Source organism: Hippopotamus amphibius, chromosome 3 (assembly GCF_030028045.1).
Source record: "Hippopotamus amphibius kiboko isolate mHipAmp2 chromosome 3, mHipAmp2.hap2, whole genome shotgun sequence".
Lineage (NCBI taxonomy): Eukaryota > Metazoa > Chordata > Mammalia > Artiodactyla > Hippopotamidae > Hippopotamus > Hippopotamus amphibius.
In genome coordinates, this window is record NC_080188.1 from 185,309,722 (window position 1) to 185,453,900 (window position 144,179).

Genomic DNA, 144,179 nt, shown 5'->3' on the forward strand with positions numbered 1-144,179 from the left:
CGTGGTTTTTCTGTTGACTCCTGGCCCTGTGATTTTTCTTTAGCAATGGCTCTCAAATTTAAGTGTGGATAAGAATCATCTCTGTGTTCTTATTTATTATATAGTTTCCAGGCCCCTGGCAGAGATTCTGAATCAGAAGGGCCCAGGAATCTGCTCTTTAAACAAGTTCTGCCTAATGATTCTGATACAGGGGGCTGAACTATGCAATGAGTAAAATCACATGACTTAGTTTGATCCACCTTCTAAATCTCACCAGTCCAGTCTCCTCAGTCAATGGGAAGTATGCCTTCCCTGGAGACAGGCAATTAACAGGGAGAGATTTACTCTGATTCCAGCTCTGGGTTGGGTTTTTCTTTGGAGTCAAAGTCCAACCATGGGAATTCCCTACCTTGACCGTGAACTTCCCACTTGGTAAGTGGGGTCCCTTAAAATGAAAGGGTACTTTGCAAAGAAAAAAAGGCATAAAGAGACACCATCCTATCCTGATTTCAAGCTCTTCTTGTCAGAAGAGAAATCTCGTATTGGTTCATGAATACAAATCGAAGTTTCATTGCTGAGAGAAGGAAGACCAAGGACCATGTGACCGTTGTGGAAAATTCCAAGATGTATTGTCTAACTAATATCAATAGTCCCTTTTAATTTTTATGATATAACTTTAAAAATGTTTCTGTTTCCTTGCCTGAAGGCAGCCTTCAGGCAGGAAAGTCATGCAGACCTCATTTCTGAATGAGTTGGAGGGCTATTTCCCTTTCGAGGATTCTGGGGGGCAGGCTGCTCTACATTCCCTTGTGTCCTCCTGAGCAAGAGGTCCACTGGGCCCGTCAGATCCATTTCTGGAGTTATAGCCCTGTGCCCCACACAGAGGAAACTCTTCTAGTGCATAACCAAAATTTGTGTTGGGTTGTTTTTGTTTTTGTTTTTAATTAAACACCACACAGTGGTTACTAATTAGGGGAATTCAGATCTGCTGGAGCTTGATCAGAATTTTGATGCCAACCCTTTATTTTAGAGTTGAGGAAGCAGAGGCCCAGAGAGGCAAAGGGAGTTTTTTAAGGACAGAGCTATCAGAAATAGAGTTAGGGTTAGCAAAATGTATCCCTCCTCTCATGGAGTTCAAATTTTAATTTTAGTCACCTTCTCTCGCTCCCTGAAATATCCTCACCCTATTGCTGAATGTTTCACTTTTAATCTTTCCCCTGAGAATGTGGGTGTGAAAGCCAAGCTGGTCAATCCAGTCCTTGACGTGATGAAAAAGGAGAAGGCTATCCTCAGGGCAGCCATTTGCAGCTGTGTCTGTCTGTCCTTCTTCTTCTTGGCCATGAGCATTGGATTTAGAAGAGCAGCTCCCTGCCCCTCCGCTGCATGCCAGCCTGCATGGCAGCTGAGTGGATCCAGAGGCTTCTGAGCTGATGTTAGCAAGGGGCTAGGCTCAGGTGATCTCTGAGACCTTCTCCCACTCAGATTGCCGGGCCGACTGTACAATTCCACAGCTTAATGCTGTTCTGCAGTGATCCTGTAAGCCTGCCCACATCTGCCTGGCTCATTCCAGCTTTCCGACATCCACAGAATTGACAATCCTGCTACTCCCTAGCCTTCGATCCTTCATACCTGGAAAGCCCTTAGTACAGGGCCTGGCACAGGGTAAATACTCATTAAATGTGAGCTATGTCTATAAGCCTCATGTGCAGAGAATCACATCGACTGAACTCTCAACCAAATAGAAATTAAAGGTAAGTGGCCCTGGGCTTCCTAGGTGGCACAGTGGTTAAGAATCCACCTGCCAATGCAGGGGACACAGGTTTGATCCCTGCTCCAGGAAGATCCCACGTGGTGCAGAGCAACTAAGCCCGTGAGCCACAACTATTGAGCTCATGTGCTGCAACTACTGAAGCCCACGCGCCTAGAGCCCATGCTCCACAACAAGAGAAGCCACGGCAATGAGGAGCCCGCGTACCACAACGAAGAGTAGCCCGCACTCACCACAACCAACGAAAGCCCGCACACAGCAAAAAAAAAAAAGACCCAACACAGCCAATAAAATTAATTAATTAATTAATTAAAAAAAAAAAAGGTAAGTGGTCCTGTTGCTAAAGGATTTCCACCCCTAGGAAACTCTCCCAGGACATTTGAGTGATGACTTGCAGAGCTTTTGCTACTTAACAAAGAGGCCAGAGTACAAGAAGTATAAAGACCATGTGTTAGTGAGCACAGGCTGTTAACATCCCAATGGAAAATGTTATCTGATGTCTCAAAATCCAGCTTGCACGAAACTTCACAGGAACAGGGCTGTTGCATGAAGTGAGGGGACCCTGGATGCACACAGCATTGACTGTGTATATGATAGGGTCCCTGTAGCAATATTAGTCTGGGCTCCACCCCCTCACATGAACCCAAAAAAGGCTTTGCTCCCCGGCACACAGCTGTGAAGCAGGTGTTCCCCAAGGTTACTTTGGTAACCCTCTTAAATATCCCCTCATCCCTGCTCCAACTCTATTTCCTGGGAATGTGCCAAGGCAGCTGCAATTTCCAACCTGAGAGGTATCAGGAAGTCTCCCGAGGGCTGTAAGCTTCTTACAACCCACCAACCCACTGCACCATTTCCCCACCCTGAACACAAGTGCTATACATGCCTTTCTGATTTATTAAACAACAGAGCAAGAAATCATAAAATTGCCTTCTGAAGTAACGCTTCCCTTTTCCATCTTTGGGTTTTGCAGGCCTGGTGCTGACAACTCCTGGAGAAAAGAAGGGATCAGGAAGCAAAACCACGGAGTTCTACAGCGAGTTATGGTTCATAGTGTTAATGGCATTGCTGGGCCTGATCTTGTTGGCCATTTTTCTGTCCCTGATACTACAGAGAAAAATCCACAAGGAACCATATATCAGAGAGAGACCCCCCTTAGTGCCTCTTCCGAAGAGGATGTCTCCATTGAATGTCTACCCACCGGGGGAAACCCATGTGGTATGTCTCTAAAGGCGGCTTCATTTCCCTGTCACTGGACTAGAATATTTGTTTGTATTTAGAAGGAAATATTTTCAGAGCTGTAGTAACAAGGGACTAGATGACAGTTATGTTTGGCTAAATGTGGGGACCAAGGGAGACTAAACATAGGACAGCATTCTCAACTCTGGCTACATGTTAGAATCACCTGATGCTATAGACTGAATATTTGTGTCCCCCCCAGAATTCGTATGTTGAAACCCTAATCCCAAGTGTGATGGTATCTGAGGATAGCACCTTTGAGAGGTAGTTAGGTCATGAGGGTGGAGTCCTCATGAGTGGGATTAGTGCCTTTATAGAAGAGACCCCAGGGAGCTCCCTTGTCCCTTCCACCATGTGAAGACCAGGAAGTGGGCCCCCACGAGACACTCAATCTGCTGGCATCTTGATCTTGGACTTCCCAGCCTCCAGAACTTAAGAAAGAAATTTCTGTTGCCTCTAGGCCACCCAGTCCATGGTATTCTGTTAAGACATCTGGGAAACTTTTGAAAATACCAATGTCTGGCCTTATCCCAGAAATTCTGATTTCATTGGCCTTGGATGGGGCCTGGGGATTGGTATTCTTTTTTTAACTCCAAAAAATGATTCTAAGGTGCACCAGGGGTGAGTATTTCTGCTCTGCAGTTGTAAGTGAGGGGATGGTGGAGGAGAATTGTGTATTGAGATCACCTGGAGAATTTATAGGTTATATTACTGTGTAACTTGGAGGATTAGAAATAAAATGGGAGATAGGGAGGGGCTTAAGTGCTAGCAGTGCTGGGTCTGTCCTTGACCCTGACACCCTGTGCCAGGGCAGATGGATGGTTCCTCATGGCATCAGACCACCCACTGCTAAGATAGAGATCGGGCAAAGATCTGGGGGGTGAACGTCACATGGAGGGTGACACAGGGGCATCGCTGCACAGAGCACTCATTGAAGAGGTAAAAGGTGACCGATCCCATGGTACATTCTGGCATGGGGCTGTGTCTACCTGGGCTAGGAAAGGCTGTAATTTCCAAATCTCCCTGGGCACCAGTCTCTGTGCCAAACTGTGTGCCAAAGTGCATCTGCCTGAAGGGACACCTTTTCCTCAGTTTGCACAAGGCTCTCTATGAGCTAGTGGCCACCGTGTGTAGCTGAAATTCTGATCACCAGTTCCAAGGTGTGAGGGAGGCTTTCCACACCAATAAGGAATTCTCTGACACCAGCTGGATGGCCTACAGTTCAGCTCAATTCTGACACTATCTACCCAAAGAGAGCCTTAGATTCCACAGGGGAAGGGCTCAGTCCTCCAAGACTCTTCCCCACTCTGTGCCCCCTCCGCTCAATCTCAGATGTCAATCACAAGTCCAGATTGTAACCTGTGCTTCTGACCTACTGGTAACAGATTGGAGGTTCCAATGACCAACTCCTTGGGTTTTTTAATTATTTAACGAATTTAACAAACGGTAACAAATTTTAAATTTGTTAACATTTTCAAGATCACAAAGCATAAATTTAGTCCAGCTAAGTTTAAGTGCAGATTTTGCTTGTGTAGTCAGCCCTATATATGTACAGGTTCCACGCCCACAGACACACAGGGCTGACCATGTGACTTGAGCATCCTCAGATATTGGTACCCTTGGCGGTGGGCAGGGGGTGGGGGTGCGGGTCCTGGAGCCAATTCCCCTTGGATACCAAGGGACAATTGTAATGTAGCTGTAACTGGCTTGCAGATCCTTTCATTCTCTGCAATACTAAACAAATGATGCAGTGTCACCTCAGCACTTGCTTTCTACTCAACGAGCAGTTTAAATTTTAGAACTCTTTATATTACGAAAATGCATCTCCAGATAGTATTAATGTGTGGGTATGATTATGCTGTCCTTGGAGAAAAATAAACAATTTGGTTTTTGTTTTATTTTAATTTTATTGAAGTATAGTTGATTTACAATGTTGTGTTAATTTCTGCTTAGAGCAAAGTGATCGTTATACATATATATTCATTTTTCATATTTTTTGATTGTGGTTTATCGATGGATATTGAGTATAGTTCCCCTGCTGTATAGTTGGAACTTGTTGTTTATCCATCCTGTAACAAAATAGTTTGTATCTGCTAATCCCAAACTCCTAATCCTTACCTCCCCATTGCCCTGCCCCTTGGCAACCACAGATCTGTTCTCTATGTCCTTGAGTCTGTTTCTGTTTCATAGATAAGTTCATTTGTTTCCTATTTTAGATTCCATCATAAGTGATATCATATGGTCTTTTTCTTTCTCGTTCTGACTTACTTCACTCAGTATAATAATCGCTAGGTCCATCCATGTTGCTGCAGATGGCATTATTTCATTCTTTTTTATGGTTGGTAGTATTCCATTGTGTAAATATACCACTTCTTTTTTCATGCATCTATTGATGGACATGTAGTTTGTTTCCATGGTTTGGCTATTGTAAATAGTGCTGTTATGAATATTGGGGTGTGTGTATCCTTTTGAACCATGTTTTTCTCCAGTTATATGCCCAGGGGTGGGATTGCTTGATCATATGGCAACTTTATTTTTGGTTTTTTGAGGATCCTCCATACTGTTTTCCATAGTGGCTGCACCAATTTGCATTCCCACCAAGGTGTAGGAGGGTTCCCTTTCCTCCACACCCTCTCCAGTATTTGTTATTTGTAGACTTTTTAATGATATTCATTCTGACCCATGTACGGTGATAACTCGTAGTTTTGATTTGCATTTCTCTAATAATTAGTGATGCTGAGCATCTTTTCCTGTGTCTATTGCCCATCTGTATGTCTTCTTTGGAGAATTGTCTATTTAGGTCTTCTGCCCATTTTTTGATTGGTTGTTTTTTTTGTTATTGAGTTGTATGTGCTGTTTGTATATATTTTGGAAATTAAGCCCTTATCTTTTGCATCATTTGCAGATATTTTCTCCCAGTCTATAGGTTGTCTTTTCCTTTGGTTTATGGTTTCCTTTGCTGTTCAAAAGCTTGTAAGTTTGATTAGGTCCCACTTGGTGATTTTTGCTTTTGTTTCTATTGCCTTGGAAGACTGACCTAAGAAAACATTGGTACGATTTATGTCAGAGAATCTTTGGCCAATGTTCTCTTCTAGGAGTTTGATAGTGTCATGTCTTATATTTAAATCTTTAAGCCATATAGAGTTTATTTTTGTGTTTGGTGTGAGGGTGTATTCAAACTTCATTGATTTGCATACAGCTTTCCAGCTTTCCCAACACCACTTGCTGAAGAGACTTTCTTTTCCCCATTGTATTGATATATTCTTGCCTCCTTTGTCAAAGATTAATTGACCATAGATGTGTGGGTTTATTTCTAGGCTCTCTATTCGGTTTCATTGAGCTATATGTCTTTTTCTGCCAAACCATGCTGTTTTGATTACTGTAGCTTTGTAGTCTTTTTCAACAAACTACACCTTGGGTTCAATTAATTTGCTAGAACAACTCACAAAACCTATAGAAACAATTTACTTACTAGATCACCAGCTTTTTATAAAAGGATATAAATCAGGAACAGCTGATGCAGGAGATGGCAAGGTATGGGGAAAAGATGTGGAGCTTCCATGCCCTTTCGGAGTGCACCACTCTCCGCACATCTCCATGTGATCACCAACCTGGAAGCTCTGTGAACCCCATTTTGGGTGGTTTTTATGGAAGTTTCATTACATAGGCATGATTGTTTAAATTATTAGCCCCTGGTGATTGATTCAACCCCCATTCCTTGCCTCCTCCTGGAGATCAGGGAGTGAGACTGAAAATTCCAACCCTCTAATCAAGGGGTTGGTTTCCCTGGCAAACATCCCCCAACCTTAGGTGTAAGCAAAAGTCACCACAATAACATAGCAAAAGACACCTTTGTCAACCTTATCATTTAGGAAATTCTAAGGATTTTAGGAGCCTTCTGCCAGAATCCAGATGAAGACTAAATATATATTTCTCATTATAAGTCAGTTCTCACAGCACCACCCAAATTAAATACAGAAGCCTGGCCAAAGTGCTTAGGTTTCAACACTTCAAAAAGTAGAAATGAGGGAACAGTAACATTTTCTGCCTTTCAGACCTCTTCACTTTACGAGGACACAGCAATGATCAGAGGTTAAGGCCCTGATGAAGCTGTATCACGACCAAACAGTAGAAGTCTTGGGGGTATGAGAGGGTGGACGTCCCTCAGAGACCCGTGGATTGTGGCTAGTGCAGGAGGCAGCCGGAGGACAGTGACCTACTGATGGGAAGCAAGGAAGATGCCGCCCTTCATCCCCTGGCCCTTGGCTCCCTCGCCAACCACATCTCCTCCACAATCCAGGCTCCACCCTCCGAGCCTCCTTCTTCTCTGAGCACATCAGGCTCCTCCTGTGGGGCAGCTGCTGAAGACAGGACTGTTGAGTGGTCAGTTCAGGCCCCGGGGCCATGTGCTTCTGTTTAAGGGAGAGTCCTGAGGAGACTCTCATTGAGGGGCTGGCACTGCAGAGCTTTCCCTTGTTGGAGAGTGATGTCCTCTCTCCCAGGAGGCCGTGCTCTTAGGCAGAGGGTGCACAACTGCTGGAGGGAAGTGCATGGAAGGGCCAGGCAGGCTGGAGAGGTCTGTTAGCTGATCTGGGTGGTCAGATAAATCACCCCTGGGGCCCATCAGGTGTGTGGACATGGTAGACAGGGTCACATCTACTCTGTGACACAACATGAGTTACAGGAAATGTACCCACAGACTAGTAGCATCCAGAACTGGGTTCAGTGATCAGTCCTGTCCCTCAACCCATCCCTACAGGTGGGCCCCTCTGCCTTCTAGTCCTTCCTGAGGAGGAATCCGGTTTTGCCCATTTGGTTAAGTTAGTGATTGAGAAAACAAGGTCATTCCTGTGGGCAGGTTACTCTGGAGGATTCCATTGCTTGGGGTTTTCTTGAGTCTTGTTAAGCTTTGTTTTGTCAAAGTGAGGCCCCTGAATATCGGTACCAGCCTCACATGGGAGGCATACCTGAGTCTCTGAGGAAGAAACCCAAGAGTCTGCCAATTCCAGCAGCCTTGGGAAGTCTGATGCTCCGTAAAGTTTGAGAACAGCCCCGAATGAATGAAAAGATGCCACAGTTGCTGTGAGTAGTGTGTAGAGTCCGATGACCAATAAAACCCAGGTCGGGTGGTAACTGTGTGATTCCTCTTCTATGAGGTATTTAGAACAGCCAGACTCAGGGAAGCAAAGCCTAGAATGGTGGTTGCCAGGGGCTGTGAGAGGGGGAAATTGGAAGTTGATAATAAACAGGTGGAAAGTTTGAGTTTTGCAGGATGCAGAAGTTCTAAAACTCTGCTGTACCATATGCGCCTACAGAGAACAGTGCTGTATTGGTGAGAGGGTCTCTTACTATAATAAAATAAAATTAAACAAACAGGTGGGACTGCTGATGAGTCCTTGCAGTCGCGAAAGGACCCAGGCCCAGCTGCCTGTGGGCCCAGACATAGACTTCAGCTGGGAGGAGCCAAAAAGGGAATTCAAAGTCCCTCCCCCTCTCCTCCCCTGACCATCTGGGCAAAGCGGTGCGGCACCCACGTGCTCGACCTCTGCTGAGGGGCCAGGATGGAGTGAGGAGGGGAAGGGGTGGGGGCCGGCTGGCGTCCAGGGGTTCTGGGCCCACAGAAGGGGCTGGTCATTAGCAGGGAGGATGCTACTTGCAGGCCCCAGGGGTTCCCATAAGTGAAATCAGGGTTGTACCAGGGTTCCAGGCAGTGTTCCCCCAAACCCATCAAATCACAATTTAATTCTACCCAGTGGATAAAAGTTACTTGCAAGTCTGATTTTCGAAAACCTCTTTAAACTAAAGTGTTCTCACAGTGCTGGAGAGGTAGATGATTGTTAGCAAAGGTTAGTCAAACTAAAGAGAAGACATTTTGCAATGGAAGAGCTGACGTCGGTGTCTGGGCTCTGGAACCTGCAGATAAGAATCTGAACAGGAGTGAGCTGCATTCACCTGCTCAACTTCCTAGGCTGACTTTCTTTTCACTTGAGTAGGTCAATGCTACCTACCCCTGCCACACACACACACACCCCTCATCTGACAAGCCCTAGTTCAGGGCTGCTGTAACCCTGTCCCAGGCACTCCTGTCCTCTGAACAGGTAAAATACTCTTTGACATCACAGACAAATTGGCAAAAGGATTTTAAGTTCCACCCTGAACACAGAAAAATGGGGCAGAGGTACCAGAGAATGAGAGAGCCTTTTGTATTGTTTAATTGTAAATGTATTAACATTTTCAGATCACACAGCATAAACTGAGTCCATTTAAGTTTAAGTGCAGGTCTTATTTGTACAGTCACCCCTTTGAGTCTACAGGTTTCATACCCACAGAGGGCTGACTGTGTGACTGGAGCATCTTTGGATTCTGGTACCCACTGGGGTGTCCTGCAGCCACCCCCCCTTGAATGCCGAATGACAATTGTAATTACTGGCTTGAAGATCCTTTCATTTTCTGCAATATGAAACAAATGATGCAGTGTCACCAGGGCACTAAGTACTTAGTTTCTACTCACCGAGTGGTTTAAATTGCAGAACTCTTTGTATATATGAAAATGCATCTCCAGGCAGTATTAATGGTGGGTATGATTATGCTGTTCTTGGAGAAACACAAAGAATTTTTTTTTTAATTCTAGTGAAATAGAGTTGATTTATAGTGTTGTGTTCATTTCTGCTGTCCAGCAAAGTGATTCAATTATATATATATGTATTCTTTTTTATATTCATTTCCATTATGGCTTATATGAGGATATTGAATACAGTTCCCTGTGCTATAGAGTACGGCCCTGTTGTTTATTCATTCTATATAAAATAGTTTGTATCTGCTAATCCCAAACTCCCGATTTGTCCCTCCCCATTGGCAACCACAAGTCTGTTCTCTACATCTGTGAGTCTGTTTCTGTTTTGTATATAGGTTCATTTGTTTTGTATTTTAGATTTCATCATAAGTGATATATGGTATTTGTCTTTCACTTTTTGATTTACTTTGCTTAGTATGTTAATCTCAGAGTCCATCCATGTTGCTGCAAATGGCATTATTCCATTCTTTATTATGGCTGAGTAATATTTCATAGTGTAAATACACCACATCTTCCTTATCCACACATCTATCTGGGGATATTTAGGTTATTTCCATGTCTTGACTATTGAACATAGTCCTGCTATAAACATTGGGGTGCATGTATCTTTTTGAATTAGAGTTTTGTTCTGGAGTGGGATTGCTGGATCATATGGCAGCTCTATTTTTAGTTTTTTGAGGAACCTCCATACTGTTTTCCATAGTGGCTGCACCAATTGATATTCCCACCAACAGTGGAGAAAAGTTCCCTTTTCTCCACACCATCGCCAACATTTGTTATTTATAGACTTTTTAATGATGGCCATTCTGACTGGTGTGAGGTGGTACCTCATTGTAGCTTTGATTTGCATTTCTCTAATAATAATTAGAATATGAGCATCTTTTCATGTGCCTCTTGGCCATCTGTATGTCTTCCTCGGAGAAATGTCTATTAGGTGTTAGGCCCATTTTTCAATTGGGTTGGTTTTTATTTATTTATTTAGCTACACTATGTGACTTGCAGGATGTTCGTTCCCTGAGCAGGGATTGAAACTGGGCCATGGCAGTGAAAGCACCAATCCTAACCACTGGACCACCAGGGAAATGCCAGGGCTGTCTGTTTTTTTGCACTGAGTTGTATGAGCTGTTTGTATATTTTAGAAATTAAGCCCTTATTAGTAACATCATTTGCAAATATTTTCTCCCAGAGTGTAGGATGTCTTTTTGTTTGGTTTATGGTTTCATTTGCTTTACAAAAGCTGATAAGTTTGATTAGGTCCCATTTGTTTATTTTTGCTTTTATTCCTATTGCCTTGGGAGACTGACCTAAAAAAAGCATCAGTATAATTTATGGGTTTATGTAAGAAAATGCTTTGCCTATGTTCTCTTCTAGGAGTTTTTTTGGTGTCATGTCTTACATAAGTTCTTAAGCCATTTTGAGTTTATTTTTGTGTATGGTGTGAGGGTGTGTTCTAACTTCTTTGATTTGCATGTGGCTGTCCAGCTTTCCCACCACCACTTTTCCCCATTGTATATTCTTGCCTCCTTCATTGAAGAATTGACTGTAAGTGTGTGAGTTTATTTCTGAGGTCTCTGTTCTGTTGCATTGATCCATATGTCTTTTTGTGTCCATATCACACTATTTTGATTACTGTAGCTTTGTAGTAGTGTCTGAAGTCTGGGAGGGTGATGCCTCCTGCTCATCTCTTTTTCCTTAAGATTGCTTTGGCAAGTCTTGGTGTTTTATGATTCCATATAGATTTTAGGATTATTTGATCTAGTTTTGTGAAAATGTCATGGGTAGTTTGATAGGGATTGAATTAAATCTGTAGATTGCTTTGGATAGTATGGCCATTTTAACAATATTAATTCTTCCAATCCAAGAGCATGGCATATCTTTCCAATTCTTTGAATCATCTTGAATTTACTTTATTAATGTTTTGTAGTTCTTATCATTTAAGTCTTTCATCTCCTTGGTGAGGTTTATTCCTAAGGGTTTTTTGTTTTTGTTTTGTTTGTATTAATGCAACTTTAAAGGGGATTGTTTGTTTACATTCCCTTTCTGATATTTCATTGTTAGTGTAAAGAAATGCAACAAATTTTTGTATGTTAATTTCATATCCTGCTACCATACTGAATTCATTTATCAGTTCTAGTAGTTTTCGTGTGGCGTCTTTACCCTAAAGATATTCTACATATAGTCTCTTGTCATCTGCTTATAATGACAATTTTACCTCTTCCATAACAATTTGAACACCTTTTACTTCTTTTTCTTGTCTAATTGCAATTCTATATTGAATAGGTGAGAGTGGGCATCCGTGTCTCATTCCAGATTTTAGCAGGAAGGCTTTCAGCTTTTCACCATTGAATATTATATTGGCTGTGGGTTTGTCATAAATAGCTTTTATTATATTGAGATGCATTCCCTCTATACTCACTTTCTTAATGGTTTTTATCATTAATGGATGCTGAATTTTATCAAATGCTTTTTTCTGCATCTATTGAGATGATCATGTGGTTTTGTCTTTTCTTCTGCTGATGAGGTGTATCACATTGATTTGCATATGTTGAACCATCCTTGTGACCCTGGGATGAACCCAACTTGGTTGTGGTGTATGATCTTTTTTATATATTGTTGGATATGATCTTTTTTATATATTGTTGGATATGATCTTTTTTATATATTGTTGGATTTGGTTTGCTAGTATTTTATTGAGAATTTTTACATCTATATTCATCAAAGATATTGGCCTGAAATTTTCTCTTTTTTTAATGTCTTTGTCTGGTTTTGGTATCAGGGTGATGGTGTCTTCATAGAATGTCTTTTGAAGTGTTCCTTCCTCTTCCATCTTTTGAAAGAGTTTGAGAAGGATCGGTAGAAGTTCTTCTTTGTGTGTTTGGTAGAATTCACCTGTGAAGACATCTGGTCCTGGAGTTTTGTTTGTATGAAGTATTTTTTTTTTTTTTTAATTACAGATTCTGTTTCACTTCTACTGATCAGTCTGTTCAAGTTACCTCTTTCTTCTTGATTCAGTTTTGGTATACTCCATGTTTCTAGAAACTTGTACATTTCTTCTAGGTTGTCCAATCTGTTGACATATAATTGTTCATGGTATTCTCTTATATTTTTTTTATTTCCATGGTATCAGTTGTGATTTCTGCTCTTTCCTTTTGTATTTTGTTTATTTGTGTCTCTCTTTTCTTCTTGATGACCCTGGCCAGAGGCTTGTCAATTTTGTTTACCCTCTCAAACAACCAGCTTTTGGTTTTATTGGGGTTTTTTTTCTATTGTTTTTTAATCTCTATTTAGTTCCTCTCTGATCTTTATTATCTCCTTCCTTCTGCTGACTTTAGGTTTTGTTTTTTCCTTTTCTAAATCTTTTAGGTGGCGGGTTAGGTGGTTTATTAGAGATTTTTCTTGTTTCTTAAAGAAGGCCTTTATCACTATGAACTTCCATCTAAGAACTGCTTTTGCTGCATCCCATAGATTTTGTATAGTTGTGTTTTCATTGTCATTTGCCTCAAGGTATTTTTTAATTTCTTCTTTTTTGGGGGGCGGAGCAGGGTTTCAGGGAAATTTTTTGTCTTATTTATTTATTTTTTAATTTTTATTTTATGTTGGAGTATAGTTGATATACAATGTTGTGTTTCAGGTATACAGTAAAGTGATTTAGTTATACATATATTTATGCTGTTTCAGATTCTTTTCCTATATATGTTATTACAGAATATTGAGTAGAGTTCCTTGTGCTATACAGTAGGTCTTTGTTAATTTCCTATTTATCTATAGTAGTGTATATATATTAATCCCAATCCCAACCTCCTAATTTATCCCCCATCCCCCTCCCACCTTTCCCTATTGGTAACCATAAGTTTCTTTTCTATGTCTGTGAGTCTGTTTCTGTTTTGTAAATAAATTCACTTGTATCAGTTTTTAGATTCCACCTGTAAGGATATCATATACTTGTCATTCTCTGTCTTACTTCACTTAGTATGATAATCTCTAGGTCCATCCATGTTGCTGCAAATGGCATTATTTCATTCTTTTTATTGCTGATTATTATACCATTGTATACACGTACCACATCTTCTTTATCTATTCATCTGTCGATGGACATTTAGGTTGCTTCTGTGTCTTGGCTATTGTAAATAGTGCTGCAATAAGCATTGGGGTGCAGGTATTTTTTCAAAGTATGATTCTCTCCAGATATATGCCCAGGAGTGAGATTTCTGGATCATATGGTAGCTTTATTTTTAGTTTTTTAAGGAACCTCTATATTGTTCCCCACAGTGACTGCACCAATTTACATTCCCTCCAACAGTGTAGGAGGGTTCCCTTTTCTCCAGACCCTCTTCAGCATTTATTGTTTGTAGACTTTTTAATGATGGCCATTCTGACTGGTGTGAAGTGGTACCTCTTTGTAGTTTTGATTTGCATTTCTCTCATAATTAGCAGTATTGAACATCTTTTCATGTGCTTTTTGGCCATCTGTATGTTGTCTTTGGAGAAATGTTGATTTAGCTCTTCTGCCCATCTTTTTTTATTATGTTGATTTTTTTTTGATGTTGAGCTGCATGTGCTGTTTGTATATTTTGGAGATTAATCCCTTGTTAGTCACATCATTTGCAAATATTTTTTCCCATTCTGTGGGTTGTCTTTTTGTTTTGTCAGTGGTTTCCTTCATGGTGTGAAAGCTTTTTTTTTTTTTTTTTTTTTATTGGAGTATAGTTGACTTACAATGTTGTGTTAGTTTCACATGTATAGCACCGTGAATTGGATTTTATGTATATATACATATATACCTCCATTCTTTTTCAGATTCTTTTCCCATATAGGTTATTACAGAATATTAGGTAGAGTTGCCTATGCTCTACAGTAGGTTCTTATTGCTTATCAATTTTATATATAGTAGTGGGTATATGTTAATCCCAGTCTCCTAATTTATCACTTCTCCCCACATTTCCCCTTTGGTAAACTTAAGTTTGAATTTGAGATCTGTGAGTCCGTTTCTGTTTTGTAAATCAGTTCATTTGTATCTTTTAAATTGGATTCCACATGTAAGTGATATCATATGATATTTGTCTTTCTCTGACTTAATTCATTTGGTATGATAATCTCTCGGTCCATACATGTTGCTGCAACTGGCATTATTTCATTCTTTTTAAATTTTTTTATTTTATATTGGAGTATAGTTAATTTATGATGATGTGTTAGTTTCAGCTGTACAGCAAAGTCATTTAGTAATACATATACATATATCTATTCTTTTTCAGATTCTTTTCCAATATAGGTTGTTACACAGTATTGAGTAGAGTTCCCTGTGCTATACATTAGGTCCCAGTTGGTCATCTGTTTTATATATAGCAGTGTGTATATGTTAATCCCAACCACCTAATTTATCCCTCCCAACACTTTTCCCCTTTTGGTAACCATAGTTTTCTAAGTCTGTGAGTCTGTTTCTGTTTTGTAAGTAAGTTCATTTGTATCATTTTTGGGTTCCACATATAAGTGATATCATATCATATTTATCTTTGACTTACTTCACTTAATATGATAATCTCTAGGTCCATCCATCTTGCTGCAAATGGCATTATTTCATTCTTTTTATGACTGAGTAATATTCCATTATATCTACGTACCACATATTCTATATCTACTCATCTGTCAATGGGCATTTACATTGTTTCCATGTCTTGGCTATTATAAATAGTACTGCTGCGAACACTGGGGTTTGCATATCTTTTTGAATTACCATTTTCCTCTTTTCTAGATGTATGTCCAGGAGTGGGATTGCTGGATTATGTAATAATTGTATTTTTAGTTTTCTGAGGAACCTCCATAATGTTTTTCACAATGACTGTACCAGCTTAGATTCCAACCACCAGTAGAGGAGGGTTTCCTTTGCTCCACACCCTTGCTAGCATTTGTTATTTGTAGACTTTTTAATGATGACCATTCTTACAAGTGTGCTATGGTACCTGCTTGTACTTTTGGTTTGCATTTCTCTAATAATTAGCAGTGTTGAACATCTTTTCATGTGCCTATTGGCCATCTGTATGTCTTCTTTGGAGAAATGTCTATTTAGATCTTCTGCCCATTTTTTCATTGGGGTCTTTGATTTTTTTTTTTTTTTTTTTTTTTATAGAGAGCTGCATGAGCTGTTTGTAAATTTTGGAGATTAATCCCTTGTCGGAGGCTTTCTTTGCAAATATTTTCTCCCACTCTGCGGGTTGTCTTTTCATTTTGTTTATGGTTTCTTTTGCCATGCAAAAGCTTTTAAGTTTAATTAGGTCCCATTTGTTTATTTTTGCTTTTATTTTTATTACTCTAAGAGGTAGATCCAAAAAGATGCTGCAATTTAAGTCAAAGAGTGTTCTGCGTATATTTTCCTCCAAAAGTTTTATGGTATCCAGTCTTACATTTATGTCATTAATGCACTTTAAGTTTACTTTTGTGCATGGTTTAGCGAATATTGAAATTTTATTCTTTTACATGTAGCTGTCCAGTTTTCCCAGCACAACTTATTGAAGACTGTCTTTTCTTCATTGTATATTGTTGCCTCCTTTGTCATAGATTAATTGATCACAGCTGCCTGGGTTTATTTCTGGGCTGTCAGATTCCCTTGATCTATATTACTGTTTTTGTGCCAGTACCATACTGTTTTGATTAATGTAGCTTTATAGTAAAGTCTGAGGTCAGGGAGCCTGATTCCTTCAGCTCCAGTTTTCTTCTTCAAGATCCCTTTGGCTATTCAGGGTCTTTTGTGTTTCAATACACATTTTAAGATTTTTTTTTCTAGGTCTGCAAAAATACCAGTGGTAACTTTATACGAATGGCTTTGAATCTGTAGACTGCCTTGGATAGTATAGTCATTTTGACCATATTGATTCTTCTAATCCAAGAACATGGTATATCTTCCCATCTGTTTGAGTCATCATTGATTTCTTTCCTCAGTGTCTTATAGTGTTTGGAGTACAGATCTTTTGCCTGCTTAGGTAGGTGTATTCCTAAGTATTCTATTCTTTTTGTTGCAATGGTGAATGGAATTGTTTCCCTAATTTCTCTTTCTGATCTTTCGTTTTTAGCATATAGGAATGCATGAGATTTCTGTGTATTAATTTTGTATCCTGCAACTTTACCAAATTCATTGATGAGCTCTAGTAATCATGTGGAAGAAACTTCAGGATTTTCTATGTATAGTATCACGTCATCAGCAAACAGTGACAGTTTTATGTCTTCTTTTACAGTTTGGATTCTTTTTATTTCTTTTTCATTTTTGATTGCTATGGCTAGGACTTTCAAAATTATGTTGAATAAAATTGGTGAGAATGGACATCTTTGTCTTGTTCCTGATCTTAGAAGAAATACTTTTATCTTTTCGCTATTGAGTATGATATTAGATGTGGGATTGTCATATCTGGCCTTTATTATGTTGAGTTATGTTCCCTCTATGCCCACTTTCTGGAGAGTTTTGTCATAAATGGGTGTTGAATTTTGTCAAAAGCTTTTTCTGCATCTATTGAGATGATCATATGGTTTTATTCTTCAATTTGTTAATGTGATGTATCACACTGATTGATTTGCAGTAATGAAAAGTCCTTGCATTTCTGGGATAAGTCCCACTTGATCCTGGTGTATGATCCATTTAATGTATTGTTGGATTGGGTTTGCTAGTATTTCGTTGAGATTTTTGTGTCCATGTTCATCAGTCATATAGGCCTGTAATTTTATTTTTTGTGTGGTATCTGTCTGGTTTTGATATCAGGGTAATGGTCACCTCATAAAATGAGTTTAGGAGTATTCCTACCTCTGCAATTTTTTGGAATAGTTTCAGAAAAACAGGGGTTAACTCTTCTCTAAATGTTTGATAAAATTAGCCTGTGAAGCCATCTGGTCCTGGACTTTTGTTTGTTGGAAGTTTTAAAATCACAGTTTCAATTTCATTATTTGTGATTGGTCTGTTCATGTTTTCTTTTTTTTTAAATTTATTTATTATTTATTTATTGGCTGCATTGGGTCTTCATTGCTGCACATGGGCTTTCTCTAGTTGCTGCAAGTAGGGGCTACTCTTCATTGTGGTGCACAGGCTGCTCATTGTAGTGGCTTCTTTTGTTGTGGAGCACAGGCCTTAGGCACATGGGCTTCAACAGTTGTGGCTCACAGGCTCTAGAGCACAGGCTCAATAGTTGTGGCGCACAGGCTTAGTTGCTCCGTGGCATGTGGAATCTTCCCAAGGCAGGGCTCAAACCCATCTCCTCTGCACTGGCAGGTGGATTCTTTACCACTGTGCCACCTAGGAAGCCCTCTGTTCATGTTTTCTATTTCTTCCTGGCTCAGTCTTGGAAGGTCTTACCTTTCTAAGAATTTGTCCATTTCCTCTAGGTTATCCATTTTATTGGCATGTAGTTGCTTGTAGTAGTCTCTTATGATCCTTTGTATTTCTGTGGTATCAGTTGTAACTTCTTTTTCATTTCTTATTTAGATTTGAGCCCCATCCCTTTTTTTCTTGATTGAGTCTGCCTAAGTTTTACCAATTTCGTTTATCCTTTCAAAGAACCAGCTTTTAATTTCATTGATCTTTTCTATTATTTTCTTCTTCTCTATTTTTTTTTTTCTGCTCTGATCTTTAATTTCTTTCCTTCTACTAACTTTGGGATTTGTTTGTTTTTCTTTCTCTAGTTGCTTTAGGTGTAAGTTTAGGTTGTTTATTTGGGATTTTTCCTGTTTCTTGAGGTAGGATTGTATTGCTATAATATTCTTTAATAGAACTGCTTTTACTGCATCCCGTAGGTTTCAGATTATCACATTTTCATTTATCCCTAGGTATTTTTTTATTTCCTTCTTGATTTCTTCAGTGATCCATTGGTGGTTTAGTAGCACATTGTTTAGCATCCATTTGTTTCTTTTTTACAGTTTTTTTCTTGTAGTTGATTTCTAGCCTAATAGTGTTGTGGTCAGAAAAGATACTTGCTATCATTTCAGTTTTCTTAAATTTACCACAGATTGCTTTGTGGCCTAGCTTGTGATCTATCCTGGAGAACGTTCTGTGTGCACTTGAAAAGAATGTATATTCTGCTGCTTTTGGATGGAATGCTCTATAAATTTCAATTAAGTCTAATGTAACATTTGAGACCTGTGTTTGCCTATTCATTGTCTATCTGGGTAATCTGTCCATTGATGTAAGTAGGATGTTAAAGTCCCCCAGTATCACTGTGATAGTTTCAGTTTCTCCTTTTATGGCTATTAGCATTTGCCTTATATATTGGGGTGCTCCTATACTGATTGTATACATATTTAAAACTTTTATATCTTCTTCTTGGATTGATCCTGTGATCATTATGTAGTGTTCTTTTTTTTTTTTTTTTTTTTTGTCCCTTGTAACAGTCTTTAAAGTCTATTTTGTCTGATATGAGTATTGCTACCCCAGCTTTCTTTTGATTTCCATTTGAATACCTTTTTCCATCCCCTCATTTCCACTTAGCATGTGTCCCTAAATCTGAAGTAGGTCTCTTGTAGACAGCATATATGTGGGTTTTGTTTTTGTATCACTTCAGCCAGTCTTTGTCTTTTGGTTGGAGCATTTAACCCATTTATATTTATGGTAATTCCCTACATGTATGTTTTTATTGCCATTTTGTTGATTATTTTGGATTTGCTTTCATAGGTCTTTTTTCTTCCCTTCCTCTTTTGTTCTGTTCTCTTGTGATTTGATGACTATCTTTAGTGTTGTGTTTGGATTCCTTTTTCTTTTTTGTGGGTATATCTACTGTAGATTTTTGGTTTGCAATTGCCATGAGATTTTGATATAGTAGTCTACATATGTACAAGATTGTTTTAAGTTGCTGGTCTCTTAATTTCAAATGCATTTCCCATATCCTGCATTTGTACTCTCCTCACGATTGCTGGTTTTGACTCATATTTGTGTGTGAGTGATTTCCTACCTTTACTATATCTTTGCTCTTACCAGTGAGCTTTCCATTTCATGATTTTCTTGTTTCTAGTTGTGGCCTTTTCTTTTCCACCTAGAAAGGTTCCTTTAGCATTTGTTTTAAAGCTGATTTGGTGGTACTGAATTATTTTAGCTTTTACTTGTCTGTAAAGCTTTTGATTTCTCCATTGAATCGGAACAAGAGCCTTGCTGGGTATAGTATTCTTGATTGTAGGTTTTTTCTTTTCACAACCTTAAATACACCATGCCCTGCCTTCTAGCCTACAGAGTTTCTGCTGAGAAACCATGTTGTTTGGCCTGAGGACTTTCAGCTCTGGAGCCTGCAGGCTGTTGGGTGGAGTCAGTTCTTGGTGGCTTGCAGGACAGTTCATACAAATAAGTATTCCCCAGTACCTTGACACCAATGTCCTTGTCCCTGCAGTGAACCACAATTGTGCCCCCCACCCCCACCCCAGAAGACCCTGCCAGACCAGCAGGTAGATCTGACCCAGGCTTCTGTGAAGCCACTGCTTTTCCCCTAGGTCCCAGTGTGCTCAAGACATTGTGTGTGCCCTCCAATAGTGGAGTTTATGGTTCTCCCAGTCCTGTGGCATTCCAGTGATCAAGTCTAGCTGGGCTTCAAAGCCAAGTGCTCTGGTGGCTGCTTCTCCTGATGCCAAGTCCCAGCATGACATGGGGCTCAGAACTCCTACTCCTGTGGGAGACCTTCTGTGATATAATTATTTGCCAGTTTGTGTGTTGCCCACCTGGCAGGTATGGGATTTGATTGTATTGTGAATGCACCCCTCCTACCATCCCATTGTGGCTTCTTCTTTGCAAGTAGAATATCTTTTTTATTAGGTTCTAGTCTTTTGTTGATATTTAGCAGTTAGTTGTGATTTTGGTGTTTTCGTGAGAGGAGGTGAACTCAGGTCCTTCTACCCCTCCATAGTGACCTCTGCCCTGGCATCTGTTCCATTCTTTTTTTGTGGTTAATATTCCATTGTATAAATATACCACATCTCGCTTATCCATGCATCTGTCAATGGATGTTTAGGTTGTTTCCATGTCTTGGTTATTGTGAATAGTGCTGCTATGAATATAGGGGTGCAGGTATCTTTTTGACTTATAATTTTTCTGGATATATGCCCAGGAATGAGATTGCTGGATCATATGGCAACTCTGTTTTTAGTTTTTTGAGGCACCTCCATACTGTTTTCCACAATGGCTGCACCAATTGACATACCCACCAGCAGTGCAGGAAGGTTCCCTTTTCTCCACAGCCCCCTCCAGCATTGTTATTTGTAGACTTTTTAATGATGGCCATTCTGATCAGTATGAGGTGGTACCTCATTGTAGTTCTGATTTTCATTTCTAAAATAATTAGCAATGATTAGCATCTTTTCATGTGCCTATTGGCCATCTGTATGTCTTCTTTGGAGAAATTTATATTTAGGTCTTCTGCCCATTTTTTGATTGGGTTGTTTGGTGGTTTTTGTTGTTGTTGTTGAGTTATATGAGCTGTTTGTATATTTTGGAAATTAAGCCCTTGTTGGTCACATCATTTGCAAATATTTTCTCCCAGTCTGTAAGCTGTCTTTTCATTTGGCTTATGGTTTCCTTTTCTGTACAAAAGCTGATATATTTGATTAGGTTCCACTTGTTTATTTTTGCTTTTATTTTTATTGCCTTGGGAGACTGACCTAAGAAAATATTGGTGTGATTTATGTCAGAAACTGTTTTGCTTACATTCTTTTCTAAGAGGTTCATGGTGTCACATCTTACATTTGTCTTTAAGCCATTTTGAGTTTATTTTTGTGTATGGTGTGAAAGTATGTTCTAACTTCTTTGATTTTCATATGGCCATCCAACTTTTCCAGCACCACTTACAGAAGAGACTTTCTTTTCCCCAATGTATGTTCTTTCCTCCTTTGTCGATGATTAATTTTCCACAGGTGTATGAATTTATTTCAGGGTTCTCTATTCTAGTCCATTTGTCCATGTGTCTTTTTTGTGCCAGTACCACACTGTTTTGATTACTGTAGCTTTGTAGTATTGTCTGAAGTCTTGGAGGGTTATGTCTCCTGCTTTGTTCTTTTTCCTGAGGATTGCTTTTGCAATTGGTCTTTTTAGCTTCCATATAAGTTTTAGGATTATTTGTTATAGTTCTGTGAAAAATGTCATGGATAATTTGATAGGGATAGCATTAAATCTGTAGATTGCTTTGGGTAGTATGGCCACTTTAACAATATTAATTCTTCCAATCCAAAAGCATGGGATAGCTTTCAATTTCTTTGAATCATCTTCAGTTTTCTTTATTGATGTTTTGTAGTTCTCAGTATATAAGTATTTCACCTTCTTGGTGAGTTTTATTCCTAAGTGATTTATTTTATTTTATTTTTGATGCACTTTTAAAAGGAATTTTTGTTTACATTCCTTTTCCGATATTTCATTGTTACTGTAAAAAAATTGCAACCCATTTCTGTATATTAATCTTGTATCCTGCTATCTTGCTCAATTTATAATTTGTAGTAGTTTTTGTGTGAATTCTTTAGGGTTTTCTCTATGTAGTATCATGTCATCTTCATATAATGGCAGTTTTACCTCTTCCCTACCCATTTGAACACCTTTTATTTCTTCTTTTTTGTCTAATTGCTGTGGCTAGGACTTCCAACACTATGTTGAATACAAGTGTTGAGAGTGGGCATACTTGTCTTGTTCTAGGTTTTAGCATGAATGCTTTCAGCTTTTCACCATTGAGTATTATATTGGCTATGGGTTTGTCATAAATAGCTTTTATTATGTTGAGATATGTTCCCTCTCTACCCACTTTTGTAAAGGTTTTTATCATGAATGAATGTTGAATTTTATCAAATGCTTTTTCTGCATCTACTGAAATGATTATGTGGTGTTTGTCTTTTTTTTTTTTTTTTTTTTTTTGACATGGTGGATTACATTGATTGATTTACATATGTTGAACCATCATTGTGATCCTGGAATGAATCCAAATTGGTTGTGGTGTATGATCTTTTTTACATATTGTTTGATTCAGTTTGCTGATATTTTGTTGATAATTTTTGCATCTGTATTCATCAAAGACATCAGCCTGTAATTTTCTTTTTTGGTAGTACGTTTGTCTAGTTTTGGTATCAGGGTGATGGTGGCTTCATGGAATGTCTTTGGGATTGTTCTCTCCTCTTCAATCTTTTGGAAGAGTTTGAGGAGTGGTATAAGTTCTTTGTATGTTTGGTAGAATGCTACTGTGAAGCTGTCTGGTCCTGGAGTTTTGTTTATAGGCAGTATTTTTATTACAAATTCTATTTCACTTCTAGTGACTAGTCTTTTCAAGTTATCTATTTCTTCATTTGTTTTTGGTGGACTGTATGTTTCTAGAAACTTTTCCATTTCTTCTAGGTTGTCAAAATTTTTGGCATATAATTGTTCATAGTATTCTCTTATTATTTTTTTTAATCTCTGCAGTATCAGTTGTGCTTTCTTCTCTTCCTTTCTTATTTTATTTGGGTCTTCTCTCTTCTCTTCTTGGTGAGCCTGGCCAGAGGTTTGTGAATTATGTTTACCCTTTCAAAGAACCAGCTTTTGGATTTTCTCGTTTTTTTCTATTTTTTTTAAACCTCTATTTCTCTCTGATCTTTATTTCCTTTTTTCTGTTGACTTTAGGTTTCATTTGTTCTTTTTTATTTCTATTTCTTTTAGGTGGTGGGTTAGGTTGTTTGAGATTTTTCTTGTTTCTTGAAGAAGGCCTGTATTGCTATGAACTTCTAAGAACTCTTTTTGCTGCATCCCATAGATTTTGCATGGTTGTGTTTTCATTGTCATTTGCCTCAAGGTATTTTTAAATTTTTTTCTTTGTTTTCATCATTGGCCCATTGGGTTTTTAGTAGGATTTTGTTTAGTGTTTATGTAACCTTTTGTTTTGTTTTGTTTCTTTTTCTGTGGTTGTTTCCTAGTTTCATGCCATTGTGGTCAGGAAAGATGCTTGAAATAATCTCTATACTTGTAAATTTGTTGAGGCTTGTTTTGTGCCCTAGTATGTGCTCAGTCCTAGAGAATGTTCCATGTGCACTTGAAAAGAATGTGTATTCTGCTTTTTTTTTTTTTGGATGTACTGTCCTGAAAATATCAATTGCCTTGTTTTATTGTATCATTTCCAATCTCTGTTGCCTTAATGATTTTCTGTCTCAAAGATCTGTCCATTGATGTGAATCAGGTGTTAAAGTCTCCTACTATCATTGTATTCCCATCATTTTCTCTCTTTATGTCTGTTACTATTTGTTTTATGTATCTGGGTGCTCCTATATTGGGTGTATATATGTTGGAGAGTGTAATATCCTTCTCTTGTACTGATCCTTTTACCATTATATAGTGTCCTTCTTTATCTTTCCTTTTGGACTTTGTTTTAAAGTCTGTTTTGTCTCAAATGAATATTACGACCCTCACTTTCTTGTCATTTCTGTTTGCATGAAATATCTTTTCCCATCCCCTCACTTTCCACCTATGTGTATCCTTTGCCCTAAACTGGTCTCTGATAGGCAGTAATATGGTAGGCTTCTGTTTTTTTTATCCAATCTGCCACTCTGTGTCTTTTGATTGGCGCATTTAGTCCATTGACATTTAAGGTAATTATTGATATTTTATTGCCATTTTAAACCTTGTTTTCCCATTGAATTTGTATTTCTTCTTTGTTCCTTTCTTTTTCTTTCATTTTTCCTTTTGTGATTTGATAGTTTTCTTTTGTATTATGCTTGTGTTCTATTCTTCAATTTTTGTGACTCTACCGTATGTTTTCTGGTTACCTTGTTTTTCAAGTATGTTAGCCTCTTCCTGTATCTACTTGCTTTAGACTGGCAGTCATATAATCTCAAACATATTCTGGAAAAAAAAAAAAAAACATTTTCTTACTCTCTTCCCCCACATTTTATGATTTTGATGTCTTCTTTTGCATCTTCATTTTCATCCTTCTGCTGTTCATTTTGGTTATCATTGCTTTCACATAACTTTTTTCTTTTCTTTTTTTAATATGTGTACTGGCTTATTTAGGTGATTTACTTTCAAACTGTGATTTTCTCTTTCCTATAAATTCTTGCTTCTTTTCTGTTTAGAGAAGACCTTTCAATATTTCCTTTAGGATAGGTTTATTATTGCTGTATTTTTTTTTTAGTTTTTGCTTGCCTGAGAAATTTTTTCTCTCTCCTATTCTAAATGATAATCTTGCTGGGTAGAAAGTCCTAGGTTGCATATTTTTTCCCTTGCCACTGTTTTTCTCTTGCTACCTTAAGGTATTTAGCGGGCCTCCTCTTTGCCCTGTGGTTGTCACTGCCCTGTCAGGGGTAGGTTCTGCTCCTGAGTTGTTGGAGTAGAAGCCCCCAGATCCATTTCTGAGCTTCAGTTTGAGGTAGACGGAATTGGAGTGCTCCTGCTGGGAGAGGAACCACTTGAGTATTCCTTTGCTGGAGTTGTCTACTGGGGAGTGCACTCTGTGGTGTCACCTGTGCAGGCCCATAAAGTACACTGTTGTTAGTACTGCCCTTGGTGCTGCCTCCACTGTGGGAATGCAGGGAATTGGCCCTGATGTCCCTTAGGCACTGTTTTCACAAAGCCATCAGCACACATCCTTAGGTGTTGATCCACTGAAGTCGGGTGCCAGGACCACAGTAGTCACACACCTGGACCCACCATGGGAGCTAAGAAAGCATCCCAGACCCCAGCCCTGGCTCTGCAAAGCCCATAGCTGCTGAGGCTGGACTTGTCTCAGCCATGGGAGCACCCATTGTCCTGCTCCCAGAGCTTGTAGAAGCAGGGTAGAGAAAGAGGCTATTATGGCAGGCCTCGCCCTACCCTTCACATGCTCTTTAGCAATGGAATTTTGCTTCTGGGTGGGCCCAGGCTTCTTCTGCATACATCCCTGGTTGTAGCCCATACCACACTCCAGCCTCTTCAGGCTGTCTCCATGGAGCCAGCCCTAGTCCTCTCCCTGGCTCTGTCCTCTGAAGCCTGAGCTTCAGCACTCAGCCCCTGCACATACCAGCAGGCACATATCTTGGGCTGGGGACTGAAGCAAGGCAGCATCTATCCTCTGTGCAGGCCTCTCTGTTCTTCCTGCCACCAACCAGCTGCCACACTCTCTTTTGAGGCTCTGAAGCTCCCTTTCTGTCCCAGTTGATCTCCCAAGTGAAGGCACTTCCCAGGATGTAGGAACCTTTCCTCTTTCATAGCTCCCTCCCAGGGGTGCAGGTCCCATTCCAATTTCTTTTTCTTTTTTCCCCCCTTTGTCCTACCCCATTATGTGGTTATTTCTTGCACTTCTGGATGTCTGAGATCTACTGCCATCATTCAGTAAGGTATTACATGAGAATTGTTCCACATGTTGATATAGTAAATGCATTTTTGATGTATTTGTAGGAGGAGGTGGGCTCCACGTCCTTCTATTCTGCCACCTTGATTCCTCACTCCAAAGAATTTGTTCTAAAATGTTCCAAACACTGACTGATACCCCACTTTTGTTTTCAGTTTGACTCTGTGGCTGATGTATCTGATGTGTCAAGCAATGTTACCCTAAAAAGTTACACCATGCACTTTGAGGTACCTCTGTGTGCTGCATAAATGCATGATCTTTGCATGGTGTGCTGACTGCATGGTGAAAAGCAGAACACTTTACGTATTGGTTAAATCAGCTAAATCAGAACACTTAGATGTTTAGAGCAGCTACATTTCCGAATGGCACATTCTAGATCCTAATCACAGAGTGCCTTTGTCTTTCTGATGTTTTTGTGTGTCCTCTTTATTTTGGAGGCTAGAATCCTATAACAAGGGGAACAATGTGGAATGAGAAAAGAGGGAAGGAGGAGTCAGTTTCCCTACATAAATCCAGAAATTTTAAAGTGAAATACAAGTGTGCTCATTAGTGGCTGACCATGAGAGAACATTGCTAACTTTCCTCTGGGGAAGGGATGTTCTCAAGAATGAAGCTCTATACTGACACCCATGAAGAGATTACCTTGCTAACCCCAACCCCTCAGTCTGCTGCTTTGCAATGCAGCAGCCCTGGTCCACAGGAACAATAGCCAGAGCACCAGTATGTGAGCTCTTGGGGCACTAAGAATGCTGGCCAGCTAATGTGACCATCAGCTTATCATCTCACTTTTACCAAGACTCCAGGGGTCACAGGATTTCAGATGAGTTAAGTTCCATAGGAGGATATGGAACATATCCATAGGGGACAGGATGCTCTTCACTGATGATGTGTGACACATGATTTTCTATCCTACTTCAAGCCTATTTTCTTTAGCCCTTCGTCACCAACGGTACTTTTTTCTTCAGGGCTTAGCTGATACCAAAATCCCCCGGTCTGGGACACCTGTGAGTATTAGGAGCAACCGGAGCCTATCTGTACTGCGCAACCCAAGTCAGAACCAAGTCAGCCAGACCTATTCCCAAGGCTCTCTTCACCGCAGTGTCAGTCAACTCATGGACATTCAAGACAAGAAGGTCTTGACTGACGACTCGCTGTGGGAAACCATCATGGGCCATGATAGTGGACTGGTGAGTCAGTTTCCTCACCAGAGCCTTTGCTGAACATCCCAGAAGTATACTGATAAAGAGATGGTGTGGAGCTTCCTGTACCTCATTGAATGATGACCCCGCAGCACTCAGCGCATCCCTCTGACCACGTACCCAATTATTTTGTAACGACCTGTTTACTTACTTGATGAGCAGGATAGAAACTTTGTCTTGTTCTTCTGGCACATAATAGATGCTCAAAAAGTAAATTAATGCATAAGGGAAGAGACAAACAGGCCGTACTTCATTAACTTGGGCAGAAAGTGGCTGGAAACATTGGAACTGGTCATAAAGAGGCATCAAGTACAAGCACCTGTTTTACTAAAGGAAAAAAGAAAAGGAAGTGTGCTTTCCTTCTGGTTTATGGTTAGAGGAGAAAAACAGTCTTTCAATAGGATCAATAGTTTCTTTCCAAAAAACTCAGACAATCATGATAAATAAGGGCATACTATTTATGAACATCAGTTTTTATAATTTCAGTCCAGGGGGATACAAAAAAGTGAACCTCATTATTATCTAATATTTATCTTGAGCTCCTAGTGGCTGAAATGAATAAAGTCCTAGAGTTCTTAGCAGTCATCACATTTCACTGTGCCAACTACATACATGTCTGTGAGAGTACCATTACTTTGGAATAGTTGGAAAATAAATAAACGTCCAACTAAGAACTCAGCCCCTCTGCTTGCTCCTCTGAGGCAGACATCATCACCTCCATATCTTTTAACCATTTGCTTCCACATTTGTACTCTCACTCATCTCTCTCTCTCCCCAGTTCTCACTTTTCTTTCACTGAAAAGTTGACGACTTCCATGAAGCCTTTCTTAACGAATGGCAAGGAACAAAAGTTTCCTGGCTTCAGGTTCCAATCACACACACAATATTCACAGTCCTCCTGGTGTGTTTAGAATAATGGTATATAGTAAGCATTTTAAAATCATGGACCTGTTTGAAGTTGTTATGACTACTGAATTCCATGATTCCATTTCGGATCTCAAGTTTCTAAATGTCAGGAATAATTATATTAAGTTGAAACATAAAGAACTGTTAATTGATCATATGTGATGTGCAAAATGGTAGTTTCATATATAGTTCAATGTTATACATTGAGGGCTTAGATGCATGTGTGCCCTTACCCAAGGACACACAGCTAGTAAGTAATTTTTTCACAAATTTGGGATCTTAAAAACATTATCTGATTACGGGGACCCGATTCTTCACTATTATACAATATTGATGTTTTTGCTTACTTTTGACCATACCAGTAATAGGCAGTATGCAAAGCGATGCAGTGAAAGCTTTTTAAGATGCCCATACTTGGCAAATTATCTGTTCATTATAACATTATAATCAATATTACTAGCCCAATTCAATAAACACAAAATACAGTAAGAGAGTAGGACACAATGGAGCACAACAGCTTGCATTCTGGCTCTTCTGCTTAAATTTTGAACTAAATCACATAAAACCTCCCCGCTTTATAGATGAGAAAACAGAGGCTTGAAAGGTTAAGATATAGTATAATATAATGCTCAAATGATATACATTTTGCATAACACTACTGCCAGCAAACGTCCTAACCAATGATAACTGGTATCTTTTTCAGTATGTGGATGAAGAGGACCTGATGAATGCCATCAAGGGTTTCAGCTCTGTGACTAAGGAGCACACCACATTCACTGACACCCACCTGTAAAGGATGGAAACCTGTACGACAGAAAGCTGGATGTGGGCTCTACACCCCATCCCCACTGGGTTATCACACATCATAAATGCTAAAAAGCCATTGCTTGTTATCCTATAATCCTTTAAAGAAATGAGGACTGCCCTTGAAATTGCTCCTCCCTAATAGAGGTCTAGGAAATGTTACTTTTCTGGCTGTCTAAAATGGGTTTCTGAAATTTTATGTCCATATGAAAATACTTATTTTCCTTTCCTTACTTTGTGGAAGCTAAATAAGCATGCAACTATCACTTGGTTCTGTTTGGCAGTGACACCATTGTTTAAATGAATAATCAGTGACAATTTCAGGCTGGCCCACAGTTGCTACAGGTAAGTGAAGTTACTAATTTAAAAACTAAGGATTCTTCTGAGAGGATGTCATTGCCGCTTCTTTGAGCAGCACAGCACTGCTTCTGCTTTCAACCCCATTTTCATGAAAGTTGACACAATCCTGTGAGGAAGAATTCTAATAACAGCTACAAAATCAAATCCCAATTTCAGATCAAGCTGAAACACTTAGAGGAAAGCAAGCTCTGCATTGAGGCTACACACTTGGCTGTAGGTTCTGTTTGATTACAATGTTTAGGGATAAATATTTATCAAACCACATAAACTTATAGATGTCCATTACATTTATAAATCTTCTAAAACTCTAAGGAATAAACAGCTAATTTATATATTTCAAAGAGAAAAATGAACTGTTTTGATAAATATTTTATGTAGTTTTCAAACTCCAATCAGTACTTTATATAAAATTCTGTCAATTCACTGAATTCCCAGGAATACTGACATCTTCAACTTGACACATTTCACATGGAAACTACTGTTTTATTTGCATTTTTAAACTAGCCTACATGAAATTAAAAAAGGAAAAATTTTGTTTTCCATCTTTGAAATTTTAAAATTAACATTTATATATAAATACAGGATTATACATATGCATATCTATCATATACCTGTACTATATCCCTTCATTTCACAGAACTACTAGAATCACTAAGACCAGATGATATTTAACAGTACCAATTTCCATGGGTCAAAAGTTGTTATTTACTCTATTTGGTAAGTCCTACATCAGGAGACATCTTTTTTCCCAAGTCAACATAAAATGAAAAGTATTTAAGTTTGTTCTTCACGGGAAACAATGTAAGAAACCTTCTTCATTCTTAAAGGTCTTAATGACTCCAGGAAGTTATTTTGAATCTGTCTCAAATACAACTGTGGGACATACTTTGTAAATTACATTCAGAGATAGGTGGATTTCCCCAAAGCTGAGCTTGGAAAACTTGCAAAACAAGGAATAACCTTACTTATTCTGTCTGAAGTGATGAACTACCCTAACTGTCCAACAGTCAAAGATCATGGACTTTGGGGGTACCAAGACTTTATCCAAATCTGCGGAAGAGCAGCTCCTCAGAATGACGAACTCCTGGACAAACCATGCCAACCTTAAGTGTCAAAAGCACAGACCAGTATTAAGCAGAAGTTCTGCCCCCTTGTTAGAACTACTACAAGCAAACGAATCTGAAATAATTGTGCACAGTTGGCAGTGGATGTTCAAATTACATTTTTCCTTGCCAAAAGTTTTATACTTTCTGAAGTGGAAATGGGATTGGCTAATTTAGTTTACAGATTTTAATTCCATTTGTTGATTCAGTCAATTAGCTGTTTAAAGCTAGCATAAATGAGCCTTGAGCAAGGCTGAATTTCTGACACATGTGAGCTACAATACTTAAGGTATATACAGAAAAGTGTTCCCTCCCAGCCCCACGATGCACCCTTATCCTTGGTCTACTCCTCTGCAAACACGATTGGCTAGTTGTGGGTGGATTTTGGAGAAGGAGCACATCCTCATTGCTGAAAAATTAACTAGACACCATTATCACATTCTAAAGCTTCAAAAGAACAGAAAAAGAAAACTGCAAGGGGTTTTATCTTAAAATTTTCTCTACTTAATCATCTATTTAGACATTTAGTTATTGCATGAATTCATTTAGCTGAATCATTTATGTTTTGATCTCATGGCTCAGAGTGGACGGAAGCCTTCAAAGGCTTCCACCACACCACCACTCCCGCAACACTCTGAACTTGTATTTACTTCAGAGAAGCCCAAGATGTTGTCCTGCTACTTTAAGTGGTATTGTGTGCCAAGCCTCTGTTCAATAGTAAGACTCACCCCTGGAGATCCTGATTCAGCTGGTCTGGGGTGGTGCTGAGGCATCAGTACTTTTAAAAACTTCCAGATGTTCCTAATGTTGAAAACCAGTTTTGTGAAGAAACTGGAATACATGCTGTGCACAGGGACTCCAGTGCTCGCCCACTTCTTCACAGAGAATACAACAGGCAGCTCTCTCTAAAGCTCCTGACTAATGTCCCCTCACTTGAAGAGGCCACATACTCAGCTTAAATTTTAAGAACTGCTTTATTATGCCTGATATTAACTGTTTGATAAGCGTACACAGCTATGCTTTTATAAGCTCTGTTAAGAGTTGTATTTATTGATGATCTATTGTCATTTCTACTAAATGGAAAATCTAAATATAAAGCTGTTATGCTACCTTTTGCTGGTCTAAAAATCATGTTGGCATCAATATAATTCAACCTGAACAACCCGTAAATAAAAATTAGGCCAGGTGGAATAATTCAGTGAGAAGGAATTATGTCATACATGAATAGTAGTTTATTTCCAATGCACAAATATCACGTGAATTAATCTAAAGATGGTTTGCTTAATAAATACTTAAATGTGAACCAAGTCTGATTTAATATATTTATAAAAAAATACTCAACAGCTCTGAGTTGCATTTACAGTTTACACATAAATAATGATAAAGGTGAGCCCATTTAAGAATATAGGATGTTCCGAATAACCTCTCAACCATCAGTGAATTAGATGAACTTTAGAATCAGCTGCAACACTTTTTTCAAAATATGAGTCCCAACCACCATAGATTCAAATTAGCAGGTAACCTCAGGTGACTCTGATATATAAGCCTGGATGAGAAAGCCAGGAAAAGACCATAGGCTATTCAAACAGATGTGGGTTCATGAGGTGGCTGAGTAGCTACAGGAACCTTGTGGTGGTTATTTATCCTCAGCGGGTCTCGGTGATTTCATTTTGAATGAGCATAACAATACCTATCCTGTTGATACAAAAATACTTGAGTGTTGATTTGAAGTAATTTCAAAATTACTGTAAAAATTATTCATTGTGAGAATTATAATTTTGTTGTTTTTCATCAATCACACAAAGTATACGCATATGTTCATTTCATTTTTTTTCCTCAATGTATTTGTGTTTTTTTGCAGTTTTTTCTTGTAGTTGATTTCTAATCTCATAATGTTGTGGTCAAAAAAGATACTTGATATGATTTCAATTTTATTAAATTTACCAAGGCTTGCTTTGTGGCCCAGCATGTGATCTATCTGGAGAATGCTCCATGTGCACTTGAAAGGAATGTGTATTCTGCTGCTTCTGGATGGAATATTCTATAAATATCAATTAAGTCCATCTGGTCTAATGCGTTCAAGGCCTGTGTTTCCTGCTGATTTTCTGTCTGGATGATCTGTCCATTTAGGTAAGTGGGATGTTCAAGTCCCCCAGTATTATTGTTATTGGATTTCTCCTTTTATGTCTGTTAACATTTGCCCTGTATATTGAAGGGCTCCTGTGTTGTGTGCATATATATTTACAATTGTTATATCTTCTTCTTGGAAGCATCCCTTGATCATTAAGTAGTGTCCTTTGTCTCTTGTAACAGTGTTTAACATCTATTTTGTCTGAGTATTGCTATTCCTGCTTTCTTCTAATTTCCATTTGCATGGAATACCTTTTTCCAACCTCTTGCTTTCAGTCTGTGTCTCTAGATCTGAAGTGGGTCTCTTGTAAACAGCATATATACAGGTCTTGTGTTTGTATTCATTTAGCCAGTCTATGTCTTTTGGTTGGAACATTTAATCCATTTACATTCAAGGTAATTTTCAATATGTGTATTCTTATTGTCACTTTATTGTTTTGGATTTATTTTTATAGGTCTTTTTCCTTCCTTTCCTCTTTTGTCCTCTTCTCTTGTGATTTAATGACTATCTTTAGTGTAGTGTTTAGATTCCCTTTCCTTTTCCATATGTATATTATGAGGTTTTGATATAGCAGTCTATACATATGTACATGATTACTTTAAGTTGCTGATCTCTATTTCAAATGCATTTCCAATATCCTGCACTTGTATTCACCTCCTCTCACCGTTACTGGCTTTGATGTCATGTCTGTGTGTGAGTGATTTCCTACCTTTACTGTTTCTCTTTACCAGTGAGCTTTCCCATTTTGTAATTTTCTTGTTTCTAGTTGTGGCCTTTTCTTTTCCACTTACAGAAGTTCCTTTAGCATTAGTTGTAAAGCTGGTTTGGTGGTGCTGAATTCTTTTACTTCTTGCTTGTCTGTAAAGCTTTTTATTTCTGTGTCAAATATGAACAAGAGCCTTGCTGGGTAGGGTATTCTTAGTTGTAGGTTTTTCCCTTTCATCACTTTAAATATATTGTGCCTTCTGGCTTGCAGTTTCCACTGAAAAATCAGTTGATAGTCTTACGGGGATTTCCTTGTATGTTATCTGTTGCTATTCCCTTGTTGCTTTTAATAATTTTTTTGTCTTTAATTTTTATCAGTTTGATTACTGTGTGTCTCAGGGTGTTCCTCTTTGGGTTTATCCTGTATGGCACTTTCTGTGCTGGATGACTGTTTCCTTTCCCATGTTAGGGAAGTTTTCAACTATTATCTCTTCAAATATTTCCTCGGGCCCTTTCTCTCCCTATTCTCTTTCTGGGACCCCTATAATGCAAATACTTGTGCATTTTTACTATTGTCCCAAAGGTCACTTAGACTGTCCTCTTTTCATTCTTTTTTCTTTATTCTGTTCCACGGCAGTGATTTCCACCATTCTGCCTTCCAGCTCACTTACCCATTCTTACGTCTCATTTATTCTGCTATCAATTCCTTCTAGTGTATTTTTCATTTCAGTTATTGTATTGGTCATCTGTTTGTTCTTTAGATTTTCTAGCTCTTTGTTAAATATTTCTTGTGTCTTCTTGGTCTGTGCCTCCATTCTTTTCTGGAGTTCTTGGATCATCTTTGTGATCATTACTCTGAACTCTTTCTCAGGTAGATTGGCTAGCTCCACTTCAGTCAGTTGTTCTTCAGGGTTTATCTTTTTACTTCATCTGGTACATATTCCTTTGTTGTCTCATTTTGTTTAAATTTCTATTGTATTTTTATGTAGTAGTAGCTTAGTTACATTTCTCTGTCTTGGAGAAGTGGCCCTCTGTAGGGGATGTCCTAAGTGTCCCAGCAGTATATGACCCTCTCGTCCTGAGAGCCAGGGACCACTTGGTCCCAGGGTAGGTTCCGATCTGTGCTGTTCTTCAGGCTGCAGGATTATAGTTTCCTTGCTTCTGGTGTCTGCTCCCTGGTGGGTGAGAATGGTGTAGAGATTTGTGCAGGCTTCCTGGTGGGAGGGGCTGCTGTCTCCCCACTGGTGGGTGGAGCTGAGACTTGGCCCTCTAGTGGGCTGAGCGATGTCAAGTGGTGTGTCTAGAAGTTGCTATGAGTGAAGAAGTCTTTAGGCACCCTGTCTGCTGACAGGTGGGATTGTTTCCCACCCTGGTGGTTATTTGGCCTGAGGTGTCCCAGCACTGGAGCTTATAGGCTATTGGATGGGGCAGGGTCTTGGTGCCTAGGACTCAAAATGTCTGACTCCACCCAGAGTTCAAACAGGTCTCCACTATACCTGCCACCAGCTTCTATGACACCATAGCCACGGCTGCCCTCCCTTCCCCAGGAGACCCTCCAAGACTAGCAGGTAGGTCTGACCCAGGTTCCTATGGAGTCACAGCTTTTGCCCTGGGACCTGGTGAGTGTGGGACCTTGTGTGCACCCTCCAAGAGTGGAGTCTCTGTCTCCTCCAGCCCTGTGGCGCTCCTGTGCTCAAGCCCCACAGGCCTTCAAAGCCAAATGCTCTGGAGGTGCCTCCTCCCAATGACTTGACCCCTAGGCTGGGGAGCCTGGAGTGGGGCGTGTGCAGATGGCTGTGGAGGTTTTTTCCCTTTTCGGTCTCAAAAACTCTATTAAGGTAATTATCCCTGCTATGCCTAAGTTTTTTCATTATAATCAGCTCAAGGTTGCAAGTTAAGTGCCAGAGTAGACTCCATTCCTGCTATAACATCAAGGGTCAAGCTCTTAAGTGAAAGAAAAAAAGACTGACTTGTAGTATAATGCAAATGTAGTACAGAATAATGGTATAATGAGTTGCCTTTTTACGAGATTTTACTATATGTCTTTAAAAAAAGAGACTCCAATGGCCGTTTTTTACTGTTGGAAAAGATTAGGTAAATAAAGTTTTCTTACTTGCCCACCCAACTTTTACATGAGTATGATAATAAAGAAGGGTATAAAAGATAATTACAATCCTTAGTAATACTGAAATTACACTTTGCCTAACATTTTTTGCTCATTGATAATACAAGTTTTCATACATATAAATTCCTCCCTCTCCCCTTATTATAGGAAAAAGTGAAGAGATGAACAAACTCACGTAGGTGAACTTTAAACAGGATAACTGTTGCTTAAATAACTGATAACACATAGTTTTAATCATTTTTATTTGACTTCATTGACAAATAAATACAAGAGAATGGCTGTGAAACCACTGGCAATATAGTAAACTTTAAAGAATTTATTTTGACTTGATCCACTTATATTTCTCAGAAGGGGAATATATACATTATTCACCAATAAATGCTTAATGCTTTAAATTTACAATTACCTCATTTGCAGAAACTTGGAAATCATTCCAATCAAATGGAGAAAAAATACAAAAATTATTTTGTTCTTATAATTCAAAATATATTTAAAATAAATTTCTACAGCAGCCAAAACCTTTAACCAAAAATTCAGAACTGCAGTCTCTTAAGCTTAACAAAATGGCCACATTCCAACTTAATTATCTTCATTAAAACAGGAAAAAAAATACAGTGACTCCTAAAAGGAGGCAGAGTAACAACTGGGTCAGTTTTCCTTTCTGGTCACTCAAAGCTGTCTTTATTTTTATTTCATCTGTTCAAACACAGACAATTGCTCCAACTTTAAAGAAAGTTTAAATTGACTTTCAACATTTAATACTGGTGATGCTTGCTAAGATTTCATGAGAATCAGAAAATGATCATAATTAAAATTATCCTAAAGGACTACACAGAGTAATCTGGTATTCAATAGTGTTTTTGAATTACATATTTTTTCACAAACATAGCACCTCATTAAATACCTGGTAAACCACTTTGCAATCACAATAAGGATTGGGAGATTAAGTTCCAAAGAGAATTATGTGATTCACTTAAGATAACATTGCAAGACAAATCTCAGGCATAATCAACATCAGGAATGCAGTCTGTTGGTTCCTACACTCCTAAGGAGATGCTCATCTATAACGGCACCATCTTACACTAAGACATGGTACTATGCTTCCAAAATCCATAGAGTAGATAAACATCGAAATGGACTCCTGTTTTACAAATGATCTATTAAATGTGCCTGTAAAGCTAAAAAAATTTTCCAAAAGATCAGAAAGAGATATGGTTATCTCCTTACCCCACATAATTCTGTCAAAAAGATACTAAATGAAGTCCAATCTTAATTTGTAAAATTTTTGGTGTAAAAGCTAATGTAATGAAATCCAGTAAAGTTTAACTCCCATCTAAATTAATGAAACAACTACTCACTTTGCTGAGTTTTCACAAGCTGTACTCCTGACCTGAAGAATCACTCTTTTTGTGCCGAGGAGAAGGAGTAGTCTTCGTAGGAGATGGGGACGCAGTACCAGGTGAGTCAGTTCCTCCATCAGAGGTACTTGGTGATGATGCCAGGTGGGGGACTTTCTTTCTTCCAAGGAATCCTCCTCCTTCAAATCCTCCTTTCTTCCGTAACTCCACTTTATTTTCATTTTCATCTTCTGATGACCTTTTCTTGGATTCTAGAAAACCTTCAGCTATTTTATGCACCTCCACTCCACTATCTGATTCTCTCAAACTTTTAACTTCTGTTCCAGGAGACTTTCTCTCAGATAGATTACATTCCCCTGTTGCACGCTTTACTTCAGCTTGTATTGGACCCAAGTTACCATTTTCAGGGACAGCTCTTTCTATGTTTCTGTTCAAGTTCACAGTCTGGAAGTCCCTGTAACTGTGAAAGCTCTCAGTCCTCCTTGCTCTTGCTAACAAAGGACTTTCTCTGTAAGGCCTCATGGAACCGTAAGTAGCTGCTTCATGGATGGTTTCATGGTGCTGGAGCTGAAGACTGAAATACAGTTTTTAAAAATTACAGCTCACATTTCTTTCTGGGATTTTTCAGGGGCACATCTCATTAATTAAACTACCAGTTAAAACATTATAAATTTCGTAAGGAGTACTATATCCTTATATATATAATAAAAATATATTTTAAGCACTCTATATATACTCTGTGTGTGTGTACAAAATTAACAGTGCAAATAATACACCACAAATATCTGCAATGAAGCTAGATTTTTGAATAGATGAAAAAAGCTGGGGGAAAACACCTTTAAAACCAATGTGGAACCAATACAGTTTTAGTATTTGGCCCTTAGTTCAGATTTTGGAATTTTTAAAAAATATGTTTAACTATACTATGTCGTATTAAAAGTACATAATGCCTAAGTATAAGATTAGACAAGATACTGTAATCATTTTAATATGTCCCTGGGCATTAGGAACAACAGTTCCTAACCATCTCAGAAGACGTGATTTTTCTAATTTCCTTTGAATTCTTAATCACATGATAGGAATCCAAACTGGCAGAAATTCACAAAGTAAGTTAAAGGGCAAAAAATGTTTTTCTATGAAAAGAAACATGCATATAGATGAGAAATATAATAAAAAAATTTAAGAATTGAATAGCAACATAAAGTATGAATTTGAAATGTACTTTGAAAAATTTTGGCTTTAAATAACTATGTGATTACAATACCTCAGCGAGTTTTCCCAAAAGCAATCAATTCAATTCTTTAACCTACCTAGAATTTGATTCGCGAAGACGGCTATGCTGAACCACAGAAGTTGCTGGACTGATATTAGGAGTAGCACAGCGAGATGTGCTCAGATCACACTGATCCAGTAATTTGAGTAGCTCTTCTTCAGTCGGACCACCTACATCTTACGAAAACATACATCACTGTAATCACATGTCAAAAGCCTACCCTGTGACAAACACCTTTCCATACGAAACCTACCCTTATCCTCACTTTTGTTAACCATGTCCATGGCAGTGGTCAGATCCCACATCTGAATGCTGCCGTTTGTGTGGCCTGTGAACAAGTAGCGCCTTGGCCTTGAGCCCATCCTACTGGAGCCCTCACATTCTCTCACTGTAAATGAGGATATTGTAGTACAGTCAACAGCTTGGATCTCACAGATTCTGCAAAAGATATTGTACAGTTGTCAACAATGAGGAACAAATCACAATTCATAATTCAGATTTTTAAACTAATTGCCTCTTTGCAAAGTTATAGTGGACTATTTCACATACATAAAACAGATTTAAAGGAGTCAAAGAAAGTCAACAGGAATAAAATTCAAGCCTTGTATTCTTCAATACATTAATATCTTCTTTTTCAAAGCATTTTTATAGCTATTTTCATCGACTTTTTCCATAAAAGAATCCGACAAAGAACAATTATTCACATTTGACAAATGAGGAGATCAAGAAATAATGTCAGCAGATGATGTCCCAAAGTCATAGAAGGGTTAACAGAATTGTACTTGCTTGAAGCATTTATCCCAGCCTACTTCACAACAAAGTTGGGGAGACTTATTTAAAAAAGAAAAAATTTAAGAACAATTAGTGCCAGGCAATTCAAGGTCAAAAAAATAAAGGAGGAAGAAGAAACACAAGTCATACGAATGTGAGAAGCATAGGAACAGAATATGAAGCTTAGCTGAGCTTCCCAGGAGGCAGGGAAAAGGAGGGTACAGGGTAAGGGGGGCATTAATTCCTGCAATGCCCACCTATAGTGCAGAGGCTATCCCAGTCTCATTCCCAACCAAAAGGGGAAACCTTTTAATATTTCACCACTGAGTATGAGGTTCGCTACAATTATTTTGCAGATACTATTTATCAGATTAAAGAATTTGTCCTTTATTAAGTGCTAGGACTCTTTTTTAAAAATCATAAATGGTTGTTGAACTGTCAAATGTTTTTTCTGTGTTTATCAAGATGATCAATTTTCTATTTTTGTTAATATAACGAATTATTTATTTTTCAATAATATCTGTGAAATGACAAAATATTTTTTAAAATCTAGATTCCTGTTTCTGCTTAAAATAACTACAGTCAGCCCTGCATGATGTGGAACCCATAGATACAGAGGGCTGACTCTACTACACCAGTTTAATAAGGGACTTGAGTATCAGGGGATTTTGGTATCCACCTGCATGGGGAGAGGTCTTGGATACAGATGGCCCACTGTAAATAAAGAAAACAGTTGGACAGCCACATGCAAATCAATGAAGTTGAATCACACCTTCACATCATACACAAAAATAAACTCAAAATGGCTTGAAGACTTAAAAATAAGACAAGATACCATCAAATTACTAGAAGAGAACACAGGCAAAGCATTCTCTAGCATAAATCGTACCAATGTCTTCTGAGGTCAGTCTCCCAAGGCAACAAATAAAAGCAAAAATAAATAGAATCTAATCAAACAGGTTTTGTACAGCAAAGGGAAACCATAATCAAAACAAAAAAACAACCTACAGACTTGGAGAAAATATTTGCAAATGATGTGACCAACAAGGGCTTAATTTCCAAAATATACAAACAGCTCATACAATTCAATAACAAAAAAATAACCCAATCAAAAAATGGGCAGAATACTGAAAAGGGAACCCTCCTACGCCATTGGCGGGAATGTAAATTGGTACAGCCACTACAGAGAACAGTATGGAGGTTCCTTAAACTATGTAAAAATAGAGTTGCCATATGCTCCAGAAATCCCACTCCAGAAATTCCACTCCAGGCATATATCCAGACAAAACTCTATAATTTGAAGATACATGCACCCCTATGTTCACAGCATCACTATTTACAATAGCCAAGATATGGAAGCAACCTAAATGTCCACTGACAGATAAATGTCCATTGACAGATGAATGGGAAAAAAAGATACATATATACAATGGAATACTACTCAGCCATAAAAAAAATGAAATTATGCCATTTGTAGCAACACTGATGGACCTAGAGATTACCATATTAAGTAAATCAAAGACGTATCATATGATATCACTTTTATGTGGAATCTAAAATAGGACACAAATGAACTTATTTATGAACTAGGAACAGACTTGTGGTTGCCAAGGGGGAGGAAGGATGAATTGGGAGTGTGGAGTTAGCAGATGCAAACTATTATACATATAGAATGGATAAACAAGGCCCTACTGTATAGCATAGGGAACTATATTCAATATCCTGTGACAAACCACAGTGGAAAAGAATATGAAAAAGACTGTGTGTGTGTGTATATATGAAACTGAATCACTCTGCTGTACAGCAGAAATAAATACAACATTGTAAATCAACCATACTTCAATAAAACAAATTAAAAAAAAATAAGCCTAAGTGCATGAAAACAAACATGATTTGGCTGTTTTAATTTTTCCTATGGGATAGATTCCTTAGAATTAATTCTTCCTTTAAAAGTTTTTACAATTTTTTTTCCCTGCCCACTTATAAAACTCTTTCATTTCACTTCTATTAAGAACCTGAACTGTCTTTAAATAAAAAGCTTTGCTTCACATTAGCTTCACAAAGGTCTGACTTCCTATTTAATTTTACAAAGTAATTTGTAAAATTAGTTTTTTTTTTGGAGAAGAGGGGAATAAAGCCTAAGGGCCTGGATTTTAGTGAGAGAAAAAATTTCCAACCTGGTTCCTTGGCTTATTATCTTTACAACTGTAGCTTCTCCTCTGGAATCATAAACTTAAGAAGTATAAGACTTGTTTTATCATGCAGAAATTGTAGTTGACTACAACACTCTGCTAACGTTTGAAGTAACAATAATACTTAGGAACAGAACAACACTAGCGAGGACATGAGCACTGAAGAAGAATATGAAAGAATACACTGTTAGAGGATGCTGTTGTAACAGCAGCTTTAAAGCACATTTGGCAGCTTCTTCACCTAATATGCACACCAACACTAACTCAGTGACGCACTTCTCAAGATAAATTTGGTCTCTAACTTCATTGTAGTTCCTAATATATTTTCTTTAAAAAAAACCTTAAAAACCTAATAAATGATTTAGAACAAAAAAATCATTTTCTGTAATCAATTCATTTAACAACTGCTGATGACTATATACAGTGAACTTTGATAGAAAATTTATCACCTCAAAGACTACTCATTAAAATATTAAGAAATTGGTGACTACATGCTGAAGCAAGGATAATGGATAAATTATTTACAATATCACTAGCATTATTAACATTAATATGAAAATTTGTAACCTACTTAATAACTACTATTAGAAATTTTACTTTTTTCACTTTCTTGACATGCAAAAAATTTTGTTTTTAAAGAGGAAAAATGTTACAGCTCAATATGTTTGAGGCTATAAATAATTTTAAAAGAAGTAAAATTTTAGTTAAATGAAAAAGAAAGAGGAAACTAACTCTTATTGAGCATCAATTATAGTCAGGGACTATGCAAGGTACTTTGCATGTTTTTCACTCAATGAAATCTTGTCAAGGTAGTTGAACTTTATAAAGAAACTGAGGCTTATGGAAACAAAGTAACAAGTTGAATTTACAAAGCTAATAAGAGGAAGTGCCAGAATTAGAATTTAACTTGTTTACCACTGAATTCACTGTATATTTGTTCTACCATCATATCACTAGTCTCTCCTAACTGTCCACAGCATTTTAGTGAAAATCGTAAGTAGACTCTAGAGAATAAGCTAAGTATACTGGCTAAATTTTAAGTTAAAACGACCACCAGATAAAGAATAGACTTCTCTCTCAAAGATCTGTTTCTGGTAGCACTCTTTTATCAGCATCAAATGACTTAACATGTTTTGCAAGACAAATATGACTTCTGGATATAACATCTTTACAGTAAAGTGTTACCTTTTCCCAGTAGATGAAAGTCTTACAAACAGTTTGTTAGTGATGGGTACAACTTTCTGGATGAAGACCTGCTGATCATCTCGCTCTCCAAAAGGCCCTTGGGTCAGAAAAAAGAAAATATCAAACGTTAATTAAAATTTAATTGGTTTCATATGGACACCAAGTGGGGAAAGCTGGGGAGGGGGGAGGGGATGAACTGGGAGATTGGGGTTGCCATATATGCATACTACTACTAAGAAAAAAATTATCAAATTGTACACTTTAAATATATGCAGTTTACTGTATGTCCATTGTATCTCAATAAAAGTTCTTAAAGAAAAAAAAATTTAATTGGTTTCATTTAACAAAAGGAAAAAGGAACATTAATTCTGAAAGAAAAAAAAAATTTTTTCATGCCTGTCAGTGTAGTATTGCATTCCATGTCAAAATCAGACACAAAACGCAACACTAAAAGTACTTCATCTTGCATCAAAAATTTTTTTAAAAATACGTAACATTTCAAAACTTATATTTTATGCACTAAGGCTGTGAAAACTGAAGGCAATAATTTGCTTGACACTCTACAGTAAGAGTACTAGAAGGAGACCTGTTAAAACATAAGCTCTACATTTACTATCTTTCCGAATGTGCTCAGTTTCTTGTCACTTCAAGAAAGGGATGTATAAATGAAGTTACATGTATTGATTTTAGTTTTTTTGAAAATTTAACATTCAAAATCTTAAAAAATAAAGTACAACTTTATTAAATAGAATTTAATTAATCAGAGCCTGTTGTACCCTGCAAGGATTTCAATCTAAGACGTAAATTCAATTATTTTTACTTTATTGTACTTGGCAAGGCAGGTAAATGGCTCATACGTTTTAGAAAGAATCTTAACAATATAAAGTGTTTTTATGCAAAACTTACACAAAATTTTAATAACTCTTTTCCCATCATATTCATTAGCTAAATATCAACTCATTATTCACAAAAAGTATGTGATGTAAACACTTTTAAAGACAGTATATCCCAAGTTATTTTATGTGACTCATACCTAATTAATAAACAGAAAAACATTCTTATTAGTCAGCAAACACTTATGCTTATTACTGTGTGCTACAGGGCATGCTTTACAAATCACTCACTTAATCATCGTAACAACCACATAAAGGATGCACTATTATCATCTCCATTTTACAAATGAGAAAAGTAAGGCACCAAGAGATTAGTTAAGCAAAGATCTCTTAGGTTCTACTTGATGGAACTGGATCCGAACCCAAGCTGTCTGGCTTTTCACTAAGCTATGCAGTTGCCCAATTCCTGGACAACTCTCTGAAGTCTAATTCTATTGAAATGAAAACAGTCCTCACTCAATAACCCATAAACAAAGTCAAAATATTGATGACAGTTAAAATAACTAGGAATGAGGACTATAGGAATATATCTTCCCTCCCCGTCAAACTTTATTACCAATGTGAGATTCTCACATAACTTCATACCTTAAGTAATTATCCACACCTCCCCTCTTATAGTTTCTCCAACACCTTTGCCCAAATTAGCACCTTTCCTTCAGAGTGCATTAAAAAAAAAAATCCTCACATCTCTGCTATCTTCAATGGGGGAGAAAGGGAGAGGACTCAAAAATATGATTTCTGAATGCCCTCGCCTTCTAACTAGTTCCATTACGTCTTTCTTTCACAGCTTCCAATATCCATTACTCCATTACCCACTGTAATCTAGACTCGACCCCTACCACCCCCACTGAAACTGGACTTCCTATACTGTTCCACTAGTCTATATGTCTACCTCTTAGGATATTTTTTTTAAACAAAAGTATAAAGAGAAAAGAAAAAACATCTCCCTGTCCCTTTTAAACATTTTACATGACTCTCAAGTAATTTACAGGGCTGCTTCTATCTTTTATTCACATTACACATGTGCTCCCTGATCTGACACCTGCCAATCTACCAGTCTCATGTCCTACTTTTCTCAGCCACATAACAATTAACGACATTCTTGACATTTGCCAAACCTGCCAGGTTCTCTTGGCCTCTAGCCTTTTAACATGCTGTTTTCCCTTCCAGGAATGTCCTTGTCTGAGAACCTTCCACACCTTCATGTCTCAGTTCAAACTCCTGCCACAACCCCACCACCCCTGGTCCCCACCACTTCTCTCAGTTCAAATATTAAGACCTCTGTGAAGTGCTCTGTCTGGACAGCAGTTTCTGTTAAAGTTAAGTGGGGATAATATCTACCTCATAAAATTGTCAAAAAGATTAAATGCAACTGTATGTTACAACACCTAGCACAGAGCCTAGCACTCTCTCCTCTGGGGGCTTTCTGTCCTTTGCACTTGAGCAGTGTGCACAATGCAATTGTTTGCTTTTTATTCCCACTGCTCACCATAGTGTAAGTTGATGTTCACTGCAATTTTTTAGATTTCTAATGACTGGAGCAAAAGTACTCAAATATCTGTTGATGCTGCACCTTTAACTTACACAATGCTGTATGTAACTTATACAATATTATATGTCAATTACACCGCAATAAAGCTTGAAAAAAAATTTGTTGTCGAAATAAAACTGTACACTTTCAGTGCCTATCATCACACTGGGAACTGGGATCACAGGGCAGTTGTTAAAAGTGACAACACTGAGAGGTTCTCTTTCTAAAAATACTAAGACTGTGGTAGTACAATTCTCATAAGGAGCTTAAATTTTTTAAAGATAACTATTTTGAAATCTTTACTGTGGGAACAAATATTCCCAATGGACATACATTTAACAGTTTAATACATAACAATTGTAATGTACTCATTTTTCATCAGTGCTATAATTTCTGCTCATAAAAGATGATCTAAAAGGTACATTAGGTAACCAACAGGTCCTAGAGAACTTTTAAAAATATGGTGGGTATAATGCACACACAGTACAGATTTTTTCAAGTGGATCCTTGGGGAAAATGATCTATCTCCATGAAAACTCTGTGTTTGTGTGTACGCATGGTGTTTATGGTGTACGGAGAAACTGATTTGCTGCAACTAACTTTATATACCTTATGCTGAAATCAGTAGAGACATCCTCCACTGTTTCCTAATAGATGCCCATCAAAACCACTCAGTATGTAACAACACCAGCCCTTTTCCAGATTAAAAGGTATTTTCAGGTTAATTATTAGCAACGAAGGAAAAAAGGAATTTCAAGTTTCAAATGTGTACCACCACCATGGCTTTTAACTATAAACAAAAGTGGTTAGCATCTGGAGATAATGTCACTTAAATCAGGAAATGCTAGTAAGATGAAAAATTTGCTCTCAACTTTTTAAACAATGGAAAATGATACTATAATACAGATTTTCCTCGACTTATGATGGGGTTATGTCCTGATAAAGCCCTCCTAAATGGAAAATATCCTAAGTCATATATGTATTTAATGCACCTAACATACCAAACATCATAGCTTAGCCTAGCCTACTTCAAATGTGCTCAGAACACTCACATTAGCCTAGAGTTGGGCAAAATCAGCCTATTTTATAATAAAATATTGTATCTCTCATGTAATTTATTGAATACTGAAGGTGAAAAAGAGAATGGCTATGTGGGTACAGACTGACTCTAAGCATATCACTTGTTTACCCTCGTGGTCGTGCGGCTGACCGGAAGTGCAGCCTGCTGTCACTGCCCCGCATCACAAGAGAATACAGTGTAGCATATCCCTAGCCCAAGAAAAGTCCAAAAGTCAAAGTCCTATTTCTATTAAATGCATATCACTTTTGTACCATCATAAAGTCAAAAAAATTGTATAATTTTGTGACTTTATAGAACTTAACCAGAAAAACACACTAAACTTGTTTTAAATGAGTTTCAAAGTGAAAATGAAAAACTTTATGTAAAGCTCCTCTTTAGGTTTCTACTACAGATGATACCCTTCTTCAGCATTGCCTACACAGTACTTGAAAATGCCCCAGAATGATCTAGCCCACCTATGTCATTTCCTGAGGAATAGCTTCCATGGCTTTCTGTCTCCTCCAGAGACAGTATCTTGAACGATGCTAGAGGAGTAGAACCCGGCTGAGTAGAGATCATTCCTCTGAATCGTGTTACCGTCCATGTCCGGACATGATTATTATCTGCACAGACTAGGAGAGAAAGAGAACACACAGAAGTTGTTAAATATAGATTATGAGAGCACCAACAAAATCACTTTTATAAACACATTTTAACTTTTTTCACAATGATCTACAGTAAATAGATCATAGCACATTCTGAGTGGCAAATAACCGATCTTAAAATTGTATTTAATTTGTATCTGGCCAACAAAAATGAGATATTTGAATATGGTTTACCTTGCTGCAAGGTAAACTGATATAAGGTATATAACTAAATCTATGGATCCTTATAAAAGTAGCCTGTAGGGTACAAATTTAGAAAAGGTTAAAAAAAAAAGTGTATGTAAGAGAAAATGCTGAATATTTTTCTGTTCTGTGGCTAAACTACATTGTAAACAAGTTGGCTAGTTTATTTTCTCCAACCATATAAACTGTTTCTGCTTATGTTACTCAAATATTAAACAACCAACATCAGGAGCTAGTGAAAATTTACTGGCACAAATGACATTTGTCAAGAAGCTTACAGGAACCAGTTATTTATTGGTCATTCATAGTTACATCAAGGAAAATTAAGATTTCAATACTAAAGCTGAGAATTATTTTTATATGAGTCTGCATTTAAGAAACATATTCCAATTAGCTTAATTTATTTCTCATGGTAACAATATTAAGTGCGTATATACTGAGATATCTCCTAACAAGTAGTCTATTTCTGTTGTTTTTATCTGAATAGATACTTCACTAACAAATATAAACCAAAAAATCATATCATTAATGTAAGAAGTGTACTTTTGTACAGTTGTGGCATGCCTTAATAAAAATTTTACTGATTTGCCATTTACTGTGAACTCATCAGTATATACTAGGAAAGTATCTAAAATTTCTTACATGCATACAACATGCCCTACTGGATAAAATGTCACAGTTGCATATTTTAAACAAAACTTTAGAAATTTAATTTTGGCAAACAGCAATAAGAAAAAAAGTGTACATATGTTACTTATACAACAAAATTCTCAATTCTCAGGATGCTAGTTTTCTGGTGAAAAAGAAGACGTTTAGTTCTAGGCTATTTAATCAGCTTCATGGGAAATAATTTCCTGATTTCATTATTAAGTTTACTAGGATTCAGAAAAAAAAAATACTCTTAGCTGACTCAAAAATGCAATTATGTAATTTGGTAGTATTAATCATTAACATTTTTATTTAAGACATTAAAACTAACACTATGGGGAAAACAATGTCATTACATATATGTTCATATTCACCAGGTGGCAGAATAACACAACTGAGCATATACAAAATATTCCAGATTTTTGGCTGAACTGGATATTTTTCTTAACAAACTTGTTTAAATTTCAAACCCACATGAAATACTTGTGTTAAAATGCAAATTTAAGTAGTTCTTTGACATCACATCTAACAATAACATCATTACCATCACAAGAATATCAACTGCCATTTAAACATCAAAACAATCTTGCAAAGAAACAGTCTATTTTCTCACAGGATCAAATTATCTCATTTTGTACAACATTTATTCACAAGAACTATGCTCAGTGCTGAGAACAGGGTGGAGCACAAGAGTTTCTGCTGCTGTAGACTGTAGAAACTTATATTCTAGAAGCAGGAAAGAGATGATAAACAAGAAACAGTGAGAAGTCTGTGAAGAAAACAAATCGAGACACTGATTGCAAAAAGTGACTGCTGGAGAAGAGGGTTGGCTACTCTAGACAGGGTGGCCAAGGAGGCCTCACTGAGGAGGTGTTTGAAATGGGACCTGAATGACTAGGAGAGGCAGCCAAATATCTAGCAAACAACATTTCAAATGAAAAGAACAAGTGCAAATGTTCTAAGGCATTTTTAAGAAATAGAAAAGCCAACGAGTTAGGGTATCGTGAGCAGTAAGAAAAGTGACGTGAGGCAGGGAGAAGAGATCTGAAAGGTAAGCAAGATCCAGAACAGGAAAAGCCATATGAATGTTTATTCTATGAGGGTGAGTCAAAAATTATTCACACTCCAGTTATATTAAAATTTCTGTTGACCTCGCTTTCCATTCATGGCTACTGTCTCCCTAGTCACTGCTGTGCAGGTGTGATGTTACATCAGTTCATTTGTAACTGCGGTGTGAGCAAAAATGGATGCCCCACTTGAGATTTGCATGAAAGAAGAGCAGCGTGCAGTGCTTCGTTTTTGCTGGTCTGAGGCTGTACCTGGTGCTGCTGTTTATCGAAGACTGTGTGCAGTATGGAGACAGTGTTTTGTTGCGAAGAAGTATGTATGAGTGGATAGAGAAGTTCAAGGAAGGTCACACAAGTGTTAGCCATCAAAAAGGAGCCAGATGCCCTCCATGACAACATTGAGTGTACACACGAAATGATTCTGTCGAATAGATGAGTGACAGTGGATTATGTGGCAAATCATTTGCAAACAAGCCATTGCTCTATGAAATAATCCACGACAGACTTAGGATTCGAAAAGTTTGTGCTGAAGCCTAAACTTCAGATTAAACGCAGAGGACTGCTACCCAAGGGTGTTGTGATCTTGCATGACAATGCACGTCCACACACTTCTGCCCACACTGTCGACACTCTGCAAAAACTTTGTTTTGAGGTGCTAAAGCAACCACTCAAAGAGTCCTGATCTTGCTCCATCGGACTTTCACCTGTTTGGTCCCCTGAAAGCAGCCCTATGAGGACGAAGATTCACTTCTGCTGAAGTAAAGACAGCAGTGCAGTTGTGGCTTGCAGCTCAGCCTAAAACATTTTTTAATAAGGGAATATGAAAACTTGTTGCCAGATGGACAACGTGTATTGAAAAGCAAGAAGATTATGTTGGAAAATGATGTATTTGTCTTTTCTAGAAGTTAGTTAAATTCTACAGCCAGAGTGCAGATAATTTTTGACTCACCCTCGTACATACAATAGGAAGCCCATGGGAATCAGATCTGGTTTGCATTTCCAAAGATATTTCTGGCTGCAGTATGGAATATGTACTGTAGAGAGAAAGACAGAAACAGGGACAGAACAGAGAAGCTCAATAATCTAGGGGAGAAATGCTGATCTGCGCTAAGGGGTTGACAGCAATGGACACAAAGTGAAGTAATCAGACTTGTGATGTATGTTGAAGCAAAGAAACAGGACTTACTGATGTACTACATGTATGTGGGGTGGGGGGTGGGCAGTGACAGAAAGGGAGGAATCAAGTGTGAGTCCTAGGTTTTCAGCTTGAATAAATGAGTAGTGATACTATGTACTAAGATGGCTTTTGAGAGAGAAATCAAAAGTACTGTTTTATCTAGGTTGACTTAGAGATGCCTATTAAACATACAACAAAATACAAAGGACAAGCACTGGATGTACAAGTTTAGAACTCTGTGAATGGTCACAGGTGAGGGAAAGTCTGGGAGGCACTGGCAGGTAGATGATAATATTCAAATCACCAGGAAAAGCACTGACAAAGAAGAATGGAGACCCTAGGAAGAGACGTGCGGCCGTCCAACACTCAGTGACTGGGCAAGAGAGGCCCGGCCACACAGAGAGAGTCCTCAGTGAGGCAGACACTGGATGAGTACTGCTCCATGAAAGATTAAAGAAGAGATTGTTTCAGGAAGGCCTGATTACATCCAAAACAGTGATACAAGGTATTTCAGCTCCGTTTTGTCTTTGATTAGTAAAAGATGCATCACCTTTTTCTATTAGGTAGTTTTCATATAAAGGAAGTTGATACATGAAAATGATGTTTATAAAAATTTAAGTTAGGCAGGAAATGATCTACAAAAGATTTAATGCAAGATTGTTTTAAAAAAGCAAACTCTGATAAACCTGACTCACAATTCAATTTTCATAAAGTCTTTCAGAAATCATCTATCATATACAATGAATCTCATGATGGAATTTTATTTTTACTTTGTGATCATTTTATTTTGTCATGTTAATTTTGTGAAAATCTATAATTTTTTAAGTATCAAATATAGTACCTAAGTTTTAAAAAATCTATGACTATGAAGAACAACAAACCCACAAATGTTACTTTCTTCACATCTCTTTACTGTTAAAAATTAATAAAATATGTAATGTTAGATTACTAACATTCTACTAACTTCAGCATAAACCTTAAGACAATACAACCAAATTTATATTAAATTCACACTTAAAAAACTTCTCTAATAAAAAATTCTTCTCAACAGGATTATGATAAATATTCTGAAGTAAAATATGCCATAAGAACAAAATATTAAAATAGCAAATAAAAGATATGATGCCTTCTAAATTTATGTATACTACAACCAGACAATATCAAAGAAACCTCAGAAGACAAATTATAGTATTTTTTCAGCTATTAAACCTTTCTACCACTTTTTCTGGTATGTTTTTCTTACATAAAGCATTGCTTTTAATTTGTAGGAGTCTAGAAAATAACACCCAAGGCAAAGTTTTACAGGGGTAGACCATGGGGTACAGCTCCTTATCAGTACTAATAAAATCACTTTACCTGATACAAGATGCTTCTCTGACAGCATGATTTTTGTGACGGGACTTCGGTGAACTGTGAAGGTCTGAAAAAGCTGAGGGCCTGACCCAACAGTCTCTGGGTGCTGTACAATTACTCGTACTGCTCCAGAGCTTGTACCATAGGCAATCTCAATCCAGTTACCACTGACACCTAACCAAGATCAAAAATTGAAAGGTGATATAACAGAAGACGATAAAAGAAAGCTGCCCTTGCAAAGTGTTCCCTGTGTCAGAAGAGGCAGAGCTGGACTCAGTACTTGCCTCAGCCCCAAATCCAGCTCAGCACAGAAATCTTAATACTTCTCTAACCACCATAAATTCAGTATTTTCTTTATAAATCTTTTTTTAACACTCACTCCAATATAGAATTGTTCACTCTCTCCCTTGTACTATGTATTAGGTTCTATCAGAGCAACTGTAACACTCCAATTCTATATTTCCATGTCTACCTGCCTCTACACTTTATTGATAAGAGACTGAATCATAATCATTTTTAATCTATATCACCTTAGAGAGTGCCTGAGACATAGAAGGTACTCATTAAATGTTTAAAGAATAAATCTGACATGCTACGAACACCACTGACACAACACAGTATTCCTAAAGCAATACTCCAAATTACTTCTAGCCTCGGATGACCATCTGTTTTACTTCTGCTACAATATTGAATCTTCTCTTTGAATAATCATGTAATCCATGTACTATTCCACAGTTTCACAGCTGTCAACTATGGAACAAATATACCCACTGCATTGCTTGAATTACACTTACCTATGTTGTCTCTTCTAATTATGTACAACTAGTTCATGATGCTGGGTTCATCTGTGGCTTTTTTTTTTTTAAACAAGTGTCCAGATTCCAACATATATTTAAAGACATAATGGAGTTTAGTGACCTATATTATTTAAAAGCTTCACAGAGAACCTCTTAGCTTTAATAGCTGTTCTTTCTGATTCACCTGAAAATACCTGAATCAAGACAAAGGGCATGCTATGGAAAACATCTCTCAAAGTTTAAAAGGTGACTCCATTCTCATGTCTTAGAAGAAGACACTGCCACCATAAAAGGAGTTTTATTCTCCCTTTTTAACTAGACTGGGAGGAAAAAAAAAACATATCTCATTCTAGAGCAGGAGTCAGCAAATTTTTTGTAAAAGACTAAAAAAACTGTGCATGCCACACTGTCTCTGTCACAACCACTCAACTCTGTCACAGCTGCACAAAAGCAATCAAAGACAGTATGTAAAACTACTAATAAAAAGAACATGGTTTGTTGACCTCTGTTCTGGAGCAATCTAGTTAAAACCCTTCTATAATTTCTATCAAAATCTTCTGTGTACACTAGAATATTTCTTTCATACTGAAGATAATGATTTATTTCAATGAATTCAATAAAATGATTTTATACAAGTAACACATTCAAACCCATTAATATTACTGGCCACATGTAACTATTTCCTAGAATTCCTTTCATTACAGATAAATTTTAATTTCCCATTTGTTTCACTCTAAAATATAAAAATTTTAAATAATTTACACAGCTAGTTTGTTAATTTCACTGCAATAGCATTTAAAAAAGCATTGTTATGGATACTAATGTTTTCAAAAATTAAATTTAAAATTTCCCAGAGAAATACGCTCATTTTCCAATAGAGATTAAGTCTAAAATCTTTTGTTGTTAAAAACATAAAGCTCTTAATTTCAAATTAAATCAGCTGTCACAGGAGGGTAAATGTGCAGATAAGTTTTAAAAATAATTTTAGTTATTCTTATGATAATAAGGCCTAACAATACAATTAAGAGAAAAAGTTATAATTTCCCAGCTCAGATTATGTTTATTGGTCATGTTTGACTTCAATATAAAACCGAATATAAACTTTAGACTAAAAGAGATGAAATCCTTAGCACTGCAGTTCACCAAAACAAAAGAGCAGATTAGTGTTAGCATAAACCAATGAATAAACATACATTCTCAAAAGAACTTCAATATTTTCTAACAGCTTTGCTATGTACTAACTTGTTTTGGGTGTGAGGTAAACACTCAGAGCAGTAATAGCATCATTTGAAGGATCATGATAAAGTTCAGTTACAAGAAGATCATTATCCTTCATTCGCAAAGGGAACTTCTGCATATCTAGAAAATAGGAAAAAAAAATAGCATTAAATAGTGAATCTATTTAGAACGAGAAAAGGTAGTATTTTCTTGTTCTCATGTTAAAAATCATACTAAATAGGCCCACACTAAGCGTCTGACTACTTACCTATGTAATATATTGATCCATTGTTACAACCCAGTAGAAGGAACGACCCAGCAGTGTCATAACTAGTTATAGGAACAACGTCTTGAACCTGATGTAGTAAGAATATTGTCAGATGTCAGACAGTAATTATAACCTTTATTTTTTGCTCAATTTCCTCAAATTTTTGCTTCTTTTAATAAAAAGGATACAATATCCTATTTAAGCAGGGCTTAGAAAATGGACTTTCTTTACACACACACACATCCATGGGGAACTCTGTGGAACCACCAATACAGTTTCTTTTAAAGCTTTTTTTAAAAAAAATTTATTTCCAACAGCAGCACTTTCCTTTCAGAATTTAGTTATCTCCCTTTTCTGCACATGACTGTGAGGTCACAGCACACATCAGGACTGGAAAACCAAGTCTAATCAGACCCCTTTGTTCCTTCTCTCTCTCATAGAAGAGAAGAAAGACCTCCCCAGAATTAGAACTAGAAAACAGATCAACCGACTTCCAGATAGTACTTGCTCCCCTGATAATTCATTATCATTTCTTTGAAAAAGTAGTCTTCTCTACTTTCATTCTCTCCACTGAAGACTTCACCTCTGTCTCCTAGGAAATGGCCAAATTTTCAAATGCTTTTGTTTCTTCAAGTATCAATACTAGAATAAAAAGATCAGTTTTCCAAGAAAATCAGTCTTGATACAAATTAATTAATGCCTATGTTTGTGCTAAGAGAAAAGCAAAGGGCATGATTTTTACTACAAAACAAAATGAAAAACAATCAAAAAGTGTTCGACTACCGGCAATAAGATCAAACTATGTATAAACGCAGCCAGGCCAGACATGCATGTGAAACTTCAAAGATGACATTTAAATGATATAATTTTTATGTGCCAGATATTATCCAGGTGAACAAATACTGGAATGGTTTAAAGGATGTGAGATATCACTTGTGCTCTGTAGAAGCTTAGAAACTTGCTGGCAAGAAAGAAAAACAAAAGACAATTGCAATGTGATAGGCAATAAAATAGGGTGTGTAATACAATCATAGAGGAGGGAGAAAGGATTCCCATCTCAACGCCAGTCTAGGAAGAAGGACAAAGTTTAAGGAAAAGTTCAGAAAGGAAGTAAAGCTTGAAAACTAAAAAAAAAAGGTCAACTAGGAGTTAGGCAGAGAAGGGGAAAGCACACATCAGACAGAATAGCAAGTAAAGCAGAAAATCTAGGTCCATTCTAAATAAAAAAAAAAAAAATTATAAAGAGCTAAAACTTGGAAATAATGATTACTATAAGCTGTTCATGTCCATGACTCTAATTTCTTTGTGTACCTTCTGATGTCAAGCATGGTTATAAATTACACTAGAAATATCTCTTCAAAGACTCAGTGACCACCCCTCAACCCCAGGTCAGATTTCTGTCTCATCAGAGCCAACAAGTTCTGTAGCAGATAAACACTGAGAACTTTTCAGTATGTCAGTAAAGATGTCTGAAGAATGGAGGGGAGGCTGCTTTACACTACACTGATCAATTTTCTCATATCAAGTGCATCTTTCTTAGCTGCAGCACTCCAGAAAGAGCTTCAATTCTACCCCAAATCTTCACAGTCAGAGGATGGAGATAGGTAAGGCCATGAGATTCCTCTCCCTCTGGACCCATCTTTCAGTGAAAGAGTGGTAGCAGCCTGGAGCTTGCCCAGGCACATCCAAGACAGACATCAGACCTTCCGCTCTCTGGGAGGATGGGCTCCAGGGTTAGAGCCTTCCTACCTCTTCCTGCAACCTCTGGGTGTGTCCTGCTTTTCTCCTCATGCCTACCCCTCAATACAAGGAGAAGAGAGAAAGCAGAGGATAAGTAAAGTTAGGTTATAGAGGCGCTGATACTAAGTTCTTGTCTCCAGTAGAAGCAAGGAGTCAGCCATCCTGCGGCCTCCTCTTCTTTACCCCAACAATTTCATGTCAAGAACATGGGAAACCATACTGATCAGCATATTTGGTTCCATCATGGTGGTCACAAAATTAAGGTGGAAGTAGATTTTTCTCTCCTAAGGTAGCATATAGTGATTATCATTAATTTCTACATAAAAATTTAAATGATTTATATTTTGAAAGTAATCAGTCTATCTTCCCAAGCAATACAAGGCCCTTAGAATCTTTTAACCACAGTCTCTACCTAGATAATCATCATTTTTTTAAAAGTATACTTTAACCCTCCTCCATTACTTCTTAAATACTTATTTAGATTCACCAACATATCTACAAATCCCTTCACTAGTAATGTTTAATGTATTCCACTCCTTCCTCTTCTAAGTACAAATAACCTTCTTATCAAAGGGCATTTCTTTAGCAGTCCTTTCATTAAGGGTTATAAGTGACAAACTCAGTATTATCCGAAAACATCTCTCTCATTCATGTTTGAACGATACCCTAGGTTGAAAGTTATTTTCCCAACCAACCTGAGAAAAGCCTGTTGTCTTCTGGCTTCTACCTTTGGTGATGAAGACTCTGATTTAAGTCTAACTACAATTAACCTGTCATTACTCTGTGGATACCTTTATGAAATGTTTACCTTCTATTATATCTATACATTAAATGTATATAGGTATGAATTTGATTTTGTTTAGCCTTGATGTATTTCTTCAACTAGCAGAGTCATGTCTCTCTTCAGTTCTCCAAACTTGTCGGCAATTATCTTCTCTAAATTGCTCCTACTCCACTGCTCCTTTCTGAAAATGATTTTCTCATTTTTTCTTTTCATATTTTCTCTGTTTCTAAGCAAATATGACATACTCAGGGTAGTGGTCAGTACATAATTGACACCCAAAAGTTAGTCTTCTCTCCAATGACTGAACTCATTCAGTTACGTTAGTGTAAATTCCAAGTTAGAAATAAACATACTTGAAATAGTGTTCAGGACATAACAGCCATCCAATTGTCAGTCCTCTGTCCAATGACCTTGGGGCCAAAGATTCCAATGCCCACCTTATTCCTAACTAGCTGGGGTTCATAAACCTATTAGAAAAACAAAAAAGCAAACCCCACCACACCCTACTTGTAACATCAGTGCTACAAGTGCATCACACTGCGAAAGAAGAGAAGCTAAATCAAATAAGCCTCCCTAACCCTTGTCCAGCACAGCCCATCAGACTACAGAAATTCACTTCCACCCCTTGTTCACACAGCCAGTATTTCCTCCTCAAGCTCGTCCTCCACTGTCCATTTAGAGGCCAGGTGTGACTCAGATGGTGACTGTGGGTGAAGATCTCTCGTCTTTCAGAATGAACACAGACAGTTCTCTGATCCTTTAGGAATCAGAATACACAGTGACTTTGCAGGACTAACTTCCAAAACTGTCTCTCTGTTTTGACACAAGAACGAAACATGTATAACCTATGTTTCCAATATACATCTAAATTTAAACTGGAACAACTTGGGAAATAATGCCTGAAGTTGCTATTCTGCCATGTAACTCAGCCTAGGCTACATATTTGAAACATTAATTCCTTATTACTAATCTTCTTAAATCTAAGGAGGAGTTAAACAAAAACAAGAAAATACAAACATTTCTTCTCAAAAATAATTTTTTTTGTTATCCAAATGAGATACAATGCTCTTATAAAATTTTCATTAACATTTTATTGAAGGTGTCCTAATAAGAAACTGCTACATCAAAATATCACAACAACTTTTAGGCTTAAAGACTTGCTCTCTCGCTCTCAGACTCATTCATCTTACTCAAATACTTCAAATCAATCTTGATTATACAACCAGAGTCAAGAACTACATCAGTTGTCCTGTGTGCTCTCTGTGTTACCCGTGGGCAGAACTGTTGCTAACGGCCAGATCAGAACCTGCCCGTCCAATGCCACAGCAGTCACAGGAGTCAGCCTCTGGTCAAAATTGTCTGTTGAGGTTTGCAGATCAGACGCTGAGATTTCATTACACACTAGCGCTATCCTGCACTACCAAAAAAAATAAATTATCTATGTGGGTCAGAAGTTATAAGGCTTGTTTGCTGCATGAATGCTCAACTTACCCCAGGTCCTCCTGAAATGTAATAACAAACCTACTTTGTCAGCTATGGTTTTCAATTCATGCATATACCAAACAAGAAGCCACAGGTTTTATATATATATATATATATATATATATATATATATATATGGGACTTAAGCTTAAGGAGAAGTACCCGCTTTGAGGACACTAGTATAGTTTTCAGGATCTCAAGAATATGAAAACTTTTATATGCAGCTGTGTCATTAGTAAAAAACAAAAAGGTAATAAAGAAGCAGGTTCCCTGAGGCACCTAAATGCACCTTTGGGGTTTTATGGCACAGACAGCACTAAAGGCTCAGACTTGACATAATTAGCTAAGTAGACTACCTGGGAGCAGACCTTCCATAAATCACTGAAATTCACACTCCTCTTTATAGAAATATCACCACTGAAGAATCCCTCTGATCACCTTTCCTCCACCTCAACTTCAGATCAACCTAGATCAGTCCTTTCCCACATTCCTTGGCCCATCACTTTTACGGTAATAACCTTTATCATGCCTTTTGCTGTGCCTATATGGAAGGTCTACGTTCAGCTATTTTTCTTTTTTAAACAAACATAACTCCCATGTCTTCATCTAGAATGAAACAATTTTCCCTGATTGCTATCTCTTTCACTGGAAGTCATTCATTCTCTTATCATTTCCCCAGCATCTCAGGCCCAGCCATAAGATCTCAAGAATGTCCCTCCACAAGCTCAACCCAATCATGACATCCAATTAACCTACCTCTGCCCAGACTGCAGCTTCCAGATCAACCCATCACCTTTGATGAGAAGCTGGGCACCTGGATCAGCTGTCTTTTCATCCCATTCTCTACTACCATCCTGGCACCTAAATGTCCACCCTGATGACCCTCACAGTTTTCTGACCTCTATTTAAACTACTTTCATCCTTAAGCCATGTTGAACTGGTTACATCACTGAGAACTGATCCAACTCCAAAATCTTAATTTCAGTCTTTGACCACAACTTCCTATCCTCCCAACAATTTCCACTCCTTATCAGTCATAAGCCTGCTTTCAGTTCCCTCAGTCCCTTGAATCCCTGCATGTTCCTCTGCTGACCCTGGCACGCCTTCACTTCTCCATCTTACAGTTTAAATACTTTGCCATTCCATGTTTTCCCATCCCTTTGTGTGTCATACCCATTTTATTACACCTCCAGCCCTGAATTGGCCAACATTATGTTTTCTTTTTCTCTTGCTCCTGTTCCCAGTACTGAGGATTAAGGAAGAAACTCACGTAAGTGTGTCAGCCAGGTCCATTATAAAGATGTATAATCTCTGCAATCCCTGAAACACACTTTCAGTGTCTTTCTCCTCCACAGTACTCCTTCCTCACTCTTCTGCCACAAAGAAGGAAGTCTCTCTACTCGGTTGGTTCAACCCCTCCAGCTGTGTTCTAGACCTCATATACTCCTGACTTCTGTGGAAATAGCAACCATATCCATTCTTTCAATCTTCAAATCTGTCAGCTCCCCTCTCTGACTAACAAACATGCTCAAGCTTCTCCCATCCTAGAGAAAAAATAAAAAGCACTGAATATCTTTTCCTCCACCTAGCCTTGATTCTTAAACTACCACTTCATTTCTCTGCTCTCCTTCATCAAACTTCTTGGAAGAGGGTCTGAATTTGCTGTCTCTAATCTCTGATCTTTCTCTAATCTCTGATCTTTTAATTCCTTACTTGCTGCAATCTGCCCCCTCCCCCATCAAAACCTAATTAACTTAACAATGCAAATGATATCCTACCTCCAAAACCAATGTCATTTCTCAATCTGCACCATATGTGTCCCTTTGGCTCTTGGTTTGCTATCTTGTTCCTTTAAAAGCTAATGCTGGGACTTCCCTGGTGGTCCAGTGGTTAAGAATCCATCTTGCAATGCAGGGGATGTGGGTTCAATCCCTGGTCAGGGAACTAAGATCCCACATGCCACAGGGCAACTAAGCCCACGTGCCACAACTACTAAGCTTGGGTGCCTCAACGAGAAAGTCTGCGTGCCGCAAACTACAGAGCCCACGCACCCTGGAGCCTGCATGCCACAACTAAAGTAGAGAAAACCCACATGCCACAACTACAGAGAAGCCCACATGCCACAACGGAAGATCCCTCATGCCTCAACAAAGACCCCGCACGCCACAACAAAGACTAGATGCAGCCAAAAATAAATTAAATAAATAAATTAAAAAAAAAAAAAAAAGCCAATGTTCCCCAAGATTTTAATTTTGGCTTTTCCTTCTCTATAGATATCCTCTCAATGGAATATCTTATCAACTGTTATTTTTCAATTACCACAGAAGTATTGCAGTTACCAAATACTTTTTTCTAACCTTTACTTCTTTCCTAAATTCCCAAGGGGTACTTCAACTCCTGTATTCGGGTACCCACAGGAATTCCAAAGTAAACATATTTAATCATTCTAATTATTCCTCGCACTATCTACAAGCATATATGCTTCTCTTCCTCCATCCCCTATCAATTTAAAATATTACCAGCCACACAACTGTCAAAACTAGAAAGCCGTCTCTCTCTCTCCTTTAACTTTCTACAGCTAATCAGATACCAATCCTTATCGTTTTAGGAAGGCCTATGAAATGTTTTTCAAATAGTCTCATCTTTGCCGTCTACTCACTTTAACTGAGTCTCTGCCTCTTTTGCTGGATTACTTCCCCGATCTCCAGCCCACTTTTCACATTAGCCAGCACTGTTATCTTCCTAAAATATGGATCTGGTCAAGTCACTCTCTGCTTAAAGTCCTTTATTTTTTCCCTTCTCCTTCAGGTATTAACCTTTTTTTTTTTTTAGTCTTATCTCCTTCCTGTTCCTCTCAAGTACTTGAGACCATTTAACTTGCTATCTTTTCTCTGAACAGGCTAAGTATCTTCACACAGAACTGCGCTCCCACTCAGGAGATGAAGTTTGCCTGGACTACTATTCCCAAGGCATGAAACTTAAAACACTTCAAGGAAACAAAGAAACGTCAAACCACAGTTTAAAAACTCACTCATTTTCCAAAGTGACCTGAAATTCTTGAAAATATAGTCAAACTTATATTGAGAAGCAAATTTACCACTAAATGTATTCAATATTCTATATAATCAAAACCGAAATAATATGAATTCCACAAGAATAAAGCAGATGCATAATCAGCATGAGTTTCAGAAATAATCTCATTTCTGTAATATGCATGAGTTAAAACTAACCTGCCAGTGCTGGGTGACAGCATTCCACACTCCCACTTTCCCTGTATGACTCGTGGCCACCAACTGGTTACCGATAAAGAAGAGAGCATCTACAGGTACACCAAGGCTGAACACTCCTTAAATGATAATAAAAAATAGAGGTTAATCAGTCACCATCTTTCAAATTAATCAAAATCCAGATTAAAAATATCTTAAAGGTGTCTCATTTCTAGACATTACGTTCCAGACACTTTGGGTACCAGAAATAAGAAACTTGTAAGCTCTTAAGCAGCAGATAAAACTCTGCCCCAAGTAATCTCGCTGACTGAACAGCTTGTTATCTGAAGCTCTGACTCCCAAACCTAGCTGATCATCAAAACAACCGGGCAGACTGAAAGTGAACAAAATAAAACAGAAAGGATCCTGGGATTCATGCCAGACCCACTAACTGAGGAAACCCATTGCATTTCTATAAAAACCAGAGGAGATGTAGCTGCAGCCTGCTCATGACAGACCTGGCAATCTCAGCTACCCAGAATGTCTCTAGACATCCGGAAATAAGCAAAAAAGAGAAAAGATCAAAACAAAACGAAAAAGCATGAAGTCATGCTGTATTCAAAACAAACATTCGGGCCTTTATCAGAGCTTATTCTGAACCTCTGGTTTCCTAACACTGCAGATCTCGATTTAATTCACCAATGAGGCTGTGGGATTAAAAAATATGAGAAGATAGACAAACAACAGAGATTTACTGTACAGCATAGGGAACTATATTCAATATCTTGTAATAACCTATAATGGAAAAGAATAAAAAACAAGACCATGTGTGTGTGTGTGTGTGTGTGTGTATGTGTGTGTGTATCTCTTTCTCCAAATCACTTTGCTGTACGCCTGGAACTAACACAATATTGTAAATGAACTATGCTTCAATAAAAAAAAACAAATAAACAAACATAAGAAGATTGGATATTACTAGGAACTTATGATGTAAAAGAAAAAAATACAAACAACCAATTATAATGCAATAATAACAGAAGGATGCAGAGAGTACAGTAATAACCATAGGAGTAAAAGAGAGCAGGAAAAGGAGCTTGAGAACACTTCTTAGAAAAGAAGCCATGTGAGTTTGGTTTTTTAAAAAGGTGAAAAAGAGTTCATCAAATTGGGGGGGATCAGGCATGGGTAACCCCAGGGAATCTGAGAAAAAAAGGAGAGAGGGGATACAGCTGAGGGACCCTGTAAGGATACCCTACATTAATAGCAAAAGAGCCAAGAATGTCTCGGCTCACCTTGGAACAGCGTGTATGGCCCTACGTAGCTCTCTCTCTTTAGCTCAGTACTACACCAGCAGGCAGGAGGTTCCGGGTTGGAATCCTGGCTCTGAAAGTACCTTTCTTCGCCACCTTTCGGTTCTTAGTTACCTGCTCTGTATAAAACAGGGTCCAAGCTAAATGTCTCAAGGGTCTCTTTCAAGCTAAATGTCTCAAGAGTCACTTTCACCTCAAAAATGTTATAATCCAATTTTGACACTTGAATAGTATTCTCTTAATTATTTCAAAAGCACCTTATGAGAAATATCTTTCTACTTAATTATGCTAGAAAATAAGTCTCACTATAAAATATTGTTTTATGTGGATCTTTAGCTGTTTCAAGGATCAGGTTTTATTTTTTAAAAAGTACCTAATGTGTGATGAACCATTTTCTCAGCATCTAGCTGAGAAAAACAAAGACTACCAAGGCTTTGAAGAACTAATGGGAAGAAACAAACCAATTAAATGCAACTGTAACATGTTAAAAGCATAAGCCAGAAAAGATAGCTGATTTCTTCTGAATCTTACACCAATGAGGGAGATTTCTTTCCGTTTAGAAGTGTACTACATACAAGACAAAACCAGTGGCAACAAACACCTTGAAAATTTTTAACCAATCTTGAAAATGCCAGGCATGTAGCAAAAAGAAAAATTATACACAGTCGACAAAAATGAAAAACAAACCTGCAAAGTATTGCTAGGAATGTCTTCCCATATATACGTTTTAACTTTTATGTACTTATAAATACATACTTTTACATGTGAACAGATCACCTCAGTCCAACCTGTCAACCAAAAAAGCCAGAGCAAAATAAAACACAACACACACACAAAAACTAAGCTCTTTTATCAGAACTGGTTGAGAAATAAACGTGCCACTTTAAAGCAGAGAGTAATCATTTCACACTCAACTTCAGGGACTCTCATGTATTAGTACACTTTAATTTTGATGCTAGACAATTTTTCAGAACATGATAAGTATATTCAGTACTATGGGCTATGTGAGAGGCAGAAATAAAAACAGGAAAACCAACAAACACTGATGACTCGAGAGAAGAATGAGATTCTGGGAAATCAAGGAAGACATTCTGAATGACCTCAAGAAATATAAAGTGTCAGCCCTGCTTAGACTCAACGATCCTGACCACTATCTGCAAGGAAGGCACCAGCATAGGTAATGACAAGTTTCTGTCTTAAGGGACCCTGCTGGTAAACATGGCTTATAGCACCAATCCAGCAGCACTGTCTTATGTAAGTTATAATGAAGGAGCTCGGCCTCGGGGGAGCTCTATCATGAATACACCAGCCCTAACAACCTTCTTTGGATGGTGGTGTCAAGTTCTGAAGAATGTCTGTAACAACAAATGATCTCCTTTACATGAACAAATCACTATGTACCATCTCATAATGTAGCTAATGACCATGAACACATCAGCCCTTGGAAAAAAAAAAGCAAGGCATAAAGTCTTCATTTATTGGTATAAGTGGCAATTTGAAAAAACATTAAAAAATCACAACTGATTTCTATATAGTTACTGGTACATTATAATTTCGAAAATTTTAAAGCTGAAGTTTTTTCCCTAAAGTTTTAGAGGGGAACTTTCACTGCCAGTCATGATGGACTAAATAGCATCAGACTATTCCTCACTGTAAACAATAATAAAAATTGGCCAAAATACACAAGGCAACTGTTTTTAGGCATTGGACAACAAGCAGCAGCAGACCTGAAACAGACTAATACACAGGATAAGCCCCATGATCACAATGGCTTTCTGTATAAGCTTTCCTGCGAAACCCAAGGGAAAATCAAAGTGATGGTTTCTCTCAACTGAGAAAGCTGAGATCAGAAACTAGAGTTGTTGAGGCAACTAGAATTTATGAACAAGGTATAAGAAAGAAAGCAAATGCACCAGGGTGGGAGTAGAGATGACAGAGAATTTGCATAGAGGTATTCCTATGCCTTGGCTGAGGCCAGGCTGCACCTGGGCTGGGGAGAATCCCCAAAGAATACAAGAGAGAGGCTGCTGTAGGCCTGGGAGCTGAGCGGAGATAGCAGAGGTCATTTGTGGGTGGATTCAACAGTTTCAGCTCAGGAAGAGTGAGGAGCCCTTACTTTTCAGGCATTCAGTTAAGGCTCTGAAAAGGCAACACCACACCCTGAGTAGGAGCCATGCCCTAAAATAAAAAATAAGGATAGGCTACCTACCCTTAACAAAGGAAAAAAAAAAACAAACCTAGCAAGTTAAAGACCCTCTGGTAATTTAATTGCCTGCTGGAACAAAACTCACATCTTTTAAAAGAAGGTGGTATTGTTAATTCATACTCCCTACATAATGTACCATGCACGTGCCCAACATATAATCACAACTTCCTAGATATGTGAAGAAGCAGGGCAATGTAACTCAAAATAAATGAGATGATGCAGACAGTGGAATTAGCAGACAAAAAATAATGAAACAGCTATAATGAATATGTTGAATTTAAAAAAAAATAGGGCATAGGTGAATAGACAAGAAATCTCAGCAGAGAAACAAACTGAAATAGAACTAAAAAAGACAATCTTAGAGCTGAAAAGTCCAACATCTCAAAAAAAAAAAACTTACCAGATGGGCTTAACTGCACACTGAATGAATACTGCAGCAAAAGGGTAAAAGACAGTAAAGATACTGATTTAAACTGAAGAATGGGGAGAAAAGAAATTGAAAAAAAAAAAATAGTGCTTCAGTGGCCTCTAGGCCAATATGAAGTGGCCTAACATGAAACTGAATCTCAAAGAGGAAGAGAGGGACTTCCCTGGTGGCCCAGTGGTTAAGACTCTGCACTCCCAATGCAGAGAGCCAGGGTTCAATACCTGCTCAGGGAACTATATCCTGAATGCTGCAACTAAAAGATCTGCATGCGGCAAAGAGGATCCTGCATACTGCAAGGGAGTGGGAGAGAAGGAGAGAAGAGTCCTCCCTCAATGGTGTCAACCAAAAATGTCTGAGACATTTCCACAGGTCCCCTAGAGGACAACGTTACCCTCATTGCAAACCACTAGTCTATGCACAAATCTATTATAAATCGATAATATGATGACAATCTCATAAAAAGAGGGCAATGATTTTAAAAGACTTCTCAAAAAAACAGTACACATGGTCAATAAAAACATGTTCAATATCATTAGTAATTAGGGAAATGCAATCAAAACCAACATTAAAATCACTGCACATCCACTAGATTGGCTCAAATTAAAACTGACAGTAAGTAAGTGTTGATAAGGGTGTGGAGCAATCAGAACTCTCATACGTTGCTGGCTGAAATGTAAAATGGCAATAACCACTTTGGAAGACAAGTTGTGCATTTTCTCATAACATTAAGCATACACTTTTTGTAGGTCCCAGAAATTCCACTCCTAGATATTTAATTTAAAAAATGCTGGACTTCCCTGGTAGCGCAGTGATTAAGAATCAGCCTGCCAATGTAGGGGACACAGGTTCGATCCCTGTTCTGGGAAGATCCCACATGTCATGGAGCAACTAAGCCCATGTGCCACAACTACGCAGCCTGTGCTCTAGAGCCCAAGTGCCACAACTACTGAGCCCACGTGCTGCAACTACTGAAACCCACATGCCTAGAGCCCATGCTCTGCAACAAGAGAAGCCACCGCAATGAGAAGCCCATGCACCACAACAAAGAGTAGCGCCTGCCACAACTAGAGAAAGCCAGCGCGAAGCAACGAAGACCTAACGCAGCACCACCACCACCCCCAAAAAAATGTCCACAGAAAGATTTCTACTTAAATGTTCACAGTAGCTTTATTCCTAGTATCTCCAAATTGGAAACAAACCAAATGTCTATCAACAGATGAACAGTTAAACAAATTCTGGCTTATTAATTCAATGGAATACTACTCAGCAATAAAGAGGGATGAACCACTGACATACTCAACAACATGGATGACTCTCAAAAGCATTGTGTTGAGTGAAAGAAGCCAGAGAGAAAAGAACACACACTATCTACGTAATTCCACTTACGAAATTCTAGACAAAAGAAATCTAATCTATTCTAACAAAAAGCCTAGAATGCTCTGTAAACAATGGGGTTTGTGCTGAACATCTGCTTTCCTTTTGGAATCTGGAATCTTGGTACAGGCTAGGCAGAAGGTACTTAAATGACTAGCCTCTAGTAATAACCTTGGGTACCAAGTCTCTAGAAAGCTTCATCCCCGGTAAACATCTCACAAGTTGATCACAATTCACTGCTGGAGGATTAAGTACGTCCTATGAGATGCCACTGGAAGGGAACTCTTGAAAGATTGTACCTGGTTTTCAATGAATTTCACCCCATGTGTCTTTTTGCTTGTCTATTTTGCTTTGCATGCTTTCGCTGTAATAAGCCATAGCTCTAACTACCTCTATGTGCTGAGTCCTCTGAGTCCTCCTAGCAAATTACTGAACCTGGGAATGAATGGTCTCGAGGATCAGACACAGATATAGAGGAATGAAATCCAAGGTCTGAGCCCTGTGGCATGCCAATACTTTGAAATTAGGCAAATACGGAAGAACTATCAAAAGGAACTGAGAAGAAACAAAGAGCTAGGATAAAAATCAAGACAATAAGTTGTCCTAGAAACCAAAGGAAGAAAGTCTTCAAAAGGAAAAGAGTAATCAACTATATCAAATGTTATCAAATGACAGCTCTAATCAGATAAAGACTATGAACTGATCCTAGGATTTAGCAGAGTACAAATCATGGGTAACGCTAACAGGAGTAATTTTAAAGAGTGGTTGGGGGCATGATTACAGCAGCTTCAAAAGAGAAGAGGAGGATATAGAAACAAGATCAGATAACTACTCTCTTGCTTTAAGAGGAACAGAAAAATGAAGCAAAAACTGGAAGAGAACATAGGGTAGTTTTTGTTGTTGATTTTAAGGCAGAATTAAAGCACGGCTCTATGGTGATGGAAATGATCCAACAGAGTAGAATAGCTACTAGAGCAACATCTCCAGTAGGTAAAAGGAAACAGGACATAGTATATAGTTAGATATAAGGAGTTGGCCTTAGATAAGGGCAGAGAATTTAATCACAGTAACAAATGTGAGAATAGATTATATGAGCACAGATACACATGAATGGGCAGATATGATTGAAGGAACTTAGGAAAAGTCTCTTCTGATTTTCTCTATTCTCTCAATGAGAATGACAGAAGGTGTTGGAAGTTTAAGGAAAAAGAAAGGTATGAAACTGTAATCTAGGAGAGTGGCAGAACTGACAAGGGTAATAGGTAGTAGGATTTCTGTGTAGCCTTTAAAGGCCTACTTGAGAGTAGAGTTCACAGACTGAGACTATTGTTTTGTGTGTGCATTCATTTCTTTTTCCTCACCATGTTTAATATTCAGGGGGAAAGGTCAGTTTTGCCACGGATGTGGTTTCTCCAGGGAGGTAAGGCAAAGGGAGAGATGCAAGACAACTGAGACTCTATGCTAGAGTGATCGTAATGACAAAATCCAAGCCTATAAAGAGGGAAGTAATGAGTGAAGATCCCAGTGCAGTTAAAGAATTTCTGAGTTGGAAAATCAGAGTTAGTAATTTCAAACGAATGAAGGATAGTAACCCAGAGGGCAGCTGAGGACTACATCAAGCATGAGATTCGAAATGTGGGCAAGGGTAGGGGTGGGGGGAGTAGCTGGGAGAGAAGGGAAGGAAAATGGTCTAGAATAATTATTCTCTAAGTATGATCTGGGAATCCTTGGTCTCTGAGAACCCTCTGGAAGTCTGAAGTCAAGACTATTTTCATGGTGATATTAAAGCACTATTTGCCCCCCCCACCCCGCCTTTTTTCTTTTAAACAAACTCTCATTATCTCAAGAATATACAGAGGAGTTTTCCAGAGGCTACATGACGTGATGAGGTCACCATTTAGACAATGGCATCTGCATATGTATTCTTTTCTAGAATGGTTTATGGTGGTAGGCTCAGGGTATAACTAAGTTTCCCAAGACTAACTTCATTTAGCCTAAATACTTCTACTATGCTTTTACTAGCTGTCTTCAGTTATATCTGCTGTAATTATTTTAAAATACAAGTTTCCCTTGTGCCTGCAAAGAAACACAAGAAATAAACACACGTTGATGTTTTGCAATACTAGTTTTTAAAATTTTCTGAAAACCTTTCTAAATTTTTTAATTTACCTAGAACTGTTTGAAATACTTTATTCTAAACTAAATTTATTTTTAATATATTTTTATTATACTTAACTTGCCTGCTCAATCCACAGCTGCACCATCTAAATCAGTGCCAATAAAGATACCTATGACACAGTAGGGTTCTTTGATTCAAGGAAGAGAGGACTCTAAAGAAACTGAGCAAAACTGTATATAAAAATTTTAAATAACAAAAAGCATCTTTCTCTCAACTTTATAGATATTAATAACTTGCCTTATTGTGCCTATGCAACAGAACATTTTTGAACACTATAATAAAGCCAGTTATGGATTCTTCAAGACCAAATACTCAAGAGTTTAAAAAATCTTTTTAAAAGCCACAAATTGTTACAGAATTTCAAAAGAGAAATGAAAAAAGCCACTGAATCATGCTACAGGGTAAGTTCTGACACTGCACTGGCTAGAGGAAGGCACACAATCGCTGGGAGACTAAGAAAGCTTGGACAGAGGGCAATGCTGAATGCCTGTGAGATGAAATGTCAGTTAAAGGAACCACAAAGCTGGCACTTATCAATGACACAGTAAGTCCTCGAATTAAAGACTGGCACAGACAGTATCTTGTCTGCAGAATTACATTTCTGTCTCACAAATGAATACACAGATGTAGCTGGACCTGGTGTTTTGTTTCTCTTCATCCAGTATCAGTACCAACCAATCACTAAAGATCTTTTACATGAATATCTGGCCACACACACACAGTGTTGAAATATTCCAAGTGTTGAAAACTTAGGAATCTGATACTTTACCCTAAAACATCTGTGTTGATCTCAGCACTAAGGGTGCAAAGCAATGTTTCACAAAAAAGAGCAAGAACCTTAGCATGAATCAAAGCAACAGCAGTAAACTGAACTGGTAGTGATTAAATTCTTCTCTGCCACACATCTTCAAGGAAAGAAAAAAAGGCCAGTTTAACTTAAGGATTTCCTGGATGAAGCAATCTGTGTAAAAATCTGTAATGACTAAGTCTCAATTTTGAGTGTGTCTTCTTAATATTCTGTGTGACTAAGTACTATGACTGTATTGAGGAGAAGCATCTTTCCAATTGCTGGAGCTGAGAGGAAACTAGCGGCTCTTTTCATAGAGTACTATTTTCATTTGAAAGGATGACTAGTAAACTACTGTAATTCAGATTTGGGTATTTGGTAGACTTCCCTAAAAACTGAACAAAGTGGACCTGTTATTTGAGTGATGCAAACTCAGTGTTTCAAGTGAAAAGCAGAATCCTGGAGAATGTTTATCTGCCAACAGTGAGTCTAACAGCTTCCTAACACAATACAGTTCAGAGATGTGATCAGTGGTTATAGCAATAAATGTGATTTTTCTTTTTTACTGTATTATACAATGAAAGGAATCAACATTTGGAAGATCTACATGACTCAGTGAACCAACATTTCCCAAATGACTAATGCATGATGTTATAAAACTATGTAAGGACAAAAAAAACACTCACAGTACAAAATAGACTGATAGATCTTAATTTAACAGAGTGTGCTCTGTACGAACAGAGTTCATCAATATGATTTCAAAATTTGGGGACAGTAGCAAACAATATCCACAATGATCTGAAAAGACTATAAAAATATGTTTTTTCTAACTACATATCTGTGTGAAAAATTCTCTTCACATATTTCAACTAGAATAACAATAGCAGACTGAACACAGAAATAGGTATCAGAATTCAATAAAACATTAAAAGGGTTTACAAAATTATAAACTATTGCTGTTCGTCCCACAAAAATGTTTGGAGATATAGTTATTCTTCATTAAAAATGTTATTCATGTTACCATGCAATGGGCTTATTATTATTTTTAAAATTATACTTACTAAAAAATTTCAGTTTTAATTCCTTCTATGGTAAATATCAATAGATAAGACATACTCAAATAAAAACTCCTAATGGTCCCAAATGACTTTTTAATAATGTCAAGTGAAATTTAGAAGAGATTTAAAAGCTTGAGAATTTCTGGTCTAGAAGCAGCAAATGAGGAGGACCAAGAAAATTATTCACCCAGTCTTCAGACCCAGTGGTATGAAAGAGGTGGAGAGAAAGCAGCCACCACTAAATGGGATTCAGGAAAAGCACAGTATTATAGAGTAGCCATGTTTCAGCTTTTTTCCCTCTTTACCAAATGATTCCTCTCATATTGAGCAGTCTTGTTATTACTGACCCTGCAACAGCTCTAGCTAACTAATAACTAGTCCACGTTAGTTCTGATATTTATATGGGCAATTCCTCTTAAACTTTAGAATATTATATGTAACAATGTAAACAAGATTTTTCCTACCAATTTCACTTCCACTTCCTCCATCTTGGACACTCCATAAGATGATGCTGCTCTCTGACGCAACAGCAACCATTTTATCTTTGTCTCCATGTGGACCTCCAACCACTTTTGCATTTAAAGCTACTCGTTCAATAGTCCAATCCAAATAGGGGCTTGTAAACACTTGTTGCCATCCTGAAGATTCTTTGATTCTGTGAAGTAAGAACAGACACATAAGTAAGACTCAGCAGCACTTACGCAAAGAGAATACAAATGAATGTTCCAAAATAAATTTAATCACAGCTGTTTATCTACCTTTATATTTATTAAATACAAAATTTTGTTGACATATATCCTCTACAAAGCCAAATTATTCCTGAGATACCTCATATATACATACATAGGACATATAAACCACTTAAAAAGAGACTAGAGTTCTATACTTCTCCAAAGAATAATTTACCAAAGTCCCAAAGTCCTACAAATTGTAAAAGCTTTAGTAACTATTAAAAAAAAAAAAAGGTAGTACCTTCCACTTTTCTACACAAAAAAGTGGTACTGTCATTATATATGGACAGAACTAATCAACAAAAATCAGAATTTCAGGCTACTTATTATTCCTTTCAGTTACTAATCAGTTATTCAGTTACTCTTATTAACTGAAACTCTATCTTTTTTTTTTTGATACTTCAGATGATAGTATATTCAGGCAAACTAAGATAATGGAGTGATCTGGCATATGATATATATTCCAATACCTTGGCACAATCAAGTGAATAAAATCTGGGACTTTGGAAACCATTCTCTGAGGACTGGATTTTAAAGGTTTCATTCTAAATGAAAAAAGTCTCATAAGCCTATTCATTCCCCACTTGTAAAGACTTATTACCATGATTCAGACTTGCAGTTGACTAAATAAAAATGCTTTAATATTTGATTTCTGATAAACACACCTGTAAATTTTTAATAATTTTTTCTGTCCTAACTGAATTTAAGTCTTCAGACATGTATTCTGTGTGATTATACAGTAAGCCTTCATACATGTAAAACCTACATAGTTAAGCAATCATAACAATAAATAGCCTGAATTTTAACTATGGAGCATCTATTTTTGAAAGTTATGCCAAACAAGTGATACAAACAAAATTGTAAAGATTCTCTTTGCCTTACCTAAAGAGAATAAATTTGAAGAAAATAAGTGCTTCTTTGTATAATACCTGACATATTCACCACAAAAATCAAACTTTAGTATTTATAAATGATGATCATATAACAACCTAAATAAAATCACTTTTGCTTCGTTTTTGTTTAAAATATACACTAAAGTAATACAACTATAATTCACAAAAACATGCAATTCAACCTGCTTAATAATTTTAAGAACTAATGATTTCCTTAAACTTAAAAGCAATACATAGAAATAGGTATTATTTTTCCCAAGGCAATGTATGGTCTGTAATTACCCACTTCAGCCACCAGATGGGACTTGTGTCAAAATACACAAATTGAAATAATTATCTAATAGACTCTATAAATATTGACAAACACTGAGAAACAAAATATAGCTCTTCAGAACTGTCAGACTGCACACAAAGCAGGGATGGCCAGCACTTCAAGAATAATAACAACATGCTGCTATGTGTATGCAGAAACATGCTGGGCTCATACACTGTTCAGAAAGAGACGCTGTATGGATTTCATAAGGTGATGATGTAATCCTGTGATCATTAACCGAGGAACATAAATGATAAAACTAAATATGATCTAATCTTTTACAAAGACTACTTCTAAATCATTTTTCTCTAGAAAAATTAGGGGATTATAAAATAAAGAGATGCCAAGAAAGAGTAAAACAATCAGGACAGCATATTTGGGAGTGATTATAACAATTACATAATTTAACTCCGTAAGATATGTGGATTTATTTCTAAGTTAAAATTAAGTACAAAGAAAAAGCAATATTTGCTCTATAATTTTCCACACATGTAATACAAAATTTTATATAAGTAAAACAAGACAGAACAAGCTCTGATATGATAGCACTCCATCTCCTTACTGTGCTCTTAGTGAACCAACATGCTAGAATCAGAACTGCTATGCAAAGAATATGGTTATCTTCCACATTAAGATCTCAAAGAAATATAGTGGAGAGGACGTGCCCTACAATATTTTGAAACTTATTATAAGCATACCGGACTGCAAATTGTATGAGAATAGATAAATATGTCAAAAGAATATAAGAGTCTAAAATGGCAATAAGAACATACATATCAATAATTACCTTAAATGTGAATGGATTAAATGCTCCAACCAAAAGACACAGACTGACTGGATACATAAACAAGACCCATATATATGCTGTCAACAAGAGACCCACTTCAGATCTAGGAACACATTCAGACTGAAACTGAGGGGAGAGGAAAAGGTATTCCATGCAAATGGACATCAAAAGAAAGCTGGAGTAGCAATACTCATATCAGACAAAACAAACTTTAAAATAAAGACTGTTACAAGAGACAAAGAAAGACATTAGAAAATGGTCAAGGGACCAATCCAAGAAGATACAACTGTAAATACATATGCACCCAACATACGAGTACCTCAATATAAAAGCCAAATGTTAACAGCCATGAAAGGAGAAATCGACAGTGACACAATAACAGTGGGGGATTTTAACACCGCACTTACACCAACAGACAGATCATCCAGAAAGAAAATCAAAAAGGAAACACAGGCCTTAAATGACACATTAGTCAACATGGACTTAATTGATATTTATAGAACATGCCAGCCAAAAGCAGCAGAATACACATTCTTCTCAAGTGCACGTGGAACATTCTCCGGGATAGATCACATGCTTGGCTGCAAAGCAAGCCTCAGTAAATTTAAGAAAACTGAAATCATATCAAGCATCTTTTTCCAACCACAATGCTATGAGATTAGATATCAACTATAAGAAAAAACAAAAAACTAAAAAAATGCAAACATATGGAGGCTAAACAATATGCTACTAAACAACCAATGGACCACCGAAGAAATTAAGGAGGAAATCAAAAAACCCCTAGAGACGAATGACAATAAAAACACGACAATCCAAAATCTATGGGATGCAGCAAAAGCAGTTCTAAGAGGGAAATTTATACGAATACTAATAGGAATTTATAGGAATACCTCAGGAAACAAAAAAAATCTCAAACGACTTAACCTTACACCTAAAGTAATGAGAGAAAGAAGAACAAACAAAACCCAAAGTTAGTAGAAGCAAACAAATATAGGTCACAACAGGAATAAGTGAAATAAAGACAAAGAAAACAATAGCAAAGATCAATAAAACTAAAAGCTGGTTCTTCGAAAAGATAAAATTAATAAAACTTTAATCAGACTCATCAAGAAAAAAAGAGAGAAGGCTTAGAAACGAAAAAGAGGTTACAACTGACACCACAGAAATTCAAAGGATCACAGAGACTACTACAAGCACGTACATGCCAATAAAATGGACAACTTAGAAGAAACGGACAAATTCTTAGAAAGGTACAACCTTCTATTACTGAGCCAGGAAGAAATAGAAAATATGAACAGACCAATCACAAGTAATGAAATTGAAACTGTGACTAAAAAACTTCGAACAAACAAAAGTTCAGAACCAGATGGCTTCACAGGCAAATTCTATCAAACATTTAGAGAAGAGTTAACACCTATCCTTCTGAAACTATTCCAAAAGACTGCTGAGAAAGGAACACTCCCAAACTCATTCTGTGAGGCCACCGTCATCCTGATACCAAAACCAGACAAAAATATCACAAGTAAAGAAAATTATAAGCCAATATTACTGATGAACATAGACACAAAAATCCTCAATAAAATGCTAGCAAACCAAATACAAGAATACATTAAAAGGATCATACACCATGAGTAAGTGGGATTTATCACAGGGATGCAAGGATTCTTCAATTTGTGCAAATCAGTCAGTATAATACACCACATTAACAAATAGAATAATAAAAATCATATGATCATCTCATAAGATGTAGAGAAAGCTTTCGACAAAATTCAACATCCATTTATAATAAAAACTCTCCAGAAAGTGGGCATAGAGGGACCATAACTCAACATAATAACTGCCATATATAACAAACCCACAGCTATCATCATTCTCAACATTGAGAAGCTGAAAGCATTCCCTCTAAGATCAGGCACAAGACAAGGTTGTCCACTCTCACCACTTTTATTCAACATAGTTTTGGAAGTCCTAGCCACAGGAATCAGAGAAGAAAAAGAAATAAAAGGAATCCAAATCGGAAAAGAAGTAAACCTGTCACTGCTTGCAGATGACATGATACTATACATAGAAAATCCTAAAGATGCTACCAGAAAACTACTAGAGCTCATCAATGAATTCAGTAAATTAGCAGTTTACAAAACTAACGCACAGAAATCTCTTGCATTCCTATACACTAACAATGAAAGATCAGAAAAAGAAATTAAGGAAACAATCCCATTTACCATTGAAACAAAAAGAAACAATCCCACTTGCCATCGCAACAAAAGGAATAAAGCTACCTAAGGAGGCAAAACACCTGTACTCAGAAAACTATAAAACACTGATGAAAGAAATCAAAGATGATACAAACAGATGGAGAGATATACCATGCTCTTGGATTGGAAGAATCAGTATTGTGAAAATGACTATACTACCCAAAGCAATCTACAGATTCAATGCAATCCCTATCAAATTACCAATGGCATTTTTCATAGAATTAGAACAAAAAATTTTACTATTTGTATGGAAACACAAAAGACCCCGCATGGCCAAAGCAATCTTGAGAAAGAAAAATCAAGCTGGATGAACTGGGCTGCCTGACCTCAGACTATACTACAAAGTTACAGTAATCAAAACATTATGGTATTGTCACAAAAACAGAAATATAGATCAATGCAATAGGATAGAAAGTCCAGAGATAAACCCATGCATCTATGGTCACCTAATCTATAACAAAGGAGACAAGAATAAACAATGGAGAAAAGACAGTCTCTTCAATAAGTGGTGCTGGGAAAACTGGACAGCTACATGTAAAAGAATGAAACAAGAACACTCCCTAACACCATACACAAAAATAAACTCAAAATGGATTAAAGACCTAAATGTAAGGCCAGGCACTATAAAACTCTTAGAGGAAAACACTGGAAGAACGCTCTTTGACATAAATCACAGCAAGATCTTTTTTGAACAGCAAAGGAAACTACAATCAAGATGAAAAGACAACCCTCAGAATGGGAGAAGATATTTGCAAACAAATCAACAAAGGATTACTCTCCAAAACATATAAACAGTTCATGCAGCTCAATATCAAAAAAACAAACAACCCAATCAAAAAATGGGCAGAAGACCTAAATAGGCATTTCTCCAAAGGAGACATACAGATGGCCCAGAGGCACATAAAAGCTGCTCAACAACACTAATTATTAGAGAAATGCACATCAAAACTATGAGGTATCACCTCACATGGGTTAGAATGGGCATCATCAGAAAATCTACAAACAATAAATGCTGGAGAGGGTGTGGAGAAAAGGGAACCCTCTTGCACTGTTGGTGGGAATGTAAGTTGATACAGCCACTATGGAGAACAGTATGGAGGTTCCTTAAAAAACTAAAAATAGAATTACCATATGACCCAGCAATCCCACTACCAGGCATATACCCAGAGACAACCATAATTCAAAAAGACACATGCACTCCAATGTTCACTGCAGCACTATTTACAATAACCAGGTCATGGAAGCAACCTAAATGTCCATCGACAGATGAATGGATAAAGAAGATGTGGTACATATATATAATGGAATATTACTCAGCCATTAAAAGGAACAAAATTGGGTCATTTGTAGAGACATGGATGGACCTAGAGACTGTCATACAGAGTAAAGTGAGTCAGAAAGAAAAACAAATATCATATATTAACACATATATGTGGAATCTAGAAAAATGGTACAGATTAACTGGTTTGCAAGGCAGAACAGAGACACAGATGTAGAGAACCAACATATGGACACCAAGGGGGGGAAAGCAGGTGCGGGTTGGGGGTTGGGGGGGGTGAACTGGGAGATTTGGATTGCCATATATATGCATTAATATGCATAAAATAGATGACCAATAAGAAAAAATATCAAATTGTACACTTTAAACATATGCAGTTTATTGTATGTCAAGTGTATCTCAGTAAAACTCTTTATAAAAAGAAAAAAAAAAAAAAAAAAAAACCAAAAACCCACCTTAAGATATCACTTCACACCTGTTAGAATGGTCATCATCAAAAAGACAAGAGATAACAAATGCTGGTGCGGACAAGGAGAAAAGAGAACCCTTGTACACTGTTGGTGGGATTGTAAACTGGTACAGCCACTATGGAAAACAGTGTGGAGTTTCCTCAAAAAAATTAAGTATACATCTACCCTATGATCCAGCAATTCCAATTTTGGGAATATATTCAAAGGAAATGAAAACATATTGAAAATAGCTTGAAAAGATATTTGCACCCCTGTGTTCATAGCAGCATTATTTACAATAATCAAGACAACCTAAGTGTCCATCGATGGGAAAAAATTTTAAAAGACTCTAAAATTAGACCTAAATATATAAAAATAAATATAAAGCAAGATAAAGGGGGCTCTAAAATTCAATGAGAAAGAATGATTTATGTCATAATCAGAATATAATTAGCCACCCACTTTGAAGAAAATAAAAGATTCCTAAACCTTATACCATAAACAAAAAGTAAATTCCAAGTGGATTAAAGATCTAAAGCAAAATATAAACTCCAAAAGGGGAACACTCTACAAAAATGCTCTTTGTTAATACAAGTAACATGTTGCAGACTGAGTGAGAAAAAGAAATATAAAAGTAAAACCTAACAATGTAGAAAATTAACGAATATAGGTGAAAAATATTTCACTGCGCTACTCTTTCATTTTTTAAGGTTTTAGACGATATAAAAAGCTGTGGAAAAACAACTTATTAAAAAGATTACACTCTTAAAATAATTTCAATATTTTCCTTTCTTCTGACATCTTTTTCTTGGCATTGTGCTGAATGATTTAACTGTACATGAGGAAATCTAATATGTCATTAATTCTTTTCCTTTGTCACTTTGCATGGGCATAGAGCTCTGAAATCATTGACACCCAGTGAAAGCAAAGAAACGTTATGGTCAAAAGCAAACACAAAGAATGGAAAATGTAACAGCATCATCCTTCTTATATCTGTCACTCAATTAGTGAAATTTTGTGCAATACCGTGCGTCCCTGTCTGGCAAGTTGCAATCTTTAGCACAGCTGTGCAGTAACATAAATTATGCTGTTACACCTAGATAATTGTTATACAACTCCTTTGGAATCCCTTATCAAAAAAAATGTACGTAATATGTAAACAAACAAAAAAGCAAAATCTAAAAGTTTCTCAATTTAGATCCATAAGCTGGTAAGTTAAAAAAAAAACTCCTAAAAAAAATTCCCTTTTCCAAATCAGTCTTGCCTCATATAAAATCATCCCTGAAACAATCCAAAAAATATTTTTCATACTATTCAATAATATAAAAAATGCATATCAACCGAATGCTCTCAAAATGAAAAGTGTGCACCTTATCTCTACTGCAATGAAAATATAAAGCGCACATTACTGATATAAGAGCTCTTTTCTTTTAACCACATATGGCAAATGTTTCATAACCTGAGGGGTTTTTTCCTTTTATTTAATGCCTCTGGGATTCTTCAAATATATCTGTAAACTTTAGAAGACATTATAAACATTTTTAATCTATTGTGGCTACTTTTTCTTAACTAAATTCAACAGTGAGAAAATATTTATATGTATTTTTATTTTTCAGCAATTAAATTCAATAGGATGATAGTCTAAGTTAGTATATCCCAGCCATTTTGGGGCTTCTACATCATTCCCTGTTATCAACATATTCGTACTGCATACAGTGATTTGGAACTAGGAATCCTACCTTTTCTCCAATTAAAAAACAGAAATCACGGGTCTACACTTTTCCTTGTTCCCTGTCAGTTTCTAGGAATGCAAGAATTAGTAAAACCAAACTACCTCTGTGTAAAGCTTGCACATTATAGATACTAAACTACACCACTTCTGCCCACAACTGTCCTGCTTCATTACCTTGCTCCCAACCATATGGTAGTCACGACCAATGTAGGGTCCTATTGCCCCCTACTATAGAGTACAAAAGACTCAATCATATAGACAAAAAACACAGGGCTCATGTTAACAATCCTACCTCATCATTTAATACAATAGTTAAATGATTCAAAGCCGCATACACTAAGCAAGAAGGTGTAACTTCAAGATATCTCAGTTATATCACAGTTCATACTGTATGGGCAATATTTAAGACATATTAAGGCTATCAGTAATATCTACCAAATTAGTTGTGAAAATAAAAGCCAAGTAAATCTATTCAGAAGATACAGAAGTGGGCAAAATATGAAGAAAAAAAAAATTGATGACTAAAATAAGTAGCTCTTAAATCTATAAATATAAAATCACAATTATTAAAAAAAAAACAAAATAAAAAGTAAGCCATTATTAATTATACAATACCTGTAACACACAGCAAAATGGGCATATGCAGCTACAATCCAGTTGTGATGGCCAGCTACTATTAGCACCTTTCGTGGATCCACAGGAAATCCTATTGATAATAGGAAAAGAAATCTTTTATGTTCTAAAGAAGGGGATGGCAAACTATGGCCAACAGGCCAATTCCAGTCCACTACCTCTTCTGATAAAGCTTTGTTGGAACAAAGCCATTCACATCTGTTCATACATCATCATGGCTGCTTACGTGCTACGAGAATTGTGCAGTTCCAAAAGAGACCCTTTGGCTCACGAAACCCAACATATTCACTGTCCAGCTCTTTCCAGAAAAAGTATACCAAGCTCTGTTCTAAAGATTTAGAGCAGACAGAAGATCACAAAGTTTTTAAACAAAAATTATGTTAAGTGAGCCTTTTCAAGATATAAATGGTAGATCTAGATTAAAAAGAGAGATAAACCAAAAATCACATCTTTAAAAATAATTACTCAATATCACCTAGAACTAAACACATATGTACTTTTCTTTTTTTAATATATATAATCTTTACTTACCTAGCCTAACCGTCTCTTCTCCAGTTCCAGAGAGAACAGGCTGGGTACCATTTCCTCGAGCTTCACCTTCTGTAAAATTTAGTCCATTTCTAGAATCAGCAGAGGATCTAGTAGTGTTGTTTATTTTACGACTAGGAATACCTATAAAAGGAAAGAAGATAAATTTATTTCCAAATTCACCTACCAAAATTTAAAATTTCACATTATGGCTAACAAACAAAAAAAATGTGAATTTCATTATGGCCGAAATTTACCTTCCAATATAGCAACTTACAGCAAATAATTAATTACTGTAAAAAACAAAATGAAATTTTTAAAAAGCAAAATTCTTTCAACAGATTTCTGATATTTATCATGTTATGTATATAATAAGTAAGACTGAGATTTATCATATCATACTCTATATTTACCTAGCTCTAGGTTACCAAATCAATCAACCACGAATTCATCCATTCGGTCACTACTCTTTACATTATGGAACAGTTACTATGTGTTAGATACCATTTACTAATTTAAACTGCCTGAGAGCTGAACTGCCCTATACTTTCAAATGTCTCTTTTTTGGCAGGGGATCCTTTTTCAAAATGAAATCCTGTTCAGGAGCCTGCTACAACACAGATAAAGAATGAATTCTTCTAACTAACTGAAGAGGGGCAGAGATGACACGCACCTCACCCTCCTCTGCCCTGTACACTGACACGTCTCTGCAAAGCTCCTGGGGTTCCAGAGAGGAGACCGACAACCAGTTTTCAAACACAAGAGTCAGCAAACTTGGCCACAGCCAAGTCCAGCCTGACAGTTGTCTATGTAAACAAAGTTGTATTAGACACAGTCACACCCACTCATTTCTATAGTGTTGATGGCACAAGTGAATCGCTGCCACAGAGATCTTCTAGCTCATAAGCCTGTCTGGCCCTTTACAGGAAAAGTCTGGCAAATTGCTACCCTAATATATAGTATGACTTACCTTCTGTTAAAATTAAAGTTCTCACCTTTTCTAGTAGATTTATAAATGAGAAACTCAATAGTCAAGAAACAGATTTCCCTATTCATACTTTTGTACTTAATGATAAAAATAACTAAAAAAAAAAAAAAAAAACACTAAATAAATAAAGCAGAAATACCTGGTGGAGGCAAGTAACCATGAAAAAGGACACTGCCACAAGATGAACGCTCCAATTCTTCACATAAGAGAAGCCTTCTTACTAAAAACATTTCAAAGCAAACTTGTCAAGAGTACATGCAAACAGAAAAATAGTACTCCATTTTTATTTTCTCTAGTTAAAGAGGATAAGGAAAGAAAAGGAAAATGTTTAAGTTAAATCAGCTGACAACACCTTTTCACTATGAAAATCCACAAAAAACAAGCACTAACTAGTCCATCAAAAATTAGGACCTGATATAAAACACATTTCATTTGGGGAAGTTTAGTGCTCAAAGGGTCAAATCATAAACATAAAATATTAGAAGGATACATACCTAACGGAGTGATTCCATAAAATTCTGCTTCATGCCGAAGAACATTAATACTCACGCCCCTATAAAGAAACAAATGAATGATGTAAATCCTCTAACACTGGCAACTTGGATTATCATCTGAGGCAGCAGGAAAAAGTACTAGGCTCTTAATGTGAACAAAGTCACAGGACTTTAAAACTTACTATTTCCCTAAGATCCTTAATCATTTGAAGTATAAATTAAAAAATTGCACACCACCAAGAACTTTTTCTTACTAAAAAACCATTCATATATAGATGAATTGGATGACTAAATGAGAGATTAGGGCTTTACAGAGTTAACACAAGTAATTATCAGTAAGTCTCTAATAAGGCAAACAAAAGCAGAAATCATTCTTATGGTTTTAATTACTTTTGACTTTTATCATAATCTCTATACATATTTCAACCTCCCCAATTATCCTAGAAGCTCCTTGCAATTATGTTCTCCTCTGATCCATGTCTGTATACCTCATGCAGTGTATGCAATAGTTACGCAATATGTATTCACTGGATGAATAAATCCAGATACGTGTCTCTTCTCATTAGAAACCAAAAGCAAAAGCAAAATAGAAGGTAGGGGGGAAAAAGATCAGCCTTAAGAAGGGCTATGTTACCCAGATAAAGATGTTACTATAAAGTAATATGAAAATTAGAAGTAAAAAAAAAGAAAGAAAGAAAGCTTAAGAGTTTAAAATGATTCGTTTTAGGTTTCAGTTATAATCTGTCCTTACTTTAAAAATATTGCCTGAGCAGAAAAGAGAAGGGGACATCACTAAAGAGTCCATGAAAATTAGAAGGATAATAAAAGAATACTATGAACAATTCTCTGCCTACAAATTTGATAACCTAGATGAAATGGACAATTCCTTAAAAGACACAATCTGCCAAAACTCACATAAGAAAGAGACTATCTCAACCGGTCTACATGTATCTAAGAAACTGAACCATAATAACCTTCCAAAACAGAAAGTACCAGGCCCAGGATTCACTGGTGAATGCCACCAAACATTTAAGGAAGAAATTATACCAATTCTCTACTATCTCTTTCAAGGAAAGAAGCAGAGAGAACACTTCCTAACTCATTTTATAAGGCCCTCACTATCTTAACACCAAGACCAGACAAAGACATTATAAGAAAACTACAGACCAGTATCTCCCATGAACACAGATGCAAAAATTCTCAATAAAATATTAGCAAACTGAATCCAACAATGTATAAAAAGACATATACACTACAACCAAGCAGGCTTTAGCTCAGGTATGCAAGGCTGGTTCAATATTCTAAAATCAATTAATATAATCCACCACATCAACAAACTCACATGATCATATCAATAGGTGTAAAAAAAAGCATTTGACAAAATCCATCACCCATTTATAATAGAAATTCTCCATAAACTAGGAATAGAGGGGAACTTCTCGACTTGATAAGACTATTAAAATAAAAATTCTATAGCTAACATCATATTTAATAGTGAGAACTTGAAGCTTTCCCACTAATATCTGGTTACAAGACAAGGCTATTCCCTCTCACCATACCTTTTCAACTTCATACTGGAAATCATTATTGACACAATAAGTGAGAAAAGAAAATAAAAGGCATACGGATTGGGAAGAAAGATATAAAACTGATAATCACAGATGACATGATTGTCTATACAGAAAATCCAAAAGAATGGACAAAAACTCCTGGAACTAATATGCAATTACAGCAAGGTTGCAAAATACAAGTACAAAAAGTCAACTGCTTTTCAATATACCAACAATGAAGAAGAGAAACTTGAAATTAAAAACAATACCATTTACACCAAAACTCCCCCAAAAGAAGTGCTTAGGTATAAATCTAATGAAATATATACAAAATCTATATGAAGAAAACTACAAAACTCTGATGACTGACATCAAAGAACTAAAAAAATGGAGAGATATTCCTAGTTCATGGATAGGAAGACGCAGTATTGCTAAGATATTAGTTCTTCCCAACTTGATCTGATTCAATACAACCCTAATCAAAAATCTAGCCAGTTATTTTATGGATATCAACAAATTTATTCTAAAGTTTACATTGAAAGGCAAAAGATCCAGAATATCCAACACAATATTGAAAGAGAAGAACAAAGTTGGAGCACTACCACTACCCAATTTCAAGATTTATTACAAACCTAGAAAAATCAAGATAGGGTGGTACTGGTGAAATAATAAACAACAGATCAATGGAATAGGACAGAAAGCCCAGAAACAGATCCCATACATATAGTCAACTGATCTATGACAAAGGAGCAAATGCAAAACAATGGAGTACAAATAGTGCTGAAACAACTGAACATCTGCATGCCAAAAAAAAAAAAAAAGGCAATCTCTACACAGTCCTTATACCTTTCACAAAAATTAACTCAAAATGGATCATAGACCTAAATGTAAAACTAAATGCAAAACTAAAAAATTCCAAGAAGATAGCATTTAGGAGAAAACCTGAAATGACAGTGGGTATGGTGATACTTTTTAAAATACAACCCAAAGACACAATCCATGAGAGGAATAAGGATAAGCTAGATTTGATTAAAATTAAAAACTTCTGCTCTATGGAAGACAATGTTAAGAAAACAGACAAGCCATGGAATGAGAAAAAATATTTGTAAAAGACAGATTTGATAAGGGACTGTTACACAAAACATATAAAGAACTCTTAAAAGTCAACAATAAGGTAACAAATTCAATTAAAAAATGGGCCAAAGACCTTAACGGAGGAAGATACAGAGGTAGCAAAAGAGCACATGAAAAGATGCTCCACATCATGTCATTAAGCAAATGGAAATTAAAACAATGAGTTACTACTACACATCAATTAACATGCCCAAAATCCAGAATCGTAACACCAAATGCTGGCAAGGATGTGAAGCAATAAGAACTCTCATACACTGCTGATGGGAAAGCAAAATGATACAGCCACTTTGAAAGACTCTCTGCAGGTTTCTTATAAAATTCTTAACATATGATCCAGCAACTGCACTCCTTGGTATTTACTCAAAGGAGCTGAAAACTTACATCCACACAAAAACCTGCATATGGATGGTTTACAGCAGCTTTACTCATAACAGCCAAAACTTGGAAGCAACCAAAATGTCCTCTTTAGTAGGTGAGTGGAAAAATAAATTGGTATATCCAGATAATGAAATATTATCAGCACTAAAAAGAAATAACATGAATAGACATGGAGGAAACCTAATTGCATATTATTAAGTGAAAGAAGCTAATCAGAAAAGGCTACAATACTGTGTGATTCCAATGACGACATTTTGGAAAAGGCCAAATTATAGAAATAAAAAAGATCAGTAGTTTGAAGGCAAGAGCAACAGATGGAGCACAAGGATTTTTAGGGCAGTGAAAATACTTTGTACAGTATTATAAAGATGTACACATGTCATTATTCATTTGTGCTAACTCACAAAGCGTACAACATCAAGTGAACCAAAGGTAAACTATGGACTTTGGGTGATTATGATGTCAATGTAGGTTCATCAGCTAAAAAACAAAAACAAAAACAAAAAAAGTATCATTCTGGTAACTGATGTTAACAATGGAGGAGGCTGAAAATGGAGGCAGGGGGCACATGGGAAATCTCTGTACCTTCCTCTCAATTTTGTTGTAAACCTAAAACCACTCTTATAAAAAGAAGTCTTAAAAAAAAACAGACAAAAAAAATTCTGCAGGCCTAATAAACACATGTAATTGTGATATTAAATTGCTTTTATTTGTGAAATTGGTTGTGACGAGTTTAACATTAGAACAGTTAAAACTTTCTTACTCTATTTAAAAACTACTTGTGTTAATAGTAACAGTAGCACTGGCTAATTACAAGGTGGCTCAGGACACAAATAACAGTTCTGGGAAGGACAGACAAATATGATAATGATAATACAGTGTGATAAGGGCAATATAAGAATTTTATGCAAAAAACAGAAGTAGAATATAGTATTCTTTTTTTCAGTTCCTTCCCACCTTCTTTCAGAAGGTACTAACTCAGAGAACTTAAGTTTGTTACGCTTCCCTAAATGAAATAAAAAAGCAAGTTGTAAGAAAAGCAGTGAATACAAATATTTAAACTATCATATTTCTGCCTTTCACGGGTGATTTAGTCGTGGATTAGTCACAAGGACCCTGACTAGAAGTAAATTTAGGCTTTAATCAAATGCTAAAAATAATTTTACCCCAGAAGCAAGTAGCTACTAATACACTTCCCACCTCCACTCCTGGCCAAAAAGTACACAAACAAAAAGCCCCAACAAACTCTTTTATTTATTCAATAAATATCTACTGAGCAGCTACTATACATGCTGTTTTAACAACACTGGGAATACAGCAGAGAACAAACCAAACAAAAATATCTTTGCTTTCAAGGAGCTCTTATTCTAGTGCATATAAGCCAAAAATTATATAACATTATAAAGAGGCAGCTTGAAGAAACAATTAGAATTCTAAAAGCTGTATCTAAAAAAGTATTAATAGGTCCTTATGTGAAAGTTCATTAGGAATATATGAAACTAAAGAATAAAATAAAATTAGACTGTAGCTTCCATTGTAGATTGTAGACTATGGCAAAGTTAAAAAAACAGTTTAAATGGCCATTCATTTACCCACCAAAAAAATGTACTGCTATGTGTCAAGTGCAATGCTTGAGCCTACAGGTATACAGTAAACAATGCTTGTCCTTTTAGAATTTGAAGTCTAATGGAAGATGGACTACAGAGTGGCAGCATAAGAAACTCTGAACACCTGCATCTGGCAGACACACAGAGATCACTGAAGTGATCAGCATCAAGCAAAGAGCAGAAAAGGTTGGAAGTGCTGAAGCAAGAGAAAGTGAGCAGGAGCTAGATTAGAGAGAGCCTTAAGAATCAAGAGGAAGTCCAAAATCCTTAGCCATTAACCCAGTAACACACTAAATAAGAGCTGTAAGCAGAATAATAACCAGATTAGATTTATATTTTCAGAAGTTAATTTTGGCTACAGTGTGAAAAATGAATTGAAGGGATGGAAGAATGAAGACAGGGAAACCGGTAAGGAAGCTGTTAAGAGTGATCCAGAGGGAGGGACGAGCGTGACCTGAATCTAGAAGAGTTTAATTCTGAGGAAACCTTCAAGCAAAAATAATCTTGGGGTGGGGGGGACAAAAAACTTTTCTTCATAAAATATACCCAAAACCATACCTTTCAATAAAAATTTACCTTAAAAAGATACATTTCTTACCTTAAGTCTAGTTCTTTTGTCCGAAGAAAATTTAAAATGGGTGCAAATGCTGCTGGATCTCTGTCAATAAATATCTGCAAATAAAGAATTACAAATTTCATTTTCAAATTATAAATTAAATTTTAACTTTAATATCTGTAACACTAACTTAGGCAACAAATACTGAATTACTTAAATACTATATTTCCTTGATTCCACTCTTGTTAAATTTTAATGTTTCTAAAACTGAAATGTAGTTATAACCATGTGCATTTATGTAGTAGTACTGGTGTCTTTTCTCCCCCTGAAAAGCTATTATTAGATTGATTATATTTTAAAATGCAGGAAAAATGGTATCAAATAAGTCTTTTTTCTCATTTTCATTTAACTGATATCTCTGGTGAAAGGGTCATCAAAGGGGAAATTTTTATCTGAAATATTTTAGAATTCAATACATACTTTGAAAACATTATGCATGAACAATACTTTCTTATATCATCTGATCACTAATTCTTGGTGACAGTGACTGTGATTTACATAATCTGTGATTCGTAAGTGAATCATTAAAACAACAATGTACTTTTAACTGCTGCTAACATTGGAGAACAGTAACACTCCTACATACCACTATTTCAATTTCCTCAAGGCCTGGGGGCAGGATGAAGGGGAGGGTGACAACAGCAACAACAAAATTTTTTAAAATAACAAACGCAGCACCACAGAATACACACAGGGCAAAGGAAACGCTTAAAAACTATGAAATACAAAATTGATAACTTTTTACAGGAATGTATGCCAACACTATCTGAACCAATTACAAAAGCTCTATCCATAAAACTGAATACCTTATAAAGCTTGTATAAGTCAATTAGACTGCAGAATGGTAGCAAATTAAACTTCCTTATACTACGATCATTATATACAACAAATTAGGTTATTCTGACTTCATAAATTCTTGCTTTTGTTTTTATTAGAATCAATCAGAAGTTGAAGAAACACCACAGATTTGTGGAGATCTTATTACTGATGTCCTTTTCATAATCTCACATGAACATATCTGTTTGTGCTGTGAATCTCACCACAGCAAATAAACACCTCTGGTCACTCTGTTGCCTCTAAACTGAAAGCCTTATTTGCTTTTGTGAGCACTAGACATTTACTTTACATGCTATTGTGCATATTATAACTCCTTTTAAAATGTATAAACCAATTTTTTTTACTGAAATTTAATAGTTCTTTACTTCCCTCACACCACCACCATTGCTGCAGAAGTTGATAAGGTTACTCTTCAAAATTAAAAATTGTACGAATTTACTAATTTGCACCATCTTACCATTATAATTCAGCATCAAAATATTTCAGTATTTACACTTATCTATTTACTGTTAAAGTTTCAATTACTGATTAAAAGAAATATTTCCTCTCTTGACAATGTAAGCTCAGATCCTATAATCTCTCCAATCATGATTATTTAAATTGCTACACACAGTATTCCCAATTTCAACTTCTCTAATTATAGAAACACTATTCACAGCAAGAAGTAAAAAACTTTAAGTACATACACTTTCTTTTAGTAGTTATAGAAACAGTAGTCTCCCTGTCTTCTTAGAGCACAACAGGATCAAACACTATAAACATTGTTTGATCTAAATCAGGAATATATATCAACATTGTTATACTCACAGCACCAGTTTCATCTCGAAGTGTTGAAATTCTTCCACTCAGCAAACTAGAAGTCATTAACATTAAGATGGGGTTAGTTCTTAAAATCTGAGTATGAATAAAATGCCCTAATTCCTTCAAAGGTCAAAGACCAATACAAATGAACCATCCTATCTCCAAAGTAAAATAACTATTTAAAAATTCTCTTTTAAGAGTTAAGGTTTTTTATTCAATAAATATATTTATTTTAATAAAAAAGAAAAAATAAGGTGTATGTACATGCCATATATACATTACTAATAAGAAAAAAATATCAAATTGTACACTTTATATGTAGTTTGTCGTATGTCAATTATATCTCAATAAAAGTCCTTAAAAAATAAAAAAATAAACTGTATTAAAAAAAGGTACTGAAGAATTATATGAAATACCTGGAAAAAAAAGAATCTGGAATCCACATGAGTGTTTGTCTTGAGGTACTAAACCTGCAATTAAAAAGTACCTGGTATTATAAGAGAGGACATGATTTGAAATCTCAGTGTTAGCTAACTTGCTTTAATATACTAATGGTTTACAAGTTTGTTACATAGCTATAGCTGTATTGATTATATTCATTACATTTAATATTTTGAAATTTTACTACTGTGAATTCAAGGTTAAGATTATTCCAAGATCTCTTAACAAAATCAAATGATTAATTCACTTACATATAAAGCTTCTTAAAACACTACTTTGTAGCATGCCAGGCAACTGAAGAATCAATAATTAGCCCACCACACCAAGTCTAAACTTCTCGACTTAATATACCATCTTCAGGTCACATTTCATCTCTCTGACACAAACTGTTTTCCCCTCTATTAAGACAGTACTTCTTAATATCCTCAAACAGTCCATGCTTACACCACTTCAGAATCTTTATCCCAGCTGCATCAACCTTATGTCCAATTATCCAAGTTCCATCCATCTTTCTTGATACCATCCAGGTTTTACCTTCTTTTCAATGGCTTTTCCAAATATTCTATCTATATTATCTTTTTGAGCTCCTATTAATCCCACTACACATAATGCATTTAACATTTCCTTGATAGTCTTGAGCTATTCACAACTACTGCATTCATTCATTCAAAAATCACTTAGTAAACAGTTTTGAGGTTAACGGCCATTTGATCAAGTCTGCTTATTACCACCAATTTGGGGGGAACTTTATCAAAGCCTAGTGTAACAGATCAAGGCAAAACAATAACTGAGGTAAACTGGCATGACAAAGAATTCGATATAGGGCTCATCCAGTCCATCACTTGATGTCTGAATATTTTCATTTTAAGACTTACCACACTGCACTGTATATTTCTGAATCGCTGTCCCATCACCATGTGGCCTCACACAGAAGAGAACCTAACAGACCTTTACTTTCCCTCCACATTCATTTTCTCGCATTATATGACTGTTTTAAAGCAGCTCCTATGCCCATTAATTAGACTAAGGAGCCAGTTTACTCAAGAAAATATGGCAAATTTTCCAAGTGTATTTCTTAGCAGAATTTTTTAAAAATGAGAAGTAGATTACAACTAGCTAGAGGAAACTGACTTGGTCAAATAAATAGAAGCAAATCCAATAACTGGCAAACTGAAAGATCCAAGGATTCACTGCAAAAATGAATCACTGTTGTTTTGGAGGCCATCAAATTAATTCCAAATAAGGATCACTTCTAAATTGTGACCTTTGGTGTTCACTGCTTACTCAGCAAATTGTTTGCCAAATAACTCAGATCTCATGTTACTTAGAAAATTACCCAGGTCTGCTTAAAGTCATATTGGCAATTTCAATTAAAATCAGCAGTTAAGGGTGGGTGTAGTAATCTAGAATTTCTGGGCAAAGGGGTTAGACCCTCATCCCCACCAATTTTTTTACCCCCTCAAACAAGCAGAAGACAGGAGAGGGAAAAAACCCAGATCTCTAAAATTGGTTCCAAAGACGACTTCATGAAAACTACAACACTTAAAATTACATATGACTAGCATAATTCTGTGAAATATATATATGAAAAGTCTTTTCTATGTTTTTATCTCATATTCACAGTATGCCAAGAAAAGGGTCACGCACAATCTGGTCTTAGTAAAACATATCCACATTTATACTCCATGCCACTTGCCTCCTACAAAATTTACTTGGAAACAATTTAGTTAAAATTATTTATCCTGCAAAGTTACTATTGATAGATAATGCCACTAACCCTTGTATTTCCCATTTACTGCTTCAAATTTTTTTTATTAATCCTAGAAGATTGGTACTATTATTTTTCTTAATATAAATTGATTGATTGATTGGCTGTGTTGGGTCTTTTCACTGCCCTCGGGCTTTCTCTAGCTGCGGCACTTTCTTCTTTGCGGCGCGCGGGCTTCAGTAGTTGTGGCACACAGACTTAGTTGCTCTGAGGCATATGGGATCTTCCCGGACCAGGGATCGAACCCGTGTCCCCTGCGTTGGGCAGCGGATTCTCAATCACTGAGCCACCAGGGAAGTCCCAGTACTATTACTGTTATTACACATTTTAGGAACTAAGCGCTAAAAAATAATTTGCCCAAGGTTGCTGAGCTAGTCTCCCACTGGCTGGTCCCAGACTTTCCTCATGAGGCCTCAAATCATACTCATTCACAAAAGAATCACAAATGGAGCCACATTGGTTCTCTTTCACTTCATTAGGGTTTTTCATTTTTGGTAAATAATAATATTAACAATTCTAGATGAAACCTCATGTTCTCTACTTTCTGAATCATCCATGAAGTGACAAATAAATCATAAAAAACAGTCATTTCTATAATTCCTTTGACTACATCCATTTTCCTATCCTCTCTTGGGAAAAAAGACCCTACCTATAGCATGTGCTTCTCTGCTCATAAGAAACTCTCCTTCTGAGTTTCACTCTATCACTTTTCTGCTGACTTCAGTTCTATGCCACAAGAGGTTCTCCCAGGAGCAATTCCTCAACTTCAAGGAAAATTACATTAAGATTTTTTCTTTTACGATGCTTTAAGTGTCTGTGTTAATCTGTGTTTTATACAAGACATAGATGACTTCTAGATCCCTTCTAGCTTTAAAATGCTGCAAGAGTCTATGAGCCAAAATAACTTGAAATATCTGTAGAGCACTTGGAGTTGGATGTTCTGTTTTCTACAGGCCACTTATTTTATAAATTTATCCTATCAAGTCTCAAGTTTGCGTTTTTTAATTGTTTCTCATTCCTATGTGACAACTCTCATCTGTCTTCTAAATTGTTCAACCTAATATTATATTCATCTTACTTTGTATTATTTTCTAATATCACTTAGGAAAAATCAGAACCCGAGAAAACAAGTTTCATAAATAATGAAACATAAAACGTTCAGCTCCAAGATAACTGTCTTACACAATTTAAAAACTTAAACTGAATTCTACAGTCATTAACAGTTCCTTCATTCTTAAACCATTCACTTTCAAATTTCATTTTAGAATTAAATTAGAATGTTCTTTAAAATACCCAAAAAAGGAATATATGAACAATCAACAGAAATTAGAAACTAGAGCGGGGATTTTAAATGACTGCAATCCTACTCTTCTGAAGGCCAGCTCTTGCAGAGTATTCCATTTTTGCATCCATAAATTACCAAACCGGCAAAATTTTCATCGTGATTTTACGAAAATATCCATATCTTGCATTAGGGGACACCAATCTCCTCCATGAAACCGGAATCTATATAGCAGCAACAACGTTGTAAATTCTTAAACTAATAAACAGTTTTGCTTGGGGGATGAGAGGGAAAAAACAGTGAGCAGAGAAAAAAAGTCACTATTTCCTGTGCTGAATTCTGCAGCACTTAGAAAACTATTAAAACACTATGCATTTTTATCACAAAGGTTCACAGTGCTGCCGTTCTGCATTTTTAAGAATATTAGTTTAAAGGTCCTAGGTGTTGAAAACCTTTCGTATTCTCGAGCACAGCAAAATATACATCCCAGGGCGCTTCATCATTTATCTCCTACCTAACCTAAAACTCAACCACCCCTTCCCTGAAACAGAGCTGGCAAACTCCCATTTCCGAGAGGAGTGACTCATAAACCATAGTAAATCCACAAAAGTATGACTTTCCCCCTCAACAAGCTTATGAGAAGACATAGTAAGGGAGGGCAAGGCCAGAGAAAGATCAGAGAAGACCTTTCGGTCTGTTTACGAGGAGGGCGCCACATGGTGCCGCTACCCAAAGCTTCCCAGAACCAACTCTTCAAACTGCAGTTTCTGGACACGCTGCCCTACAAGCTGAACAGACCCTTCAGAGCCGTGCGCCAAGAAACTCTGAAAATAAATAACAACGCACCGCAGATCTACAGCCCTCCCACCACCAAAATTCTTGTAGGTTACAAACAGCCCTTAATGAGGCAGAATCGCCCGAGCAAATCGATTTACCTTGTGGACCAAACAGAAAGGGGAGGCAGGTGCACCTGCACCGCCAAACCACAAAGCCGGGCTTCCACAAAACAAATCCCTCAAGGACTCGCCAAGGGTAGGTAAGGAAGGCTACAGGGGGTTCCTCCCGGCCTGACCCCCTAGAAAGAGGGACGACCGTGGCTGAGATCCTAGGAAGGCGGCAGCGCGGCCAGATGGGCCCGGCCCTCGGCGATTCCCAAGGCCGCCTGCCCCTCGGGATCCACGGACCTGCTCCGGCCCGGAGGGCCCCGCGCCCCCGGCCCGCTCGGCGCCCACGCTCGCCTGCGATCCCGCCCCCGCCCCCTGGGGCCCGGCTACCCCCCGGAGGCCGCCCGCCGCACCCCACCCCGAGCCCCTTCTCCCTGGCTCACCTGGTCCCCCCCACGTTCAGCTGCACAATCTCGCCGCTGCCGGCCGCCGCCGCGGCGAAGCTGCCGCAGTGCCCTCCCGCCATGTCCGGCGGCTCCCGCCGCCCTCCCTCCCCGGCCGGGGCCGCCGAGCCCGCGGCGGGAGCCCGAGGCGGCGGCGGCGGCAGGGCCAGCAGGGCGGCGGAGGCCGGGGGGCTGGCGGCGCGCGGAGCCTCCCCCACCTTCTCGGCGGCCGGGCGGGGTTCGCGGACGTCCGCCTCTTCCCCTCCGCTCCCGCGCCGCGGGAAGGCGGCCGGGTCCCCACCTCTCGCGGCCTCCAGGCCGCCGGGCCGGGGCCTGCAGACCGCGCTCCGCTGCCCGCGTCTCGGCCGCCGCCGCCGCCGCCGCAGCGTCCGCGGGAGGAGGGGTCGCCGCGCGGGACAAAATATCGCAGCGCTCGGCCCTTCGCCCTCCGCGGCCGCGGAGCAGGAGGAGGAGGAGGAAGGCAAGGGGGGAGGAGCTTCCCAGCCCCGCGGCAGGCGCGGAGGGAGGGTGGAGGAATGCGCGCCTGCCCCCACGCCGGGTCCCCCGGGATCCCGTTTCTTCCCTCCTCCAGTCGCAGTCCCAGACCCTTTCCCTTTTATGTTTCATATTTTCCAGCCCTGGGACGCAGATTTCCCAGGTTGAAGGCGGGTGTGGACAGACTGTCCTAAGCATCTTTATTGTCTCGCTCCTCCACGTGGATATGGGAGATGAGAGGAAATTTTCTTAGACGCAGAAGTTATGCTTAAATGTTTACGTTACTGTTTATCGTGGAAATGCGTTGAAAATTTGGGGATTTTAAAACTTTATAGCACTTACGTCAGCAAACTCTTTATCTTACCCTTCCATCTCACCCCAGTCTCCCAAGTTTGATTTTGTTAAGCAGGAGAGGAAACAAAAGACAAAACAAGCAAAACAAAACAACAACAACAAAACCACCAAAAGACAACAGCAAACCACAACAACAGAAACCCCTAGGCTGCGTAGGGCCACAGCTTTCTGGACTATAGTAAGCACTTAACTAGTTATGTTACAAATACCATTTTTAAAAATTTATCTATTTTTGCTTTAAACAGTATATATTGGAACCTGAAACCTTAATGGCTACTAAAATATATTTTAAAATGGTAATACTATAATACCTTGTGAAGTAAATTTATATTTATGACAAGGGGAGAAATTTAAAACATTAAACTTTTCTTAGCCTTCTTCCTCCCCTTTAGTGCATTCATCTGCATTCCCCACACTTTCTTAGGAGATAAAGTTCCTTTCTAATCTCAACAAGGGTCAGGACTCGGTAGGAGATCATCTTCCTTTTTAATCTTAAGGCCACTCACTTTGTATTTGTAAATCTGGATTGTGTAAACTGTCTGTAATATATCATTTAATATACAGCCGTCTGTCTCAAAAACTTGGATACCTGTGCTTTGACTTACGGGCGAAACACTTCTTGAAGCTTTCCTGAGGTTGTTCCCGGGTTATGATTTTCAATTTGGTTTGAATAAAATTTTCCATTCCCTCTCTCTCTCTCTTTCTTTCTTTCTTTCTTTCTCTCTTCCTTCCTTTCTTTCTTTCGTCTTTGGAGATTTTCTAAATTCTTTTTTATTTAATTTTTTTATTGAAGTATAGTTGATGTATGCATTTCTTTCTTTGATCAACTGATCAATTTTTTTCGTCGACAACCTGATGTCCCAACCTGATGCCCTGATACAAAGACGGTATATTATGCTTCAGAAGTCATTTGTGATACTAAATCCTTAGCATGAATTGTCTTTTGCTGTAGATTCACCATAAGAATTCAAAGTGAAGACCTATATATTATGTTTTTAATTTTCATTGTCATAATAATTTTTTAATCCTCTGCTGGTAAATATGCCAGTGATGTGATGACCTTATCCAAATTTGACTTAAAAGAGGATAGCAGTACTTATAGATAGAACATAAATATTATTCACCCCAGTTAATGATGATAATAATAATAGCTAATCTGTATTTATTAAGGGTTTATCATATGCTAGGTGGTTTAGATATTTTCTGTCATTTTCTTCCTTCACAGCTATTGTTTCACTATTTTAAAAATAAAATGCGGGGACTTCCCTGGTGGCAAAGTGTTTGAGAATCTGCCTGCCAATGCAGGGGACATGGGTTCAATCCCTGGTCCAGGAAGATCCCACATGACTCGGAGCAACTAAGCCCGTGTGCCACAACTACTGAGCCCAAGGGCTGCAACTACTGAAGCCCAGTTGCCTAGAGCCCATGCTCCACAACAAGAGAAGCCACAACAATGAGAAGCCCATGCACTGCAACTAAGAGTAGCCCTGACTCCCTGTAACTAGAAAGAAAGCTCCCTCACAGCAATGAAGACCCATCGCAGCCAATAAGTTAATTAATTAAACATATATTTAAAAAAATAGAAAAATGGGATTTAAAGTAATCAGAATAACTTGTTCAAAATTATGTAGCTGGCACCAGCATAGCAGGAATTTGAAGACAAGCAGTTTGAAGCCAGTGCGCTGTAACTCATATCTTGACTTTACACTAAGAAGATCAGATTAAGGGAGCAGCAAACTAATCATTTTTCACATTTTAAATGGTGTTAACTGTCTTTGTTCTAACCCTTTATATCTATTTCTATCAGGATTTGAAATTTTGCTTTCAAATTTGCAGGATAGAATTAGGTGGTAAAAAAGGCCATTTAATTATACCTGGGCATTTAATTCTCCATTGGAAGAATGTAAAAGAGCACTTATTAACGAATTTTGCCTTTCATGAATGGAGGCAACACAAAGTTAGAATAAAACCTTGTAATTAAAAAAAAATTATTTGTGACAAGTCTTCTTATCTTTCCTGAAACAAATAAATGAAACCGTATTCATCTCAATGCATAGTAATGATTAACTATCAGCAAGACATCTCATGAGGCTGGGGCGGGGGACACTCACTATTTTATAAACCAAAAGGGTTAGGGCTTCTTGATATGTCCAGCTCAATGTACGTCTGAGCGGATTTCTTACTCATAAAACAAAGTTGCGATATGACTTCCTTCTTAAGAATAAATTGGAACATTATTGCCAAAGACAAACAGCAGAATAAGAAAAACATATTTGCAATATCTACCAAACGAGTGATTAAAAATCCACAGCACATGGTTGTGTGTATATCATTTTACAAATCAACTGAGAAGACAAAAAGGGAAAAATATGGAAAGTATATCAACAGGCAAGTGAGGGGCTGATAACTAACAAAAACACTAAAATGCTTATTCGAACAACCGAAGAAGATGTAATTTTCACTCACAAGGCTGGCAGAAATTAAGAGGTTTGGTAAAAATCCAGTATTGAAATGGTCACACTCATGCATTGTTGATTGGAATTGAAAGGGTACAGAGTTTTTGGAAGACAGCTTGAGAGTATCAACATTTGAAATGTATATGCCCTTGACTCAGATCTTGTCATCTAGGAATAGATCTTACAGACATATTGTAGAGATGCACAAGGTACAGATCAAGTAGGACATGTTCATTGTAGCAGTATTTAGAATCAATCAGACTGTTCGACAATAGGGGAATGATTTTTTAAAGTGTTGCATATTATGATTATTATGGGGCAAAGCTATATGAACTGACCAGAAAAGGTCTCCAAGTATATTAGTGGGAAAAAAAATCAGGTCACAGAATAACACATTATTAGTGCAATCTCATTGATTAAAAAAAAAAAAAACTAAAATTGTCTGTGTCTACTAATTTCTATATAAAAGTGCACATATTAAACTGGGAAGAAATAACTCTAGAATAGTCATTAGAATCACGAAAGGGAAGGCAGCGGTGATGAATAGAGGTAGAATCTTTTAACTCTGTGGACTTTCACATTGTTTAAAGTGTTTACAATGAGTTTTCATTCATGTATTACTTGTATGTGTGTATATATGTGTGTATGTATGTGTAAATAGATTCAAGGTTGTCCACACTACAGTTTTAAAAATTTATTTATATTATTTAAAGATTTATGCATGTAAAAATATAAATTAAATATTCTTTAAATACCATTACTTTTTTTAGTGGACATGTTGGTTTTGAGATGTCTACTAGACCAGTACTTCTCAAACTGTCTTAGGTGAAGGCTAAGTTTATTTCATTTCCAGTTCTTGGAGATCAATGTTTGTTCCTACTATACATGATTGGAACTCACCTCATGCCACATGCAGCTTATCAAGCAAATTTGACAACATCCAAACTGGTCTACACTCTGTTCAATGAGATAAGACCACTGCTGACAGGCTTGAATGAGGCAAAATCAAATTGCTATAAATGTTGCTAAACTCTTACTCTCATTTTTATACTTAGTTCCTTGCAGATTGATGACAAATGATTTGTGGATGGGCACCAGTGCAAGGACCACACTTAAGGCGGCACTGTATCAGATATTGAAGCAAGATGTTGAGTAGGCAGTTATATATAGGATCAGAAGTTTGGGAGGGAGACTCAAACTGAAACCACTCTTATCTTTTCTAAAATAAAATTTTGGAAATTAGCAATACGTAGGTGGCTTTTAGAGCCATGAGGCTACCTGAGATCACAAGGGGGCGAGTGTAGAATGAGACAAGACTAGGAATCAGGAAGGAGCCCTTGACTATACAATGTTAGGATGTTGGGAGGAGAAGATGCAGCCAAGGAGAGATAAAGGAGAACCAGCAAGAGGAGGAAAACCAAGGAAGTATGAGGTCCTGTGAGATAATAAGTCAAGTAAAATAAAGACTGAGAATTGACCATCGGATATGGCAACATGAAGGAAATTGGTGACCTTGTAAGTAAGGATAGTTCTAGTGCGGTGATGGGAGGAACAACATGATTGCTGGAGCTTTGCTGTAAAGGGGAGTAAGGAAATGGATGGTAGCAAACAGGTGAAAGTAAGGTCAAGGGAAGGCTTTATGAGATGATAAAGAAATAATAATAATCTCATGCGGGTGGAAACCGTTCAGTAGAGAGCAAAAAACAGGTGATTCAAGAGAGGCAGAAGATAATTATTCGAGTTCTGTCTTTGAGCGGATGAAAGAAGGCAACTTTTAGTTCTCAAGATAAAGAAACTGAGCCAGAGGAAACTGGGTAACTTGTCCAGTGTTTGCAGTTGCTGTTATTATCGTTATCTCCTGACCCACTTGGAGTATAGACACACCCCTTATTGGGGAGTATGACCCTAGTGATACCAGATTTTAAAACAACAGGTTTTTGATTACAAACAATAATAGGGAAAATTTCCTCGAACAAATCTGTCAATATCCAAAAACATGCCTTAGAAAGGGGTAAAGGACTAGAAGTTTCACTTCGTCTCATCCATCAAAGCAAAAAAAAAAAATACACCTTCCTAGCCTGATGGTACACTCACCAAAGACGTTAGTTTGAGGGGAAAGAAGGACAATAGTCTGGAGGCAGTAGTGAAGGGCCAGGATAACATCTATCCTCCAGCCCCACGGTGTGAAGATTATAGGGAAGAAACTAGCCTACAGTTGAGAGAACAACGAGGGAATCAGTGTCCCCAAGGCAGCCCCCTTTCAGCCTGTTCCAGGAACATTCAGAAAAGAAGGCGAGGGGACTTCCCTGATGGTCCACTGGTTAAGACTGTGCTCCCAATGCAGGGGGCCCTAGTTCAATCCCTGGTCAGAGAACTAGATCCCGTGGGCCACAACTAAGAGCTTGCATGCCGCAATTAAAGATCCTGCACGCCAGACCGAAGATCCCTTGGGCTGCAGCTAAGACCTAGTGCAGACAAAGAAGCAAATAAATAAATATTAAAAAAAAAAAAAAAAAAAAAAAGGAAAACAAAAGAGAAGAGGGCGAGGATAAAGGGGATTTTCCTGATGAGGGACCATGAATTCCAAAGGACACCTTGGAAAGGTTATATTTTGGAGGAAGAAAATGGAAAATGAGCAATGATCTGTGAGTACTGGATTTTTGTGCAAAACAATATAAAATGGGAAAATAGGCGTGAACAGAGTATTCCTGAAGTTCCCTTATGCAGATTACAATGATGATCCAAAGAACGTTTTGTTTAATTTGGGGGTGGGAACAACTGTAAATGGTTTTGGCCGGAACAATTGGAGTTCAATGAACACGTCAAGAAAACTCTTCCTCCAAAGACTTTTATTAAAGGTCTACAAGGCCTGAGATGCTCTCATATCCCACCTATCAACTCTTAATCTCCCTCTGCAATCTTCTCCCCATGTTCCTTCCTATCTTTCTACTCCAATACCTGGTTATTATTCTAGCATGTCAAATAAGCTCCTGCTTCAGGACCTTGCATCTGCTTTTTTCTCTGCCTGTGAAGTTTTTCCTCGAAACAGCTAATGGGCTCACTCCTTCACTTCCTTCAGGACTCTGCTCAGTCATCACTTATCAGAGAGGCTCTCACTCTTATAAGCCAGCAAAGGAAAAAAAAAATACTCAATTAATTTGAAAGAAGGCAAGAGCAAAGAATGGATGAGACAAATAGAAAACAATTAGCAAGATGATAGGTTAAAATCCAACCATATCAATAATCTTATTAAATGTAAATGGTCTAGAAACTTCCCTGATGCTCCAGTGGGTAACACTCCAGGCTCCCAATGCAGGGGACCTGGGTTCAATCCCCGGTCAGGGAACTATATCCCGCATGCTGTAACTAAAGATCTTGCATGCCACAACCAAATATTCTGCATGCCACAGTGAAGATCCCACATGCTGGAACTAAGACCCGGTGTAGCCTAAATAAATAAATAAATAAATAAATAAATAAATAAATATTTTTAAAAATGCAAATGGTCTAAGCATTCTAATTAAAAGGCAGGGTTTGTGAGGGGGATTAAAAAAGCAAGACCTAACTATCTACTGCTTAAAAGCAATCCTTTTAAAATATAAAGACACAAATAAGTTAAAAGTAAAGGAAGGAGAAAAGATGAACCATATGCAGTGGATTGAATGTTTATGTTCCCCTCAAAATTTATATTTTGAAATCCTAACCCCCCAATGTGATGGCATTAGGAGTTGAGGTCTTTAGGAGGAAATTAGGTCATGACAATGAAGCCCTTATGTATGGAATTAGTGCCCTTATAAAGGGACCACAGAGAACTCTCTCACTGTCTTTCTATCATGTGAGGATACAAGTAGATGGGAGTCTGCAAACCAGAAGAGAGGTCTCACCAGAACCTCACTATCCTGGCACTCTGATCTGGGTCTTCCAGCCTCTAGAACTGTGAGAAATAAATTTCTTGTTGTTTATAAAACACCTAGTCTATGGTAGTTTGTTACAGCAGCCCAAACTATCTAAAACACATAGCTAAAACTCATCAAAAGAAAGTCGGAATAGCTATAGTAATATCAGACAAAGTAGATTTCAGAACATAAAATACGACTAGAGACCAAGAGGATCACTTTATAGTGGTCATTAAGACAGTATAGCAATTGAAAACATTTATACAATTAATATCTAAACTTAAAAATACAGGAAGAAAACAGTGATAGAACTACAAAGAGAAATAGACAAATCCTCAATAATAGATAAATATACCTCTTCCAATGATTCATTGAGCAAGTAGATGAAAAGTCAGTAAAGATACAGAAAATTTGAACAACACCATCAACCAACATAACCTGTTGAGATTGATAAAACATTCCACTCTACAACAGCAAAATGTATATTCTTTTCAGGTGCTCACAGAACTTTTACCAAGATAGAGCTTATTCTGGGCCACAATACAAGTCTCAGTAAACTTTAAAAGATTCAAGTTATACAAATTATGGTCTCTGGGCACAATTGCAATTAAATAAGAAATAAATAACAAAAGGATCTCTGGACTAACCCCCAATATGTGGAAACTGCATAACACAGTTCTAAATAATGTAGAGCTCACAGGGAGATTAGAAACTGTTTAAAGTGAAAGTTTTGAAATTGAATATAAAAATTTATGGGATGCTACTAAAGCAATATTTGGAAGAACTATTTAGCACTCAACTTGTATGTTAGAAAAGAAGAGGGACTTTCCTGGTGGCACAGTGGTTAAGAATCCGCCTGCCAATGCAGAGGACATGGATTCGAGCCCTGGTCTGGGAAGATCCCACATTCCATGGAGCAACTAAGCCTGTGCTCCACAGCTACTGAGCCTGCCCTCTAGAGCCCGCAAGCCATAACTACTGAGCCCACGCACCACAACTACTGAAGCGCGTGAGCCTAGAGCCCATGCTCTGCAACAAGAGAAGCCACTGCACTGAGAAGCCCGCACACTGCAATGAAGAGTAGTCCCCGCTCACCACAACTAGAGAAAGCCCATGCGCAGCAACAAAGACCTAAAGCAAAAATAAATAAAAAATAAATTAAAATTTAAAAAAAAAAAGAAAAGAAAAGAAAAGAAGAAAGGTCTAAAATCAATGACCTCAGGGTCAACCTTAGGAAACTAGGAAAAGAAGAGCAAAGTAAATTCAAAGCAAGCAGAAGAAGAGAAATAATAAAGATCAAAGTGGAAATAGAAAACAGAGAAACAACATAACCAAACCCCAGTTTTGGGGGGAAAGATCAATTAAACTGGTGACCCTCTAGCCAGACTAATCAGGAAAAAAGAGAGAAGACTTAAATGACCAATCTCAGGAATGAAAGAGGGGCATCACTGCTGATTATATGATATTAAAGGAAAATAAGATGTTATGAAAAACTTTATGCCAATGAATTTGACAGCTTAGATGAAATGAACAAATTCCTTGAAAATTACAGACTACCAAATTTCAAGAAGAAATAGGTAACATGAATAGCTCTATTTCATTTTTCTTCTAGTTTTATTGAGATATAATTGAAATACAGCACTGTGTAAGTTTAAGGTATACAGCATAATAATCTGACTTACATACAACATGGAATGATTACCACAGTAAATATGTGAACATCCATCATCTCATATAGATATAAAAATAAAAGAAAAAGAAAGATATTTTTCCTTGTGGTGAAGACTCTCAAGGTTTACTCTCAACATATAGTTCATACATGATACATGATTTCATATATAATATACATGATTTGCTTTTGAAATATAATTGACCTACAATACTATGTTAGTTCCACATACACAACATAGTGATTTGATATTTCTACACATTACAAAATGATCACCGCTGAATAGCTCTATTTCTATAACAGAATTTGAATTTGTAGTTTCAAATCTTCCCACAAAGAAAACTCCAGACAGAGATGGCTTCCCTGGTGAATTCTACTAATTTTTAAGGAATAAGTAATATTAATTCTATATAACTCATCTGCAAAGCATAAGGATAGAGAATTTCCAACTCATTTGCTGAGGCCAGAACTACCCTGATACCAGAATCAAAAAAAGACATCCCAATTAAACTGCAGACCAATATTCTTCATGTACATAGATGCATAAATGTTTAACAAAATATTAACACATTGAATCCAACAAAATGCCAAAAGAATAAGATTTTCTATGATGAAGTGGGATTTATCCTGTAAGTGCAAGGTTAGCTTAACATTTGAAAATAAGTCAATGTAATTCACCATGTTAAGAAATTAAAAATTAAAACCACTGTTTATGACACCAAAAAAAAGCATTTGGAAAAAAATTCAACATCTATTCCAGATTAAAAAAAAAACCTCTCAGGACACTATTGATAGAAGGATACATCCTTGACTTGATAAAGGACATCTGTGAAAACCCAGCTATTATCATATTAATGGTTAAAGAGTGAATGAATGCTTTTCTCCTAAGACCAGGAACAAGATGAGTATTATCTTTCCTAACCAATTCTACTCAATATTGAACTAGAGATTTCAGTTGGTGCAATAATGCAAGAAAAACACAGAAAAGACTCCAGATTGGAGAATAAGAAACATAATTATCCTTACTTAAAAAAGACACCATCATCTATAGAGAAAATCCAAAAGAATCTATTTTTTTTTAAAGCTACCGGAAAGTGAAAGTGAGGATAGCAAGTTGTCAGGATACAAGATCAGTGTACAAAATTCAATGAAATTTTTTATATACTAATAACAGAAAACAAAATTTTAAGCATTACTATTTTCAATAGCATAAAACAATATTTAGGAATACATTTGGAAAAAGATGGCAAAGACTTGGACACTGGCCATCATAAAACAATGTTGAAAGAAATTCAAGAGGATCAAAGAAAAAAAGGACAGATGTACTAATCTCTTTCAATACATCAACTAGGCAGAAATTCATCTATAGAGTCAGTGCAATCTCCATCAAAATTCCAGCACTTTTTGAATAAAAATTGACAAGCTGATTCTAAAATTCATACTTATATACAAAAGTCCTAGAATAACCAAAATTACTTTTAAAAAGTAGAACAAAGAGGACTAACACTATCTGATTTTAAGATTGATTTAAAACCTATAAAAATCCAAGGGCAGCCTCTGGGAAGTCCACCGAGGCTGCACACAACACTCACGGGAGTGAGATCTCCGTGCAGCAGCCAAGCAAATTCTGTGCTAGAGTCAGTGCTGATTCTCAGTCTCTAAGCCAATCAGGCCACAGGAAAGCCAAATGCATAGACTCCGTGAAGGTGGAAAAAGATCCAGGAAACTGTGCATCGCAAGGGTTTTAGGGTCCTGAGAGCTACAGCAGCAGCAGGCAGGCAGCTGCACCGGGTCAGCGGTCGGTCTCTCCAATAGCAGACACCGTCTCTCATCTCAGATCACATCCCCTTGGGAAGACGAGATATTTTCCCACTTACCACTGAAAACGGGCCTTGCCCGGAGTTACGTCAGCATCAGATCTCCTGGGTCTGACAAGGCAGCACGACTCAGAGAGAACGCGGCCAGAACTGGGATGGGCAGGGGAGGCTGACCCCGCAGCTCAGGCCCCCGCCCCGCCTTTGGCTCATAAATAGAAAACTGCTGAGAAGCCCAGTCCCGTGGCTTCCGCCCAGGAGGCATACATAGAAACTCTGAACCACAGAGCCCCTCTGGCCGGCTGGACACCTAAGGTCAAACCAGGGCAGATATGCAGGGGTCAACCAGCCTCTCCCCTCTCCACCCATGCTGGTGTGTGGCTCGACTCCGGGAATATGGTGAGTTAGTGTCTCTGCCCCAAGTGTTCTCATCCATGCTCTTCCCCAGGACTCTGACAATTCTTTGCTTGCTGTCTTTGCTGCTGCACTAAGCTCTGTGGAGATGAGAGATGCCTAATTTTTGCATGGTGATTGGAGCACTCTGGAGTCAGACAGCCAGGGCACAAAGCTCAGTCTCTCCCATTGACTGTGATTTGGGGCTAAGGTTGAATATCATCAGCATGTTTTACCATCTATGAAATGGATTTACCCAACTCAGTTATTGGAAGGATCAAACCAGGTAGCGCCCTTAGTATGCTGCCTGGCTCAGAATAAAGACTTCAAAAAGTGTTCAAAAAACAAAAAACTATAGAAATCAAGATCATGTGGTATTGGTGTAAAGAGAGAAAATTGAATCAACAGAACAGAATGGAGTCCAAAAATAGATTCACAGATCTCTATAATGGTGCAAGGGTAATTCAGTTTAAAAAAAAATCATTTTCTCAAAAAATTTTGCTAAAGCAGTTTGATATTTTAAAAAAGAGATTTGACTCAGAATTCACAGTACATACCAAAAAAAACCCTGAAAATTGACTAGACCTAAATATAACTAAAAATATAAAACTTTGAAAAGAAAACATTGGAGAAAAATTTGTGACCTCCATTTAGGCAAAGATGCCTAAATACAACACCAAAAGCACCATCCATGAAGAACAAGTTGATAAACTTCACCAAAATTAAAAACTTCTGAAATTTGAAATATACTTTTGAGACAATGAAAAGACAAACTATAGATTGGGAGAACCCATGGCAAATCATACAGCTGATAAAGGGCTTGTATTCAAAATAAAGAGCCCCCTAATGTCAACAATAAGAAAACAAACAATCAATAAAATGTGGGCAAAATATTTAAAAACATTTAATGAAGAAAATACACAGCAGGCAAAATAAGCAAAGGAAAAGATGCTTCACAACATTAATCATTAAAAAACACAAATTAAAACCTCAATTAATTTTCTCTATACCCATAATAGACTGGCTAAAATTTTAAAAACTGATCATATCACATATTGGCAAAAATGTGGAACAACTAGAACTCTTATACAATGTTGATGAGAGTATAAAATGGTACGGCTGTAAAAAGCAGTTGGGTGGGGGTGGGGGGGACAGATGAATTGGGAGATTGGGATTGACATACACACATTAGTATGTATAAAATAGAAAAAAAAATAAAAAGAAAGTATCTTGTAAAAAAAATGTTGGGTAATTTCTTAAGTAGTTAAACATACACCTACCATATAATTCATTCATTTCACTCCTAGGTATTTACCCCAAAGTAACGAAAGCATATTATTATTAATCTTCTATATATAGAAGACTGCTCTAACAAATTATCACAAGTGTGGTTGCTTAAAACAACAGAAACAGTTTGGACGCTAGAAGCCGGAAATCAAGGTGTCAACAAAATTGCTTCTGAGGGCTGTAAGAAATAATCTGTTTCATGCCTCTCTCCTAACTTCTGGTAGCTGCGATAATTTTTGGCATTCCTTGGCTTGTAGATGCATTACTCCAGTCTAGGACTCTGCCTTCACATGGCCTACGCTTCTGTGTCTTTGTGTGTCAAATCTACTCCTTTCTCTTATAACAGTCATCGGATTTATGGCCCCCAAATCCTAAATACAAGATGATCTCCTTTCAAAGTCCTTAAGTACATCTCCAAAAAATCTATATCCAAATAAGATCACATTCACAGGTTTCAGGGATTAGGACTTGCACATGTCTTTTGGTGATCACCATTCAACTTGCTATTTATATGTCCCTACAAAAACTTTCACACAAATATTCATAGCAGCTTTATTTGTAATAGCCAAAGCCCAGAAACAATCCAACTGTTCATCATCAGGTGAATGGATAAACAATTCCACTCCTTACAAAGGAATATTTCTCAGCAATAAAAATGAATGAACTATTTCTATGCACAAGAAATGGCATGTGTCAAAATAATTACACCCAGTGTAAAAAAGCCAAACGAATAAAAGTATGTACTGTGTGATTCCACTTATATAAAATTCTAGAAAATGTAAACCGGTCTTTAGTCTTAGAAAGCAGATAGATAAGCGGTTTTCTGGGGGTGAGAGATGGAAAGAGAAGGGGATACAAAAGGGCAAAAGGGTAATGAATAAGTAAGTTCATTGTTTTGATTGTGGTGAGGGTTTTCTGAATGTTCATGGATGCCCAAACTCAGCAAGTTGTACACTTTAAGTAAGCATGGCTTACTGTCTTCTAATTAGGCTCCAATGAACTGTTAAAAAGAACACTTCCTCGTGTATCCTGCAATGCTCTACTCATCAGTAGTGATTCCTGGAAATAATACTGAGCCACTCTCGTACACCTCAACTTACTTTTTGCCTTTTTCTTTCTTCCTGTGTCCCATGGGAAACTGATTTTAGGGACTGCATCACCTGGGCTCTCTGGCCCTCCGCTTCCAATGGGTGTCAGCCAGTGAGAGTGAGAGGTGCCAGCAAGAGATTCACTTCACTGGGAGACAGCAGTCAGGGTGTTTATTGTTCCGTGTGGCTCCCTCATTCTGGAAGTGCCTGTGTTCTTCAGTGGCCACACATAATTAACGTACCTCTCTTTCAGAGTTCTCGGTTTCAATAGGCTCCTAATAAATAGGCGGACCGTGTCTTCCCCTAACACAGGGGAAATGGCTTTCTGTTGTTCCTAGTCCCTGTGTACATTAACATTCCTTATGATCCCTCAAATCTGCGCTCACTTCTCTAAACAGTGCCTTTTTGTTATCTTGGCCAAACCATGTGGCATGCAGGATCTTAGTTCCCCCAGCAGGGATCAAACCCCTGCCCCCTGCACTGGCAGCGTGGAGTCTTAACCACTGGACCACTAGAGAAGTCCCAACAGTGCCTGTATTCAACTCCCTTTACTTAATATCTTTACCCCACTCTCCACCTCCCCACCCAACACACACACACACACACCTCCCTAAGGTAAAACAAACAATTCTCAGTGATAATACTTATAATAATGACACTATAATCTCCTAAAATTTCCCTAATCCACGATGGAGATTAACTTTACGTGGTGGAACTGTTTCAATTCTCCTTTCTTTATCTTCTTATTTCTAGACCAGTCATCAGTAAGCAATGGCCCACAGGCCAAATCTGACCTACCATATATCTTTGTAAATAAAGATTTATGCGCACATAAAGTTGTATTGGAACACAGCCCTACCTGTTTTTTTCTGGCTGCTTTTGCACTTCAATGCAAGGACAAGTAGTCACGACAGAGACTCTATGGCCTGCAAAGCATAAAATGCTTGCTATCTAGCCTCTTATAAGTAGAGTTTGTCATCTAGGTCATGGCCAGTGCCTACTGATGCTTAAGAGATTAGTCCCATTATTGTAACATTCTGAGGAACAGTGCTATCATCACCTTTAGACAAACAATTAGTAGAAGCTTTGAAATTAAATTTTCTTTACCTTTCATCAAATTCTTAGGCAGAACTTTCTCCCCACGTTGTCACTACAGGTAGAAAGGAAGCAATATAATTTTCTTTCACCTTGTCCAGAGGAAACGCCCATGGTTGGGGTTGTTCTTCCCATTTACCCCTGACGTTGCGCAGCATATTTAATTTGTTTCTGATTTACAGAAATGTGGGTTAGTTATTGACATAGGATACAGTAGATTGGGATATCTTATAAACTTTGAAATCTTAAATACAACCAGATATAAATACATGGTTCCTATTTAAACAAAATTGAGTACCAATAGTTCCTTAAAGTATAGCAAGAACTAAAACTACTTTGGCTATAATAATATGTCTATTTTGGAACAATTTCTCTGATGATGCTATTGATTAATATATTCAGTTGAGTACTTAAAAAAATCTTATATTATTAATGAGTAAAAGTCTTATAACCATTAGTCAATATATATTGAATTTTCATTAAAGGTTAGTAAATCATTATATAAAAGTGTTTGAAAACTATAAATACAAATCCCATTCCATTATCAAGAGGTTTGGAAAAAAGGGTAAGGAAGCAGAACAATTTGTCAAGTGTTCAAATTATAACATTATGCACCATGGTCTGGCTTGTCCCCATAAAAGCACAAAATGTAGAAGCATTATCCTTATAATTGATACTATTTTCTTTGTGTCATTTAAGAGAGCATTAGTTCTGCCTCACATTCTTGGAAGAAATATTCACGAATTTCATTATTTCAGAGGTACCACATTTTCTTGATAGGTTTGCTAAAAGTCCGAGAATCTAAGTGTACTGGACATCTTAATAAAAAGAATATAGAAAAACCTGGGGGACTTCATTTCAGTAAGATCTTTAACTAAAATTGGTTTCTGTAATGAGTATTACTTTAAAAAAAAAGTACCACAATCTTACACTTAATTTAGTAGAAAATATGTGGACCAAGGAATCTATACCATTATACATGAAATTTTGAGAGAGCACTTCTGAATTCTACAGTTTAAATAAGAAATAATATTGCTGTAGTTTGAAACTGTGATCTTTTTCTAAATCAGAAATATTCTTTCTTCAAGTCTCAGAATTTCACATGATGAACAGAAAAAGTGAGTAAAAGATTTTGTTAACATATCAGCCAAAGTATTAGACTACTTAAATGAATAAATATATCAATGCTAAATATAATTTGAATATTAAAATTTCCTATAGAATCTGAAAGATTGGTCTAGGAAAAATTTCATCATATTTTATAACCATTATTTTGAGAACCATTAGAGAGAAGAGTATTACTTCAAACCTTTCTCCATTCAGCACATCCTAATTATTCTTTTCTGGTTGACCAAATTGCTCAGGCTTAATATCATTTTATAACAATTTATTATGATATGAGAACTAAAGCTCCTTTTCTGAGGTTTCTAAAAGCCATTAAAGAGCCATTTTTGCAGAGAACATATAAAGAAACAAAATTTTCTGTGTTAGTAAGTGGTAGATTTTAATCTAAATAATATTTTCTTTTCATGGGGATCATTGTTGACATGACTGATATTCATTTAACTGTACCAATGAAATAAAAATTCTTCCTTGACCATTACAACTGTGGCAGAGATTAAAATAATAAATGACACATCAAACACATCATAGTTTAAATTACACTGTGAGTCTCAATTCCTCCTCAATAGAGATGATCTTTTTCATACACCACGCATTTTCATACACCACCCGCTCATTGACTGTGGTAACTAGAGACAGCCATGGTTCAGTGAATTCTGTATCACATCTGGTTTATGGACAGACCATACCCCAGACATTGGAGTAAAGGTTTTACACACATCAAGTTCCAGGTGTCATTATATAATACTACCCATCTACTTCCATAGGGGTGTCATATTGTTTCTTTACCTGCTTGCACCTCAGGAACAATAATTGCTTGCACCTCAGGAACAATAATCCTCTTGTTATCTATTATAGTTGGTTCATTAGAGAACATCACCACCAGTCATACGTCCTGCTACATTTTGTGTTCATCACAGTTTATACACAAACTCATTTATTTACCTTTATTTCTACCAAATCTGGTAATTGACCTTTAAAGACAGAAGATCCACTAGTGACTGGAATGTCCAATAGTCTTTCCTGAGTGAGGGGGTAATAAGCTTATTGTCAGCATTATTGAAGGGAATTGTGAGCCATTAGAGTCATTATTCAGTTAACTATTCAATTAGAGATTTGTTGTTTTCCGAAGCTGATTTCCAGACACTCACAACTTCTGGGCAGAAGGTGGCCGCTTTCTACAGTCATGGTCTGCTTTCCATCATACCCACACAGCTGTTTTAGCAATATATCATCTTGATTTATGGTCACATAGAGTGCAAAACGCTGCTGTTCAGCATCCTCTCTCTCATGTAATACATTGGTAGTAATTCTCTCATGCCATCTGAAAACTGACCAGGTGGTCACGTGGTCTGCACACTGTGAATAGAGTAATAGCTGTACATGATAATCTGTAAATTGATCATCAGTCTTCGCTACTTGAGGGAGAAGGAGGCTACCATTTATGGGGGGATTGACATCAGGTGGGCTCATCAGTCACCAGGGACTAATTAAGCCCTATAATTAAGAAGATGGGAGAGTCCTGTGAGTGAAGCAGGGGCTGGGTGAGCAGGAGATGCACAGAGAGCGAGAGAACAACCATCTTGAGTGGTGGGCTGACCACACACCAAGTTATCCACAAGTTCTGTCTGACTTGGCTACAAACCTAAGGTTTCCATAAGCCCCTCCTGGGTTTGATAAATTTGCTAGATCTGTTCACAGCACTCAGGGAAACACTGGCATTTACCAAGTTATTAAAGGCTGTGATAAAGGACAGAGATAAACAGCCAGATGAAGAGATACATAGGGTGAGGTGTAGGAGGTTCCTGAGTGCAGGAACTTCTGTCCCTGTGAAGTTGGGGTGCATACCCTCTGGGCACATGAATGTGTTCACCGACCTGCGAGCTCTCCGAACCCCATACCACTGAGACTTTAATGGAGGCTTCTTCATCCCAAAAGCATGATCAATCAACTCCATTTCTGGCCCGTCTCCCGTTTCAAGAGAATAGGGGGCAGGGTTGAAAATTTCAAGCTTCTAATCGTAGCTTGGTCTTCCTCGTGACCACCCCTCATTCAGGAGCCATCGAAGGGCCCACGGGAGTTACTTCATTAGAACAAAAGTCACTCTTATCACTCAGGAAATTACAAGGGTTTCAGGAATTCTATGCCAGGAACTGGGAGCAGAGACCAATATGTATATTTTTTCTATTATCACACACAGGGTGATCGCATTGGGTGGGGTGGCTCTGGGGGCAAGAACTAAGGGAATGACGGGTATGGTAAAGAGGAAGGGTAGAGAAGTAGAATACATATTATAAAGGGCCTTGCCTGCCACACTGGAGAGCTTTGATTTGGTGTTATATTTAATAGGGAAGAAAAGGAATTTGTTCGAAATTAAGAACTGCTAAGCGCTTCATGGCTACCACATTTCAGACTAACCGTTTTGAATTTTCTTTGCTCCTAGAAAATTGTTTCTTAGCTGAGAGAATAAACACCCCAAATGGATATTAAAGCATCTTAAAATTGGAACAGCTTTTATTAAACAATGTTTTGATGAATTAAGATTAAGCAAATCAGAAATATGTCTTTATTTTCCTTGAAATGTACATGAGTACCACAACAGCACAGTTTATTATAAACCTGGAAATTGTTTGATTCTTAGAGTAAACACAATAAACAAGTAATCACAATAAGCAACTTATCTTCTTCATGAATACATCACACACAAATTCACACACCCACTGACACAAGTACACATGCATCTACAGATGCATATCTATACACAGAAACCATTCTTGGTTCTGTAATGCAATATTGTGTCATCCCCACCTTTGTCCAAAATATATTTGTAAGAAATCCCCTCTGATACTAGGATTGGGTCATCATGTTGAATTAACACCTTGAAAATTTAATAAATCTAACATTTTGAGAAGCTTCAATATTAAAAAATAGAAAATTGGCTTTTATAAACTTAAGTTATTATCCAATACATAATGTACAGACTTCAGAAACCATGCCCTTGTACCTGTTTCTGTCTTGAAATTACCAGTTATTTGATCCTATTAGCTGTCAGCAATGTTTAGTGACTGAATGAAAGAATACGGATAATTTCTCTTCTTATGCTCTCACATATGTTCAAACAAGACCTTTCTTTAAAGAAACATATCACTCTGCCAATACTACTTCATTAAAATTAGAATCATCACTACAGGAAAAGAATTCACATTGTGCCACCAAGGAAAAAGGACTAACATTCACCAAACAGGTTACCTGGGTCTCATTGTGGGTTCTGATTCTGATTCTGCCATTTTGTTAGCTCTGTAACTTCATGCACATTTTTCAACTCTCCAAGTCTCAGGTTTTTAATAAATAAAAATATATAAAAGTATGTCACCCTACATGCCAATGTGGTTGGAGGATGAAATTTATTCATTCAAAACTATTTATAGATCACCTGCTTTGGGCAGAGAACTGAGAAGCTAATGAAAAACAAGGACAGTCCCTGCTCTCAAGAGATTTATGGGCCGGTTGGGCGGGTAGACTAGTAAACAGGCAGTCCTATTAGCCTAGGATACCATGAGAACTCATGAGGATTAACACAATAATGTTGTTTATCCTTTTAGAAGCTGGTATGAAAATTCCTCTGGTAGCTTATAACTCGTTCTTGGAAGCCATACCCTGGTAAACCACTTGATGTAGAAGGGGAAGCTCAAAAGATACTTTCCATTAGCAGTCAATGGTTGCCAGACAGACTTCTAATCAGGTGGGTTCTGTAAACTGCAGGGCCTTTCGTTTGGTTGAGCTTTGGGGCTAATGCCTTAGGCATTTGGAGCAGACTAGAATTGCTCTGAGAAATACAGGAGCGGTGTTGGCAGAGATGAAAGCTCAGACAGGAGGGATAGACCAGATCTGTTGGTGGTAGAAGGTACGAGGAGACATTAAGGAAGAGAAGCAGTAAAGTGTGTAAAGGGATTTCTTTCATTGAGCTGTTTATGTGCCAGGTATGGTGCTGAATACTCTGAATATATCTTAGGTCCCCAACAATGGGAGGAGGTAGGTCATATTGTATCCATTTTAGAGTTAAGATCGAACAGTGTAAGTTGTTTTGGAATGGTTATGCAACAAATGCCATTTCTTCTGTCTCTCCTATGAAATCCCCCGTTAATCTAGCATTATTCACTGATATTTTATGGAATGGGTTTGGTGGAGGCAGCTTGAAGAGGAGTTTGAGAACACTGCTGAAATCTAGGTTATACATCGAATGGGCATCTAACTCAATATGAGAGCCTCAGGTACTGCTTCCTGGAAAAAGTGTAATTTGAACAGACTTGAGGAAAGACAAAGATTCAGCCAAAAGACTGTGCGTACGTACGATACAGGATACGTCAGGCACAGAGAAGGCTGCGAGTCAAGTGCCTCTAGAGCACATTTGAGAAACTGTTAAATGCTAACTTTCGCTACATGAGAGTCCTGCATAATAAAGACTATCACACAGGACTTCGTTTTAGTTTCTAGATAGCTCCACGGGCCTGGAGGGCCGGGTCAGCTCAAGGAGTGCTGAAGGTATGCGTAATGCGCATGCGCCTGCAGCGCAGCTGGCAGTACCCAGGGCCCTGGAATCGGACAGAAGTGGGCAGAAGCCTGGTCACAGTAGCGGGCATTAGGAATTCAAGGCGGTAAGCCTAATCGCAGGCCTAAGCTACCCAGTGGCGAATCTGCCCCCTAAAGGCAAAACTCAAGGTTACTTGACTATCTTGGCTGACCGGAATATTCTCCAGTAAGAAACAGCTAGGAGTCTTATTTACTGGAGAAGCCCGCGATCCGATCAGAAGCAAGTCCAAATGGGGACTGACTGGCGGTGATATGCCACTGCCATCTCACAGTGATATTCGAGGGGGTGGGCTCTCTCACCCTGGAGGCTATGCAGGCATCTGGAGCTTGGACTTCGCTCCAAAGTCTGGGAGCACCCTGCTGCCCAAAGGCCTGCTGAAGTGGTGTGTACTGCGCAAGCGCGACCAGCGTTGTTCAGCCTCGCGGGGAACTGGATACCTCGGGTCACGGGAACCCGGCTCTTGGAACACCAGGAGCGCATGGAGGATATTCTCCCTGAAGGCGAAATGCAAGTTTACTCGACGTCCTTGAGGGAGCAGGCTGGTTGGGCTGACTGCAGTATTCTCCAATCAGAGACTCATCAGAGCCCTGGTTGCTGGGAACCCAGGACCAGATCAGGCAGCAAGTCCAAGTGGGGACTGACTGTGGCCAGTTTGCCACGGCCGGTCAGAGTGATTTTGCACGACGGGTGCCCTCCACCTGGTAGCGATGCAGGTACCAGGCCGGGCTCTGGGCCCACAGTCCCTGAGGGCCACGGCTGCCGAGGCCGGCTCACAAGGTGCATTCCTGCCATCCCAGGGTAGTCAGGGACCAGAAACGGGGCCGGGACTGGAGAGGCCGGCTCACAGGAGCAGAGTATTGAGGGAAACGAGGCTTCTGCCTAATTCCAAATCCTAATCTACACAAGTGCGCCTACTCATCCTTAAGGCAGAGCAGGTGTACTGCCTTGATGGAAAACACCTGGCAAGGTATTCGAGCGAGGGCTAGGAGTGAGCACTAGTTGCTGGAGAAGCCCAGGGCCCAATCAGAAGAGAAGTTCAAATGGGAAGTGAGCGTCGCCAATTTTAATCTGACACCTCAGAGTGATTTTCGGGTAGGCTCCCTCCACCCTAGAAGCTAAGCAGGAGATTGGGACCAGGACCTAGTTCAGCATCCTGAAGCGCCCTGGGGGCCCAAGGCCTTGTGAAGCGGCGCGTGTTGGGGTCTGCGCTTGGAGGATACCGCGCCGGCCGGAGGCCTGGAACCGACGTCGGGAGGAGCCGGGTCACAGCAGCGGGCTCTTGGGGAATATTTCCCCCTCCTGGCAAAACGCAAGGCTGCTCGACCTCTTTTTCAGGATGGGGCCGCACAGGCTCGCCAGGGTTTGCCCCACAAGAGACTCCTGGGAGCCCAGGTGCCTAGAGAAGCCCGGGCCCTGACCCGGCAGGAAGTTCAGACGGAGACTGTGGGTCGTCAGTTTGCAGCTGCAGCCTCAGAATGATTTTCGGGGTGTTGGCGGCCACCCCCGTGGAGGCTCTGCCGGTGTCTGGAGCCTGGACCCAGCTCCGCAGGCCTGGAGGACCCCCCTGCCCAAGGACCTCTAACCAGGTAAGTCTTGCGGATGCGCGGGCAGGGCAGGGTAGCCAGGGACCTTTTGGAAGGTGAAGGTCGCGGGACAAGGGGTCACAGGAACAGATGCTTGGGGGACAAGAGGAGAGGTGGTCGCCACTTCAGAGTGATTTTCGCGGATGGGGGAGGCCTCCCTCCCCTCTGTAGTCTGTGCTGGAGTTTGGGCCGGGACCTAACTTCAGAAGCTGGAGGGCCCGGGTGCCCAAGGCCTGCAGAAGGGGTGCTACTGCCTCTGCGCGTGCAGAGCAGGTCGGGGCGCCAGAACCTGGAACCCGGGAAATGTAGGCAGACGCTGGGTCGCGGGAGCGGGCGCTGGGGAACGAAGCGCGTGCGTAAGCGCAAGCTCTCGCCTACCCCGTGGGGTCTGTTCCTCCTAAAGGCGAAGCGCGGGGGAGCTCGACTTCTTTGCGGAGGCAGAGTGGGGTCTTCGCGCCACAGGCCGGAAGGGCCCGGGTGCGAGACGCCTCCGGGAGGAGTACGCACTGTGCGCGTCCACAGCTCATTTCAGGGCACCCAGGGACTTGGAACAGAGCGAGGGTCAGAAGCTGGTCAGTAGCGGGCATTTGCTGGAAAAAGGTGAAAGCCTGATCGTAAAGTCTAACCTACCCAATGCGGAACGTTCTCCCGGAAGCAATAACGCAAGGTCCCTCCACTGCCCTGAAAGGGCCGGGGCGGGCGTGCTGGCCGTGCGCTACTCTATTAAGAGACACCTGGGAGCCATTCAGGCAGCAAGTCCAAGTGAGGACTTATGGCTGCTAATTTGCGTCTGCCGCCTGAGTGATTTTTGGGGAGAGGGCTGCCTCCACCCCGCAGGCTGTGCAGGTGTGGGCCGGGACCTGCCTCTGCAGGCGAAGATCAGGGACTGTGTTGGCCAGGGACTGCTAAAGGGGCGCCTTCTGCGCATGAGCGAGCCGTGCAGCTGCAGGAAGCCCAGAACCTGAAAAGGCAGGGAGATGCCGCGTCACCCGAGCATTCCCTTGGGGGACAAGGCATATGCCTAATCACAAGACCTACCTTATCTGCGGGGACTATTCCCCGGGAAGGCAAAACGGAAGGTTGTTCCACTGCCTTTTCAGGGCGGGGTCCGGGGGGCGGGCCGCGCTACTCCGTTAGATGCTCCTGGTTGCTGGAGAAGCCTGGGACCTGCTCAGGCAGCAAGTCCAAGTCGGGATGACTGTGGGCAATTCGTTACTTGTGCTTCAGCGTGATTTTCGGAGTGTGCACTCTCTTACCCTGGGGGGGTATGTAAATTTGGGGGCCGGGCCCTCTTTCCACAGGTGGGGAGGCCCCTGCTACCTAAAAGCTGCTGAAGGGGGTGCATAAGGCATATGTGCGTGCCGCACAGTTCAGGGTGGCCATAGACCTGGAACAGGTCGCCTGTTTGCAGCTGTCGCCTCAGTGATTTTTGTAGGGTGGGTGTCCTCCATCCTGGATGCTCTGCAGGTGTTTGGAGCTGGACTTAGCTCCACAGGCCTGGAGGACCCCGGCTGCCCAAAGTCCTCAGTTGCATTACGGGGCATAGCGGTCAGGGAAGCCAGGCACCTGGAACAAGGCAGGGACTGACCGTAGCCCGTTTGCAGCTGTCGCTTTGGAGCCATTGAAGGGAGTTGGCTCCCATCTCCCTTGAGGCTGTGCAGGTAGTTGGGGCCTCGTTGCCCAGTGTCTGTCAAAGGGGCGTGTGCTGCGTGTGCCTGTGCAGGCAGTTTAGGGCAGCCAGGGACCCGGAACAGGGCAAAGGTCAGGAGTGGTCCGGTCACAGGAGCAGGATCTTAGGGGAATAAGGCGTCTAATTCTGAGTCCTAACCTATGCACGTGACCTTGAAGCAGAGCTTACGGATTCTGTACTGCCTTGCCAGGTTTCATGGGGCAGATTGGGTGATTATTTCCAATAAGAGACACGTGGGAGTCCTGGTTGCTGGAGAGCCTGATGGCCTGAGGCTTGATGTTGGAGATCTAGCTGCTCATGTGGGCCAGTGAAGCTCTCTGGGTAAGGGTAAGAGGACCCAACCCTGATACCTATGCAGGGCCAGGACCCATTCAGTGTGGTGAGTTTTTTTTTTTTTGTAACTTGTTCATTTCCTGCACCATACACTGTTTGTGTTTGCTGGTATCCATTTCCTTACCTTTAAGCAGCAAGAACCCAACTTCCAAACATAGCTCACACATATTCCCCAAATTGCCCCAACAGCCTTTAGATCCTATGTGTTGTTGGCTTCCACGTCAGTGGGTCATTATTGGAAACAGCACCTGTGCTACTCCAGAGTTTTAAACTTCTCACAAAATTCAACACGATCGGGGCCTAATTCTTCAAAATGAGTTATTGGCAATACAACCAATGTTCTCTTTGTGTGCATTATAGCAGCTTTTCTTAATTGCCTAAAATCTGCAAACCTGCAGGAAACATTTGCAATAAATTGATTTTTCCAGACATTGCCTCAGTAATAAATAAGTCGGTCTGGTGATTAATAAGTGCCCCTTCGTTTGATTTTGTTCCCATGTAATTAAAAAACCCGAAGACAATCAAGAGAAATCTCAACTACATCCGCCAAAATATCACAGTAAGAACACCAGCAAGGGCTGAGGTCCGAAGTTGTTCTTGCCTTAACTTCCACTGTTGAGACTGTTTCATTTGCAAATGACAGGAACAGAATGTATATAAAATAAGCAAATAAAGTTTAGGGCTGTGCAACTGGGACTTTCTTTTTAGAGGAGATTTTGTTTATTGAATTGAAGTATGGTTGATTTACAATATTAATTTCTGCTGTACAACGAAGTGATTCAGTTATACATATGTATATATATACATTATTTTTTATAGTCTTTTCCATTTTGATTTATCACAGGATATTGAGCACAGTGCCCTGTGCTATACAGTAGGAACTTATTTATGCATTCTATATGTAATAGTTTGCATCTGCTAACCCCAAACTCCCACTCCATCCTTTCCCACCTCCCCTCCCCCTTGACAACCACAAGTCTGTGAGTCTGTTTCATAGTTTCATTTATATATTTTAGATTATACATAAGTGATACCATATGGTATTTGTTTTTCTCTTTCTGATTAGTATGCTAATCACTTAGTATGCTAATCTCTAGTTCCATCCATGTTGCTGCAAATGGCATTATTTCATTCTTTTTTATGGCTGAGTATACCACTGTATATATGTACGACATCTTCTTTATCCATTCCTCTGTCGATGGACATTTAGGTTATTTCCATGTCTTGGCTATTGTGAACAGTGCTGCTATGAACATAGGGGTGTGTATGTCTTTTTGAATTAGTTTTCTCTGGATATATGCCCAGAAGGGGGATTGCTAGATCATATGGTAATTCTATTTTTAGCAACTGGGAATTAATCCAGTTTCAGGTTTGGATGGATTAGAGATGTGAAGGAAACCAGAATATGTCACCCCAAAGTACTGCTCTTTGACATAAAACTATTTTGAACTGAAGGCAATTAAAAAGCAGCAAACCCAGGAAAAGTTCCCCCCTTTCTGCAGGAAATTAATTCTCCTTTTACTGGGGACACTATCAGCCCAGAGACCTTCCAGAGGAATCTGCAAACAAACCTTCCTTCACTAGTTGCTCCCATTTTTTTTTTTAATCTCCCCTCAGTTTGCCATCCTCCGTGGCCTGAAACTGCTTTGCTTTATCCTGTTATTTCTCTACAAAGTATCCTTCTGTGTTGAAGATGTTGTGTAAGCTGGAATCTAAGCAGCAGTTTTTTTTCTTTCTTTCTAGTAACATTTATTCAATATCTTTTAAATGCAGCTTATCTATTAGTCATCAAAGTCACAAAGGCACCCTAAACATAGTTCTTCCCTTCAAGGAGCTCAAAATTTAAGCATTGTTTTTACAGTAGTTGTCTTTATATTGACCATAATTTACATCATATATATTTCATAGTTTTGTTTCTATATTTTTACAGTACATACCATTTCTACTCATTTCATCCCTAATTAAATTAACATTTCCCCTCAACCTAGAAATTACTATCTCTTAATAGTACATCTAGGGTGTTCATCTTCCTATGAATCCTTCAATGACTTTGTCATGACTAAAATTCAACAAAATATTGTAGTTTCTGTTCTTAAGCATGGCATCATTTATAAACAAATTTTGAATTCTGTCAGGAATTAACTATTCCGTGTCCATTTATATAGTGCTTTAAGTAAAAGACTGATTTTGTGTGTTTCTCAAACTACCTACTTCAATCAGGTGAATCAATGGGAAATAAAGACTCTCAGTGGTTTACGTTTAAATAGTGGTTTGCACAGATGTTGCCAGAAAAGGTTAAAAAAAAATTTGTTTATTTCTTTATTGGCTACATTGGGTCTTCGTTGCTGCACGTGGGCTTTCTCTAGTTGCAGGGGTGGGAGGGCTACTCTTCATTGTGGTGCATGGGCTTCTCATTGTGGTGGCTTCTTTTGTTGTAGAGCACCGACTCTAGATGCATGGGCTTCAGTAGTTGTGGCACACAGGCTTAGTTGCTCCATGGCTGGGATCTTCCTGGACCAGGGATCAAACTGGTGTTCCCTGCATTGGCATGTGGATTCTTAACCACTGCGCCACCAGGGAAGTCCCAGAAAAGGATTCTTTGTGAATCAATAATTGAAAAAGAAGTCAATATTTATTGAAAAGGTTCTAACTTTTCCTCATCCCCCCCAACGATTCAATGTAGGAAAATATGAATGATATATATTATATAAGCTATATTAGAGTATTTACATGTTACCTGGTCATACCTGTGTCAGTCAGCCTGCTTAATTGGGCAGAACCTTGTCCCATTCCACATCACTAACATTCTGAAAGTGCAATAGGCCATTTTGGTGTTGATGTTTTAAAAATATTTTAAACAGTTTCTTAATTTAATGCATTTTCCAGTGATGTAATTCATTATCATTTAAAATACACTACTATATACATTTTTCCTAGACTTTTTTTTTTAAAGCTCTTTATTGTAATATAATTGCTTTACACTCTTGTACCAGCTTTTGAGGTACACCAAAGTGAATCAGCTGTATTTATACATATATCCCCATATCCTCTCCCTCCTGAAACTCCCTCCCACCCTCCCTGTCCTGGCCCTCTAAGGCATCACCCATCATCAAGTTGATCTCCCTTTGTTATACAGCAACTTCCCACTAGCTATCTATTTTACAGTTGGTAGTGTATATATGGCTATGCTACTCTCTCACTTCGTCCCAGCTTCCCCTTTGCCCCCCGCTCCCCCCAACCCTGTGTCCTCCAGTCCATTCTCTGCATCTCCATCCTTATTCTTGCCCTGTTACTGGGTTCATCAGGACCTTTTTTTTTTTTCCTAGATTCCATATATATGAGTTAGCATACAGTTTTTGTTTTTCTCTTTCTGGCTTATTTCACTCTGTTTGACAGACTCTAGGTCTATCGACCTCATTACATATAGCTCCATCTCATTGCTTTTTATAGCTGAGTAATATTCCATTGTATATTTGTGCCACATCTTCTTTATCCATTCATCTGTTGATGGGCATTTAAGTTGCTTCCATGTCCTAGCTGTTGTAAATAGTACTGCAGTGAACATTATGGTACATGTTTCTTTTTGGGTTATGGTTTTCTCTGGGTATGTGCCCAGTAGTGGGATTACTGGATCATGTGGTAGTTCTATTTGTAGTTTTTAAAGGAACTTCCATACTGTTTTCCATAGTGGCTGTACCAATTCACATTCCCACCAACAGTGCAGGAGGGTTCCCTTTTCTCCACACCCTCTCCAGCATTTATTGTTTCTAGATGTTTTAATGATGGCCATTCTGACCAGCGTGAGGTGATACCTCATTGTGGCTTTGACTTGCATTTTTCTAATGGTTAGTGATATTGAGCATCTTTTCATGTGTTTGTTGGCCATCTGTATGTCTTCTTTGGAGAAATGTCTTTAGGTCTTCTGCCCATTTGTGGATTGGGTTATTTGCTTTTTTGGTAAAGCTGCAAGAGCTGCTTGTATATTTTAGAGATTAATCCTTTGTCCGTTGCTTCGTTGGCAAGTATTTTCTGCCTTTCTGAGGGCTGCCTTCTTGTCTTGTTTATGGTTTCTTTCGCTGTGCAAAAGCTTTTAAGTTTTATTAGGTCCCATTTGTTTATTCTTGATTTTATTTCCATTATTCTGGGAGGTGGGTCCAAAAGGATCTTGCTTTGATGTATGTCATAGAGTGTTCTGCCTGTGTTTTCCTCTAGGAGTTTTATAGTGTCTGGCCTTCCATTTAGGTCTTTAATCCATTTTGAGTTTATTTTTGTGTATGGTGTTAGGAAGTGTTGTAATTTCATTCTTTTACATGTAGCTGTCCAATTTTCCCAGCACCACTTATTGAAGAGGCTTTCTTTTTTCCATTGTATGTTCTTGCCTCCTTTGTCAAAGATAAGGTGCCCATATGTGCTTGGGTTTACCTCCTAAGCAGCATTTTGAGTTACTTTTCCTTTTAGTTTTCTTCCACGTGATACGCACGCTTCATGCTGATACACTGCTTGCTCTTCTCTTGTTAATGTCTTTTTGTTAAAGAGTTCCAGCTGAAAACTGAAGCAGGGTAAAATTTTGTCTCCCCTGCATATGAAACAGGTTATCAGTACCTTTCTCCCCATTGGTCTCTTGGTTCTTATCTCTCCTTGGAATCTTTCTCATGTTTTCCCTTTAGTTGGGGAAAGAGCTAGCCTCAGACTAGCCCTGCCCACCTCATTCCTATACCTCGTGGACCTAGAGAAAGAATATCCCTTTTCCTGGATTACACATAGCAACTTTCAGGACTGAACATTGAAGTCCAAGTTATATAAGACCACTTGGGGTGTGGGCCAAGGTGGGGTTAGTGTTCCTGGGCATCTGAAGTATGCCAAGTATTGTGCCAGGTACTGGGGATGTGATGTGAACCAGAGAAAGGCAGCCCCTCCTCTCCTGAGGTTTACATTCTGGTGGGGGCGGTGGGACATAAACTAAACAACCAGCCAACCAATTTCCAATAACAATGATCATTTTATATCATAAGTGTGCTTTGAAGGAAAATAAAGCAGCTAAAAGGGGTGAAAGATCATGTGGTATCTCGATGGTGGTGTCGGTGGCTAATTTTAGGTTGTGGGGTCAAGAGAGGACTTTGTGAAGAGGGAACATCTGAGTGGCAACAGAGCACGGCTTCACGTGCTGTGTTGTGACTTTTTGTTTACTCTGGATGAAAAGCCAGGAGGGAGGCATTTGTCCTCTGGGCTCTCGGGAATATACATGGTAAGAGATCTCCCAGACACATAGGGTTGGGTGTATAAAAAGAGTCAGATGTAGGAAGGACTATTTCCTCTTCTTGAAGATGTAGCACCTTACCCAAGACACGTGGCTTCTTTGGATGGAAGTGTGTATGGTTCCCAAGGCCCCTTTCAGCTCTAAATTCAATGATTCTGAATTCATTCTATAATTCATTTTCATATATTCTTTTAACATTGAATAATGTTGGAAAAATGATGCAAGGAGGACAAAATCAAATTGTAGAGTCATCATTTACATTCACCAGTTTATAGGAGGACATTATAAATAACCTTACCTAAAAAAGACAAAATGACGTGTCAATATTTGTAAGTCCTATTAAATAACTTTAAAAATGCCTAGTGACATAGTCATTACTTTCTAGCTTCCAAGCAACTGTGATTAGATCAGTAAACAGCCTCTAAGTATAGTTGATATAACCTTGGCAGCCAGTGGAACAAATATTTAAAGGCAAACAAATATTTAAAGGAAAACAATCATAAGTTTTATATTTTGTACCTGTTCCTACTAGTACTAAATGGTTTAATGAGACTAAAAGAACTCCCTAGAGAAATTTTACCTGTGAGAAGTGCTTCATTTTTTTATTTAATTTTTTATTGATGTATAGTTGATTTAGTGTTTCACTCATGCAGCAAAGTGATTCAGTTACATATTTATATTCTTTTTTCAGATTCTTTTCCATTACAGGTTATTATGAGATACTAAATATGGTTCCCTGTGCTATACAGTAGGTCCTTGTTGTTTATTTTATATATAGTAGTGTGTATCTGTTAATCCCAAATTCCCGGTTAATCCCCACTCCCCCTTTCCCTTTTGGTAACCATAGATTTGTTTTCTGTGTCTGTGAGTGTATTTCTTCTGTAAATCCATTTGTATCATATTTTAGATTTCACATGTAAGTGATATCATAGGATATTTGTCTTTGAGTTACTTCACTCAGTATTTTAATCTCTAGGTCCATCCATGTTGCTGCAAATGGCATTATTTCATTCTTTTTTATGGTTGAGTAATATTCCATTGTATATATGTACCACATCTTCTTTATCCATTCATCTGTTGATGGACACTTAGGTTGCTTCCATGTCTTGGCTATTGTAAGTAGTGCTGAAATGAACATTGGAGTGCATGAGAAGCTCTTCCTTTTATTGACCAGTCATGCTTACAAAATAACTATAATAATCTCTAATTATTGTGTTAAGTAATAACAACAACAATGGTAGTAGCTAACACTTAACAAGTTTTTACTGTATGTCAGGTACTTTTCTAGATGTTTCACATGTTTATTTTAATGTCAGCAACCCTATGAAATGCTGCTATTATTAACCTACTTTTCAGATCAGGGAATTAAAACGTGGAGAGGCACCTGCCCTAGTTCATACACCTGGTTGATAGCAGAGCAGGGTTTCAAATCTAGGTGTTCTGGATTTTCATTCAAGTTCTTAACCACTTATAATACTTCATGCTTATGATACTTTATGTATGTTTTAAACCTGAATGGAAACGGTATTTGTTTTGTCTGGGGTGGCAAATTATATTCAGGGACTGAGATTGTCTTTGCCATAGGTTGACATAGCATAGGCTCGGTCTGGGAATTCTACTAATTTCACAAGCCAATAGCATACAGGATAATATCTCTTAATAAGATAATAAAGAAATAACATACTCTTATGCCATGTTTGTTCTAATCAAACATGGAGATTGGTTCTCGGACAGTGTGAGTGGTTTAAAGTAACAATGTAAACTTAACACAAGTAACAAGTAAGGAGATGGGGGCAGGTGGAAAGGGTAAGTCATATTAGGGGTGAATATTTTCGTGCTTCATAGAGAGGGATTCAATACAAGATCGAAATTTTAAGGCTTCATGTTAAAATAGTATCTTTGGAATGATCCTATTTTTATAAAACTATTTTTTTTAGAACCTTTATTGAGATACAGTTAACAGACAATAAACTGCATATATTTAGAGCGTACAATTTGGTATCCCAATCTCCCAATTCATTCCCCCCCAACCCTCCCCACTTTCCCCACTTGGTGTCCATATGTTTGTTCTCTACATCTGTGTCTCTATTTCCGCCTTGCAAACTGGTTGATTTGCACCATTTTTCTATATTCCGCATATATGTGTTAATATACGGTATTTGTATAAAACTTTTTAATCCTTCTGCCTATATTTATATCTGCATGTATGCTTAGAAGTATATTTGGAATGACATTAACCCAGTGTTAATGATGGTTATTTCTGGGTGTTAGGATTTCAGGTGATTTTTTTTAAAACTTGATTTTTGTTCTGTTTTCATTATCTGACATACAAATATATATACACACATGCACGAATATGTGAGTGTGCATCATAAAAACAAAGCCATGTTTTAAAAAAGAAAGACTGAAAGTAAATATGGAAAGTTGTTTTTTTTTTTTATACTCCAAACCAATAATAGATTAATCACACTATTGTTCCAGGCCAGAGGAAGAGGAAAAGAATAAAGTCCAGATTTAATTGAAATGTACCTTTGGCGAACTGATGTCCAGCTGCTAGCACAAAAGTGAAAGTCCTTTGGTGCTAGGGCACGTTGCTAGGACACGAAGATGCCAGTGTTGGCAGGCAAGATGCTTTCCTTGGGCCACTGCATGGCTATCACCACTACCTGGCAGAGTTGCCTTGCCCAGGCAGGAGTTACTGTCCCAAGGTCTTCGGAGAGCTGTGTAGATCAGCAAACCCAGACAGAACACTCTTGGGGTGCTGGTCAATCATCTTGGCATTTGAAGCTTAATGTCCCACAGCCATAGTTGCACCTCTACACGTTCTTGTCCAGAAATGCCCATCAGTAGCTGAGCTGCTCAGTGCTTGACCACAGGTTTGGGTGGTGACATCCTGGTACAGCTTCCTCAATGTAAATAGCTTCACTCAGAACAAAGTGACCTCATTCTTAGATTGAAAAAAAAAAAAAAAAAACCCCAAAACAAGTGGATTTGAAATAATGTTGAACCAATATTCAACAGTACTTACATCTAGTTTAGGGAAAGTTGGGCCATAGGTGACATTTACATACTTCCATTTTCTCTGTTTTCCTCTTTTCATCTGTACTGCCTGTTTCCCTCTTGTAACCCTAGAGCTCTTTTGCTCTGTTCTATTACACCCTTAAAATGTGTGAACCCACAAAGAAGCTATTATTAGTTAACTATAATTTAGTGTCATTTTAAGTAAATGGTTTGTGTCTTTCAGGGGGACTTAAAATTTATACTGTGTATCTTACATAAGAACAAAAGGCTTTTTTTTTTTTTCTGCTAAAGGGATTGCAAATTGGAGCTAGTGGATGGGAGAGGTATTTGGAGGGTCAGACTGCTTCTGCGGTGTAGTTTCACAGCTTGCCTGTCCATCTTCTACCCTACCTTCATAAATTGTCTCCCAATATTTGACACTGTAGGAAAGGGTATTTAAACGAATTATATTAAATATGCTAAATTATAGACAGGCAAAGGATGGCACCATTAATTTGACATTGTTCCCCAGGATGATTTCAGACTGCAGTGCGTATCGAAAGGTCTTTGAAAAGAATTGGAAGAAAATGAAATAAAAGTCTAATAGTTCACCTGCCTTCTATTGTGATGAGACATAAAATTTTGCTTAAAAACAACAGGGCTCGCCTCCTAGATGAGTGTTTCTGGTTAAATAGATTGACGGTCTGTCAGATTTCCATTCCCTGAGCAATTGTGTAGGTGCCTCGGATCTCCTCAGCTCCTGTCGCACCTGGAGGGCAGGACAGGGGATGTTGAAGTAGACCAGCCCTCGGACAGAGTTAAGAACCCTTTAGTCTTTGCGTTTTTACACCCTGGTTTGTGGGGTCTCTGCCTGTGTATTTTCTATTCTGCTTCCTTTTTCTTCCAGATGCCATGTGCCTATCCAGGTGACTGTGTTTTCTAGTGAGTAACCACTGCCTGGGATGCTGAACTTGGGGGGAAATCGGAGGCAAGAGAACTGGCAAAGCTTCCCCTCTTTTGGCTCTTTTTCTAGTTCCTTTTTCCCTTTTATGATTCTTCTTTCAGTCCCTGCCTCCTTCCTTTCCTTCCTAACTAGTGCTCTGGAGCCCAACTGCTTCCCTTTGACCTCTCGCTCTTATACCTTCTTGTTACTTGTCCTCAGGCAAGTTCCTGAACTTCTCTGTACCTCAGTATTTACCTCTCAGGGTTGTTGAAAATTTTAAAAGAATTTAAAAAGATAACGCCTGACACATGGTAAGTAGTCAAGTGTTTATCATTATCTTCATGACTCTTCCTCCCCGTAAACACTGCCTGGGTCTTACCTAGGTGTTAAGTGCTGTGCTAAGTAATTAAATGAACAAAGTATTTCAGTTGAGAACTCTTGGATTCAATGCTGAGTCCCCCAAGTCACAATGTCTGTTTCCTTAGAGCATCCTTACTCTTCTTCCTGTTGAATCATACCTGTTCTGCTTTCTCCTTCCTTAGAGAATGTTCTTTGCCAAGTGGCAATCAGTGGTGAAAATGTTAGTTTGAATCCAGTAAACATGCGTATGTTTCCAGAAGGCTTTCAGAGATCCAAACACAAGGTTGTGGTCGTAGTTTCAGATGTCACAGCTACTGTACTTTTTTAGGACTTAATTTTATTCACATTAGCCATTCAGTGACACTCAATTCACATCCTAGTCTATTAATTATTTTGCCTGCACGTTTGGACAGCTCTTCCTGCTAACTTTTGCCACCCTGTGTAGCATGTGGAGTCTTAGTTCCCCTACCAGGGATCAAACCCATGCCCCCTGCAGTGGAAGCATGGAGTCTTAACCCCTGGACCACCAGGGAAGTCCCCTTGCTAAGTTTCTTTTGTAACTGACATAAACCAGATAATATTGATGAAGGAGAGGTTATGTTTGCTACTTGCTTTTCATGGTCTTTTTAACTCTTGGAGGTACCCAGAGATCTTTTTGATCATTTTTTGTTTGTTTGTTTAGAACTTATGAGGGTTCATTTTAATTCCTCCTAAATAATAGTTCTTACCACCATGCTTCAAACCCTTTCTATCAGATTAATGGAAAAGAAAGTTTGTAATCCTTTCTGTGTCCTTTGCTAGGTTATTTATAAGCCCATGGTAAAATGATCACAATTACTGGTCTTCAGAAAACTATATATATATAAACGTATATTTATACTTTTCTAGTTCACTTTGGTTGAAGCATTGCCTAAAGAGAAAGTACATATTCTCTTTTTTTAATTTGTTCCTGGATATGCAGTAAGGGTCTGAATGTCCAGTCTGTGTTGCAAGATATATTAGACACTCACTGGATTCATCCCTAGTGATGGCATTTATGCTGGAGTTTCTTCCCCCAACTCTCCTTTACTTGTCAGACAACGCAATATCCAATTATGGTCCCTGTTTTACTCAGTTCACTAGAAACAGCATTTAGGCAGGATGACTAATCTGGAAGCCAAAAGAAGTTTGTTCTACTAAACAGAAGCAGCCTCTGATGGAAACTGTAGGGCAGAGTAAGAGAGGAAGATGACAAAACCTGCTCTACGCACGTATTCTTGGTTTGAAGGCTAAAACTTAGGTGATCTTCCTGCCTTGGGGCTTCTGCCTGTAAAAACAAAACAAAACAAACAAAAACTTTAAACAATTAAAAAAAAATAAATCATACTGGAAAGTGGATTACACAGGCAAATGGATCTGCGTAACACACTCTCAGCTGCTCATTTTAGACCATGATTTCAGATACTTCCTGAAATTGTATTACATCCCGTTTCACTGATATTTTTTCCCCTTCGATTAACAATTCAGTTTCGTGTAACATGCCAATGAGTCAGAAGTCTTAGCATGAGAAGGGTTCTGCCAAGATGATAAATCATGAACTATATGCTAATGGGGTCATTGGGGGATTAAAATAGATGAAATCGGTAAAGCATTTGGAACAGCGTTTGGCATAATTTTGAGCATTCACTGCTTGTTAGCTCTTAATCATCTTATTACTATTAGGCATTACTCTGGGCTCATTTTACCCTGTGGCACTGCCTTGCAATTAAAGGGACAAAAACCAATGCAAACGTGAAATAAGAGCCTGATACAAATGATGATTTTCATGTGGACTCACATTGCTCCTTGGGATATTTAGCAAGTTCTGTCTGTCAATAGCACTGAAAAGTCAATTTTCAATCCTTTTGAATTATTTCCAGTTTATTATGGTGACTGTCAGGCAGTCTGTTACGCATTCTACGTATATCATAACTAATCCCTTTTTACAGCTGAGAAAACCAAAGCTGAAAGAGGCTTTAGCTAAACTTGCCAAGGCACACAGCTAGAGAGTGGGTTCTACATTATCATGCAGTTTGTAAAATGTTTTGAAATAAACTCTTTATTATGGTATTCTGAGTGACACATTGTCTACTAATTTCCCTCTAGCTACTTTAGTGTGTGGTTTTAACTATTGATGATTTCCTTTAAGTACATCATGAAATTCATGTTGGTCTGTTTCCCAGGAGTCCAGATTGTCTCTTACTCTCCCTGTTGCATATTAACATAGTCTACCTCAGTGGGAGGGGGAATAATGGTCCCTCACAGATGTCCACATATAATCCCTGAACCCTGTAAACACGTTACCTTACAAGGCAAAAGAGATTTTGTAGATGTGAGAATTGAAAAAGGGAGGCAGGAGAATCAGCTTATGAAGACAGAGGCAGAAGTCAGAGTGATGCAATTGATAGCTTTGAAGATGCAGGAAAGAACCGAAAGTCAAGGAATGGAAATGACCTCTCAAAGCTGCAAAAGGCAAGGAAACCAGTTCTCTCCTAGGGCCTCAGGAAGAAACACAGCCCTGCGTACACGTTGATTTTAGCCCTGTGAGACTCATTCAGACTTCTGATCACCAGATCAAGTTTATGTTGTTTGAAGCCACTGAGTTTGTTACAGTGGCAATAGGAACCATATATACTCCCTTTGCAGTGTTTGCAAAGTGTCCCATCTTTTGTTTTAATGCTCCTGTGAGTTAGGGCAGTTGAGTTTTTATTTAGATCAGGGTTCTGATCCAGTTGTTTACAGTGATACACCTGTATCAACTTTTTTTTTAATCGTTGGTGCTTTGGTTTTTTAAGTCAGTAAAGAGCTTTGGGGTGGGTTGATTCAGTACGTGAGTCTAGAAGGAAGGAAGGAAGGTGGCAGCTTCACACTCTCGATTGTAGGGGAGCTTGAGGAGAGGAAATGGCTTTAATTTGAGAGTTTCTCAGGAAATCCTGATAAGGCTCGATGAGGGCCTTGTCTCATCCAGTTGAAAATCATTGGCCTGATGGGACTAGTGTCAATTGAGCAGTTCTATGCTAATTGCAGTTCTAAGAGCTTTATATATTGACTCATTTTTTCCTTACACTGTAACAGCCCTGTGAGGTAGATACTATTGACAATACCTCCTTTTACAAATAAGGAAACTAACATATAGGGACATAGGTTTTACCTAATTAGACATTTTGCTTATAATAGAGTTAACACTGAACTGGTTGCCAAATGGTAAAATACAAGAAAAAATTTATAATTACAGAATTATTTTATGTTCAGATTTTAAGGCTTTGAGATTTTCTTTTATCCACTTTGTATTTAACTAGCTATTGGGTTACTAATTTTCCATTTAGCATATAACTGTTAAAGGTAGGTTAAGGACTTCCTAGGTGCTGCAGTGGTTAAGAATCCGCCTGCCAATGCAGAGGACACGGGTTTGATCCCTGCTCCAGGAAGATCCCACATGCCACAGAGCAACTAAGCCCGTGAGCCAAAAAAAAAAAAAAAAAAAAAGGTTAAAAACAGCTGTTTTAAGCATCTCGTCCAAGGCATTAAGAACCTGCCTTTGCATAAAATGTCCACTAGGTGGCAGTTTTTCATTAAAAAGTACACGGCATTAGATTTCATATCATAGTTTCCACAAATTTATAAAGACAAAATGAATTATTTGTTTTACGCTGTTAAATAGCTAATTTTAAAAGGGGGGGGTGCCCTCGTATTGTATTTCATATCCTTTCAAAATAGAAACAAAGCCTTAGCAGTTCAACACATTTGAGATATACTGTATATCCCTTTAAACAAGATCTTACTTTGAAATGCATTTTACAAACAAACTAATTATAACATACTCAGCAATTGAGCCCATGGGCAAACTTGTAAAAAACTGTTCTTGTTTTTTTTTTTTTTTAATGGCCCTATAATAATAAAAAGCCTATAATATGGTCTTACATCTAGTAACTTTTATAGTAGTAAACATTTTTTCTTTTTTAGGAAAGAATAGAAAAAGATTATATACTATGAGCTTATTTACATTTAACTGCATAAATTTCTTTCCTACATGCTTAACGTTTTTGCATGAAGGACAACTTTCCCACCACTAAGAAGTTTCAGGGTTATAATTTGAGGCCATATCAAAGTTACCAGCTTGTTTAGTGATGTAATTCAGGAAAAAAGGTACTTTGAAAGCTACTCAACATACCTTTACTATTTCTTGGTACATTGTCAGCAGTGTGCTTGGTGCCTCTGTCAGCAGATGCCCACCTGCCTGCCCCCCATTCACACTGTAGGTAGGAAGGTTGCCACCAGGGGGGCGCTGTACCTGACACCAAGGCATGAGCACTTCCACATTCACCTCTGCCCAGCTTATTAACAAGCAGCTTTGTCCTCCTCCTCTTCTTTTGCTGCTGCTTTAATCAGTTTTCCTTTGGGCTGTGTATCAGCTTGTTAGCACAGTAGTCTAGGTGTTTCTAAGACCTCACAGACTCTTCTATCTTTGGTAGATGCTATAAGCCCAGGTTCACCAGCTTTCAACATGTAAATATGCCAATTTGTGAATTTGAAACTCTCACGTGATCAGTTCAGTAGTTTGCCCTAATCACGAAAAAGATGCCACTGTGCCCTAATTTAAATGTCAGTGACTACACATTTAATGGCTCTTATTTTATCTTTTGAACTGAATTTATGAACTTAATTTTTGAGATATAAATATTCAAATACAGTTGAACTTTGAGCCTATCATAGCACACGTGACACACAACACAAGTAAGATGAAGCCTACCAGAGTATTTTCTGCATCAATTAGCTGTACCGTACAGCTAAAAGGTGAGTTCCCCAGTGGCAATCTATTCATACCGCTTCTGACAGTTCTCAAATCTGAGGCTTAAATTTAAACATCAGCACTTTATCTTACTTTATACTAGTACCAAATTTAAGCAGTGTTGTAGTTGAAATGTCATTATTTCCTTACCAAAAAAAATACAGGAAATGAAAAAATTACTGTCAGTGGACAGAAAACGTCATAGTCAATTGGGATATTGAGTATTCATGCAGTGCGGAAAAGATAGAAGATACTCAACTCAAACTCTTCTGCTGGTTGATTGATTGATAATGCTGGTTTCTCTCCACTAGCCTGAGGCATTTGTGTTTTAAAAAGTCACTGCAAAGGAAAATGTGAGCGAACAGCAGTAATTAACTCTTTTTTAAAAAACTTTTTATTTTAGAGTATAGTTGATTAACAATATTGTGTTAGTTTCAGGTGTACAGCAAAGTGATTCAGTTATACAAATACATGTCCATTGTTTTTCAGATTCTTTTCCCAATTAGGTTGTTACAAAATATTGAGCAGCGTTCCCTGTGCTATACAGTAGGTCCTTGTTGTTTATCCATTTTATATATAATAGTTTGTATCTGCCAATCCCAAACTCCTAATTTAACCTTCCCTGCCCCCCTTTCCCCTTTGGTAACTATAGGTTTGTTTTCTTTGTCGGTGAGTCTGTTTCTGTTTTGTAAATAAGTTCATCATTTGTATCTTTTTTTTTTTTGTTTTAAGTTTCCACATGTAAGTGATATTTGTCTTTCTCTGTCTGACTTACTTCACTTGGTATGACAGTCTCTAGGTCCATCCATGTTGCTGCGAAAGGCATTATTTGACTTTTTTAAATGGCTGAGTAATATTCCATTATATTTATATATACACACATACACACCACATCTTCATCCATTCATCATCGATGGACGTTTATTAATAGGTTGCTTTCATGTCTTGGCTATTGTAAATAGCACTGCAGTGAACATTGGGGTGCATGTATACTTTTGGACCGTGTTTTCCTCTGGCCTTATGCCCAGGAGTGGGATTGTAGGATCATATGGTAGCTCTATTTTTATTCAGAATGGCTATCATCAAAAAAAATCCATAAACAATAAATGCTGGAGAGAGTGTAGAGAGAAGGGAACCCTCCTATATTGTTGTTGGGAATGTAAATTGGTACAGCCCCTGTGGAGAACAGTATGGAGCTTCCTTAAAACTAAAGATAGAGTAATTGACTCTTTTGTTTTTAGCCAATTATGTTGTCTCATTACCTGAAATTCTAGAAAATATAGGTTAACATTAACTTTGAACATAACTATAAGAAAACATTCAGTGTAGTCCTTTATGCATTGTGAAGTTGTCGATTGTTTTGCTGTGCTGTGCTGAGTTGTGTTTTTTTTTGTTTTTTTAAATTCCATGGCCCATTGACTACCATCAAATAACTCACAATCTTTGGCAAAACAAAACATACGCAAACTGGACATCTGGCTAATGAAAGAGGACAAAGTATGAGTCAAAACGCATAATGTCCTAGAACTCACAGTGACAATGCAAAGTGAGTTTCCAGGTAGACGACTCTGCTACACAGAATATCTAACTCTAATTTTCTTTAAATAAAACACGTGTTGTCATTTTTTTAAACCCTAAATGAACACAGGCTCTAAATGCAATTTTAATGCCCAAGTCTTTTCTGCTTATGATTTCAAAGTAGAGAATAATAAGCATTTTTCATTCTTTATAGCTCCATGGAGAAGTTACCACATTATATAATATATGGAAAATACATTTCAGAGAAATCCTCATCCAACTTACTAATATCTAGACTTAATTTTACCCTGCAGACTGGTTATAATAGTAATAAAAGTCAACACTGAAGGTCGTATTTCATTTGGTCTAATTATTTTTTTTCACATTTCTAAGTGTCTCCACCCCAGTTTTACTTAGTGCTTTGCGGTTTTCTCGCCCATTTTGTGGCTGTGGTGTAGAGGCTGAAGACTGGGGAGACCTGGCAGGCGGCAGAGATGGGCTGTGCTCACTCATCTGCTCGGGCAGTGCTCTCACCCGCTCTCCAGACAGGCCAGTAACATTACGCAGCAACGACCGTCAGAGACAGGATATGCTTGTTCCCTCGTGAGTGAGGGGAGACAGTCGGTACGCATTTTGTAGTTCCACAGCTCCAGGATGGAAAGCACGTGGCAGAACCCCCCATGTTGTCTGTTGGCGCACTCTGATCTTTCAGTGCAGAATCAAACGCGTTAAATCAGATGCCTACCCCCTTATACAATAAAGAAGCATTAATGAAACTTCCTAAATTTGAATTATTTTAACGTGTATTTAGAATCGCCATGCAGTGTTACTGTTGCTCCAGACCCACAGCATTTTATCTTCAAATAGATGTATAAAATGCCATACAACACTAGAAAATAGCTTATTATTCCATTTTCACAAGAGTTCAGTTGAGGTCCAACCCTACTGAGGCAAAATCATTTATGCGAAGACAAACGATGGGTTCACACGTTTTATTTATACAGTCTTTGTGTACCTTATTCTCATTTCTGCATCTAGCTTTCCAGATACCACAAAGGTAGAATATCTTTGGATGTTATACTGGAAAAAAGCAAAAATGTTGGAGAAAGGTCAACCGTGGTTAAATCCTGCCTCGTTTACCTGTTCACCTATGTGATCTTGGGCCAGTTGCTTGAATTCTTTTAGCTTTTTTCCTAATCTGTAAAACTGGATCAACAAAACCTACCTTATGAAATTATTGTGAGAATTAAATGAGTAGATATTCAATTGCTATATGGTATATACTCAACAAGGTAGTTTTCTCTTTTATGTGGTTAACTCCACTCATTACAAATAGTAGTGATACACTTAGAATTATACATTAAGCAGAGAATCTTAAAATTGAAGTAAGCCTTTAATATTTTCTAATCAACTTCCATTTCAATCTTCTCTGTAACATTATTGAAAATTTGTGTGCAGACTCAGCTGTCCTAATCAGACAACAGGAGGGCCCTGGGTAGCATATTGTCAATGATATTTTCAGTTGGAAGACTCAAATTGGCTTAAACAAAAGGAAATATATCACATTATGGAAAGTTCATTGGTCGGGCAGTTTGGTTAATTTAATAACTAAGGACCCATACTTTTCTCCATCTCTGCTTTGACATCCTTGGCCTGTGGGTGTTACTCTGATTCACAATCTCAAGATGCTTCAGCTGTGCTCAACATCATAGGCAGACAGTGACTTCAGCTGGAAGAAAGAGACCTTTTCTGAATGTCTGTTCATATACTCATTTAAGAATGAGGAGTTCATTCCTGGAAATCCCCCTCCTCCAGATTCCCTGTCATTTTGACTGACTGAAATATCCATTTCCAAATCAATTACTTTCAAAAAACAAAAACAAACAAAAAACCCACCTAAAATGAAAAAACAGAAGTTTACTGTGACCATTTAGAATAATCATGTGGAGAGAAAGACTGCTGATGAGTCAAGCTTGTTATTTTGCTGCTTTTCAAAGCAGCTCCCTTTCAATAAAGAGTTTGCTAGTTCTCACCAATTTGTCCTCCTTTATTCCAGTTAAGACAAGCAAAGGTCCTTTAGAAAGGCAAGGTCAGCTTTGAATGATTGTTCCAAAGATTCTGTAATGAGCAGCACACACGTCGTGGTGCACAGTCCAGAGATCCTAAGGAAGGTTGGTTCACATTGGTGCTGAACTTGCGATTTACTCTTCATTTCTTAAGTTTCATGTGTGAGCTCCCTCAACTTTAATTTGGAGAAAAATTCAGAAAGTTGCTAGAGTAAATTTCAGATCTTATCTTCCCCTTGAACACATTATCTTCAAAGGTATCTTTGGGTCTTATTTTTCTAATGTGTAAGGGAAAGGGCAGTAGGTGAGAATTTAGGTATGAAAGAGGTAGCTTTGTTTTTCAGGTAGACAGTGCTGGGCAGCATGGTGTGCTCACTGCTCCTTTTCTACCTGGGTCCGATACAGCCCAATCCTGTTCTGTTTCATGCCAAAGGCAGCTCTTGATCGAAGAAAGAGCAGCATCACTTAAAATTCTTTTTTTAAATTGAGGTCTAGTTGAATTACAATGTTGTGTTAATTACTGCTGTACAGCAAAATGTCTCAGTTATACATACATATGTGTGTATGTATATATATATACATTCTTTGTCTTATTCTTTTCCACTATGGTTTATCATAGGGAATTGAATATAATTCCCTGAGCTATACAGTAGGACTTGTTTATCCATCCTATATATACCAGTTTGCATCTGCTAATCTAAAACTCTCAATCAATTCCTCTCCTACCTCCTGCCCCTTGGCAACCACCAGTCTGTTCTGTCTGTGATTCTGTTACTGTTTCATAAGTAGGTTCATTTGTGTTATATTTTAGATTCTACATATAAGTAATATCATATGGTATTTGTCTTTCTCTTTATGACTTACTTCACTTAATATAATAATCTCTAGTTACATCCATGTTGCTACAAATGGCATTATTTCATTCTTTTTTTTATGGCTGAGTAGTATTCCATTGTACATATGTACCACATCTTCTTTATCCATTCCTCTATTGATGGACATTTAGGTTATTTCTGTATCTTGGCTACTGTGGCTGCTATGAACATAGGGGTGCATGTATCTTTTTGAATCAGAGTTTTGTCTGGATATATGCCAAGGAGTGGGGTTGCTGGATCATATATGGTAATTCTATTTTTGTTTTCTGAGGAACCACCATACTGTTTTCCACAGTGGCTGCACAAACTTACATTCCCACCAACTGTGTAGGGGGGTTCCCTTTTCTCCACACGATTTCCAGAACTTGTTATTTGTAGACTTTTTAATGATGGCCATTCTGACCAGCAGAAGGACATCACTTACACTTTATTGGAAGAATTACTACAATCTGATGTGAATCTCTACTCTGGACTGTGAAATGAAGGAATGAATAGGGGGATTCTGCTATTTGTTGTTTTTAAACAGAAGAAAAAAAGACAGAAAAAAATTACTTGAAGGAGAAGAATTATAGGTGGACTATTTTTCCTTTAAATTTATTTTAAAATGGTAGCAATAATATTGGTTATTAAAATATGAAATAAAGGGCTTCCATTCATAATTGCATAAATTCCTAAAAGAAGAGCCCGCTTAAAATATTCACTTATATTTATATATTGTTTCCAAATAATAGTGTCCTGATTCTCTTTAGAGAAAAAGGTACCCAAAACACTATATCTCGTTCATCAAAATGGCCTGTTGAAGGCAGATCTGCATATTTTGCTTGATTAGTCAGTGGAGTGAGTGCTGACAGGGTTTTCATCCTCCAGTTTTCTTGCTTTACAGTGATATGAAGTGACCCAGATTCCTGGTTAAGTCAAGTGCCTGAATTTTCTCTCCAAGTTTTCTACCCACACTGTTGAGCGATGGAAAGACCTATGGAGGAGATGAGAGGCTGAGTGGTGCTTATTAGACAAATACATGGCAGTAGCGTTTATTTAACAAATGCTTCCCTCAAAATACACAGTTTACACGTAAAGTGAGACTATTGGTATCTTCACTTTTTACATGCCATTATTTAAAAAAAAAAACTGCGTAGTTTAAAATAGCATGAAATAGGACTTTACTGTGTGAAGTGCCTATGTTCGTGCTGGGTGTCAAGAATTGCAAAGAGGTTGAAATGTCACCTTTCTTATAGTAAACAAGTAACCTACCACTGTTTCACATGTGCCGGATGAATACACAAGACTGCTGGGGGAGACACAAAGTATCAATATGTTACTGCTTAGGGCACAGCCAGCCACCTGAGCATCACCTGTGCTGGGGTTCCCCCTGCTCTCCAATTCCATGTGGTGGGGATACTGAACAGACCCAGGGGGATGCTGTCCGTCTGTGCCACGCTGAAGAGCACTGAGCTTAGGAAATTCCTAGCGTTATAAGGGGCTGCTGACAAACCCATCTATCCTTTGCCCCAAAGGGAGGCTATATTTTTATTAGGTTCATCAGGAGACACATTTACCCTCCATCTCAGAGGGAAGTACTCTCTCCATTTTTCAAGGGTGTTAACTCTACAGACATTCTTGAAAAGATAGGAATAAAAGCTGTCACGAGGTGTGTGAGAATGGGACAGACCCACAGAGAATTGTTTCCTAACACTATGTTACACGTTTGTATGTGGTACATATGGTGTGTGTGTGGTGTGTATGTATACCATTTAGTTCTCTCAATAATTCTGTAAAGACAGCTCATAATTCTTCTTTTAGATGTAAAGAAGCAATACCAGCTAAGCATCTTGCCTAATGTCACAGAGATTGTAAGGGACAAATTTGGATATTCAATCCGTTGTTCTACTCAACAGCCCATAATCTTTCTGATCAACCAATACATGGGAGAAACAGGGACATACATATGTATTCCATGACACCAAGTTCTAGAAAGAAGGCCCTTAAACTATTTATATTACTTGTACTAGAATGAAAGAAATCTCTGTGGTGCTGCTGTCCTCATAATTGGACTTATTACAAATTGTATGGTGTGCAGTACCATTCAAACAAGTATGTAAAATGGTGGTCAGTGAAGCAGTATGGTTTTTTCCCCTTCAATCAAACCAGTTGCTCAATGTAATTATTATCTTGGAAGATACAGTTAAAAAGATGTTAAATTAAATTGAGCTTCTGAAAATTGCTCACCTCATGATTCCTTCTGATTACATCTTGGCATAATTCCACCAAGTTTCAATATGTAATTTAGGGATAATGTATAATTGGTATTGGAACCATTGCAGCTTCTCCACATTTAAATGAGAGGCCAATTTTATTAGTAATAACTGTAATAACTCTGCTAAATAGGTTCTATGACTTAGTCACTCATTAGGAAATTATTTCTCAGCAGGAACATATTACCTTTATATATTTACTGCAAGTTTTAAGAAGGAAATTTGTTAGCAATGGAAGTGTTTGCAGGGAGATGGTTTTTACAGATATTATATTCAGGTTCTAATCAATTATTTCCTGTAGTGTTAAACTCAAGAGCTTATTTTCCATTAAGTTTTTATTTTATAAAAATGTTTATATTCCCATGAGAAATTAAAAAAAAATGCAATGGTGTTTAGACCCCTGCTATCAAAATACCAGAGAAGTGACAAGGTACCCTCCAATTTCATCTCACAGTGTTTGATACCTTTTTATGGAAGAAAAGCATTTTTGTATTAAAAAACTACTACAGGGACTTCCCTGGCAGTCTAGTGGTTAAGATTCCCCGCTGCAGGGGGCTGTGGGTTTGATCCCTGGTCGGGGAACTAAGATCCTGCATGCCACACGGCACGGCCAAGAAAAATTAAAAAAAAAAAATACTAAAAAAATTACTACAAATGGTTGGTAGACATCGGTATTCATCATATGCTAACCTAAATGATGACTACTCTAAAAGAAGTCTAGGTGAAGTAAATTTGGAGAAAAGCTGGTTATGTTTTTCCAGGAATGATACTGCATATTAAACAATAGTGCTGAGAGGTCCTACTCGGACATAGTTATTTTCTAATTATCTTTGAAGTGTGTTTGATCACAGAGCCCTTTTACTTGGTAGACTTCCCGATATTTAAGGAAGTCCTGAACGCTCTTTGATGATCTTTTTATCCCACTAGAATGACAGGGACCATAACCTTAGTGGTTTTGGGTTCTCACATATGGGATAAAACTGCTTCTTCAGTCCAAATTCAGTGAGTTGCTATCCATTCCCAGGCCTCATGTGAACTTGAAGAGAGAAGTGAAAAGATCATTATAGCAGATGGAAGGGGTGACCTGGGGAGACTGAGGGATTCAGAAAGTGCTAGATTGATACCAGGGAAGGAACGATGGGGATTTATTGGTCATTGGCTCCAAGCTCTTATTCACTGTGTCTTGATTTCCTTGTCTTTAAAATAAGAATAATGCCTTCTGGTGTGCTTACTGTATGTATTTGTAAAAACATCTACTTTGGAATATTCGATAAATGGCAGCTATTATAATTACTCATTCTTTCAGCTCTTAAAAAGTGACCCTGGAAGTCACATAACATGGAAACATGGAGTAATTTTTTTTCCCTAAAAGTTACCCCCTTCTTAGGATTTCGTAATACTTATATGAAGCAGTGTATATAACTCACCAAGCACTGTATCTAACATGCAGTATGATACACGTGTACCTGAATTTCTTTGCAAATTAGCATTGAATTGTGTTATATTTTGCTTAGTTATTTCAGCAATATTTTTGAGCTACCATGTGGCAGACGCTTCTCTAATTGCTGCAGAATACGTCAGCAAACAAAAAGCAACAAGAAGTCCCTACTTTCATACAGCTTGTATTTTCCATTGTAAGCAAGTTCTTATACTTGTAGTGAAAGCAAAGAGAAAATTACAAAAAATTGGGAAAGCCACTTAACAATAGCATGTGAAAAAGATTTAAATTCAGTTGCACTAAAAATAAGCAAGACTTTATGTTAAAAGAAGCTTGGTTAATTTCTTGACAGACAGTGTGCATGGGTGTGGAAGATAATGTCTAAGAACGATCTCACAGCTCTGAGCTGCTCATTTTAAGATGGGACTTTTTTATTTGTAAATTACTAGCTACTTATTTTTCCACCTAACTTTGCAGACATTTTTATTTGACCTTTAGATCTCTTCTTAGATGATAGACTACATAAGGCTCATTTGGTTCTGCAGATTTGAACAGCTCCACTCAGAGAGGGGCTCCCTGAGTTCACTGAGACAAGCAGCTCGGTACTGCAGAGGGAGACGGAAACCAGACCTGACTCCCGGTGAGGATGCTTACCGCTCCTGCTCGTTATTGAAAAGTGATAATATTGCCCTTAACAGACAGTTGGTTATAGCAGAGGCTGACTGAGGCTGCCTGCAGCATGCATATAGTCTAAGCATTCTTCAGAAATCATTTTTCCCTGAAAAGAGATAATTCGGTTTAAAATGAAACCTTGAGAATGAGAAACAGGTGAAGGTCGTATCGCCTTTGGTTTTGTTATTAATTATTCTAAATATAATTTGCAGCTTTGTGTGTTTTGAGTGAGCGCTAACAATTTGTCAGTTTTTTCGTGTGCTGTGAAGGAGGGCTACTAGAGCCATCACAAGGATGGGTAAGCCCTGGGTTTGGAATGGCATTCCCACAGGAAAGAAATTGCTCAGCTAGGATGCTGGTTAGGAAGATCGACTTGGGAACGTACCTTGTTTGTGTAATGTGGCCTCTCTTTGGGAAGCATAATGGTTAAAATGCCTGTGGATGGACTCGGGACTGGGCTCAAATCCTGCCTCTCCTAGTGGACCTTGACATCCTGAAGCCTCATTCTTCTCAAGGTATAGTAGACATAACAGTGATGTTTGCTTTATGGCATAATTTGAAGGTTTAAATGAGATAATGTATATACCTGATACTCGGTTGTCAATCAGATATTAACCGTTAATATACCTCTTTGAGGTTGTGTTCAAATTATGGTCAACAAAGTTACCAATCTGTTAGACATCTCATTCCAAGTTACTCTGCTCAGAAATTTACCTTGAAGATGTTGAGTGCTTATGGAAATCTCAAACACTGATAATCTTAAGAAACTAAAAAAGAGTTGTGTAAGACAGAAAAAGAGGTGACACACAGTCAGTAAAGGATAAGTCCGTTTTGCACATGACTTCTTATATTTGTCTCATATTTATAAGTTTGATTTTATATATTCATAAGAATAAGTTCTCGAAGTTTGTTTTCCATAGATCCTCTTAAGAATTTGTGCCTTCACTGGGAATGACAGTTAAACATAGCATTCCTTTTTCTATTTGTCTTAGCATGACAGTCTTAATTTAATTCCTAGGGAGGTAGAAGTAGGAAGAAAAGAGAATCCGTGTAATGTAACATGACTGGTTTTAGGCCTGAGTGTGAAGGAAAGAAACACGAGGATGCCACAGTGGCAAAGTACGGGATCCTCGTGACAGGTTTGGCGAGGAAATTACCCTGACAGCTACTTGTTAAAAAATAAGAAGGCATTTCTCTACTGGGAGCAATGTGCAGTTGTCATAATTACTAGGCAGGAGGGGTTGGAGAAGGTATGCATTCCATGGAGTGTTTCATCCCAAGGGCAATCGTTTGAGAGTGCTGTTTGGGTTGTATTAGGCAATTCCAGAATGCATGAATTTTAAGATGGGTGTGGAGGGTGTGATTTTCCAGTGATGTGATAGAGGAATTGCTCCTCTAAAACACAGTGCCTCCTCAAAAGGATTAAAAACAAAACAAAACAAAACAAGACAAAAACGACACACACACACTCAAAACTTGGCTCTGTGGAAGGTCATGTAGCAGAATTCAGCATAACATAATGGTCTTGGGAGCCAGGCTGCCTGGGTTCATAGCCTGATTCTATCACCTCCCAATGGTGTGATCATGAATCTATTGCTTGACTTCTATATACTGCAGACTCTTCATCTGTAGAATACATGTGATAATAGTCCTCACTTCATAAGGTTTTCTAATGCTGAAATAAGACAAGGACTATAAAGGATTTAGTGTGGAACATAACATGTGTTTAATATGCGTTAGCAGTTATTACCTCTGCATTAGAAAGGAACACCTTAAAATAACATAGCACTTGACAATTTTAAAACTTTTTTTCGCTGCCTCCTTTAACCTTCACAGATCCTAAGGTAAGAAGTTCAGGTGGGACCCTCCTCCCTGACAAACTAGCAAATTGAAATCCAAAGAAATGCACTGAACTTGCCCAAGTCACATAGTTATTATATGAGGGGGTTGATTCTCTAATGAAACGTCCAGTTAAATAGACTTTCTCCTTTAACATCCTCTTTATCAGGTCATGTCTTCACCATCATCGCAAGTGATGATTTTATCACAGGCTAGATAATTGACGGAGTTAATGATGAATGACAGACAGCGAAAGCTGTGAGTTCAAGGGAGGGTCGGGTAGAACAGCTAGACTGGAGAGCTGTGGAAAGACATCAGGGAATGAGAAGTGCTAGAACTGGGTCTTGATAAGACCTTGGAAGGCATAAGAAGCACACTGCAACATGGCTGGTAACGTGAATGCAGGCTGAACATAAAGGCTCTATCAGCTACAATTATAAAATATTTTAACATGTAATTAAAAAAAGAAATGATAAGTGGTACAGTATGTTATATAGTGATTAGTTTCCACATATCTAGAAACATCTAATTCTCTATTTTGTTCTTAGCTTTGTAAGTTTAAGGAGAAAGAATCAGCCTTTATTCTAATATGTAAGTTGCCCCATCACTCAGTATAAATTGCCTGCCTTCAACAATTATGGAAGATATTAGGCACAGCAAGACAGGAAGAAATTAAGTCAGTTCTGCAAAAGGAAATATTGCCTTTTCAATAGCTTTTACTAATGTCACTTTGAAAAATCTTGAATATCTGTTTTCCTGTTCAGTTATTAAAAACAATATGCTCATGAGACCTCGTCCATTAGTTTTGAATTTTGCTTCATGCTGTTTTGTATAGTGAGATGCTACTCTAATTATCCTGGGCAATAACTTAGCCCTTCAATATTTTTCTTTTGACTTGTTACATTCTGCCGATGATTTATAAGTGTTCAAATATAATTACTGAAATCTTTTTTTTGTATGTTTAAAAATAATTGAAAAGGGTGAAGCAACATCCAGAAAATCCATGATTTAAACATAAAAGCTTTGTGTCCCAGTTAAAATTTCTGCATATACCTAAAACTATAGGCATATAAACCTTTCGGAAAGGAGATGTAGTTTATAAACAAATAATAAAATACTTGACAACATGCATAATGCCATTTTGGAAATATTAAAATGGATCTAATTTACTGAAATTTTGCTCCAATTAAATTTTACTTGGTGATAATATTATTCTGCAAGAAATGTTACTTAAAATATCTTTTAACATAACACTTATAAGAAAACATAAAAGTCAAAGCCTTTTTATATCTCTAAAATAAAATCATCTCAGAATAAAGTTGTGATACTTTCATTACATACTATATTTTTGCCACCAGGTATCAGCTACCACAATGTCAGATATAACATCTCAGGAAAATAAATTCAATTTTAAAGAGAATCGTTTCTAAGTATGTGCGTATTTAGATTATAAACTCTTTTGAAACTGTGATAGGAGCTGTGGCTCCTCTTTCCAGAAAAATGTACGTATGCACTATGCATTTTAGGTTTACAGGTGAAATAACTTTTGCTAAAGGAAATTTGCCTTGTGATTTAACTGATTTAGTCAATATATATTTTTAGCGTATTGAGTCTGGAAAATATGGAAGAGAAAAGGTTTACAGCTTTTATTGGCTGGCGTGGCAGGACAGATAACACAGCCATTGGGATCATGGCAAAAAATTACAAGAAGGGACTATTTACAGAGGTATAGGGAGGGTTGAAGAAACTAATAAATGATGGTGGAATGCTCAGTGATGAGCAGCAGCTGTTGATATAAATGTTAGGGCAGAGATCCACATATTTGAGGAAAGTCTTTGACTTGAAAGATCCTAAATAAAACAATAAAAAATGATTAAATAGACAATTCAGGCGACAGAGGAAATTCCTTTAAGTTGTCTTAATATCTACTTGGTAAGAAGATACTGCATCCATTAGGTAGGACCTGGATGCCATCCAAATGAACAATCAGAATAAGAAAGAGTGCTTCAAAATTAAACTGCTAGTTAATATTTTTTAAATCGTGAATAAAACTGAGCAAGATAAAACTGTCTCAAATTAGAAAAAAGTACAAAAAAGAAAATTAAAAAAAACATTAAAGGACCAATCCAAGAGGCGCACTGCTGAAGGCTCAAGACAGTTGAACATGTCAGAATGCCAGGAGAAAGTAATATACAACCTATAACTGCATACCAAGCAAAGTAGACGCCAAGTATGTGGGTGGGATGAGATTATTTTTATTATGAGAAGCTTAGACTTCCATGTAGTGTACCCTCTTTTAAGGAAGTTACTGGAGAATGTGAGCTATCAAATGAAGAAAACAGCAAAGACTTGGAGTTTAAAAAAAGAAAGAAAGTAATGGCCATGGGTAAATGTGAAGGTTTTGTCCAGAGTGACAGCTCTTCAGAAGGCTAGAAGGAAGCAGGAAGTTAAGACCAGAGCGGAGTTCCACAGATTTGATTGTGTGGAAAAGAATGTTGAGGGGTGTGCTACAGAACTATGGCAGGATGTGCAAGAACTTAGCCAGAAGTACAAAGACAGAACAAACTTTTAAATATTGACTCTAGAAAAAGTGAAAAAATCATTCCGTAAGAAAGGAAATGTCATAGTATACTACTTGACTCAGCTGTCATCAGTATTTACATAGTCATAAAAATAAACACCAAAAACTGAGTGAACCAAAAATTGAAATGTAACTATATTGGAGGTTGGGGGAACCATGAATTTGAGTAATAAGTTAATCTACTTGCCTATTATTATTGAGTAGCTGTTTAGTAGTGCTCTTGAATGTATTGTTTTGACATTAATTCTCTGGTACTAGCTGGGATTCCTTTAATTCCTGAAGTTAGCATGGACCCCATAGGTTAAAAGCAAATTCTTCTACAAGACTGTCCCCACTTCAGACACCAGTGGCAAGTTAAAGCCCACCCACACTTCTGACTGGCTATAAATTTTGGAGTCACATGACCCCCTTAGGTTCCCTCTAAGGTTCAATAATTTGCTAAATGACTAACAAAATTCATTAAAAGCACTACACTTATGATTATAGTTCTACTGTAAAGGATACAACTCAAGAACAGTCA

At 37.9% G+C, this 144,179-nt stretch overlaps 2 protein-coding genes across 10 annotated transcripts in view; one reads left to right on the plus strand and one right to left on the minus strand.

Moving 5' to 3' along the window:
- USH2A (usherin) overlaps positions 1 to 29,363 on the plus strand; it is a 758,076-nt gene extending 728,713 nt beyond the window's left edge. Inside the window, exons 70-72 of the mRNA XM_057727708.1 lie at positions 2,718 to 2,962; positions 26,803 to 27,024; positions 28,646 to 29,363. Coding sequence (XP_057583691.1) covers positions 2,718 to 2,962; positions 26,803 to 27,024; positions 28,646 to 28,735 — 557 coding nt within the window. The 3' untranslated portion in view covers positions 28,736 to 29,363. The remainder of the gene's footprint in view (positions 1 to 2,717; positions 2,963 to 26,802; positions 27,025 to 28,645) is intronic.
- A 6,064-nt stretch (positions 29,364 to 35,427) lies between these two features.
- KCTD3 (potassium channel tetramerization domain containing 3) lies at positions 35,428 to 102,951 on the minus strand. Of its 9 annotated transcripts, none has more exons than XM_057728295.1 (18): positions 102,933 to 102,951; positions 87,784 to 87,837; positions 87,374 to 87,419; positions 85,712 to 85,785; positions 80,445 to 80,503; positions 80,090 to 80,170; positions 78,966 to 79,106; positions 78,417 to 78,507; positions 69,827 to 70,017; positions 60,046 to 60,161; positions 52,810 to 52,897; positions 52,566 to 52,682; positions 50,530 to 50,700; positions 45,910 to 46,065; positions 41,950 to 42,046; positions 38,055 to 38,239; positions 37,839 to 37,977; positions 35,428 to 37,102 (listed from the first exon to the last, which is right to left on the minus strand). In XM_057728295.1, the coding sequence occupies exons 2-18, from the start codon at positions 87,810 to 87,812 to the stop codon at positions 36,541 to 36,543; spliced, it is 2,343 nt and encodes a 780-aa protein (XP_057584278.1). In that variant the 5' UTR covers positions 87,813 to 87,837; positions 102,933 to 102,951; the 3' UTR covers positions 35,428 to 36,540. The 9 variants fall into 9 exon arrangements, 7 of the variants coding, with proteins under 7 accessions (XP_057584278.1, XP_057584276.1, XP_057584275.1 ...); XM_057728293.1 differs by lacking the exon at positions 102,933 to 102,951 and adding an exon at positions 92,186 to 92,597 and having other exon boundaries at positions 38,067 to 38,239; XM_057728292.1 differs by lacking the exon at positions 102,933 to 102,951 and adding an exon at positions 92,186 to 92,596 and having other exon boundaries at positions 37,839 to 37,971.
- Positions 102,952 to 144,179: the final 41,228 nt, after the last annotated feature.

Coding starts and splice junctions, on each gene's coding strand:
- KCTD3 (XM_057728291.1), bottom strand. CDS start 92,268: ATGGCGGGAGGGCACTGCGGCAGCTTCGCCGCGGCGGCGGCCGGCAGC. Junction 80,504..85,711: donor ACAAAAGAACTAGACTTAAG/GTAAGAAATGTA, acceptor GTTTCTTTATAG/GGGCGTGAGTATTAATGTTC. Junction 52,683..52,809: donor TGGATCAATATATTACATAG/GTAAGTAGTCAG, acceptor CCTATTTTCTAG/ATATGCAGAAGTTCCCTTTG.